Below are 144,179 nucleotides of genomic sequence, written 5' to 3' on the forward strand. Positions count from 1 at the left end.
TCCACTGGCACAGAAGTGGTAGGCCGGTGTGCACAACCCTTCAAACCCTTCCCTTTTTCTTTGTAGGGAACAAAGCTGGAAGAATTTTCCTTAAATATTAGCCTCCACCACACAACGAATGCCCCTGTCTCTAGTCTTGTGGCCCAAGTGAAGGCTCCACACCAGTTTGTGGCATTGATAGAGTCAGTAGGAAGAATGTCATGTTTTCTTAAATCTCATTGATTGGTGAAATGAAACAAAAGTCATTCCCTGGGGCCACTCCTCTGTCTAAAGATAAAATAACATTTCCAATTATAAATACTGTCCCATCTTCTAACCTGGTTGTTTAGAATTCCAGCTATCATAATTCCTTTTTAAGGATAGGCCTGAAGCAAAAATTAAGGAAACATTTATGTTGAGACTTTACCTTAAATGACCGAGTGTGTTAAGGGTCTTCTCAGGTTCTTCTTATGGATTTTTCACCTAAACGACATTTGCTTTATTGCTAATTCTATGATACCATCAGAAGACATTTTAAAAAATTATTTTGCCCTTAATTCTAGAACCAAAATGCCTCAACTAATCTTTCCCACATGGTTCCTGCCCCAGAATCACAGACGTATACAATATTAGAGCTAGATAATTTCATGCAGAAATTTAATAGGTCTACTTGTGAGGGGTGTACAAGTGAAGGAATCTGAGAGTAGAGGGACAGCACCATGTCAAGGCCAGAAGACAGTTCTACTGTACCTCTTCAGTCCCCACTTTGCCATTTGTTAGGACAGAAGCACCTCCATCTCCTCACACTCAGAACTCTTGTGGATGTATGTCAAAGTTGTTGCAACTTCTTCCCAACCTCCTGACTAATTTGAAACAATGAAATCTGGCCCATTCACTGTCAGTTATAGCTAGAGCCTTGTTCACTCGAGCACCCCAGGTGAAGCACTCCCCTTCACTGCATCCACAGAATCTCTAGTGTTTTGGGGCCACTGTGGATTGTTGACCTAACAGGCCTAACATAAAGCTAAGTAAGGTAGGGCAAGCACTTGATGAGGAATCGGGAGACCTACCTCTCTCCTAACCTGCTGAAAAGCACTCCCCCTTTCTGAACCTCTTGTTTCTCCATCTGGGAAAAGAGGAAGGTGATCTAGAACAGCAGTTCTCAACCTGGGGTCCAAGAACGTCCTGAAATTGTGTGCAAAGTTGTGGGAGGCAATGTATACAGTCTTATTGGGAGGGTGTATGGAGCTTTCATTAGATTCTCAAATGAGGCCTATTATGGGCTGAATTGTGTTGCCCCCAAATGCCTATCTTACAGCCCTAACCCTCAATGTGACTGAATTGGAGAAGGAGCCTTTAGAGAGGTAATTAGGGTTAATTGAGAGAGCTGGTAAAGAATCTGCCTGCAATGCAGGAGACACTGGTTTGATTCCTGGGTCAGGAAGTTCCCCTGGGTGAGGGATAGGTTACCCACTCTAGTATTCTTGGGCTTTCCTGGTGGCTAGACGGTAAATAAACTGCCTGCAAAATGGGACACCTGGGTTTGATCCCTGTGTTGGAAAGATCCCTTGGAGGAAGGCACTCCAGTATTACCTGGAGAATTCCCAACGACATGGGAGCCTGGTGGGCCACAGTTCATGGGGTCACCAAGAGTCGGACACGACTGAGAGACTAAGCACAGCACATAGAGAGATTATAAGAGTGGGGCCCTAATCCCATAGGATCTGATATCCTTATAAGAGGAGAAGATACCAGAGATGTCTCTCTCTCTTTCTGCATACACACACAGAAGAAACATCATGTGAGGAAACAGAAAGATGGTGGCCAACTGCAATACAAGAAGAGTTCCTTCACCAGGAATTGAACTTGCTGGCACCTTGATCTTGGACAAGTTATCACATTTGTGCCTCATATATGAAACAGGGATGAGATTAGTAGCTACCTTAGATGACTGTTGTCAGAATCAAATGACATACTGTATGTAGAGGGCTTGGCACACAGTAAAGTTTCAACAGATGTTGGTTGCTTTTGTGATAATAATATACATATCTATCAGGGGTTTTTTGCCCGTATAAACAGCACGGTTGTGAGCAAACTTCTTTACACGCAGAAAATATTTTTTCTTTTAAGTGATTTCCTCAGGTTCAATCCCCAAGGGTGGTGCAATGAGTCAATCCCTTATCATTTAGATGTTCTTATCTTGTTCTTATTGAAACATATCATTTACATTTATTTAGGTGTAAATCTCTTAGAAATACACAGAAAAGCAAAATAAATTTATAATATTTCCAGCAGTTCTTACTATTTAGTATAGAATTTTATTAGTCCTTTTCAACTCAGAATTATCAGTGTTGCTAGTTTTGCGCCACATGCAAGTCTTTGGTGGGACACCATTTATAAAGAGTGCTTCACTGTTTGGTCCAGGATTTCCTCCCAAAATTGAGACCCCTATCTGCACCCTGTCAATCGAGATGCTTTCTAAGCAGTTTTCATGTATGTAGAAGTAACGAAAACTACATCGTAAAACTGGCAGATCACCAACAGCTGGCACTGTCAAAAGTATGCTCATTTTAGAAACATGAAAATGTAAACAAAACCAAAAAAAAAAAGCCTGTCTTAGAATCAATGAAATATGCTTACTCACCACTACTATGAATCCCATCTTCTTCAGATAATTTTCTTAACCTACATTTCCCAACATCCCTTGCAAACCTGTGATTCGGTTTTCACCAGTAAGGTACTTCTGTGGAAGGCTTTGATTTGCAAGTGACATTAGGAAACTGCTGGGCAGAGGTCATGGTTTCCCTGGCATGGATAGAAACCATAGAGGCAGTGTTTCTGAGGTTAGTCAGACAAATTAAGCAAGTGTTTCTGAAAGCTTTGCCTAGAGCTTCTTCTATAGCTCTTCTAACAATTCTGCAAGGGATAAATTCCTTTCTATCCCAACTAGTTAGACTAGCCCCCATGAGATATTTTCTTCCTTCTTGCATGTTAACAAACTCTAATTTTGTTGGGGGCAGCAATACGTGCAAGCTACAAAGGTACATTTTCCTGTCTTCCTCAAAGAGGGATAAGCACATGACTAAATTCTGGCCAGTGAGACATAAGTAGAAGTCAGCACATAGAGCTTTGGGGAAAATTCCTCAGGAAGCAAGGTGACCTCAGCATGTCCCATGGCTGGGACTGTATGTATGTCATGTGTATGTCAGCTCCTTAAAGCTAGAGTAGTTTTTTTAATTACTCTTGTTAAGTGTAAGCAGAGGACACAGATTCATTTTCAAAAATAAAATCACACTCAGAAATGCATTTGAATTATAATAAGGAAACAAAAATAAGAGTTCCATATCTCCTATTGTATACTGATAACTCCCCCAGGGTGCAGAATCCTCTTTCAGATCTGTCATTTTACAGAGTCATTTTACCTGAGCCCCATTCAGCATGCATAAAGAATCACTAGGTTCAAATTGGCCAGATGCTTCTGCAGATAAGTTAGTGCAAGGAATAGCTGACAAGCCAGAACCAGAATCTATTGCTTTGGTTTTATTTCAGGTAAAATTGGTATTACATGACCAAATATTTGGATTTTATTTTGTATCTGCAAGGTCTCCCACTGAAGAATAATATCTATCTACTGGGAAGCTCGTACTCTTAATTCAACAAATGCTAGTTTTCTTCTTACCCAACATTCCTTTTCTTACCATCAGAAGTTGATTTTACTTTTCATGATGGTCTTATTTCTTAGTGTTTTAAATTGGAATGATCCTAGATCATGAAGCTTTAAATTATTATTATAAATCTCTTTACAGATTGAGTGCTCTTTGTTTAACATCTGTTTTGATGTACCACTGCCAACTCCACACTGGATATATCATTCTTTGACAGTATATTCTGCTGAAACTAGCAGTGAAATCAGAGTATCATCTTTCCTACCTAAAAGTACCTAAATGCTTAACAAATATATTTTATGGCAAAGAAACATGAGTGGGGAGCTGAATCAGTTGACCAATCTCCTTTTGTTCTTACCTTCACTTCTTCTCTGCTGCGTTGAAGACAGATGTGAAGGATGAAGTTCAGGCAGCCATTTTGTGAAGGCTAAATGATCATTCTCACATTGAGCAGAAGTACAAAAGGAGTCTGAATTTCTGAAAGCATCATGAAGTACTATTTCAGCCTTTGACTGCCCATCTTCAGATTTTTCCTTAAATAGAAAAAAATTTTTTTTACTTAATTTGTTTAAGCTACTGTTTTTGGAGTCCCTGTTACTGGAGCTAAATTCAGATTCTAATTTGGTACCTCAAAGTGCAAGCTGTAAGTTACAGAATCTAAAGTTTTAGAATTGGCTGAATACGAAAGGTTGGACTTAGAGCCATAATGGTAAAGCTATGGCAGGTTTAAAAGTTGTTGCTCTTAGGCATGTGGTGATGAAACATTTGGTCAAACAGTTGTATGTGGTACTTTAGAAAGTGGGTTCTGTACCAACCAAAACTGTATGTCAGGGCAATTAGGTTATTTTAAAATTTGTGTAAATTTGTCTATGCTTTTTAATCTTTCTACATAGGAAGTTTTATCACAAGAGAATACAAGGAAGAGAGGCAGAGACAGAGAGAGAGAGAGAGATGAAAGGAAGATACTCTCACCCACACGGCTGTCCACTCTTGCCCTTGCACAGCCATCTCAGATACTGGGCTCCACTTCCACAAAACTGGAAGACTTTCCCAGATAAGCTAAAGCTGATGGAGTTCTTCACCACTAGACCTGCTCCACGAGATTGGCTAAAGGAAGTCCTTCAAATTGAAACAAAAGGATGGTAAACAGCAATACGAAGCTGTGTCAAAACATAAGGTTCTCTGGTAAAGGCAAATACATGCACCAAACACTATGATAGTTTTGGTGAATAGAATTAAATAAGAAAAACATAAAAATAATTATAAACCTATATTAATGGGTATACAATAAAGAAAGATGTATGTTTTTAATACTGTAAAAAGGCAGTGATCTGGGAAAGAATTCAGTTTTTATATGTAACTGAAGATTTTTTAGCCATTTAAAAATAGTCTTATAATTTATTGAGAAGGAAATGGCAACCCACTCCAGTATTCTTGGCTGGAAAAGTCCATGGACAGAGGCGCCTGGCGGGCTGCAGTCCATGGGGTCACATGACTGAGCATGTGTGCACGAGGGTGGAGGGAGATGGGTTGGTAGCAATAAAGTGGTAGAACTAAAAAAAAAATAGAGTGTTATAATTTAAAGATGTTTTATATAACTGCAAAGGTAACCACATGGAAAATATCTGTAGAATATATACGAAAGGAAATGAGAAGGGAATTAAAACATATCACTACAAAAAGCAAAATCAATGAAACAGGAGGGCAAGCAATAAGAGATGAAAGGAGGGACAAAAAAGCTACAAGACATATAGAAAATAATTAACAAACTGGCAATAGCAAGTCCTTCCTATCAATAATTACTTTAAATATAAATGGATTAAACTTCCCAAGATACATAGATTTGCTGAATGGATTAGAAAAAAACAGGATCCATATTACACTGTCTACAAGAGATTTGCTTTAGGTCTAAGAAAACACACAGGCTGAAAATGAAAGAATGGAAACAGATTTTCCATGCAAAAAGAGAGTAGGAGTGACTATACAAATTCAGATAAAATGGATTATAAATCAAAAACAATAACAAGTGACCAAGCATTATATAATGCTAAAAGGGTCAATTCATCAACAAGATATAACAATTACACAAATTTAGGCACCAAACCTCAGAGCTCTTAAATATAGGAAACAAATTTTGACATAATTGAAGGGAGAAATACATTGCAGCACAATAATAGTAGGAAACTTCGATATCCCACTTTCAATAATGGATAAAACAACCAGAGAGTAGATCAACAAACAAATAGAAGACCTGACAATGCTATAGACCAACTGAACTTAAAAACATATGCAGAACACTCCACTCAACAACAGTGAGATACACATCCTCCTGTATAAATGGAACATTCTCCATTATAAACTACATGTTAAGCCACAAAACAAGCCTTAACAACTTCAAGAAAACTGAAATCACACACAGTATCTTTTCCAATCACAGTAAATGAAACCAGAAAACAGTAACACAAGGAAGGTGGGAAAATCCACAAACATATGAATATTTAACAACACACTCTTAAACAATCAGTGGGTCAGAAAAGGAGTCACAGGGGAAATTAAAAAATACCTTGAGACAGAAAAAATGAAAACACAACATGCCAAAAGTTATGGGGTACAGTGAAAGCAATGCTGGGAGTTTATAACTATAAATGCATACATTAAAAAATGAAGAAAGATCACAAATCAAAGACATAATTTTATACCTCAAGGAGCTAGAAAAAGAACAAACTAAACCCAAAGCTAGCAGAGGAAAGAAATAATAAAGATTAAAGGAAAGATAAAAGAAATAAAGAATAAGAAAGAGAACAGAAAAAATCGACAGAACTAAGATTTAGTTTTTTTAAAGATCAACAAAATTGACAAATGCTTAGCTAGATTAACTAAGAAAAATAGACTAAAATAACAAAAATCAGAAATAAAAGAGGGAATATTACAACCAATGCCACAGAAACAAACAGGATTGTATGAGAATATTATGAACAATTGTGTGGCAAGAAATTGAACAACCTAGACAATTGGACATTTCACTTCTAGAAATGAATAAATTCCTAGAAACACACAATCTACCAGAACTGAATCAAGGAGAAACAGAAAACCTGATAGACCAATAATGAAATTGAATCAGTAATCACAAACCTCCCCACAAAAAAAAAAAAAAAAATCTGGAAAAGATAGCTCCACTGGAGAACTCCACCAAACATTTAAAGAATTAGTAACAATCTTTCTCAAATGCTTCCAAAAAGGTTGAAGAAGAGAGAACACTTCCAAACTCATTTTATGAGGCCAGCATTATTGTGATATCATAGGCACCAAAAGAAAAGAATACTATAGGCCTGTTTCCCAGATGAATGCAGATGCAAAAATCCTCAACAAAATACTAGCAAAAAGAATTCAACAGTACATTAGAAGAACTATGTGCTGCAGTCAAATAGGATTTATCCCTTGGATGCAAGGATAGTTTAACATACAAAAATTAATCAATGTAATAAAACACATTAACATGAATGAAGGACAAAAATCACATGATCATCTCTATAGATCCATAAAATATTCAACCCTCTTTCATGATAAAAACATTCAAAGAACTAGTAGAAAGAAATTACCTCAACATGATAAAGGCCATATAAGAAAAGTCCACAATGAGCATCATATTCAGTGAAAAACTGAAAGCTCTTCTTCTAAGGTAAGGAACAAGACAAGGAAGCCCACTCTCACCATTACTATTCAACATACTGGAAGTCATAGCCAGAGCAGTTAGGAAAGCAAAAGAAATAAAAGGCATCCAAACCAGAAAGAAGTAAAATTATCTCTGTTTGCAGATAGCATGATTTTGTACATGGAAAACCCAAAAGATTACACACAAACACACTCACAAACACACACAACTGGTAGAACTAATAAACAAATTCAACAAAGTTGTAGGACAGAATATCAGCAAACAAAATTCAGTTGTATTTCCATATACCAACAAAGAACAATTTGAAAAGGAAATTAAGAAAACAATTCCATTGATGATAGCATCAAAAAAGAATAAAATACTGAGGAATAAACTCAAGTAAGGAGTCAAAAGACTTCCACACTGAAAACTACAAAACATTGCTGAAAGAAACTAAAAAAGACACAAATAAATGGAAAGGAATGGAATACTTAATATTGTTAAGAGGTCCATACTATCTGTGATGGTTAATTCTATGTGTCAGCTTGACTAGTCCACAGAGTGCCTAGATATTATTATCTGGGTATTTCAGTAGAGTGTTTTTCATGAGATTAATGTTTAAATCAGTCAACTGAGTAAAGCAGACTGCCCCCCAATCATGTGGGTGTGTTTTACCTAATCAGTTGATAGCCTGAATAAAACAAAATGGCAAACTTTCCTCATATAAGAGGATTCCTTCTGCATGAAAGCCTTTGGACTGGGTGACTGAGGATATCATGACACCATTAACAAAAATAGGGAATTCAGGAAAAGGAAGCAATTTGGGGGAGATGTTTTTTTTTTAAACACATTGAACTTGAGGTGTGTGGGGGATAGCAAAGTATAGATATTCTGTAGGCAACTGGAAACACAAGTATGGAACTCTAGAAGTTCCCTCCAGAGGGGTGGGAGCTGTAGGTATCAGTTGGGGAGTTTTCTGCTCAGAGATGGTGGTTGAAACCAAAGGTCAGTTATAGCCAACTGACCAAATCAAACCCACAACCATCTTTTGTACAGCTTGTAAACTAAAAACAATTTTTATATTTTAAATATTTATGTAAGTACCTACATGATGGCTTTGATTTTGCCTTTTGGCCCACAAAACTGAAAATATTTACTCTCTGACCTTTAAGAAAAAGTCTGCCAACGCCCGGTTGAAGTCATAAGAGTAAAGGTATTCACTGAGTGAGTCGTGTCTAGGGAGTGCTTCGTGGGTAATAAAGAGAATCGATAGAGGGAAAACCATAATAAAGCAGCAGTGAAGATCAACAAAGGAGAGTGCTTCAAAAAAAAGACAGCTAGGCCAGAGTGACAAGTGCTGTACAGAGAGTAACAACTTCCATTTGAGTTTGGCAGCTAGGAGACTGTTAGTGGTCGTCAGGTTGGTGACAAAATAAAGTGGCAGAAGCAGAGAACGAGTAAGTAGGTTATGATCAGGTGGGGAGCTCATGTAGACTATTTTCTGAAAACATTTGATGTTGGGAGCAACTGGGGTAGGGTGGTCTCTGGAGTGGAGGGCGAGAAGATGGTTTCAGAATGGAAGGGGTCTGAGTATATTATATGCTGGAAGAAATGTAGAAAGAACAAGTGCAGAGGTAAATGAATGATACAAAGGATCACTATTGGAGCAAGGTCTTGAGGAGACGATATGGGGTAGGAGCCAAGGTACCCGTCAGAGGAGACTGTTGGCATGAAAGGAGACAATTCTTCCCCAGCCATGGCAAAAGAAGATCAAGGAGAAGCAGACAGACTTTTCGATGATGAGTCCTCTACTCCCATAGCATGGGAGTAAAACACTCTCTCCTGCAAATTTGGACATTTGTAAACTAAAACAGTAAGCAGACAGTTATCCAGGCCCAGAGATCATCCAGAGAAAGGAGTGTGGAAGCACAAGGAGGTGGTGAAAGCATGGTGACATGACTAGACACAGGGTTCTGACTTGGCAGAGGGGTGGCTGAGACCAGACTAAGGTGGCCTGGGAGAATGAGGATGGCTTGAGGGGCCAGAAGCCAAGCTGAAGACAGACTGACTCTGGTAGAAGAAAGAGAACTGAAAGAAACAGAGGTTATACTCAGAAAAGTGGATTTCCAAGTTTAAAATCTTGAAAATGAAACTCTGGTTGAATGAAGAAGACATCCTAGGTGTGATTAAATGTGTGGGAGGCTGAATAAGAGTAGACTTGGAGATTACTGAAAATGAAAGGAACAAGTTACATGGTCTTATTTATTCCTTATCACATACTTAGGAAATAGAAGACGAAGAAACTGGGGCACTGAGAGGTTAAGTCGCCAGCCCCAATTCATGCAGCTAGGAAATGGCAGAGTTGAAATTGGAGTCTGGATCTGTAGCTCCAATATCCAGTTGACCATGTCATGGGAGAGATGTGATAATTTTCTATCACTGGAGATAGAATAAAAAAGATAGCATGAGGACTTCCCTGGTGGTCCATACTCCCAATGTAGGGGGCACAGGTTCAATCCCTGTTTGGAAACTAAGGTCTCACATGCCACAGGGTGCAGCCAAAAAAAAATTTTTTTTAAAGATAGCATGAAGAGAGGAGGACAATGTCCCACAGGTAAAGGCAGAATTAAGCATGTGCTTAGTTTGAACAGTGGGAATGGAATAAGGAGGGTTTCATCTGTATGAATCAGGTCCCTAAATTAGGGACTTAATTTTTTATATCTCCTTTTTCTGTGCCACTTTGAGCTAAAGTGGTCCTTTGGAAGTCATTAACCCATGACTTCATCCCTCAGTGCCTTCACAACAGTCTCTGGAGGTAGCCATTATTATTATGTCCATTTTATTGAGAAGAAACAGTCTGGAAAACTATGATTTGCCCATGATCACACAAAGTGACAGATATTGGGTTCTTTTGTTGAGCCATCTCAGTGAAAGTAGACTTTATTGCCCCCCACCGTCTCACTGGTATTGAGGAAATCTCTAGCTTCAGTACCTCTAGCCCTCCCTCCAGCCTGAGGTGACTGAGACCAAAGGGAGGTGACTTTGGAGAATGAGGAACTGCGCAAGTTTGAAACCATATCCTCAGAGAGAACTATTGAGAATCTTACTAAATGGCAGAAATATAGAGATAACAAGCATATCCTGTACATCCAAAGAACTCATCCATGAAGGAGAAAGAAATGTTTTTAAAATGACAATCCAAAGCGCTAATGTTATGTTCCATCCTGATGTACACAGTACTGTGGGAGCCCAAGGGAGAAACGCCTACTACTGCAGAAAGCATTCAAGACAAGCTTCTGAAAGGAAGAACTTCTCAATGGGTAAGGAGGCAACTGAGTTAGAGCAGAGCAGATAGGAACAGCATGCACAGAGGCACAAAGGGCCTGTTGATCGGTTTGGTGAGTGAACTTTGCAGCATGCTTGGGAAGTGGGGTCGTTGTTAAGGAGCCAGGTTAATGGGGCCTTGTGTGGCAAGCTTAGAGCATTGGCCTGTGTACAGAAAGTAGTGGAGAAGACCATCATGGAGTTTCAAAACAGGGAAGTATATGATTAGGTTTGTCTTCTGAGCAGCCTTTCCATAGAGAGGCAGAACTGGGCACTGGGAAATCAGATCAGTCTGTTACAGTGGGCCAGGTGAGAGATCCCAACTTGAGCCCCAGGAGGAAGGCTAGAGAAGAGGAAATCTATTTGAGAACATCCTCATACATAAATTTTTGAGCGCTTGTTCTGCTGGGGTTGTTGATTCAAAGAAGATGCATCTGTTTTCTGGATACTATCCAATTGTTCTCCAAAAAGGCTGGAAAATTTTATGTAGGTGATGTTCATTAAGGGTACCCCAACCATTTTCCATTCTCTCAGTCTTCCTATAATGCTATTTCATATAAAATGCTCCATAGATGAGATTGTATTTTCTGATTGTGGACAAAGAAAACTAAAACCTTCATTTTAAGCATGTGATTTCCCAAGCAATTGCGTGGCTCCCTTTTGCCTTCACTCCCACTTCAACCAAGCTCCTCAGCAGATTGAAAAGTGTGTTTCTTTCTTACAAGAAATAGTACTTCTCTTTATTGTTTTTCTAAATCAACTTAATTTCGATTCTTCACCCTATCTCAGTAGAGGGTTGGGAAATTCTACCTGAGTCATTCTTGCAGTTCCTGCCTCCCTGAGACCAAGACTAGATCTTGGAAATTTCCACAGTGCCAGACATCTGAGGGAGCCTCATCTGGTCATCAGTTATCCGTAGTATATAAGTTGCTACCAAGTCACTAATTGTTCTCATTGTCCCCTGCCCATTGCTGCTCTTGTAGAAAGCTGAGGAAATCTTCTAGACAGCTGGGAGCCCTGGTATTTCTGGATGAACTGGGTGAAGGGGGGAGCACTCCACTCTGGAGAATTACCAGCTCCTCAGAGCACTACTAGGAAGCAGGGTCTAGAGACCCACAGTTCTTTCTCTCCTCCCACTACCAGTCTATGTACCTCTCCTGAGACAGTAAAGTGCAGAGCTGACTTCATTTTGGTGGGTTGTGGGGAGAAAGAAGAAAATACAAGAGGGAAAAACACAGCCTTCAGCCTATGACACCTAAAAGGATGAACTAATTCACTGCTGAGTAGGTTTATTAAAACTGATCTAATAGCAGAGTAAAGCAATTTAGAGCTTATGATTTAAAAATAATTTGAAAATGGCAATGTCAGATCTAACTTTAAAACCCTTAAATGGGGCTATAGCCCCACATCATGTTTTCACGGGGCATCTCCCAGATGATGGTGACACTTTTGTTCCTAGGATGGAGACTCCTTTCTTTCTAGGCCTGTGGGGGGGTGCCAAATGATTCCCCTCCCCACCCCACCAAAGATGCTCACATCCTAATCCCAGAACTTGTGGATATGTTGTATTAATATTACACGTCAAAGGGTAATTAAGGATTACAGATGGAATTATGGTTGCTAATCAGCTGGCTTTGAGATGGCAAGATTCTCCTGTATTACCTGGGTGGGCCAATGTAATCACAAGGGTCCTTGTAAGTGGAAGAGGGAACCAGAGTGAAAGAACCAGAGAGATGGTAGCCTGAGGACTCAGCCTGACGTTGCCAGGTTTGAAGATGAGGAAAAGATTGTGAGCCAAGAAATGCAGCCAGTGTCTAGAAGCTGGCAAAGGCAAGGAAACCAATTCTTCCCTAGAGCTTCCAGAAGGAGTGCAATCCTGCCAATACCTTGATTTTAGTCCAGTGAGACCCATTTCAAACTTGTGACCTCCACAACTGTAAGAGAATAAATTTGTGTTATTTTAAGCCACTAAGTTAATAATAATTTGTTAGAGCAGCAATAGGGAATAAATACAGCCTGACAGAGGAAAACAACGCTTTTTTAATGTCCTGACATTGTTTCCAGTGTAACTGCTTCCATCCCGAGGGGCTCTAAGATAGCACTGGGCAAGACTGGTATCATGTTTGCTTCTATACTTGGATGTTAGAGGGTGGGTAGAACAGATGGCCCACCTCTGGCCCTGGCCACATGGACCCTGAGAAATCAATATCTTCCCCTTGCCCTCCAATCCGTCTGAAAACCAAGCCTTGACTAGAGACGAGTGCTAAAGGCAACTAGGTCTACAAATGGGTCCTCCTTCAGGCTCATGGCTGAACTGCACATCCTGTCCCCATTGAAGTTAGATGTGGCTGTGTGGCTTGCCTTGGCCAATGAATTTTTAAGAGACAGTTTGCAGTTCATCTCGTTCTCTTCCCATGACTGAGGTAACCATGAGAGCATGGGCTGAGATGGGACCACCATCAGCCTGGGTCCTTAAGTGGCTATGATGAGCCAAGCCCTGGTCAACATGTGTTGCACATCTAATGTGACTGGGAAATAAAGTTCTGTTTGGTTAACCCTCTGAGATTTGGATATTTTCGCTGTTATCACCGGATAGCCTAGTCTTGTCTGCGCTGACACACCTAGGTCCTATCAGTAGCTCTCTTTCCTAGGCTATCTCTTACTTAAGTGGCTACAAGAGGTGGAGCCTGAGCCTTCCTCACTTCAGGCACAAACTTGGGCAACATGGACTCTGGCCCCAGCCTCATGCCCTTTGCCTCACTTGATACAAACTGACCTCTGCTTTCCCGTGGCCTACTCTGAGGTACTGTGCAAGTGAGGAAGTTTTTGGCTGCAAGTAAAACAAAATAGGGACTTTTTCATCTCACTTCATAAACCCAGAGTAGTCTCGGGGATTATTCAGGAGCACAAAGACTTCATCAAGGACCCCAGACTGTTTCTATCCTTCCAATTTGTTAAGCATGTTGACATTTGTCCTCAGGTTTGTCATAACTGTAAAATGGCTGCTTCACACAGCCATATCAAAAGACAAGAAGCTACAGGAGGAACAGACCTCACCAATTTCTCTCTTTAAGACAGGGAGCCCTTTTACTGAAACCTTCTAGCTGACTTCCCCTTATGTACCACGGTTCAGAAATTAGTCATCATACATAACCATTCCTACCTGTAAAGGAGACTGGGAAACTGAGTACCTGGCATTTCCAACCTCTTTTGTGGGAGAAAGGCTCCCCTGTGGGAAAGAAGGGGAGGGACATGGCTGTCAAACAGAAACCGACAGAGTCTACCATAACCACTGTCTGCCCAGGCTATAGCCTGCTTCTCTCCCACACCAGCTGTGACACTTGGATTCCCTGGATTGTGCAGTTTGCTTCTTCTGTTCCTTCCCACGCTCCTGGTAAGATGACTGCCTGGGTTATGGCATAGCTGAAACACAAAACGGAGTGTGACTTGTGGCTGAATTACCACTTGAAGGTTTAATGCCAGTCCTTAGGAATTTTGATTCCTCTATCTTTTGTGCTTGTTGGAGGGGCTGGCTTTCCTTAGAAGCAGGCAAAAAAGACAGGGTTACCTTCAGGGATTTTCCCACATGCTTAGATGCAGAGGTGTTTTCACAAGTGTCATGCAAAGCTTTGATGAGGTATTTCCTTTCTAAATGTCGGAGAGCAGCTGGAGGATGAAAGAAGTGAAGGCCATACAGCTTGTAAGAGACTGGTTTCTCAGACCTAACAGAGACAGAAAACTCCAGGCAGGAACTTTCCAGTCTCTTCCTCCAGCTCTTCCTGGGGTCTTAGTGGTGATGTTTGTTCAAGAATAAATGTGCCCTATAGGAGACCAGGGTGTCAGGATGACCTGGAAGGCAGGACACAGACTAGGAAAGGAGAGACTTCAACATCTTCCTTTTGCTAGAAACAGGCACAAATGTCACCCAAGCAGAAAAGTCTAGCCACTTGGCCCCTGGGGTTTGTGAAAGATAAAGCCCCTCATTCTCCATGAGACTCTCATTCTTCATGAGAGTCTTTGCTATGTGGGCCTGTTCCAAGCTTCCAGGGAGTGTGAATTGCCAGCTTGCAGGGTACTAAGTGCTGTTGGAGGTGGAAGGGTGGAGAGGAAGAGCAGGACAACTGTTTCTTTGGAGGCTGTCTAGCCCAGACAAAAGCCACCAGGGCTTCCCTGATGGCTCAGCTAGTAAAGAATCTGCTTGCAATGTGGAAGACCTGGGATTGTTCCCTGGGTCGGGAAGATCCCCTGGAGAAGGAAACAGCTACCTACTCCAGTATTCTGGCCTAGAAAATTCCATGGACCATACAGACCATGGGGACACAAAGAGTCAGACACGACTGAGCAACTTTCACTTTCACTAGACAAGACAATGGGTATGGATTTGGGCCAAGTCAGCATTTGAATCTTGGTTCTATCACTTATTTGCTATATCATCATTTCTGAACCTCACTTTCTTTTCCTGCAAAATAATAATAATCCTTCTTCATAGCAATATTATTCACAATAGCCAAAAGATGGAAAAGACCAAAATATCCATTGATGGATGAATGGATAAATAAAATATGATATATCCATACAATGGAATATTATTCAGCCTTAAAAAGGAAGTCCTGCCACATGTTATAACATGAATGATCCTTGAAAATATTATGTTAAGTGGAATAAACGAGTCAAGAAAGGACAAATACTATATGGCTCCACTTACATGAGGAACATAGAGTAGTCAAATGCATAGAAACAGAAAGTAGAATGGTAGTTGCCAGGGGCTAGGGAGAGAGGGGAATGGGAGTTAGTGTTTCATGAGAACGATTTCAGTTGAGAAAGATGAAAAGAGCTCTGGAGATAGTAGTGATGGTTGTACAAAACTTCAAATATACTTAACGCCAGTGAACTGTACCCAGAAATAATTAAGAGAGTAAACTTTATGTGTATTTTGCCACAATTTTTAGAAATTGCATGCCAGCTGCCAAAGTAAAAGCACTTATGTTAAAATAATATGTCTAAATTAAATGACTCAAAACAAAGAGTCTGAATCCACGTTGACATATAGTTCTTACTCCATCCCATCACTGTGGGAGGAGAAGGCTGAGAGTCAGACATAAAATGCAGTAAATAGAGTATTCTTCCTGATGTTTATGTGCTGTGCCGTGCTTAGTCGCTCAGTCATGTCTGACTCTTTGCGACCCCATGGACTGTAGTCCTCCAAGCTCCTCTGTCCGTGGGGATTCTCCAGGCAAGAATACTGGAGTGGGTAGCCATTCCCTTCTCCAGGGGATCTTCCCAACCCAAGGATTGAATCTGGGTCTCCCACATTGCAGGCAGATTCTTTACTGTCTGAGCCACCAGGGAAGCCCCTTGTGATGTATATTTTACCACAATTTTTTAAACGAGGAAAAACTAGCAATAATGCCTGCCTGGCTTATTTCCTCAGAGAGCTACGGGATTAAGGAGATAGTGGACAGAAAAGCCCTGGATAAGACCCCATGGAGTGTTAATTCACTATATTCCAATATAAAAATTTTTTTAATGTTTTTAAAAAGACCCCCATGAAAGAAGGAAGTATTCCTTTATAGAAGCCCCAACAGCAAAAAGGTTTAATCCATCATTATAAAGCCTCATATCAGTTAGCTTAAACCTCAAAGTTACATTTAATACTTTGGTACCAAAAACACTTGGCCCATCCTAAAGGCCAACTTCTCATTCAGAGAGTCAGCAGGGTTGCTGAAGACCCCCCAGCCTCAGCCTCAGCAGTTGTGGCAGAGTTGCCTCCTCCAGCTGGGTCAGGAGGGAATAGAGGTTGCTGACCAGTGGACCCAGACCAAGGGCTTTCCCTTCTTTTATTAAATAAACACCACCTCCTCTTTCTTTCCCACAACCCTTGGCAGCTCTCTGCTGGGTCCCTATGTCCTGCCAGCCCTGGTCCTGTAGACTCTGGCTGGGGGCTGAGGTTCTCACACATTGGTGGCTCCAGAGACACTTTCTGCTTTGTCTCTGTCCCTCACACTTACTGAGCATCTCCCCCACCCTCCCCCTACAGAGGCAGCCAATGTTCCTGGCACTTCCCTTATTATCTCCCTGAGAAGGTCAAGAGGATTAATTATGGATGTCAACATTACGAACTTTGTTACTATTCTTATAGATAATATTCACTAACAGCTCTATTTTTACATTCTCATCATATGGACAATATTGTCCAAATGGTTTTCCACTCTTGCTACTCATTACAATTACCTGGAGAGCTCTTGAAAACCACCCATACCCAGATGCCCTCCCTGGCCTAATTAAATAAGTACAGCGTGGTCATCACTCTCTATCTGGAGTAATTACCTCTCCCTGTCTTTGTTCACAAGGGCCCTAGTCCTTGACACACAAAAAGAATCAGCAGGAGAGCTTGGTCAATATTCAGCCTCATTCTTCCACCCTGAGGAGAGCCTGACAATTATAGTATCCTTTTATGTTTTCAAGTTGTTTCTTCCTGTGCTCTACTCCCATATCCACTTCTATCCTTTCTAAAAACCCATTTTTCTCAGCTCACCATTTCTCAAAACAGTAGAGGAGTTGTGGGAAATAGGGGAGACAGTGACTGTTTGACTGATAATGGTTCCCAAAGATCTGTCCAGCCCTAGACCCCACCTGTTAAGTGTCATCTTGTTTGGAAACAAGGTCTTGACAGATATAATTAAGTTAAAGATCTTGAGATGAGGAATCAATCCTGAATTATCTGGGTGGGCCCTTAATGCCATCACAATTGTCCTTATAAGAGAGAGATAGAGGGAGATAAGACACATAGATGAGGGAGAGGCCATATAAAGATGGAGGCAGATATTGGAGTCATGGTTACAAGCCAAGGCATGTGGAAAAGTGAAAGAAATTGTTAGTTACTCACTCATGCCCAAGTCATTGTGATCCCATGGACTGTAGCCCTCCAGGTTCCTCTGTCCATGGAATTCTCCAGGCAAGAATACTGGAGTGGGTAGCCATTCCCTTCTCCAGATCCAATCCAGGTCTCTTGTATTGCAGGCGGATTCTTTACCCCTTGAGCCACCAAGGAAAGTGGGCTAACAGCTAAAAGAGCCAAGAACAGATTGTCCCCTAGAGCCTCTGAAGGGAGTGTGGCCTTGCCAGCACCATGATTTTGGATGACTAGCCCATAAATACTGTGAAGGAATAGAGATTTCTGGGGTTTTAAACTACCCAGTTTGTGGTAATTTGTTATGGCAGCCTTAGTAAACTAACATGACAACCAAATGAGTCTGGCTACTCTTGTCTTTACAGCAGAAGCTCCCCAAACCTCTATGCTAATATGCATTATTTCCCAAACACAGGCCCTAGAAAAGTACTCCCCAGAATACACCTTGTGCTAGGTCACATTCTTGACAGCAGCAATGCCCCAAACTCACAGCGTTGCAGGTCATATGCATGAGAGTTATAGCCATCTATATATAAATACATGTACTCACTCGATAAATATATATGAGCACTTACTATGAGTCAGAAACTATTGAAGGCCCTAGGAATATAGTAATTAAAATAATAAAATTGTATCTCTTGTGAAAATTATACTCTAATGGAGTGATCAATCAATCAATCAATAAGCAAATAAACAGCAGGTGGTAATGAATATCAAATAAGCTAAAGGGACAGACTGGTTCCAAATAGCAAAAGGAGTATGTCAAGGCTGTATATTGTCACCCTGCTTATTTAACTTTTATGCAGAGTACATCATGAGAAACACTGGGCTGGAAGAAGCACAAGCTGGAATCAAGATTGCTGGGAGAAATATCAATAACCTCAGATATGCAGATGACACCACCCTTATGGCAGAAAGTGAAGAGGAACTAAAGATCCTCTTGATGAAGGTGAAAGAGGAGAGTGAAAAAGTTGGCTTAAAGCTCAACATCCAGAAGACTAAGATCATGGCATCTGGTCCTGTCACTTCGTGGCAAATAGATTGGGAAACAGTGGCTGACTTTATTTTGGGAGGCTCCAAAATGGCTGCAGATGGTGACTGCAGCCATGAAATTAAAAGACGCTTACTCCTTGGAAGGAAAGTTATGACCGACCTAGACAGCATATTAAAAAGCAGAGACATTACTTTGTCAACAAAGGTCCATCTAGTCAAGGCCATGGTTTTTCCAGTAGTCTTGTACGGATGTGAGAGTTGGACTATAAAGAAAGCTGAGTGCCGAAGAATTGATGCTTTTGAACTGTGTTGTTGGAGAAGACTCTTGAGAGTCCCTTGGACTGCAAGGAGATCCAACCAGTCCATCCTAAAGGAGATCAGTCCTGAATGTTCATTGGAAGGACTGATGTTGAAGCTGAAACTCCAATACTTTGGCCACCTGATGCGAAGAGCTGACTCTTTTGAAAAGACCCTGATGCTGGGAAAGATTGAGGGCAGGAGGAGAAGGGGACGACAGAGGATGAGATGGTTGGATGGCATCACCAACTCAATGGACATGAGTTTGGGTAAACTCCGGGAGTTGGTGATGGACGGGGAGGCATGGCGTGCTGTGGTTCATGTGGTCGCAAAGAGTCGGACACGACTGAGCAACTGAACTGAACTGAAAGGGACAGAAAGGGAAGGGGTGGCCACTAAAATGGTTGTCAAAGAAGGCCAGGTGTTTCACCAGGTCATTTTCCTAAATTCGTTTCATGTAATCCTTTAAACAAACATTTCGTCCTTTTCATATGAGGTAGATATCATCTCCACTTTGCAGATGTGGAAACTGAGGTTAGGGAAGTGAAGTGATTTACCCAAATCATAAAGCTGTTGAGTGGCCAATACAAGATTGAAACCCAGGCCTGTCAGACACCAAACAAAGCCCATTTACTACCACCATGCTGCACAGTTCCTGTCCTCAGTAAGACTCCTGCTGAGGTCTTCCTGAGCCTGTCTTGGTCTTTCTATACTTGTTCAATGAATCCCAGTGAAGTGTGTGGTTCCCAGGGGAAGAGGCCTGGAGGAGAGAGATCAGATGGCCAAGGACACTTCTAGTCAGAGACTTGCCCCGCAGAACAATTTCAACCCATTTCTATCTTTGGAAGATAGGCAGAGGGTACTGAAACTTCCTACTTCTTGCCTTGGGTCTTCTCACCTCTCCTTTCGGTCAGCCTTATCACCTAGGGCCCTCAGGGCAGATCCATGGTGTCCAGATAAAGGGACTCTGTAATGCCTTCCTGTCTCTGAGCTGTAGCTCTGAGTCCTAGACAGTGGGCAGGACTCAGGTAGAGACCAATCAAGCATGAAAACTTGGGGTATGCTTGCAACAGTGTGGGGCTCAGTTTGATTACCGTATAGGCTGCACAAAGCAAGGAGGAGAATCAGGCTGCACAGGAGGCTGAGGCCAGATCACAGAAGGCTTTGAAAGCAGGCCAAGAGAACAGCCTCCATTCTCTGTACTGGTATTTGCCAAAGTGCATCCTACAGACAACTCACATTTGGGGATAACAATAGCAGGAACGGGAAGAGGTATTATGTGAGAAAGTGAAGTTTCCTTGTCACTAATTTGGAGTTCAAAGAAGCTAAACAGACCCCTTTCATGCCGAACTTCCCAGACCTGACATGAGGGTAGGGGACCAGCTCAGGAGCCACAGTGGATGCCATCCTCACAGCAAAGATGAATGGAAATCCAGGAGAGGCAGACTGGGCTAGGGGTGGCCAATCAGTGCTGTGGATTCCAGCTTTAAATCGCCTTCTCTCTCCCCTCCGTGCCACCCCTGCTACTCACACTTCAGTGAACACTATCCCTCCCTTTAACTTGTCTCCTTATACCTACCTGCCCCAAACGCATTCCTGCTCCTCACACACATTCTCCTCAACCATCTTATCCTATGCCTCTTCACATGCAAGCACTTCTCTAGCTATGCTACACTATACACCATTGTGCATGTGCGTGCATGCTCAGCTGTGTCTGACTCTTTGCGACCCTATGGACTTTAACCCACCAGGCTCCTCTGTCCATGGGATTCGCCAGGCAGAAATGCCGGAGTGGGTTGCCACTTCCTCCTCCAGGGGACCTTCTGGACCCAGGGATTGAACCTGCATCTCTTGTGTCTTCTGCATTGGTAGGCAGGTTCTTTACCAGCTGAGCCACTATAATAGTTTATAAGTCCTCTGGGTTGTTATGTGAAAGACTGCAGTCACTAGCAAATATACTTAAAATTCATCTGAATTTCACAGAGGGTTTGTCCTAAGCTCTTCTCAAAAAAGTCTAGAATTTAAAAAAATATCAATTGTTTTTTTTTAAGACCCAGACAGGCTCATCTGAGCTTGGAGCTTTACCACACTGTGTGTTTCCATGGTAACCACCTCGCGTTCCAGACTCCTGTCCTTCACTTCCCTTCTGGAACTGGCTGTGAAATATGCCTGAGGAGCCCCTGTTGTCGCAAGAGTGGCCCTGCCTTCATTTCTGCAGCAGCCCCCGCACTGGCCTCGCCACTCTGGAACCTTGGTTGAGGTTTAGGATTTGCGTATTGAGCTGCACATTCATCCTGGGCCCAGCTGCAGCTCAGCTTCAGGAGCCTCTGCTTCTCTTAAAATCATATAATAGCCTTTTCAAACTCAAGACAGTAGAGCAGGGTTGTTAAGAGTGTGGATTTTGAAGCCAGACTGCTGGGTTTGAAAGCCCGGCTCTGTCACTTACCAGCTGTTTCAACTCATGTGAGTTACTTCACCTATTTGAGTCTGTTTCCTCACCTTTAAAATAGGAATAAAAATAGAATCTCTCAAAGAGTTGTTAGGATATGTATGTGTAAAGGTGCTTCAAATGGCATGATAAGTGCTATATAAGCATTACTGATTAGTATTATTGCTGTTGTTGTCTGTCCCCTCAGCAACAGACATTTTGGCTGAGTCGGCAATTAAATGATATTCTGTGAGTGAGGAGCTTGTGGGTATCACAAGGGAAAGCATGTTTTCAATTTGGTATCTCCTCAAGCTCCTTTTAAGTCCCTAGCCCAGAGTAAGGCTCAGCTTTTACACCTAGTCCCCTCTGCATCTAGAAGGAAACTCTCATCCCATCACCCAGAAGACCTGGGCACTGGGATCAAACTGCCATTTGGGCCCACAGACAAAGACGTCAGCACTCTGACCAATTCAGCAACTCAGGACCAAGGCTTAGGCTTTCCAATTTGGGGTGTGCAGCACCTCAATGCAAATGAAGCTGCCCCCGGACATAGAAAACAAACTTACCATTACTGAAGTGGGAAATGAAGCGGGGGAGGGAGTTTGGTATTAGCAGATACAAACTCTATTTATAAAATAGATAAACAACAAGGTCCTACTGTATATCACAGGGAACTATATTCAATATCTTGCAATAAACCATAATGGGAAAGATTAAGAAAAAAGATAGATATACATGTCTAACTATTGCTGTACACTAGAAACTAACACAATGTAAAACAACTATACTTCAATTAAAAAAATTAAATAAATAAAATTTTTTTTAAAATGAAGCTACTCCCAGGGGTGTACCCAGTCCTGGGAGGACTTCAGCAGCCATAGTGAGGGGGGGTAGCACTGACCATGCAGCAGGCCTTGTCTGGAGCACCTCAACATATGCAGCATACTAACTCTGTTCATCTACAGAGGGAAACCAAAGCACAGACAGGTGAAGTAACCAGGGCAAAGTCACACAGCTAGTAAATAGCAGAGCCAGGAATACAATCCAGACAGCCTGGACAGCAGGCTGCTCCGGAGTCCATCTGCTTACCTGCTCTGCCACACTGCCTGGCATGGAGCCGGTTCATTTCTGGCCAGATGAGCCCGAATGCCTGTACCTGTGCAGATGACTTAGCTCCTGCATGCATGCTAAGTCGTTCAGTCATGTCTGACTCTTTTCAACCCCATGAACAGTAGCCCACCAGGCTCCTCTATCCATGGGATTTTCCAGGCAAGAGTACTGGAGTGGGTTGCCATGTACTCCTCCAGGAGAATCTTCCTGACCCAGGAATCAAACCCATGTCTCTTACACATTCTGCATTGGCTTATCACTAGCACCACCTGGGAATCTCCCTAGTTGGAGAAATATGGGACCAACACAAATGAGGGGAAAGGCCAGAACATGTGGCAGCCTTCTCGGGACATGTGGACAAAAAGTCCCCCAGGCCACCATCACATGGGATTTTTGGAAATTAGTTTGGCTAGCTGAGGAATTTTCTAGAAGACCAGAGTCCAGACAGATGGAGTTCAGACCAGAGTCAGGCCCATCAGCAAGGGGCTTTCCCAGGAGGCCAGCTTAATACACAACTGGGTTCCCTTCGAGATAAGGACCCAGGGAGAGACACTACCATTCAGCAGCTCCTCCTCAGTGGAGTTCCTTAGTGGCAGGCACCATAGTTCCCAGGGTGTGCCTTTTCCTCTTCATGGGAGCCCAATAGCAGCCAAACACCCCGCCCAGACCACTGGCTCCTCAGGAAGAGCAGCCTCCCAGGCAGGGTCCTCACCTAATGTGGCAGGACCACTTCTTTTGGGAACAAGAACTCCAGGCTCTCAGCTGGTGACACCCTCTGAAGGATACAAGCCCCAATCCCTTCTCTTCAACCAGTCTGAGCCAAGAGTGGGGTCACCCTGACAGCCTCAGGCACAGCCTATATTCTCTGAGAGGTCGTGAAGGGCTTGGAGGAGTACATGGGCTGCCAGTGTCTTCCACCTAGAGAGCCAGTGACACTTCCCTTCCTGGCTCAGAAGGCAGTTGGGAAATTTGGGGGGCACTCCAGGCCAAGAGGTTGGAGGCAGCCAGATGGTGGGAAAGGGGAAGGGAAGAAGCCAGATGCAAATGGAGGCTGGAGGAGAGGAGGGAAGGGGACTGAGCCACTGAAGGGAGTTCCCGGGGATGAGGCCAGAGGACCCAGCTGGAGAGTATTTGCTCCCAGGCCACTTCAGACCCACCTTCTTCTCACAAGGCCTCTAAACTTATCCTAGGAATAGCATCTGATACCAAACCCATCCTGCATGACAGAGATCCTTTCAGTAACTTTTATTTTGATATAGTTTCAAATGTACAGTAAAATTTCAAGAATAGTACAAAGACCTCCTTTATACCCTTTCCTGGTATCACCAATTATTAGCAAGCTGACCCATTGCCTTTATACTTTGTGCATTCTCTCTCACTCTGCATATCTGTTTTCCAAGTTATATGAAAGAAAGTTGCAGATGTGATAGCCTTTTGCCCCTAAATTCCTCAGTCATAATTTCTGCAAAGATATTTATTTGCATTATCAAACTTTGCAAAATGGCATGGGTATAAGGTTTTTATCTCATCTCCAGAACATGTTCAAATTTCACCAACTGTCCCAGGTTTTTAGCTTAATTTTATTTTCCTTTTGGATTTTTTTTAATCACGCAGCTAATAGTGAAACTGATCTCCTTGTAAAATGTTACAAAGAAGGCCAAAGTTGTCCTCTTTGAACATCACTCTCCATCCCAGTCCCTCTCACATTAAAAGGCATGATAGTGTAATGGGTGAGAGCAGGAGTTCTCTGCTGCTAGCTGGCTGTGTGGCTTTGAGCATGTTCCTTAAACTGTCTGTGTTTCTGCTGTCTGTAAAATGGGGATGATAATAGTAGTAATGTCATAGTTACTACATAGTCGTATTAAATGAGTTCATCCCAATAATGCTTTCAGAATAGTACCTGGTGCATAATTAAGTAATCAGTAGATGTCAGCTTGTCTTATTATCCCATTTGATCTCACTCCATTGGGTGACCCAAGGAAATTTAAGAAGCAAACACTGGGCCTGCCAATGACTTTGTTTCATGGGGTGGCACAGCCAAGCAGCGCAGGGGGATAGCCTCTACCTGCTCACTGTGGGAGTGATGGGGATTCAAGAATCCATCAAGGTGTGCATGGCCAAGCATATATCGTGGTAAATGTACCATCTGTTCTTACAAAGAATATTTTACAGTTTGAGGGGCATACTATTCTAAAAATTTAAGGTAAATCATAAATACTCTATGTCTTGACTAAAATTTTGTTTAGTTTTTCTATTAGTTGCTAAGAAAGAGTCTCTTTACTATCGTTACGGATTTGTCTGTTTCTTCTTTTAATTCTGTCAATTTTGGGCTCTGTCATTTTTAATTAACATTTTTAACCATAAACTTATATGTGCCTCAAAAAAAAAAAAAAAAAAACTTATATGTGCCTAATGACTCTATTTGAAAAATTGAGTCTTTTATCATTACAAAGTATCCCTTTTTATCTTCAGTGATATTCTTTACCTTATAGTTTATTTTCTCTGATACTATCAATAATATATGTACCATATATCTACTCTAGCCTATGTGTTTATTGTTTATATGGTCTTTCTTTTTTCTACCTATTTTTTTGTTATAGACAAAGACTGCTTTTTCTTTTTAAATCCATTGTGAATATCTCTGCCTTTTAATTGAAGTGCTTAATATATTAGCATTTAATATAATAATTAATACAATTGATTTAAGTCTGTCACTTTTCCTATTATCTGACTTTTGGCTATTGCTGTTCCTCTTTCCTCTTGTCTGATTTCTTTTGGATAAATTTTTAGAATTTAATTTTAATTTCTCTATTGACTTTTGGGATAAACCTCTTTGCATGGTTTTATGAATGATTATGTATTAAAGTATACATTCATAACTTTTTGCAATCTAGTTAATGTTGTGTCTATATAAAATGTAGAAATCTTGCAGATATATATTGATGCATCCACTTATCACATCCCTCACTTTATATTATATTAAGTGTATATTGTATCTAAATACATTGTAAACCTCACATAATAAAATTATAATTTTTTCTTTAAAAAAAAAAAAAAGAATCCATCAAGGTTAGATGCACTCCAATGTTCACAGCAGCACTGTTTCCAAAAGTCAAGATATGGAAGCAACCTAAATGTTCATTAACAGATGAATGGATAAAGGTGAGGTGTCTATATACAATGGAATGTTACTCAGTCATAAAAATGAATGAAATAATGCCATTGGCAGCAACATGGATGAACCTAGAGATTATCATACTAAGTGAAGTAAGTCAGACAAAGACAAATACCAGTTGATATCACTTATATGTGGAATCTAAATATGATGAACTTTTTATGAAACAGACTCATAGACACAGAAGCAAACTTAGGTTACCAAAGGGGAAATAGGGTGGAGGAAGTATCAGTTTAGGAATTTGGGATTAGCAGATACAAACTACTATAGATAAAATGATAAACAACAAGGTCCTATTGGTATGGCATAGAAACTATATTCAATATCTTGTAATAAACTATAATGGAAAAGAATATTTTAAAAAGAATATGTGTATATATATGTGGAAGAGGGCATGGCAACCCACTCCAGTATTCTTGCCTGGAGAATCCCATGGACAGAGGAGCCTAGTGGGCTATGGTTCATAGCATTGCAAAGAGTTGGATGTGACTGAAGTGATTTAGCATGCATGCATTCATATATATATCTGGATCACTTTGCTGTGCACCAGAAACTAACACATTATAAATCAACTATACTTCTATTTAAAAAAAGAATTCATCAAAGTCAGCCTTCCATGATAGAAATTTTGTGTGTTGCCAATGTTGCCACTTGCACCTCTGGAGAGTCTGGACAGGCCCCAGAGCAGAACTGGCATCCCAAGAACAAGGCAGGATGGGAACAGATGCACACTAACTACAGATGTGGGGAATTCTCCAAGTCAGGTCTTCAGGAACCTGCAGTAGAATGGAGACTTCCAGAAGCACCAGAGATCCTCCTGCAGGTGTCACAAAAGGGATCTGGCACTTGGAAGATTTTTGCTTGGTCCTCTGGGCTCCTCATCCTGGAGACTATGACATTTCTTCTCCCTAGTAAATGAGGAGGAGCAGGGCAGAATGGAGATTTGGTGAGGTCCACCAAAGCTCCCTCTAGGGCATGAGCCCCGACAGGTGAACACCTGCCCTTACACAAGATGCCTGGGTGAAGCCGCATGGTGAATAAGTTGTGGCTCCTGAAACATCCAATCCTTGGGCATGATTATGAGGATTGGGAGAGCACATTAGAAAGTAGCCTGGGTAGGAAATTGTTGTGATAAACCCTCCCGGCTGACTAGCTTGGGACAGGTTGCTTCACCTTTCTGAACCTTCACTCCATTCTACAAAATGAGTATAGCAAGCTCTGCCTCTCCAGGAGGCTGAAAGATTTAAAGGAGATCGTGTGTTACAAAGCCAAGAGTTTGCCAAGTAGAAGATACTTTTATTTATCAGTTCCCAGGCACTGCTGGGATGTGGACAGGATGACAGGAAGGTCACTGTGCTTGTTCCTGTGGCTTGGGTCCTGAACTATTCTCCAGGCCTCTCCCTACTCTCATACGTACCTTCTTTTCCAACCAGACTGCCTGCCCCTGGGCTGACAAGCTCTTCCTCACTCCCTGGCCTTCACATCTCCTTCTCCCATGGCCTGACATGACTTGTCTCCCTTTGCCACCTGACAAATGGCAGCAACATCCTTCTTCCTATAGCTTGGGGGCTTAGTCTCATGGGCCTGGACTGCTGAGGCTCCATCCCACGGCCCCAGCACTTAGGAAGGATTTGCCTCCATCAGGCTCAGAACTACAGGGAAAAGGGCAAAGGAGGGGGTGGTTCCCAATCCCTGGGTCTCCCTGTGACTTAAGCTCTCCTTCTCTGAAATCCAGAGCCAGCAGAAGGAAGCAGTCTCAGCACTGCCTGGGCCCCCTATACTCTTTCCCAGGGTTAGGACTCTTCTTTATTTCTTGTAAGAAAGGCTCTGCCCCAGCCTAGGCCACTGCCTGAACCCCATGGAAAGCTTGGGCCTCACTGAGTCTGCTCCCCTGAGTGCTGGGGACAGGCAGCCAAATCCAAAGGATTTTGGGAGCAGGTCTCCCAGGGGCACTCAGAGAAGCTGCGAGAGAGGCTGTGAAACAGCAGACACTGAGGGGGAGGAGGAGGAGGAAGTGGCCCCTTTCCCTGGCTGGCCTGACAGACAGCTGTGGAGGCCCTCCTTCCTGTGAGGGACCAGGCCCAGGGCTCAGATCTTTGAGCCTCCCAGCTCCCCAAACCACAGCCCAGAGGTGTGAAAGAAAGAAAAAAAAAACAGGGGGAGGGGTGGCAGAGAAGGGACAGGTGCACATTTCACACCTTGACCACAGGTGGGGCCCAAGGCAGCTTCACTCTGACTAACTTCCTTCTCAAGCTTCCCCCCTGGTGGCTCAGAGGGCCAGAAGCAGAAGGGCACAGCCACCAGAACTCAGGGTGCAGGCCCCTGGCTAGGTGGGTCTTCCCCAGGACTGGGTCTGCTTGGGACCTGGTCTGGGGGCTTCTTGGGACACAAGAGGGCCAAATTCGAGGGCCAGGTGAGGACTTGGCTTGGCACCATGACCCAGGCAACTTCTCAGGCATGTGAGCTGTGAGAGACAGCAGCAGCCCACTGGAGACCGGACCTTCTGTGGCCTTGGGAGGGGCTGATCTGGAAAGTTACTAGAAGGGGAGGAAACTGCTGCTCACTGGGTACTTTACTCTGTGCCACATGTATTGTTTACAGTTCACAGAACAGCCCTGACACATGTTTACTAGTTTTATCCCTACTTTCCAAATGAGGGAACCAAGGTAGAGAGGTAAAATAATTCGCCTAAGGTGACATAATGGCGTAGCCAGAGGATTAGACCAGGACTGGTCAAACCCTCCCAGCTAAGGCGAGGGGCAGCCTTTCAGAAGGATCCATCCTCCAACCATGTCCCTGCTGTGAAAGGGCTCCCAGCACTTCTGGGTTTGTGGCCAGTATCCCTCATACTCAACATTCTCAGCTCTGCTTTCTGTTAATGGCTGACCTGTGCAGTGGCCTCACAGCCTTGGTCATCTCAGATCATCTTGTAACAACTCTGCCAAGACCAGCTCAAAACTGTCATGTCATTGGTCCAAGGTCACACACCTTGAACAAGGCTGAGTCAGAGCTGGAGCCAAACAAATTCAGCATTTCTTCCATTCTTCCCACCTCATCACAGGCTTCTCAGGTGGTGGTAGTGGTAAAGAATCCACCTGCCAATGCAGAAGAAGCAGGTTCAATCCCTGGGTTGTGAAGATCCCCTGGGGAAGGGAATGGCTACCCACTCAAGTATTCTTGCCTATAGAATTCTATGGACAGAGGAGCCTGGTGGGCTGCAGTCCATGCAGTCACAAAAATGTCAGACACGACTGAGCAAATGAGCCCGCACACACATACTGCATCTTGGCCACACAGGGAGCAGCAGGAACAGCCCGCCCCATAGCCCAGGCTAGCCTCTCAGGATATAGCCCAACTCAGAAAAGAAAGCTCTCTGCCCCTTTCCAATGGTCTTATCTGAACTTCTCTTGTTTTTCCTTTCCAGTAACCCAGGAAGGTGGGGATAGTGGTCCCCATGCAGCAAATGAGGAGACTAGGACACAGGAAGGAGACCAGAGATCCATAGACTTTGAAATGTCACATGGACCTGTACCCTCCAACATGTGTCTGGAAGACCCACATCAAGTTGTCAACTTCTTCCAACACAAGGTATTTCTAAAACCGTTAACTATTGTCACCATCAATTCATAAAGAAAAGATTTTTCTAATACCAAAAAGCAGGTGAAGGGTATAAATGCAGAATACAAGAACTCCCTTTAAGTTGAACAGATAGAGCTCTTTGTTTTCCTCCTTTCTCTCATGCATAGAAGCCCAGGGAATGGAAATTCTTCAGGGGATAGCATCGCAAACCATGGTCCCAGCTCCCCTGCCCCCACCCGCAGGCCGTTACCTGCCAAGTCCTGTCTTTCCTAACTGCCAAGGCTTCTGGAATCCTCCCACGCTCCTCTATTTGTGTTGCTCCTGACCTCCTCCAAGCCTTTAGTTCCCTCTGGCCTGGATCCTGCAAGTGACAAGCTGCTTAGAGAGAGAATAGTCACATCTTCTGGCCACAGGAGGTGGGGAAGGGCCTTGCTGCCTCCCAAGTGTGCGTTTTGTCAGAAAGTTTCAGCTGAATTCCAGGTCTGAGCCTGGAGGCTCAGGTGACACATTCTGACTGAAAACTGGACCCCAAAGCCATGGTCTCTGTCTCAATTTCTCTCTTCTCCCTCTCTCTCTCTGCTTTGCATCTGTGAGGAGAAAGGGAAACTGCTTGGAAAGGCAAAGGGCCACATTTCCCGTCTGTTAATGAGATCAGGGAGGGGAGAAGAGGGCAGAGGGGGCACCAGGCTAGGTGGGGGAGGAACTTTTGCAGTGCGCAGCTATAAAGAGACTGGTTTGCTCTACAAACGCTTTTACAGCTTTTCCTTTAAAAAAGAGATTCCCATGGACTCTTCCCCAACTCTATTCCCCTTCTCCTGCCCCAAAAGCAACTGCTCTCATGGATTTGTGGTGTGTTCATTCCCTACTTTAACCTTCTAAAACAAACAGCTGTATCCAAAACAAGATGGTATTGTTTTGTGTGTGTGGTTTTTCAAATTTACATAAGTAGTATCAAATGATACACAGAATTCTATAACTTGCTTCTTCCACTGTTGGTCATTGGCTTTTCTAGATGCCTCCATGTTAAAATATCTAACTTTTAGTTCATTTGTTTTTATCTGCATGAATACATCGCTGTTTATCCATCAAAAAACAACTGAAGGCAGTGTGAGGCAGAGTAAAAGGAGAGTCAGACAACTGTGAGTTCAATCCTAGCACCTACCCTTACTTGCTGTGTGTGTCTGGCAAAGCCCTCTCCCCTTTCTGGGTTAGCCACGGGGATACTGCCTACACAAGGGGCTTGTGTGGCTGGAATGAGGCAGTGTCAGAGAAAGTGCCTGAAGCAACACCCAGCACATAGCCAGTTCATTACTAGCAGTTCCCGTTCCTTGCTCCTGTTGATTAGCGGGGAGGGGCAATGGTGAAGGACTAGAATTTGTGTGTTGGGACTGCTCTCAAATATTTTCAGTTTTTAAGAAGGTTAATCTCCTTTATACAGTTAATACATTTAGCAACCCAGTCTACAATCGTGTGAGATGAACTCCAGCCCAGGACTGATGAGCAGCGGATCTTATCCCTGGCAGCAGGGCTGCCCTGCCCCTGTCAGCTACCTGCTTCTCCCTCAGACCTCTCTCCTCAAAGCACCTGTCCATGCCCCGCTGCCCCAGCCTTTCTGGTCCCAGGCTTATGGCCAACTCCCAGAGCAGCTACCTTGGGCCAGGAGGATGGTGAGGTAGGGACCCCGTGGCCTCAGGTCTAAGGAGGTCTGGTGTAGATAACCCCATGGAAGAGGCTGCTGCTGAGAACCGCGTGAAACCCTCACTTCCTCTGTATAGTGCAGGTTCCTGACCACAAGCACCAAAGCAGAGGGGCAGGCAGCACGCGGCCCAGAAGCTAGCGTACCAGCCCAGCCATGGTCCCCGAGGTAAGTGCCGCTGCCCAACCAGGCCAGACCATAGCTATGAGTGGAGAGTCTAGGACATGAGGGGACCGTCAGGACTGGCCCAGAAGTCAGGGCCACCAGAGGGTTGGGTGAACAGGTACAGAATGCAGGGACTGTATAGAAGCAGCACAGGACGGGGTATTCGGAAACCACCTTGGCCACTGACTTGCGAATGACCACAGGCAGGTCCCTCCCCTTTCTGGCTTTGGTGCCTCATCTGCAAAATGCATGAGGTTGAGGCTCACCCCTCGCGGCCCCTAAGGCTCCCTTCAGCTCTGACTTGGAATTTTGATCTTCTGTGCTGGACTGAATTGGCACCTGGGAGACCCACAGCTCTGGGATGGTTTGCGGGGAGGTGGGGGAAGAGGAGAAGGAATATTTCTACTAGAGCTTGGTGGGGAGCCGCCCAACTTGGTGGGTGGCAAGCCTCGGTGTAGGGGAGGGGAAAGACAGGAGCAGAAACTTGTGTTGGGGGGCCGTAGTGATTTGTAGAGGGGCCCCATGGCGGGCAGGAAGTTGGGGTCCCCAGGCAAGGTCTGAGGAGGGAACAGGAGGGCCAGTGACTGGGAGAGGGGACTGTGGGGAGGTGCCTGGGGAGGAAGGTGTTGGAACTAGGCGTGGCCAGGAACTGAGGACCATAAGCCATGAAGAAAGAGTGAGGAGAAAAGGGGCAGGAAGGGCTTGGGACAGAAAGGAAACTCTCCCTCTGGTTCACAATCCCTGTGCCAAGGGGATGACCCAGAAGGGAGAGAGAGAAGCAGGCTTGAGAAGGGAAGTTATCAGCCCAGCACTCAGGCTGGGCAGATGGAGCTCAGAGGGTGTGGTTTGGAAGGAAACGCAGGACAGCTGCAGCCTGAAGCCCAGGCCTCTGGGCCTGCCTCATAGAGGAGCTGCTTTACGAAAGGTTCCTCAGACTAAATCTTCAAGGAGTGACTTTTGTTTAATTGAAGTATAGTTGATTTACAAGGTTTCAAGTGTACAGCAAAGTGATTCAGTTATGCAGACATATGTATGTATTCTTTTTCAGATTATTTTCCATTATAGATAAGCTACAAGCTACTTAGTTCCCTGTGCTGTACGGTAGGCCCTTGTTATTTATCTGTTTTACATACAGTAGCGTGTATCTGTTGATCCCAAATTCCTACTCAGAGAGTAACTTCCACGGCCTTCACACGCTCTGTGCCCTCCCTCCCTCCACAGATGAGTGAACGCCAAGAGTTCCAAGCCTCTGAGTTTGCCTACCTCCTGGAAAACTCTTCCTATGACTATGGAGAAAATGAGACCTACTTCTGCTGTACTTCCCCACCCTGCCCGCAGGACTTCAGCCTCAACTTCGACCGCACCTTCCTGCCCGTCCTCTACAGCCTCCTCTTTGTGCTGGGGCTTCTGGGTAACGGTGTTGTGGCAGCCGTGCTGCTGAGCCAGAGGGCGGCCCTGAGTAGCACCGACACCTTCCTGCTGCACTTGGCCGTGGCCGACGCACTGCTGGTGCTGACACTCCCTCTCTGGGCAGTGGATGCGGCCATCCAGTGGGTCTTTGGCTCTGGCCTCTGCAAAGTGGCAGGTGCACTCTTCAACATCAACTTCTACGCAGGGGCCCTCCTGCTGGCCTGCATCAGCTTCGATCGGTACCTGAGCATTGTGCACGCCACCCAGCTCTACCGCCGGGGCCCCCCGACTCGCGTGGCCCTCACCTGTGTGGCAGTCTGGGGGCTCTGTCTGCTCTTTGCGCTCCCAGACTTCATCTTCCTGTCCTCCCACCATGACAACCGCCTCAATGCCACCCACTGCCAGTACAACTTTCCGCAGGAGGGCCGCACGGCTCTGCGCGTCCTGCAGCTGGTCGCAGGTTTCCTGCTGCCCCTGCTGGTCATGGCCTATTGCTACGCCCGCATCCTGGCTGTGCTGCTGGTCTCCAGAGGCCAGCGGCGGCTCAGAGCCATGCGGCTGGTGGTGGTGGTGGTGGTGGCCTTTGCCCTCTGCTGGACCCCCTACCACCTGGTGGTTCTGGTGGACACCCTCATGGACCTGGGGGCCTTAGCCCGTAACTGCGGCCGAGAAAGCAGTGTGGATATAGCCAAGTCGGTCACGTCGGGCATGGGCTACATGCACTGCTGCCTCAACCCGCTACTCTACGCCTTTGTGGGCGTCAAGTTCCGAGAGCGGATGTGGGTGCTACTCACGCGTCTGGGCTGCCCTGACCAGAGGGGCCACCAGCGGCAGCTGTCAGCTTCCCGCCGGGATTCATCCTGGTCTGAGACCACAGAGGCCTCCTACTCAGGCCTGTGAGGCTGGGATGGGGATACCCCTCCACCTGCCACATTCCAGGCTGTTCCCTCACTCACTTCCCCAACACACACTCCTGGGAGTCCCCCGTGGCCCTAGTCTCCCAGGGAGCCACCCTCCTGGCTCTGAGGGTTCTGCCATCACTGCTCCTTAGTTGCCCAGCCCCATTGCACCACTTCAGAGATGGCCACCTTCAGGCCCTTCTTACCTTGGCTGTGCAGAACCCCACCCCGCTCCCAACTCTGTTAACTAGGCCTCAGCCTTCCCCATATGCAGGGGGCATGAGGCAAACAGTGTAACGCTCCGCAGTGACTGGCAGAGGTTTCAGAGACCTCTGTATTTGCTCACTTTGACTTTTACATGTAAAACTCTGCTTCAAACTTTTCAATAAACAAGCTAAACAGGACCATGGTGTGTTAGTGCATCATTATACCCAGCCCTGCCCAGCCTCTGGGGATGCTCTTCCTGCTTCTCCTTGTCTGGCCCTGGGTTTGTGCCAACCAGTGCTGCCTGTCTCCCCTCCTCTGACCTCCTGGGTACACCAATCACTCACAGGGTGAGTGGGTGCAGGGTAAGCAGTTAGTCGACCAGCTGGCTAGACAATGTCTAGGCATAATTTGGGGAAGGGGCTTTCAGATATAAGAGTCCCTGCACTCCAGAAGCTTAGACCGACAAGGAAGATGTGTAGGTGACTACCAAGCAGTCTATGCCATGAGGCAAATGTGTGGCACATGTTCAGAGTACTGCAGCAGGAGTCATTTGGGAAGACTTCTTGGAGACAGAAATGAGCAGAACTTAAAGGGCAAGTAGTATTTCCAGGGCAAAGAGAAGGAAAGATGGTATTTCCAGGCAGATGTGAGGGTAGTATACCAAAGGTGGGAAGGCTGAAAACAGTGCTGCTTATTGGAGGAATGGTAAGTGGTCTAAACTGGCTAGAATTAAGGGTTCAGATAGAGAAAGGATTGAAAAGACTGAAAGTTAGTTTGGGACCCAGGTAATGGCATCACAGGTTACAAGGCTGTAGTGGCTATTCATGTTAGAGATGACACAGGCTCTTACTAAGAAAAACAGCAGTGGGATTGGAAAAAAAGGATAGGGCAATGACTTGACAACACATGTGTGGGCTGCAGGGAGCACCGTCTTGTAGCTATAGCTGGGGTGGGAGTGGAGGAAACTATCAGGGCTCCCCAGGAAGGCAGATGACAGGGCTATTGAGTTAAGCAAAGGGTTGGAAACTTCTTTGGCAGGGGTAGAACCACTGCACTGTGAGTTCTCCCAGATGAAGTCACCAGTGTGCCATGATCCAGTTTCATAGGCCAGCTGGGCCTTTGCTGAGGCTGCAGATATAGCTGGGGGTGGGACTGGAGAAGGACCCAAGGATTTAGCTAGGGAAACTCGCACTACCCTGTGCATATACCCAATCCCATCTAGACTTGTGCTTAGACTTCAGTTTGTGGCCACTGAAAGAACACTCTCAGCATCTGCAAAACGAAGGAAAGATGGGAAGATGACAGAATAACACATCCTGCCTATAAAAAGTATCAGTGATGCTAGACTAGTAAAGATGTTTGGGGCAGGGCGAATAACAAGTTCCCAAATGTCCACACTCTAATCCCTAGAACTTGTGAATGTGTTACTATGTTACCTTATTTGGCAAAAGGAAATTGAGATTTTCCTGGATTTTCTGGGTGAGCCCAATATTATCACAAGGGTCCTTAAAAGGGAAAGAGGGGAAAAAAAAAGGGAAAGAGGGAGACAGGAGAGAGAGTCAGAGAAAGAGATGTTGCTGGCTTTCAAGAGAGAGGAAGAGGGCCACAAACCAAGGAATGCAAGTAGCCCCTGGACGCTGGGAAGACAAGGAAACTGATTCCCCCCAGGGCCTCCAGAGAGGAATGCAGCCCTGCCCAAGCCTTGAGGTCTGAGGTCTGCACCAGACTTCTGACGTCTTGAGATGGAAGATAATACATTTGTGTTAAGTCACTAACCTCCTGGTAATGTTTTGGCAGAAATAACAAACAAGTAAAACATTGATTCCAGTCTATATTCTAGACACCTCCCCAAAGTGGGGAGGTTGTTTAAGTGCTTAGGGGAAGTCACAAAAATCCAAGAGAAACCCCAAGTGGAGGCTGTTCTTCCAGACACATCCTCGAAAGCTTATGAAATCAGGGGTCTTGGACAAAAGACCCAAGGGTTTGGTCTGCTCTGGACATGGGTTGTCAATGAACAGACTCTGCCAACAAGTGAACTGCAGAAAACACTTTATTTTTATTCTATGAACAATCACATTGCTTATGTGGCTTCTTTTTTATTTTATAAACAAATACATTGGCTCAGATGACTTCATACAATATCAAAAGCAACTCAATTCGTGAAGCACATTTCTCTTATTTCTATGTAGGTGTAACAGGTTCCATCAGACATAAGCCTTGGTTTTGAAGTACTGCCTTTAAAACATGTTCTCTTTGCAGCATCTTTCTCCTTCTCTCAACCTGCCACTCTCAAAAACTCATTTCTCTTTTGCATTTTGTTCTACATGTTCACATTTTGTTCTCCATGTTTTGCATTTTGTTCTACATGTTTGCATTCCATTCTACATGTTTTGCATTTTGTTCTACAAGTTTGCATTTTGCTCTACATGTTAAGAATAGTACATAAGTAAGACCCAAGGTAGATCCAAAGGACTTTTGAGTATCAGCACAAAATGGTTAGCAACAGAACCCTTGGTGAAGGACAATCATCATTAACAACAGGAAGCTTTTTTCAAAGAATTTAAATTCTAATATTCATAGCTTCATAGCATCAAATATATCTTTCTAAAACTCCTTACTAACAGATGAAGCCAAAGATGACTCATCTCACACAGATACATTCTCAGATAACCTCAAAGACCCTGACTTTGTTTTTTGGCAATAAAATCCTTGCTGAGCTTTCTCATCACATCCCCATGACTTATCCCTTCTGTCTCCTTCTTGACTTTTCTGTAATTCTCCTGTACATATTTGGCAAATGGCCTCACATGGGGCTGAATGGGGGTTCCATCCTTCCGAGTTAGTGGCAACAAGACCAGAGAGCCTTTGCACTTGGCACAGATGAAGCGGGTGGTATCCAATGATCTGCTGTAGCGCCCGACCCTAAGGAGGAAAGAGACACCACACAGCAAAGGAATCAGTTATTGGACCTCCACATCTTCTCAGAGCTGCTGGCCTTGGGTCCAAAGCCAGACGTTTTCTGTGGAATCTCAGAAAGTGGGACACCAGGAAGGGGCTGTGGTCAGGCCAGCTCAAAGCAGAAGCGAATGGAGAAAGAAGACACAGAAAGGTGTAGAGAAGTTTTACTCCTCAAGTCAGATAGCCATGTACTTCCTGAAGAGCCATGTGGAGGCCAGAGTAAAAACATAATTGGAAAAAAGTCTAAGGAGAAGGGTCTTACCTGGATTTGCACTGAGTACACTCGTAATAAATCTTGTAGTTAATCTTGTAGTTATGGCAACGGGTGACCTTGGGCAACTCCGGGTGCACCATATTCGATTTTCGGGCATAATACCTCCACATGTCACCATGAGAATCACGGATGCCATCGAGCAGCCAGGAGGCTGCATGGCATACCTCATGGATCAAAGTGTCTCGGAGTCGGTCTTAGAAAAGGAATGGAAAGAAATCCTGAGCCTTAAACCAATTACCCCTGGTCTGTTACCCAACCACCCCTAGACTCTCCACCCGGCCAGACCCATAAGCATATGTGGGCAGGAAGAAGCGTTATCTCCCCAGGATTCTGAAAGTAAAATTTCAACCTACTTCAACCCAATTTTGTTAATGGCAGAAAGCCTCAGGTGAACAAGTGCTTTCAGAAAAGCTCCAGTGTGCTCTTTTTGTGGGACACTGCTACAAATATATCTAGCTGAGACCCAGTCGCCACCCTCCAAGAACATCAATGGGGTTTGGTCAGGAGAAGCTCCATGGAAAAGCCAGGCAATTAACAATTGGCTGGATTGGCAAAATTATCAAGGCCTTTCTAGATGTGGTGGGAAAAGTGAGCCAAGGTTGGGATGAGGAAAGTGTGCAGTCTATTATCAAAGCCAGCGTGAAGAAAGGCTGGCTAAAGCACAGGTGGAGTAGTGAGACAACATTGGCCAATGGATGGGGGCAAAGTACAATGGCCTCGTAAGCCATACTCCAGGCACTGGCAAGCCTGAGGTTTCCTATCAGGAAATCACACAGAGCAGGGAGAAAAATGAGGTGATAAGGATCCACAGCTGGGCAAAGGCAAAGACACAGAAGGAATGACAATAGGAGAGTCATTATGAACATCCAGTGATAGGCTAGATATAGGGACCCTTGAACTTGTTACTGAGAGAATGGAGATAGTGCCACCTGCAACGGGGAGCCGCAGAAAGTAAGTTAGGCCCGGCAGAAATATGGACAAACTAGACTCTCAGTTTGGTGAGACATCCAATAATAATGTCCTCTAAGCAACACACAGTAGACCTGTCCACACAGGAGTGATAGGGAACACTGTGATACAGGTGGCCAGAGAACACCATCACCCAAGAGTAACCCTTCAGGTGTGGGAAGGAAGCACGGCAGAGGAGCTACCCTACTCCCACCATCACCTGCAGAGTCGCAGACTTTCAGAGAAATCTGAATCTTAGCATAACGCTGTCTCTTAGGGTATCGAAGCTTGCCAGTGGTGCATAAGCCAGCACTTCTCAGCATCTTTTTACTCCAGCCAATCTCAATTTTCTCCGGCATCTGAGAACAAAAAGCAAACAAGAACAAATCAAAAAGCAGTTCTAAGCAGACCAGAAAATATCAACTCAAGAGCTTTGCAAATCTAACATTCTGGGGAGAATAAAATGTAAAGTGAAGCCCAGGTAAAGACAAGATTGTTGCAAGAATATGAATGCAGAATCTCTGCTCCCTTGCATGGAGACAAAAAGTCAGAGGCAGCCAAGGAAAGAAGAACACTTCTGCTGGGCTAGCAGACAGAGACCATGCATGAGAGCTATGAGGCAGGACTAAAAATGCAACTCAGAATACTTAAGGTTCCACTCAACAGAGTCATCTGATGTAACACCATTGTCATCAGGAAGGGCTCCAAAGGTTGGGGAACCTTTAGAAAGAACTAAGAACTTTCCATACAGAAAGTTTTGTCACCAGAGAAATAAAGTCTGAAAAACCTAATGACCACAGGTCTCTCTGCCTCCAGATTCTCTCTGATCCAGTCCACACCCCCATGCTACTGACAAAACCATTTCTTTCAGCAGCCACTCCATGTTATATCATATTCCTGGGCAGTGTTGCCTACTGATTTCAATTTAAGTTCCCCCAACCTGATTCCCAAGACCCTCTATTAACCAGGCCTACAGCAGCTAACATGTATTGCTCACCATATCATATGCCCTGTTCTAGGTACTTCAGGGGGATTCACTTACCAGGCCTAAACAGTAATTCTGTGTAGTAGGCAGGAGGTACACTACTACTGCCCCCACTTTACAGATGAGCAAACAGAGGTTCAGTAATTTGCCCAAGGTCCCATAGCTCTTTCCTAGTATCCTTAACACAGACCCTCTCTTCCAGATAGTCAAGCCTCAACACTTGTCATCTCCCCAACCACTGCTGTTCTCTCCCCTTACCATCCTTCAAGACCCAAAACAAGTCTCAATCCCTCCAGGCAATCCTACTTCCCATCTGCTCAGGCTCTCAGTGATTTCTCCCTCTGCTGATCGCCTGTGGTAGTAACAGTCTGGATCATATACAATAACCCACAAAACATTCTGTTTCTTTCACATATGCATGTCTCGTCTCCCCTCCCCATCTAAACTCACACTTCTCAAGGGCAGGAAATATACAGTTAGTACATCTGCACACCTCCCAGCACCCAAGAGAGCTGGGCATACAGCAAGTGTTCAATAGGTGCTTATTCATTGACTCTACCTTTTGATCAAAGACAGAGCTGTTAAGCAGACTGTAGATTTTCTGAATCAGTTCATCCTTATTTTGTTTGTAGTTCTTTCCAGAATACTGCTTTAAGTTTTCAAGGCCATGAAAGAAACATCCAGGTATTTTGCACTGAGAATTCCTATAAAAGTAAATTCAGCCGAGTTTTATAGAGCAAAAGAAATCAATAGAAGAAATGCATATATACAGGTCACGTCAAGAGACTTAGAAGACTCACTGGTCTCTCTTCCTTCCAGCTCCTGCTACGAGGGCATCTCCATAAGGTTCCATTTATAGCCTTTTCCTCTTCACTCCCCGCACAGTGTCTGAGATGTGAAGCCCATGGTTCCAACCCCAACAGGAGCGATCCCATACCTGGATCTGCTGTCTCCACCTCTCTCCTAAGATCTAGTTCTGAGTTTACAACTGCCCAGTGCAAATTTCCAACCAACTAACCTGAGTATGTCTCCAGCTTCATGTGTTTAATTGTCCAACTTCTGTTACAACAGGCTGAAAACCTGAGACATTTTAAAATCCATTTTCTCCTTCACCCCATATTCAACTAGGCACAAAGACAGATCACTATCTGCTTCACATCATCTCTTCCAGCCAGCCTCTCCTTTCCACCCTGTTGTCATCACCCTAGGTCAAGTTCCTGTCCTCTTCTCTATGCCTTGCTACTACAACATCCCACTGTGTTCCTTACCTACAGGCTCTTTTTCTTCTAATCCAACCACATACATACACCTTCAGACTAATTTTCCCAGGCCATGTTCCAGTGATGTCCCTCTCTGTGTGGCCTAACATTTAAGGCCCAGGTCAACCTGGTTCCAACCTCTATCTCTAGCTACCATTTCCACTCTGGCCAAAGTGAGCAACTTAAATGTTCCCAGGACATGGACTGACATTTCGCATAGTTCATTCATACCTTGGCAAAACCTATTTGTCCACGGCTTAGAATGGTCACACCTCCACTTCTCTGGAGACCCACCCTCTGTGGAGCACTTCATCATTTGCCAAGAATTTCTTTTTTACATCATAATATTTAATCCTCACACCATCCTCCAAAGAAGCTACTACTATTCTTACCATTTCCACTTGGCACATGACAAAACAAAAGTTCAGAAGTTAAATGACTTACCCAAAGTTCAGAGACACTGAATATACTGACCCAAATCTCATGGTCTTTCCATTAGACCACTATTGCTGTCTCATCTTTCAAGGCATAATTCAAATGCACAAAGAATAGTGCAAAAAAAAGAATAGTGCAGAGCCCATAAAAAAACACACTTGTAATAACTATTTATTTAAACTGAAGCATTTTAATCTTGGCTTGGACAATCCACAAATCCAAAGAGATCAGCCCACAGAGCTGAAAAGATAAACCACTAGCAAACATAGTGAAGTGTTTCTGACTTAATAGAACTCCTGAAACGGAGATTTTGCCAAGACACTTGTTACCCCTTAAGTCACAAAATAAAACCCTATGAGAGGTGCCCGGGTTGCAGGTGGGGGAAAAGTACCAGACAAGACAAAGGCAGCTAAAGTAGGGATCTTTCACCCCAAAACCTGATATGGGTGGCTAACATTTTTGCCTCCAACTATTTAGCTCTGAAAGCTAATTTGCATCAGAAAAGGTGGCAGATAAAAACCTAAACCCTCTACAGACCTCAGCAGAGAGCATGACCCTTGCATGTGTCTGTGCTCATGTCAAGCAGCTTGTGACTTAGCAAGCCTTCACTTCAGTGGTGATGCCGCTCTACTGCAGGCTGAGCATCTCCACATCAGAGGAACCAACAAGACCCCGGACGAGTACATCAGACACCAAGACCAGCCAGCAGCCTCCACAGGAACAATGCTGAGAACAGGAAGCCTACAGACTGAAACAGGAAGCAGCAAGGCAACAGTGAAAAGTCTAAACAGGCCAGCCTTCTTTGGATGAGGCAAAGGACAACGACACAAAGGAGTAGCTTCTTCCTTCATTCGTCACATTCTGTAGCAAAGCAACCTGGGACCTACCCAAGACACATGTCCCTAGAAGCAAATCAGCTTAAATATGGATCTAAGAATCCAGAGAAGAAGCTTTGCTAAAAGGGGGCCCATCTAAGAAAGGGCAGGCCAAACTGAAGAGAAATGCAGAAACAGACGGCCTCTCTACTCAAATCCAGTTTCTCTGTTGCCCTCACGCCTGACATATCATTTTTCTTCTCCCCTTAAGATGCATTTATTGCCCTAAAATACAGGTAAAAAAAGAAACATACAGTCCTTCAAATATACTCCTTCTTTTGTAACACAATTCAGATGGAAGTATACATTATTCCTGAAGGCAAATTAAAAAAAAAAAGTATGTTCACTCTATCACATTTTTAAGAGAAAAAGTGAAGTTCCTGGAATCTAAGTGAGGAAATGCATTAATTTTTTTTGCTTCCTTCGAGCATTAACATGTCTTTGGTCTAAATGACCTGCTGTTTTCACTACCAATATAATATATAACAATATAATACCAGTATCAATATATATGTAATATATAGCTTAATAAATATAAATGGACTACAAGCAATCCCTTTCACCCTAACATTTAAGATATAAAAACTAGCAAGAATATATAGGTAGTAAGAATAAGGGTTCATATAAAATAGATAATCAACAAGGATCTACTATACAACTCAGGGAACTATACTCAATATTATGTAATAACATCTAAGGGGAAAGAATCTGAAAATACACACACACACACACACACACACACACACTGAATTGCTATGCTGTATACCTGAAACTGAGATGATATTGTAAATCAACTACACTTCAATTTAAAAAAAATTTTTTAAAGAGTAAGGGTTCATCTGAAACCCTGGAAGATAATCTTGACTGCCTCCCCCCAATTCCAATGGATGGGAACACATTCATTCTGCTTTCTCACCATTCCTATTGCCTTTGCTTTTAGTTCTGTGAAAACTGATGGCCATAGGGCTATATCTAGCCTGAAAAAAAGGATCTTGTTTGGCTATACATCATTTAAACAACCTGAATTTAAAGACAAAGGAAATCTCAGAGGCCAGAGCTGCTGTGGGGGCAAAAGCTCCAGTCTGCCCAGAACTGGTAGGTTCTATGTGGAGCGCCCACACCAGCTCTGCTAGGGAGAGAGAAGAAGGGGGCACAGAGGTTCCTCCTCTCCCCACCTTCCTCCTGCTGCTGAGTCTATCCTCCCAATTCAGGGATATAAAACTTGTCCCATGCTGCCCACCAGACCTCTTCACCCCCTCAAAGGCCCTCCCACGTGACCAGTGAATGGCTTCACATGTGACAACTGTGCAGTCAATTCCTGAGCCACTGACCATGAGCAGTACATACCCACGCTTGGATTTTTCAAATTTCACTGTCTTGGATTTCTTCTTTGAAGGCTTACGCTTCTTTCGTTCTTTAACAGCTGAAAAGATAAATAGTTCATCCATACCCTGAAAATTGGTACCAACTGGCAACTAACAGGAAGATAAACCCAGGAGAGAGGCCCCCACAGACAAGCCCAGAGTAACATTTTAGTGTTGATAAAAACTAAAAAGGATAAACCAAAAGCTTCTCTCTGAAGCATGCATCCTGCTCTATTAGTTGGCATGAAAGGTTTTACCTACATGAGTCACAGAGCTGCAGGAAGAGTAAGTGGGGCAGGATTCTATCCTAGGCACTGAGGACTATTATGAAGCTACATGAATATACCATAAAAGGTTAGATTGTGGGGGCAACGGAGGCACAAGCAGTATAAGAAATGGTGTAGCATAGCTCACACACTTGCTTTGAGAAGGGTGGTTCCCATCCTAGGCAGCACCTTTATCCAGTATGCCAAGTCAAATTTTCTCTCCTTTGTCTAGTACCCACACTGCTAGTTGCTCTAACTAGAAATTCATATATCAGTGGAAAATTCTTAAAGAGATGGGAATACCAGACCACTTGAACTGCCTTCTGAGAAATCTTCATGCAGGTCAAGAAGCAACAGTTAGAACTGGACATGGAACAACAAACTGGTTCCAAATCAGGCAAGGAGTACGTGAAGGCTGTATATTGTCACCCTGCTTATTTAACTTATATGCAGAGTACATCATGAGAAATGCCAGGCTGGATGAAGCACAAGCTGGAATCAAGACTGCCAGGAGAAATATCAATAACCTCAGATATGCTGATGACACCACCCTTATGGCACAAAGTGAAGAAGAACTAAAGAGCCACTTGATGAAGGTGAAAGAGGAGAGTGAAAAAGTTGGCTTAAAACTCAACATTCAGAAAACTAAGATCATGGCATCCAGTCCCATCACTTCATGGCAAATAGATGGGGAAACAATGGAAACAGTGACAGACTATTTTTTTAGGCTCCAAAATCACTGCAGATGGTGACTGTAGCCATGAAATTAAGATGCCTGCTCCTTGGAGGAAAAGCTATGACCAACCTAGACAACATACTAAAAAGCGAGACATTACTTTGCCAACAAAGGTCTGTCTAGTCAAAGCTATGGTTTTTCCAGTAGCCATGTATGGATGTGAGAGTTGGACTATAAACAAAGCTGAGGACCAAAGAATTGGTGCTTTTGAACTGTGGTGTTGGAGAAGACTCTTGAAAGTCCCTTGGACTGCAAGGAGATACAACCAGTCAATCCTAAAGGAAATCAGTCCTGAATATTCATTGGAAGGACTGATGCTGAAGCTCCACTACTTTGGCCACCTGACGTGAGGAAGTGACTCATTGGCAAAGACCCTGATGCTGGGAAAGACTGAAGGCAGGAGAAGGGGACGACAGAGGATGAGATGGTTGGATGGCATCACCGACGTGATGGACATGAGTTTGAGTAGGCTCCGGGAGTTGGTGACGGACAGGGAAGCCTGGCAAGCTGCAGTCCACAGGGTCACAAAGAGTCGGACACGACTGAGCGACTAAACTGAACTAGCTAGAAATTCATGTATTTAGGAGGTAGTGCCCTTCGTTCATTTATCTAAAAAAGTTATTAAACATCTATTACATGTCAACTACCAGGCTAGACTTTGGGACAGACTAAAAGATGAGTGAGAACCCTCTCACCAAGAGGCTCACTATCGGGACGTCTCTGGTGGTCCAGTGGTTAAGACTCTGTGCTTCCACTGCAGAGGGCATGGGTTTGATCCCTGGTCAGAGAACCAAGACCCCAGATGCTGCATGGTGCAGCTAAGAAAAAAGAAAAGAAGGCTCACCATCGACTAGGGGGACAGATTCAGAAAGATACTTAACACACTTATGTAAGTTCTCTTACTACTGATGAAGTCTGGGAACTTTGGGAACCTGGGAGGGAGCAGCACCTCAGACTTATAGCTTCCTACAGCAAAGTAGCAATTAGGCCGGGGAGCATGAGGACAACAAGGCCATCCGTCCCCCTCCTCAGAAAGAGCCTTTTCACTGTGATGGCTGCCACCCTTGGCCACTAGAGAGCTGCTGAAACACGGCAGAGGGTTAGTAAGCAAGACAGACTCTAGAAGACAGACATATCTGGGGGAAAGAGCACAGCGAACCTGGCTGGCACACTTGTTGCACTAGGCTTAGTCAGTGGGACAGACATACTTGGTTTGATTGGCTTACCAGGTGGCACAGTTATGTTTTTGGTTTTATATTTCCTTTTCCTTGGTTGTTCCACCACAGGTATAGGCTTTCCATTAGTTGACAACTTTGTATCTAAAATCTCTGGTTTAGCTTTACGATCATCAGTTGGCAGCTGGCGGCGATTCTTCAGAAGATTCTGCTTACCAGCTACAGAAGATAACTTGTGCTGGGTAACAGTAAACTCATCATCTTTTTCCTCTTTTTTGACAATTTTGTCCTGATCACACGAATCATCTTTCATCACAGGGTTCTCCAAATCATCATCATCATCATCATCAGTGATAAGTATTGGAGACTCATTGGTCAGCTGCTTATTAGTGTCAGACAGTTTCTTACTCTCATCTGAAATTCAAAACACAATAATGTATAAACATACCCCCCCACCCTCACATCCCCCCTCAACTTCAGATTATTGAGCACAAATTAAACAAGCCAGGAACTGTGGTATAATGAATCACAGTTAAGAATCAGTTATTTTATTAGACTGTTTTCCCTCTGCTACTTTATTTTACTGAGAACAGTGACAGTTAAAATGGCAATTCAAACCCAGTCAATTTTCAAATCACATTCTCTGAGTAGCACCACGGAGGTGCTCAGGGGTTCCCACAGGTCTGAAACTTGTTATGTTTTCACTGGGCCAAAGCAAAACAAAAAAAGAAATGAGAATAATAAAGTGGGTTCTCCCTGCGAATCAAGCCTGGTTTCTATAACTTAAAGGAGTGTACTTTGAGATTATGTCGTCATTAAACTTTTGGTGCTCTTTATTTTATGAAATTATGATGACAGATGATAGTTGGAGTTTATTTCCATCATTAGACAAACTAAAAATTTGCATTCCTTTGTTATCCCCCCAAATTTCTTTCTTAAACTAGTCCAATAAGTCCAAAGCTCTCAGAACCACTGATGTGAAAATGAGGAGATAAGTTCTGATGCCAGCGCCAAGAGGCCCTGGGAACACTGGGATTGTCCCCAGCCTCATGGAGGACCCATCCCTTCATCTGGAAACAAGGGGCAGCATGCCTAAAACACAAGCTGTCTGCGTTCTGCTCAGAGTTCAGCATCTAGATTTCTATGATTCTGGATGTAAAAAATATAAATCACAGCACAAACAAGTTATAAAAATGTATTTATGGTGCAAAAACTCTTTATCCTAAAATTCCATATTTGGGATAATATATTTTGAGTTTCATCTATGATTTAAATTAATTATCAAAGAACTTGAAAAAAAACTGCAGATATGCAGTAAGGAAAGAAAAAGCAGTGGGTGTTCCTATGGGAAAAAAGTCATCCTTCCTAGAAGATTTAAAGATTTCCCACATACAACTTCAATTCTAACAAGTAGGGACAAAAATGAACAAATTTATAAAACAAAAACACTCACAGACCTAGAAAACAAACTTCTGGTTACAAAAGTGGAAAGAGGTGGGCAAGGGAGGAAAGCTAAATTAGGAGTTTGGGATTAATGTATACACACTACAATGTGTAAAATGGATAACCATCAAAGACCTACTGTATAGCACAGGGAACTATATTCAATGTCTTGTAATAAACTAAAATGGAAAATAATAGAAAAAAGGAATATATGTGTGTGTGTGCAACCTAAACACTTTGCTATGAAACTAACACACCTGAAACTGACACAATATTGTAAATCAACCAGATTTATGGATCTTCTGATTAAAGGAGTCAGCAACTGACTTTGGCTTTGTCATTCAGGCCCCTACTCTAAAGCTACTTCCCCTGGGGCTCTGTGTACATTGCAGAAGCTTGTCATGTTACACCCGCTACTCTGCACCTGGACCTCTGCCCTGCTCAGGCAATCCACCCAGAACTAGAGAGAAGGGGAAAAAAGAAATCAGATGGGACAGGTGATGAAACAGTAGGAGATGAGGGTTCCAAGCCACCTATCACTTCCCTGCTCTGATATCCCAGGTTAACTAGCAGAATCTGGCCAATGCTATCTTGGGGGGTAGTTACCAAAGTAGCAGCCAGTATTTTTAAGGGTGTCAGTACTTTAAGCAGGTGCCTGTGTCTCTTGCCCTATGTCAGGTCCTAAGCAAACGGAGATCAGTAAAATACTATCCCAAAGGTTTAAGAAGCTCCTAGTCTTCCTATGTCTCAAACCCACTGAACAGGTTCTGAATTGCAAGTAAAACTCCACACCTCCTGAAAGGTGATGAGGGCCTCTGCATTCAAAGAGGCAAGGATCGGTTATGCCAAATACACACTAAGAAAAACAGGACTCTAGAAAATATAAAGAAGGTAGGCAAAGACAAACAGCTAGACAGAGAAAAACAAGCGTACCCCTGAGAAGTCACTGCCAGCTAGCCTGTAAGCCTCACATGTCCTAATCTCCACCAGGCTGGAAAGAATGAGTCCCTTCCTCCTCCCTGTCATCCACACACAGAGAGGGATGAAAAGTAGAAGGCAGAAGAGCAGGGCAACCTTCATGCTGCTCAAGGTGAGTTCCTAACTTCCTCTGCTCCTGCAACATAATGGGTAAGAACTCTACAGAGGGTGATGTCTGGGTTCTATGGCAGCAGGAACAGCTGCTGCTCTGTTAGGAAATTAACCAGGGAGTGCAGGGGACCCAGCCATATCCACATCCCGCACATACGAAGGAAAAACAGTGGCACTCACTACGAAATGATTCAAAACAGAATGTTTGCCGACTCTCATCCTGAGATGACTGTGCGTGGTGAGGCTGCACCACACAGCTCTTTCTCTAAGTTCGTAGTATACTTGCCTTTGCTACTTTTGTCATGTATCTTAGGTCTCTTTTTCTCGGGGAGGCAGTCATCATCAGAGCCTGAGTCAATCACCACGTAGCTGAGTGACCAGACAGAGAAAAACAAAAGCATGAAAGCAACATTCTTCTTTTCATGACATTTTCTATTATACTTTTCTCCAGCGAGCAAAATCACTTTGAAATGATTTTGTTGGTTTCCCAAAGTAACTGTTCCCCTCCTCTGGACTACTCAATCATTGTTCTTGATTTTCCATCTTTCCTACCTTCCTACCAAACCTTTCCATCAGTCTGAATCCTTTCAAAGGGAGGAATCTGTCTAGTATTGAGAGTTGAAGTGAGCTGTCAGAGGGTATGTGTTAAAATGGTTTTGGTGTAAGGGGAAAATGATTAAGGAAAAGTCTAGTTAATTGCCATTTCTCTTTATCCACGTTGAGATCCCCCTACCACAGATGCAGAGAGGCAGCCTTGGCGGGGAGGTTTCTTCCGGGTGCTTCTCTTTGCAGCCCAAAGCCAGCACCACTTAAGTGAGCAATATCCCTGTGACACCCAGGATGCGGGTGTTGTCGGTACACCTCTGGGACTGTCATTCTCAGCTGTCCCAGGTATTTGGGTCAGATGTTCCAGAAGGCTGAAATGCACCACCTTTATTTCCTACACAGTGTGTAAGTGTGATATACCTTTATGATGAGAGAGAAAACTACTTAAAACGCAGCTAGAAAACTTGTCTGCCCCTGTTACAGACACAAATCTATTCATCCATTTCCTTCATATTCACCACTTTTAATCTGCCAAGTTTACAGAACTTTGCTCTCTTGTTGACCATTCATTCCATCCTTAAAATTCTTTTCTTGATTCCTGGGACACTATTTGATTTTGGTTCTCTTCTCACCTGTTTGCCCACTCCTTCTCACTCATTTCCCTTCCTTGTTCGTCCCCAGGTTTTTATCCACATCCCTTTCATGCCAAGCCAATCAATTCCTAAGGATTGGGTAAATATTATCTATCCACCAGCCCAACTTTGCTTCTGACTTCTGGCTCCATAGTGCCAATCTCCTACCTGGATGTCCTATGCATAGGGTTAATTTTTAGTCAGTCTACACAAGTACAGCCTCACCAACTGTTTACTGGTGGTGTCTGTTTGAACCAGTCAGGCAGCCATCCTGACTAATCCCTGTCTGTATCTCTTGGTTGTTAAATGTTTTTAATATCAGCCCTGCCTGTAGGCCCCTCAATCTCAGCATACCCAAAACTGAACACATCACCTTCTTCCCCAAATCCACCCTTCCGACAGTATCCCACAGAGAGAAGGCCCCGGAACTGGACCAAGATCTGTGGGCACTCCAGGAAGACACCTCGAAATGGATTTTCTTTACATATTTGTTCAACATCTATCTGGTGGAGACAGGAAGAAACCAACTGAATATTCTTAAATTTATTTTCAATCAAGGGCTCTATAGCATATAATATTGAAAATCAGAATATTTCTAAGGATTTATGACATACCATTTAAAATGTAAATGGCAATGATGGAAATTCTGCATCTTTGTGGTGATGGTTACAGTACCTAGTCCATATACATACCATATACGTTTGTCAAAACTCATCAAACTGTATACCTAAAAAGGGTGAGTTTTTCTGTATGTAAACCATACCTCAATAGACCTAACTTCAAAAATATAAATAACAAAACCGATCATTTCCAATAGATAGCTTTATACAATGCATTATTCAGTTCTAGAATTTCAGCTGATTGCAACTGCTGACTTCACACATTGGTGTCAGGCTTGGTGGCTTGCATGCTGCAAAAATAATCAACAGAGATAAATCAGAACTAGCCAGAAAAACATTTTCCCACTTGACAGCATTATTTCGTCTTAGTGTGGGAAACAGAAATGACCAATTCACATTCCTACAGGATTCAAGGAGCTGATATGGAAACCAGTTATTTCAGATTCATTCCAGTAAATTTAGCACCTCCTACAGTTTGGCACCTGGGCAACACCCCTTAAGTGTAGCAGAGGACTCCTAAATAGGAAAAGTAGTAGATAATGCTGACAGATTATGGCCAATTCACATAGGACTTTAACTCCTAGGCTTACCTATTTGATTTCCCTTAGATAGACAATTTGAATAGAAAATTAATATGATCAAAGCAGTGTCTCAGGAGATTAATCTGGAAGTGGAATACAGACTGGATCAGAGGAGGAATAAATCAGGGTAAGGAGCCCACTTAAGAAGCTCTTGCATGAATACAAGGGTAAAAACTGATTAAAGGCCTTAGTCTTTAGTAGTGGAGACTAGAAGTTAAGGGATGGTTCAAAGAGACATTATAAAGAAAGAAAATGACCAATTAGTGATAAGGAGTCTAGTATTTTGAACCCAGTTGTGAGGGTTCCAACACCCATTATAACCCTGAACATAGGATTCAGAGAGAAAATGTGATGTTTATTCTGAAATCATCTTACCCAAACATTATTCCTTTAAACAAGTCAACTTTCACCAATTCTCCTACCCACCTGATGTTCTCCTTCTTCACTTTCACTCCAGTTATAACTGAATCAGAGAAAGAAAGAGGGCATTAGAAAGCATGTGAAGCATCGTCAAATCTGATTACCTATGTCTTCAACTCCCTAAAACCAAAGTCCATAAATTAGACTTGGTTAAAATTTATGGTGGACTCTTAAGTCATCTCCCATGAGAGACAGAGAGGAGATAAAAGTAAGGAGATCTATAATGAAAAAAAGGACAGGAAGCAAATTAGAAAAGAAGCACAGAGGACATCCTCTGCTCCTCACAGTAGGGAAATAAACTTAGTTTCACCAATCTAGACAGCCCTAGAGGAAACAAAGCTAGAACAATGTCCAAAATCACATTTCAGTCATCTCTACGAAGACATGGCTAAATTACTTTAGATTTAAATTACAGCTTTAGATTGTAAATTACTGCTTTGAGGAGACTCTACTTACAGCAGTCAAGATCTTCATCACTGCCTGAGTCCACAGTAATAACGGAACTGCAAAATAAAATACGTTCTGTTTTAAAGGAAAGCTACTAACAATATTAGCAACCAAATGTCAAAAATCTCATATGAAAAGAACCATCAATCTGAGTTTCTGAAACGTCAAAAGGCTTTAAGAGCTTATGAAATGAAGATCACAATAGTGGAGGAGAAGAAAAATTAGAAGCCACAAGTCGCTCAAAGCTGCTGTGTGCTCTACTGCACAAAGTCAGGGGAAAAATGTTAGTTGAGTATCATTAGCTATCAGTGAGAAGCCTGTTTTCTGTCCAGTGGTATATTTCTATTTAAAGATACGAGGACTTCCCTGGTGGTCCAGTGGTTAAGACTACACATTCCAATGCACAGGGAGCAAGTTCAAATCCTGGTTGGGGAACTAAGCCCACATGCTATGAGGTATGGCCAAAAAGTAAAAAATAAAGTTAAAAATAAAAATAAAGATATGAAAGTAAATTCCAAGAAAGGGACCACAGGGAAAAGGATTTGAGGATACAGAGATTACAGTTAAAAATCAAAAGGGCAAAAGAACAAGGGGGACACTTTTGGGGCTTTGCTGCTTGAAGAGGATCTACTGATCGGGATTGCTATCTGAGTAAATGCACAAATGCTGAAGTGCATTTCTTGGGGGAGAAAACAGAGGGTGATTTCAAACCTGCAACTGCTCCCTGTGGTGAACCACGGCATTGGGTCCGTTGCTTCCCTGCCTCACAATTTGCCAGAGGCCCTAGCACTCGTTCTACCCCAGCTAGCAGCAGGCTGCTTGGCTGGTTGTTCAAGCTTCACATTACAGTCAGCCCTCTGTATTGAAGGGTTCCACATCTGCTGATTCAATCAACCTCAGACAGAAAACACTCAGAAAAAAATACGCCAGCAAGTTCCAAAAAGCAAAACTTGAATATGCTACGTGATGGCAATTATTTACGTAGCATTTACATCACAGTAGGTATTATAAGTTATCTAGAGATGATTTAAAGTGTATGGGAGGATGTGCATACATCATATACTTAAGCATCCAAGCATTTTGGTATCCAAGAGGAATCCTGGAAGCAATCCCCACCCCACCCCAGATACTGAGGGACAACTGGACTATCTGAGGTGACACCAAAGCACATTCCAGCTGGGGGTCCTTTAGCTCACCAGATAGCAAGTGACTGAACATCCCCTAAATTAGCCACTCATGATGATTCAGAGAGTCTCAAAATCCAGCTCAGAAAAGCCATACTGGAGCCAGGTTCCAATTCTAGGACCTACTCATGGGTAATCTTATCATGAACTATTGTGACATACAGCTAACAGAGGAAAGTAAAGTGCTGAAGAAATTGGGCATCATAGCTCTAAGGGTTAACATATATTTATATTGCTTTACATATTTATTAGGTTTTACAAAATATTTATAAGGTTTTACATATAAAAATCAGCCTTAACCACTTCTTGTAGACTTTTATTTTGGCCTTGAGATTGATTACTGGACTGATTATATACCTTTTAAACACACATGTTGGCTCACTCCCTTGATTAAGTTTTTTATTCATTTATTGGTCATTGTACACTAGACTTATTCAATAGTAGGCTTCAAGTCATTTTTGTTCAATCAAGAATGAAATCTCTTGGTTTCCTAGGTATGGGTCAAAACATGACTTTGGTTATATGAAATCTATTATCAATATATATCACTACATATAAACTAAAATGTGATTCATACGTCATCTATCTTTTCACACACTGCTGTGTTACACACACACACACACACACGCATTTTCTTTAGAGGTCAAACAAAAGGAATCGGGGATCAGAAACAGGACACAAAAAGTTATACAACAGAGTTCCACTCTAATCCCCAAAGAGAAAACATCGAATTCTGGGTTGGCAGGTAACCAACAGGAAAAGTAAAAAGGTTTAAGGACAGCACTAAGGAAGAAATATGTGGTCAAAAAAGTAGAATGTAGTACCCTTTTCAAGTAAAATTTATGACCAGGCGTACAAGTCCCTAGAAAGCGTTTCAAGACTCATGTCACTATATTAGAAAATATATGCACCTAAGAAAAGCCATCTGGCTTACCCAGAACTCTACCATGGAAGGACTAAGAAATCATATTAGAAGGCTTTGAAGATATATCAAATAAAAGCCCTTGAAAACTTTTAAGTACCCAGAGAAGGTCTTCCCTTTAAAACTGAAGCCATAAACCATATAGATTATGCTTTCCTATAACTACAGAAAAAGATATAAAAGAATCAAGTTATTAATAATTATTACTTCAAAAGAATGGGAGGGTGTGTACACGTGAGATGGACTTTCACTTTTTACTTTAGATGTTTCTGTATTGTTCATTTTTAACATGGGCCTGTATTCTACTGGTAATTTCTGAAACAATAAATATGGAATAATTAAATAGGATGGGTACATCTATGGTTCATTCATTCATTGATTCAGCCATTTATTTAGCATCTATAATAGCCAGCCCACTAGGTGACCCATTCGCTTTTCTGATCCAATTATTTTAAAATGAGTCTAACAGGGCGATTTTTACAATATGGGATTTCTGCATGCTTATTGTGTGGTAGTCATAACAAAACAAGGAATCTTGCGCTTAAAAAAAAAAAAAAAAAAACTACTCAGTGAGCACCAGAGAGTATGAATTAGGCTTTGATTGCTCAGTGAAAACCAGTACCCCACTCCTTGTATTATGTATCTCAGTAGCATTGCTGCCGTCAGACTGCCAAAACCTCCTCAACGACCTTGTCCCATAAATCACTGGGAAAATAAGAGGCAATCATGCAGGAACACCCTCATCCTCCCACCAACAAATCTACTGACCTGTCTGTAACTATAACCAACTCTGCCTTAACAAGGAATGCAATGTCCCCTCCACTATCTAAGGCCATACCCTCCCTTATTCCTTGGATCTCTCCCCTGCAGCCTTCTCAAGGAATTGCTTCCTGCCATCTTCCATGCTGTGCTGCAGGACTGACTCCTCTCTCCTGGGTCATTCATCCTACTATCCCTAGACCCCATGTCCTCCAATCTTGTATTTCTAGCCTTGAACTCTCCACTGAACTCTACCTATGTGACATCTTGGATATTTACTAAGTATTTAAAGTGTGACATAGCCAACACAGATTTTTTATTTTTTCTTTTCATTCTGTTCCTTTACAGTCTTACTCATCTCAGTCAATGGCACTACCATCCAACCAGTAACGCAACCAAAAAATTTAGGAGTCATCCTTGATTTTGCTCTCTCTTACCTCTCATGTCCAATCCATCAGCAAGACCTGTTGGCTCTACTTCTAGAGTGTATTTCATCTAATCTAATACATTATTATATGTACCTCTAAGAAAGGAAAAAACACTACCAAATGATGACATGCTATCAAATGTATGAAGCATCCCAGCCTCAGAAATGTTAAGATGTGGGGAAAGTCTCTGAACTGAGCAATAATATATTCTATACTTATCCAAATCTCTCCAACTTCACTATAACCACCCTACTCTAAACCATCATTACCGCTCACCTAGATTTCTGTAAATCAAACCTGGGCCTCAGTTGTAAAAGAACCATTTATCTCAGAGGGCTACTATGAAAATTAAACAAGATCCTATAGGGTCATGTACTTCACGGCATTTATCACACTATACTGTTTGTTGCCTATTTATATGCATCTATCTCCCATTTCAGACAGTAACCTGTACACAGATCTCGAAGTGTGTCTGTTTCATACTGTTAAGTACAATGTCAGTACTCAATAAATATTTGCTGAATAAATGAATGAATCTCAAAAAGTGGTTCCAAGGATCCCTTTCATTATTTTCCTCCCTCCCACCCACATCCCCATTGAATCTGATTTTTAAAGGATTTTTTGTCTATTAGATCTCATTAAGTAATATTTTTTCCACTTAAAAATTTAATTATATACATGAAAACTCAACCCTTAGAATAGAAGAAAATAATAGCAAATGAAATAACAAAGGATTAATTTCCAAAATATACAAGAAGCTTATGCAACTCAATAACAAAAACAAACAATCCAATCAAAAAGTGGGGGGAAAAAGTGGGGAAAAGACCTAAACTGACATTTCTCCAAAGAAGACATACAGATGGCTAGTAAACACACAAAAAGATGCTCAACATCATGAGAAATACAAATTAAAACTACAATGAGATATCACCTCACACAGGTCAGAATGGCCATCATCAAAAAATCTACAAACAATAAATGCTGGAGAGGGCATGGAGAAAAGGGAATCCTCTTGCACTGTTGGTGGGAATGTAAATTGATACAGCCACTATGGAAAACAGTATGGAGATTCCATAAAAAAACTAGGAATAAAATCACCATATGACCCAGCAATCCCACTACTAGGCATATACCCTGAGGAAACCAAAATTGAAAAAGACACATGTACTTCAGTGTTCATTGTAGCACTATTTACAATAGCTAGGACATGGAAGCAACCTAGATGTCCATTGACGGATGAATGGATTAAGAAGCTGTGATAAGGGCTCCCTTCAGCAGCACATATACTAAAATTGGAATGATACAGAGAAGATTAGCATGGCCCCTGCGGAAGGATGACATGCAAATTCGTGAAGCGTTCCATATTTTTGGCTGACTCTTGTCAATGTATGACAAAAACCACTACAATATTGTAATTAGCCTCCAACTAATAAAAATAAATGGAAAAAAAAAGAAGCTGTGATAAGTATATACAATGGAATATTACTCAGCCATAAAATAGATCACATTTCAGTCAGTGCTAATGAGGTGGATGAACCTATAGCCGATTATATAGAGTGAAGTAAGTCAGAAAGAGAAAAATTATCATATATTAACACATATATATGGAATCAAGAAAAACAGTATTGATGAACCTATGTGCAGGGCAGCAATGGAGACGCAGACATAGAGAACAGACTCATGGACACGGGAGAGGGGTAGGAAGGAGAGGGTGGGACATATACACTAACAAATATAAAATAGATAGCCAGTGGGAATTTGCTGTGTGACTCAGGGTACTCAAACTGAGGCTCTGTGACAACCTAGAAGGGTGGGAGGCTCAAGAGGGAGGGGACATATGTATACCTATGGCTGATTCATGCTGATGTATTGCAAAAACCAACACAATATTGTAACTATTCTTCAATTAAAAATAAATAAATTTTTAAAGGGGGGGCCTTTTAAAATATCTATGCAATACTGTTTCAATGATTTATCAATAAAAAAAATTTTCCCAAATAAAAAAAATTACACATATATGCCCATCTATGAGACAGCCCAAAGTACAGTCAGCCTAAAGCAAAAATAAACAAACAACTAACAATATCACCTGCATTAATGAAAATACAGTCCCCAGATACTGAGACATAATGGTCCTAACTTGCAGCGAGGGCAGGTGGAGAGCCTGGCAGGGTGCTGTCCAGCCAACCAAGTGCCCTGGGAATTCCCTATTTGGGGCATGTGACTGAGGGTCATGGAGAGAGCTGGGACTTTACCTTGTGCATTTTTGATCACACACACACACACACACACACATTACTTTGATTCTTTAGTTGAATGCCACAACTAGCATCTTTGTGCATTTAATTACTTTCATAAATTGGATTTTTCTAGGATTGAGTTCCAGAAGTCAAATTACTCGGTCTAAAGTAGGACCAATTTTATAGCTCTAGGTATATTTCCTTATTTGTTTCCAAAGGGTCGTACTAGTTTACAGTGTCAGGAATATTACTATAATAAGATTAAATATTTAAAATTTGCTAATTTAAGCAGTAAGTAATTTTAAATTAGCATTTCTATTACTTCTTAAGATATGTTTCCAAATGTTTGTTTGCTGCATTCTTTTATTAATCCTCCCCATTTTAATGGCTATCAAGAAAAAATGTTTACCAGACAGTTTTGTGACTGATAAAATACACTGAAAAGAGGAGTAGAGGAACACTTTGTCCCTGTTCTTCCAAGAGTCCTACTTCCCAGAGATAAATGTTTCTCATTCTTTTAGAGAATTCTCAAGCATAAGCACATACCCCTACAAGTCAAGTGCACAAAACTTTTTTTCTTATAAATATTATGCTTTATGAATTATTCTGCAGCTTAGTTTTTGACTTTATAGATCTTAGTACTTCTACTATCAGCATATAAAGCTCTTATCATTTTTTTTGCATGATCCATAATTTATTTCAAGTACACCCTTAAGATATATAAACTCAAAAAAACAGAAGGATATATAAACTCCTTCCAAATTTGTGTTATTACAAACAATGCTGCAGTAAACATCCTTGTATGTATTTCTCAATGCACTAGCAATTAATCATACATCCTTCATCCACAGAACTGAACAAAGACCAAAACAATCTATGTATGTTTGTATGTGATCCAATGAGCAGGAGTTACAAGGAGAAGGGACATGGGAGAAGTAGGGGGAAGGAGTCAAGAGAAAGTTAAGAGTGAACTACAAAAAGATACAATGACTTGTTTTTAAAAAGAAAGAAAAAGTCCTTGTAGTCGAATTACTGGCTCAAAAGACATGGACATTTAAAATTTTCATATTGCCAGACTGCACTCCAAAAAGGTTGTACCAATTTACAGTCCCACCATGACTGCATGAAATTTCCCTACGGATTTGCCAACACTGGGTATTATCAAAATTTTTTAAATCTTTGCTAATCTGATACATGAAAAATGGTAACTTGTTTAAAATTCTTCCTTTAAATAATAAAATTAAAATTTGAATAAATTTTAATGTCTATAGGCCATTTGTATTTTTTCCTCCTAGAACTACCTTCTAAAACTTTTGCCCATTTTCTCTTCATTCACCTTTTAATTGTTGCTTTTATTCATTTATTTTTTGGCCAGGCTACGTGGCTTGTGAGATTTCAGTTCCCCAGTCAGGGAATGAACCAAGGCCACCAGAGTGAAAGCCTAGAATCCTAACCACTAGGCCACCAGAGAACTCCCTAATTGTTACTTTTTTCTTTTTAGACTAAGGAAGATGGTCTTTTATTATAAGTAATACAAATATTTTTTCAGTTTCTTGTTCATTTTTATGTTTTTGTTAAGATATTAAATTTAGAAAGACATTCCTCACTTCAAAATTACTATAAAATCCAGCTGTATTTTCTAGCATTTTTAATGATTTCACTTCTAATTTTAAAGTATTTTATCCATGTGTATAATTTATTTTGCTATAAGGAGTGATGAGGTAAGAATCCAATTCTTGCTGTTTTCCAAATGGTCAACCAATTAACTTCAAATTATTTGTCAGTGTATCTATCTTTTCCCCACTGATTTGAAATGTCTTTTTTTTCTATCATGAACTAAATTTTCATATGCATTTGGGTCAATTTCTAGACTCTCTATTCTATGGTTTCTACTTTCTTCCACACCATACACTTATCTGTATGCTTATCTTACCTGGAAAGGAGAAAAAGAGAGCAGCCTTTCAGGAGAATGAAGACTTAAGAGATGAGACAACTATTTTAAAACACCTATCATGGAGAAGAAAAATACTTCATCTATACACCTACAGAGGGGAGTACTGAGAACAATGGAGTGCGAATAACAAAAGGACAGACTTGATGGTCATCAGAATGACGAGCTTTCTAGAAATTATGTTCAACAATGCATTAAGTTGTTTCATGGAGTTGTATACTCCTGGCCACTAAAAGAGCTGTTATATAGAGGTTTCATGCATTGGATAGGAGGCTGGACGCCCATGATTCTAAGATCTCTTTTCACAATTCTCATTTTATGACAATTATACATTCTGTAGACTCTAAAAGACATAAAGGTATATTTTTTTTTAAGGATTTATGCCATAAGTTTATTTACAAACATATCTAGGATGCTGAGTTCAAGGGTTTGATCCTTTTAAGAGACTGCACCTCTTAATATGTTCCTCTTCCTATCTGTCTCATGGGTTACTTTTTAAGCAGTTGGTGTCTCACTATAAAGAAAGGTGCAGCAAATCCAGACCCAAAGAACAAAGTCATCATAGCTAGTAACCTCCACTTGTTTTCCACTGAAAATGGTATATTCTTCCCTGGACCCTCCTCGTAGTGGCTCCGACGAACCACAAAGGTTGTGAACCTCCGGATGCTCTGTCCCAGCATAGCGCTGTTGGAAGCTCTACAAAAGATCAAGACTGAAGGCGGAAGAAATGGTGGCCGCAAAACGCGCGCTGCTTCCTCACGACCTTGTTCCCCCAACTGTAAAGGTATATTTTTTGAGAAAATCGGTTTGACAACAGAGTAGGACTAAACTAAGAGAAAACAATTTTTTCAAATCTCACCATTTATCATCCTTGGTCTTCAAACTGCCAGCCCCTTCTTTGGGCTTGTCCATGTCTGTTAAGAAACCAAAACCAATTAGATGTTTCTACACTCTGCATTTACCTTTGAGAAAACCAAAACTTCACTCCATGAAATGAGAAGTATTTAAATTTGTTTATTGTCGACTTTTCTCCCACCTTGCCCCACCAAGATTCTTTGTAGGTCAGTCAGAACGTCCAAAGCACATGGGGGCTCCTGATGTTGTCACCTCAACTGCCACCTATTACAGAAATAGGCGAGGGCAATCATTCATCAGCCTCCAGATCAATTTTCTCCCCGTTATATGGCTTTAGCATGCACTACTTGGTCCCTGGCCCAATGCTCTTTCATCCTTAAATGTATTCCTAACCCACACACACATCACCACCCTCTCTTCCCTCTCCCCACATCTTCGTTTCACCTACTTCCACCTCACACCCCAAGAAAGTCTTCCCTCAGGCTTTCACACCCCGCCCCACCCACCCTTCACCACCTCCCTACTTCTGCTCAGAGCTAGTCTTACACAGACCAGGCCACACATCCCCACACACCTCAATCCAACTCACAAACTCCCCAACCCCCTCCTCCCACAAGGGATCAGGTCACCCTCCCCCTACACCTCCATCTTCCTACTCTCACCTTCTCCCTCATCAGGCACTCATCAGGCCTTGAACCCTATGTTCAAACATCACACTCCGCATAGAGCCTCCTCTCCCCCTCCCTCTCCTGCCACCTTTGCACCAATCAAGCCTAGACGACTCTTCCTCCCTCCAGTCTTTAACCAATAAGTCCTCAACACCTCCACTTCATCTCACGCACACTTCCCCCTCCACTTGTTTCTACCTCTCCTCCCCAGGAGGTCTTTACACAAACAGTCCTAGACCCTTCTCCAGCTGCTGCCTGGAGCCAGCCTTGCACCAATCAGGCCTCAACTTCCACCTCCTCTCACCCACGGGCCTAGATCCCTCCCCCCATCTCACCTCCCAGCGTCCGCAGTGAGTCTTGCACCAGTCGGGACTCGACTCCTCCATCCCCCCCTCCCGCACCTGCCTCTCACCCCTAGCTGATCAGGTATGGCACCCCTGCCTCCCTCCCCAACCTTACCCCACCCCTCCCCCACCCTACCCCCAGGCACGCACATGCACCCCTACCCAGCCGCCACCTGCCCCTACCTCCATACTCCAACCTTCAGCCAGCCAGCCTTCCACCCCGCTACAGCTGCATGCCACCTCCCAGGCCTCTATTTCCTTATGCCCCAAACTGGTATATCTGCTTGCCCATCCCCCATCTTTAGCGGAGTTAATATCACTAAAACATGCACAAAAATTCCTTCTTCCAAAAGTATTAGGTGCAAACAGGCAAAATATTTTGCCAAAATCTCGGTCTCAAGATTCACGGACAATCAGTGTCCAGGGCTTATGGTGGTCCTCACTTTAATTTAGTCTGCTCAACCGCAACAAGTTTCAGCATTTGCTCTCGCTTCAGTACCCTCCGTTCATCTACCTGCTTCTGCAGCCTCTGGCCTGGTCAATCGTTGCTCTCCTCAGACAAGTGGATGGTGCGCAAGGTCCCGAGCAACTGTAACGGACGCCAAGCGCAAGCCCTTTTATAGAGCCCGGGCTCAGCGGCGGTAGGAACTGACGTATTCCCGCCCTCCCTGTACCCACCTATCAGTGTGTTCACCAGGCAGATTCAAACTTCGTGGCTATGAAACTTGGCGCCTTCGAACAGTGCTTCCGGAATCATGTCTATCACTTCCACAGTGCATGCGCCATGTCACACAGAGCACGTAGTTTAGCGATCCTTCGTTTTGGGGGGCGACAGCGAAAAACCGAGCCAAATCCTCCGAAACAAAGTTTCATCATTTGCGGGGACTTGGATAAGCGAGCTCCTCCCCTGTTCCTTGCTTGAATTGCCCAAGCCTCTAGGTTCCTTTGCCTCCCCCGATCACGCAGGAAGTTGAGGGATGGGGGCGTGGGGGCGTGGGGACGGGCGCGGGGGCCAAACCTAGATAAGAGTGAAGCAGCAACCCGAAAGTGTCTGGCAACACTGAACTGTGATGCCCGCTTCCAGAACCCCCCGAATTCTGCAGATAAAGAGGAGTTAATTTGAAGCTTTTTGGCACCCACTCCTGACACCAAGAAAAACAAACAGGGGTAGATTTAAAAAAAAAAAAAAAACACAGAGGTAGGCAAATGCCTTCTATATTGTGCCCAATTCTCTGGCAAAACCCCATACATCTCATAATTAAGCATTTGGCCCACAGAATACAAATAAAACATCCTTGCATTTAAAAATATTAATAAAAAAATAAAAAATAAAAAAAATAAATAAAAATATTAATAACAATGAGTTTATCTCATGCTAGACACTGTTCCAGATGTTTTATTTGGATTTAATCCTTACAGACACTTTAAAAAAGCAATGTTAGTACTCATTTTATAGCAATCAGTGGCTAAAAAGTGGCAGGGAGCTAGAATTCAAATTCCAGTAGCACTAATTTAGTCTTAAGCACCAAACTACCTATCTACATATATAAAGGTACTTTGAGTTGATAAAAAATTGGGTTAAAAAAGGTTTATCATTATAACCTTATCTCTTACAAACTTTCAATTTACCTCTATAAGCTGCTTCCATAAAATGAGGCTTACATAACTGTGTGCCTCAGAGGTTTGGGGAAAGAATCTGAACATTAGCTGCAGTTAATATTAAAAGGCATGTGCTTCAGGGAATTCTACTTAATGCACTGTGGTGACCTAAATGGAGAGGAAATCCAAAAAAGGGGATAACATGCATCTGGATGGTTGATTCACTTTGCTGCTTGGCAGAAATTAATTACACAACATTAATAACACAACATTGTAAAGCAACTATACTACAATAAAAATTAACTTTAAAAAAAGGGCATGTGCTTCAAGTAAAGAGTGGATTTAGGACTGGAATCAAACGGTAAGTTACACAAGTTTATTGAAGGTACACAAGAAACTCCTTTAGACTGGAGGCAGAAGGAGCTGAAGCAGACTGAAAATAACTGATGCAGATTCTGATAAATAGTCAAGAGGGTGGTGGTAAGTATTTATGATCAAGTTACTGGACACCTTTCTTGTTCCATCTTCCAAGAAACAAGCACCAACCTACATTAGGGCTTTGAAGGTTACAGTCCACAGAACTTAGGAGGTGAAGCACCAGATATTTTATTGGAAACAAATTCTTGTTTATATCTCTGTGAAAACAGGCACCTGAACAGCCTGTTCTGGTCCCTGGTACATGGATATCCTCCTCCCTCATACCTGCGGTTGAGTTCAATCACCATACAAAGTGGGAAGGAACAGTCCACATAAAGAATGAGACTACAGGGGTAGATGAAGAACCCAGAATGGTTATAAGCTAAAGAGGAACAAGCACAAGTGAATGTGCTGGGAGTCTCAGGCTTTCTCAAGTCTTAACAGATTATACACCAACCTGACCCATGCTCCACCACACATGGCTGAGAAAACGAAATAACTCTTACTATCATGGGTGCACTATAAGGAAATTTGGTCCTGTTGTTGTTTGGAACTGTTGAAATATAGATTTCATCACTGGAGGAACCTATTATTCCATCCAACGCTCAACTTAACAGAACACAAAATACATCAGCCATATTAAGGGCAAATCATTCATTTATTGTTTAAAGATCGCAAGACAACATCTGAATTTCTGTAGCACAATTTAAATGTTTTACTTCTTTGATAAAGCAGAGTATAATAGAAAAAAAACAATTAGTTTCCAGTAATATCTATATCTCTATTCAGAAATAAGTCCTCCACAGACATGTTACCTGGAAACAAAAGCCTGTTACAATAAGCAAAGCTTCAACCAGAGCGGCTACTTTTCGTGCCAGGAAAAGGTTCATCCCCATAGGAGGAATGATGTGCTATGTAAAATGGCTGTAAGGTCACAGCCTTGAGGGCACTGGAAGTATATTATCCTATTCCACATTAAGTAGTTTGGTGAATTTCAAACATCGATTTATCTGCAACCAAGCTGGCAACCTTTAACTGGTATCTTAATTAGATAAAAAATAAATTAAGAAATCCCTAAACTGATGTTCCTTGATTTACATTGTTAAAAGGTACACAAGTTCATTAACATGTAATTCTGGTTAGAATTACACTTGAGACTCTTTGCTCAGATTTTGGTTAATAGTATAAATCTTTCAGAAATTCAAGTTCTTATTAATCAATAATTTGTCAGCTAGGATACATTCAGGCATCAGCTGCAACTACAAAATAGGTGCACTGCCTCAGCACTTTGGAAAGACATTATAATCTAGAACACTACTAGCAGACAAAATATTACCTGTTACTGGATAGCATATGTGCAGTACAGCAAGACAAAAACATATTCATATGTTGGCTTATTTAAGCCTCAAGCTCTCGATCCTTTGTTGAAATTCAATAATTTTATTCCTATGGTTTTTTAATACCAAAAAATTCAAGCTCCAGGAGGGCTAAAGTCTAATTTGTACTCCAAACCAAGTAGCAGTGCAGTTTGCTACTACTGAGGCTGAGTCCGAAAAGACTTCAGGATCAAGTCCAGAAGACAGTTATTATACATGATACCCTAGAAGGTCTGAAAAATAATTACTCATATACATTATCTGGTCCTTTAGAGCTTTTTTCCTATAACATGTTTTTTGATGAAAGTGATTTAATGTATCAGAGATAACTGACTTACTGATCAAATATTTGAATACTTACCTGGGATTTCATTTCTGCTGAAAGAAATAGGAAGAACAGGACTCACTTTAAAAAAACAAACTTCAGAAATGAAGGTAAAAATATTATCACACATTATCACTTTTGGAAGCAGCATAGAGGGACAGTCAAAGGTAAAACACTGGTGAAATAGGTCAAGACTCTAGGCCAAAAAAACCTATATTATTATCATCAATGACAGTACCACAACTGTGCCCTTCATAATTAATAATCACTCCTAAGAATTTTCATTTGGCACCAGATGATATGTTTAAGAGAAACACTCTGGGAGGTTCTGAATCAGACTTGGTTTTGTTAGCCAAGTTACAGGAGAAATTTTAAAGTGGGGGGAGGGGAAGAAGGAAATAGGAAACAGACCAGGAAAAATATTAAGTCATCATCATCATCGTCATCGTCATCATCTAAACCAACAAAGCACTGATAGCTCCAGACATTATGTCAGACACTAAAATGACTGATATAGGCTCAAGTGGTTTATAAAACCTATAAAAAGACTACACCAGCAAAGTTCCCATTAATCCGTAGAGTTCAGAAACTAAAACAAGGAAAATTTTAGCTTAAAACCTTATCTCAAGAGAATAATATACACTTCACATGAATAAAAATACCTGAAACCAAACATTTTTAAAAGCTCCAATACCCAAAATATAAAGAAAAAAATTAATTCAGAAGACTCATCAATCCATGGAATCACAAAACGGCTGGACAATCTCTCTCTCCCCTCCACACTATCCATCCCATGGAAGACCAAGGGAGATCAGACCTTCCAGACCTATGCACCACCTGGTTGCTGCAAAATCCTATGGAGACTCCTTGTAGAATAGCAGTTTTCCATCTCCAGTGTCTCTCCCTATCATGCAGGAAGCAAGTCTGGCTGTGCTATTGTATTATCATTATTTGTCACCCATCTGCAACATGATACCATACAGATAAGTAAAAAGTACATATCTAGTTCCCTTTCACCAGAAGGTTGAGGCTCAGGTATGGGGTAATTCTCTTGTGTACACGGTGTCTTTATTTAGGCAGACTCAGTGACTTCAACAGGCTTAATCATGTGATCAGGTTTGTTGCCAGCTGCATAATGCTCCCACATCTGTAGATACAGCCTCTCTAGTTCCATTGTGTATTGTTTGGTGTTGAACAGAGGGCTAGATATTCTCTGCTTCCAGACTTTGCCACGAATTTTCTTCAGGCTGGATAATAAAAAGGAGCCAAGTTTATAAATCACAACAGAAACTCAGAACTAGCTCGCATAAATACCTAAACACCTCTGTGGTAAATTACATGGCCAAACTTTTTTATAAGATTTTCTCTTCTGACTGGCCCCCCATTACCTCAATGCTAAAAAGTGAAAGGTCACGACTAACAAAATATTAAACACCTATAATGGAGTTCACCCCCACATTCTGTGAAAAAATTTAATTCTTTCCTAAACAAGTATATCCAAGAGATACCACGCTTTCCCCATTCATCTTATTTCTACCTTTAAAATAAAAACAATGACACATACCTATTCCTATGTACTACTGGTTAGAATATAAACTGCTTTACTCTTTCAATAAGCAATTTAGCAATGTGTCTGTTAGAACCATAAATGTTCATAACTGTATGATCAATAACCTTTTAAATCTATTCAAAAGAAATAATCAGAGATGCAGACACATCTGGCCATGCAAAGATGCTCACCGAAGCACCATTCACAATAGCTAAGGCACAAACAGATGGAAGTATTCGTTTTATGAATATTTTAATGAAATAGGAAAACACTCCAGGGGAACAATGCAATGTCTACTGCTATAATTTTCCCCTTGTACATGAACTGAGTTGTTTATTTAGATAAAAAAAAAAAGTGTTCCCAATAATAGTGGGGAATTTAATACCCCACTCACTCCTATGGATAGATCAACCAAACAGAAAATTAGCAAGGAAACACAAGCTTTAAACTATACAATGGACCAGTTAGACCTAATCGCTATTTACAGGGTATTTCAACCCAAAATAGTAGATTTCACCTTTTTCTCAAGTGCACATAGAACATTCTCCAAGATAGATCACATCCTGGGCCAAAAATCTAGCCTTGGCAAATTTTAAAAAATTGAAATAATTTCTCAAGCTTTTTTTTTCTGATCACAATGTACATACCAACTACAGAGGGGGAAAAAACTATAAAAAACAAACATATGGAGACTAAACAACATGCTTCTGAATAATCAACAGATCATGGAAAAAATCAAAAAGGTAATCAAAATATGCATAGAAACAAATGAAAATGAAAACATGACAACAAAAAACCTATGGGATTCAGTTAAATCCATAAGAGGGAGGTTCATAGCAATACAAGTCTACCTCAAGAAAGAAGAAAAACATCAAATAAACAACCTAACTTTACACCTAAAGCAACTAGAAAAAGAAAAGAACCCCAAAGTTAGCATAAAGAAAGAAATCATAAAAATGAGAGAAGAAATAAGTGAAAAATTAATGAAGGAGACTATAGCAAACATCAACAAAACTAAAAGCTGGTTCTTTGAGAAGATAAATAAAATAGACAAACCATTAGCCAGACTCATCAAGGAAAAAAGGGAGAAGAATCAAATCAACAAAATCAGAAATGAAAATGGAGAAATCACAACAGACAACACAGAAATACAAAGGATCATAAGCTACTATGATCATATGATCATACTATGATCATAAGCTACATATGACTACTATCAGCAACTATATGCCAATAAAATGGACAACTTGGAAGAAATGGACAAATTCTTAGAAAAGTACAACTTTCCAAAACTGAACCAGGAAGAAATAGAAAATCTTAAGAGACCCATCACAAGCACAGAAATTGAAACTGTAATCAGAAATATTCCAGCCATCAAAAGACCAGGACCAGACGGCTTCACAGCTAAATTCTACCAAAAATTTAGAGAAGAGCTAACACCTATCCTACTCAAACTCTTCCAGAAAATTGCAGAGGAAGGTAAACCCCCAAACTCATTCTATGAGGCTACCATCACCTTAATCTAACAAAACCAGACAAAGATGCCACAAAAAAGAAAACTACAGGCCAATATCACTGATGAACATAAATGCAAAAATACTCAACAAAATTCTACCAAACAGAATCCAACAACATATTAAAAAGATCACACATCATGACCAAGTCAGCTTTATTCCAGGGATGCAAGGATTCTTCAGTATTTGCAAATCAATCAATGTGATATACCATATTAACAAATTGAAAGATAAATACCATATGATTATCTCAACAGATGCAGAGAAAGCCTTTGACAAAATTCAACACCCATTTATGATAAAAACTCTTCAGAAAGCAGGTATAGAAGGAACATACCTCAACATAATAAAAGCCATATACAACAAACCCACAGCAAACATTATTCTCAACAGCAAAAAAATGAAAAGCATTTCCTCTAAAATTAGGAACAAGACAAGGGTGCCCATTCTCACCACTACTATTCAACCTAGTTTTGGAAGTCCTAGCCACAGCAACCAAAGAAAAGAAATAAAAGGAATCCAGATTGGAAAAGAAGTAAAATTCTGTTTGCAGATGACATGATCCTCTACATAGAAAATCCTCAAGATACCACCAGAAAACTACTAGAGTTAATCAATGAAGTAAAGTTGCAGGATATAAAATTAATACAAAGAAATCCCTTGCATTCCCATACACTGCGATGTATATGAAAAAAGAGACAGAAATTAAGGAAACAATCCCATTCTCCATTACAAGGAAAAGAGTAAAATACTTAGGAATAAATTTTCCTAAACAAAAGACCTATATACAGAAAACTATAAAACACTGATGAAAGAAATCAAAGATGACACAAATAGATGGAGAAATATACCACATCCATGGATTGGAATAATCCATATAGTGAAAATTATTATACTACTCAAAGCATGAAAATTATTATACTACTCAAAGCACTCTAAAGATTCAATGCAATCCCTATCTAGCAACCAATGGTATTTTTCACAAAACTAGAACAAATAATTTAATTTTGTATGGAAACACAAAAAGCCTCGAATAGCCAAAGCAATCTTGGGAAAGAAGAATGGAACCGGAGGAATCAACCTTCCTGACTTCAGACTATACTACAAAACTACAGTCATCAGGACAGTATGGTACTGGCATAAAGATAGAAATCTAGATCAATGGAACAAAACAGAAAGCCCAGAGAGAAAACCATGTACCTATGGACACCTTACCTTTGGCAAAGGAGGCAAAAATATACAGTGGAGAAAAGACGATCTCTTTTATCAAGTGGTGCTGGGAAAACTGGTCAACCATGTGTAAAAGAATGAAATTAGAACACTTTCTAACACCATATGCAAAAATAAGCTCAAAATGGATTAAAGGTCTAAATTTAAGACCAGAAACTACAATTCTTAGAGAAAAACATAGGCAGAACACTCTGACATAAGTCACAGCAAGAACCTCTATGACCCACTTCCCAGAGTAATGGAAATAAAAACAAAAACAAACAGTATGGGACCTAATTAAACTGAAAAGCTTTTGCACAACAATGGAAACCGTAAGCAAGGTGAAAAGGCATCTTCAGAATGAGAGAAAATAATAGCAAATGAAACAACTGCCAAAGAATTAATTGCCAAAATACACAAGTAGCTCATGAAGCTCAATACCAGAAAAATGAACAACCCAATCAAAAAGTGGGCCAAAGAACTAAACAGACATTTCTCCAATGAAGACATACAGATGGCTAATAATACACGAAAAGGTGCTCAACACCACTCATTATTAGAGAAATGCAAATCAAAACCACAATGAGGTATCACTTCATGTGGGTCAGAATGGCTGCCATCAAAAAGTCTACAAACAATAAATGCTGGAGAGCGTGGTGGAGAAAAGGGAACCCTCTTACACTGTTGGTGGGAAGGCAAACTAGTACAGCCACTATGGAGAACAGTGTGGAGATACCTTAAAAAACAGCAATTAGAACTGCCATATGACCCAGAAATCCTACTGCTGGGCATACACACCAAGAAAACCACAATTGAAAAAGACACATGTACCCCAATGTTCATTGCATCACTGTTTACAATAGCTAGCACATGGAAACAACCTAGATGTCCATCAGCAGGTGAACAGATTAGGAAGTTGTGGTACATATACACAATGGAATATTACTCGGGTATGAAAAAGAATGTATTTGAGTCAGTTCTAATGAGGTGGATGAAACTGGAGCCTATTATACAGAGTGAAGTAAGTCAGAAAGAGAAACTCCAATACAGTGTATTAATACATATATATGGAATTCAGAAAGATGGTAATGACAATCCTATATTCAAGGCAGCAGAAGAGACAAAGATGTAAAGAAGAGACTTTTGCACTATGTGGGAGAAGGTGAGTGTCAGATGATTTGAGAGAATGGAATTGAAATATGTATATTACCATACGTAAAATAGATGACCAGTGCAAGTTTGATGCATGAAGCAGGGCACTCAAAGCCGGTGCTCTGGGACAACCCAGAGGGATGGGGTGGTAAGGGAGATGGGAGGGGGGTTCAGGATGGGAGGACACATGTGCACCCATGGCTGATTCATGTCACTGTATGGCAGAAATCACAATAGTGTAAAGTAATTATCCTCCAACTAAATCAATTTTTTTAAGTGTTCCTAATATCACCTGTTCAGAAACAGAAAAAAAAAAAAAAACAATTCTTCTGGTAACAGAGGAAAGAATTCTCTCTTGACTCTTGTTCTAAATATATCATTTGTCATGAAACCATTCTTATACAGAGACAATTATTACTTTAAAACCAGAAGCTGGAATACTCCTGAAGTTTTTTAATTAATTAAAATGTTATTTATTGTTTGCCATGCCAGAACTAGTAAAATGCTATGCATATCCGTTGGCCTCCAACCAACCATAACCATATTAATGTTATCTTCCAAATAAAATTCTGAATGTCAGCAGAATGGTTAAACTGTGCTGCATCCATATACTGAAATATTACTTAGCAATAAAAGGGAATGAGTTACTGATATCAGCCAACAACATGGATGAATCTCAAAACGTTATCCTGAATGAAAGAAGCCTTCAGAGTACATAATGTATGATTCCATTTCTATGAGGTTCTAGTAAGACTAAGTAAATTATGTGCACGCATGTGTGCGTGCTAAGTTGCTTCAGTCGTGTCCGACTCTGCGACCCCATGGACTGTAGGCTCCTCTGTCCATAGAATTCTCCAGGCAAGGATACTGGAATGAGTTGTCATGCCCTCCTCCTCCAGGGAATCTTCCCAAGCCAGGGATCAGACCTGCATCTCTTACATCTCCTGCATTTCAGGCAGGTTCTTTACCACTAGTGCCACCTAGTAAGCCCCAAATAAACTATGGTGGAAAAAAATTCAAAACAGTGGTTATCTCAGGGCTGGTGAGGTGGACCAACTGAAAAGGGGTGTGAAGCAACCTTCTGGAGTGATGGTAATATGCTGTATCTTGTTGGAGGTTTGGCTTATAAACGTATTTCTCAAAACTCACTTCAGATTTGTGTATTCCAGTTTGGGATTAGCAGATACTATACATAGCATATACATACACACACATGTATATAGTATATATAAAATAAACGAGGCCCTACTTTATAGCACAAGGAACTATATTCAATATCCCATAATAAACCATAATGGAAAAGAAAATGAAAAATGTGTGTGTGTGTGTATAACTGAACCAATTCTGCTATACACCAGAAACACAATGTTGTAAATCAACTACACTTCAATTAACAAAATTAATTTAAAAAAAGATTTATGCATTCCACTGTATTTAAATTTTACCTCAAAAGAAAAGAGAAACAAATATTAAAATCTTAATGATGTCCATTCTGAAGTAAAAACACTGATGTCTGTAATTTACTTCAAATAAGATGGATTACTAAATGGGTATAGAAATAAACAGATGGTAAAGTAATTAGCCTCCAACTAATAAAATAAAAAAAACAACAAAAAAAGAAAAAACAGATGAAATAAATGTGGTAAAAGTATAGAGGAATATTAGTGGTGGAAGCTAGGTGATAAGTATGTGTTTATTATAAAACTGAAATTTTTCACAACAAAATCTTGGGGAAAAGCATTATTTATATGAAATCAGCTAAGTTCCAAAAACATAAAAAAAAAAAATACACTAAATTATTTACTGTAGTTATCTCTGGGATGATGGACATGAAGCTTCATATTTAATGCCCAGTCTCAAATTTTTCACTTATTTTTCTTAGCTGTATATGATGTTCAATGGAGAAAATTTTGAAAATAAATAAATGCTTAACATACATCTGTTGAATGCTTACTATGTACCAAGAACTGTTGTAAGCGCTTCACATGGAACACCTTTTTAAAATCCTCACATCTCTGCAAGGTAGGTACTATCATTCATCCCCATTTTGCAGATGGAAAAACTGAGGCACATAAAGACTAACTTGTCCAAAGTCACAAAAATTATGAGAGCCTGGATTCAAACCCAGGAAATCTAACTCAAAGAGGGTGCTTTTTTAAGCTTCTACATAATATGCCACTTCTCAGGAACAAAAAATCACCCGTAATACCCAAAGAAAAATCTCATTTAAGTAATACACTGTTTTATTGTATGGCTAAAGCATCATTTATCTAAGCATTTAAGTTGTACCCAAATATCATTATAAGGATATTATTAGGGTCAAAGATTCAGCTTTTTTTAAAGCTTTAAAAAGATTGCACAAATTTATCTACCAATGTATGAAAAGGCCAGGACCTCAATGCTCCCTCATCATTGGTATCATATTAAAAGTCTTTCACTTTATAGCCAAATAATGGGTATACCTCAATGTTATTTTATTTCTGCTAGGGAATTCCCTCGTAGTTCAGTGGTTAGGCCTTTGCACTTTCCCTGCCCAAGGGCATGGGTTCAGTTCCTGGCCAGGGAACTAAGATCCCACAAGCAGCATGGCACAGCCAAAAAATAAATAAATACATAAATATTTATTTCTACGACAGAGGCTGAAACTTTTTCTACTTTGGTCAGTTGTCATTTCCTTGTTTACTTTCCTATTAAGGGATTTAAAATGTAAATATTCTTCAGTCTTTATATATTGGCAATCCAGTGGTTAAGACTCCACACTTCCACTGGAGGGGGCAAGGTTTGATCCCTGGTTGGAGAACTAAGATCCCTCACTCCTCGCAGCACAGCCAAAATGAATAAATTAAATAAAAAATAAAAAGTTCTTATCTCATCCAGAGAGCATACAACTAATTCACTTAATTTATATTACCCTTATTTTATGATTTCACTTTATAACACCTACATTCTCTCTAAATTTTCCTTATTTCCTTCACTGTACCAAATAATTTTTCATGGAAAAGTTTACTTACTATTCTAGATCAGTCCCCAGCTTCACAGCTATGTCTTCATATTCTTGTCTATTTTTAGCAATAAGCTCAAGACAACCTAAACAAGTGAGCTGGGAAGCCGCAACTCGAGAAGCAAGAGTCTCTCCTGCAGTAAAAAAGATAATAATTGCACATCTGAGAATGCAAACAGCACACAGTTATTAATGTTATTTATGCTTAAATATCCATACAATGCAGATGAGGCATGTTCAGACTTGAACAAGTCTCATTTTCTATTATTTTGCCCTAAATATTGCTTCTAGTACATATGATTTCACCTGGAAGTGTTTATTCCAAGGAGATTTTAAAAAGAATAAGGAAGCAACTCACCTGGCATAGTCACCATGGGTGTCCCTGCCCAGAGAACATCCATCCCTGTGGTGTGCCCGTTACAAAGGGGAGTGTCTAGACAGACATCAGCCAGCTGGCCTCTCCGGACATGTTCCTCTTTAGGAGCAACAGGTGAAAAAATGATACGGTTCTGAGGAAGTCCCATATTCTGTGCATATTGTTGAATATTAGGTTCTCCTACTGCTGGAAAACGTAACAGCCACAGTACACTATTGGGAACACGCTTCAGAATCTAAAATAGGGAAAACAAGAACAAGTATTAATAGCTCTGCCCTTCTCAAGAAAGGCTCCCATAAATTTCTAGTAATTCTACCATATACTATATTCTATGCTTTTCACCCAGGAAGCAGCCTACTGTGAACTTAAGTTCTTCTTTCACATAGATGAATTAGATCAACTGGGTTACAGTGCTTTGCTTAGCTGTCCCCAAACACAGTTCAAAGAAACAGGAGACTGATGCCAGAAGCACAAAACAAGTAACTAATTGGAATAATCTGAGGCAGCCATGCCCTGTGGGAACTGATACTAGGAGTGGTTTTTGTCCACAAGATAGGAATTTTCCATTTCAAGTTTCAAATTCCCCAGCATGGTACAACAAACAAAGTTAGCTCACACTTGCCAAACTTTATTTGCCCAATCTAGATCAGGGGTCGGCAGATTTTTTTTCTGTAAAGGACCAGAGAGCAAATATTTTTGCTTTTGATGCCAGCATGGACTCTGTCATAACTATTCAATTCTGCCCTCATCACTGGAAAGCAGCCACAGACAATATGTAAATTAGCAGTCATAGCTTTATGTCAATAAAATTTTATTTATAAAAACAAGCAGTTGGAAAAAAAAAAAAAAAAACCAAGCAGTTAGGACTTCCCTGGCAGTCCAGCGGTTAAGACTGTGCTTACACCACAGGGGGTGTGGGTTTGATCCCTGATTGGGGAACTAAGATCTGGCATGTCTCACATTGTGACCAAAAACAAACCAAAAAACCAAACAAACAAAACAAGAACAAGCAGCAGACTGGATTTGGCCCACAGGCCACAGTTTGTCAACCTGATTTAGATCTACATCTATTTAATTAAGTTAACCATCCCTTCACTGAAAGTCATGAAAACAGATTTCAGAATTTAGGGTATTTCAGATTTTTTAAAAGTAGTACAGTAAGTATAAATTGCATAATGTGCTCAGCAGCAACTTCCTATAAACAAACATTAATATCTTTCCATCAAGATGTAGGAATATTCATACTAAATGGAATAAAATAAAGAATCATAAATAGCTTAACATCATTTCAGGCAGTTTTGCTACCAAATAAATTTACTGCAAACTTATGAACATGTTTTTGGTTTTCAGGTTTTTTGAAATGGGGAAGTGAAGACTAAGGGATAGTAAACCTGAACTCATCTGCTTCCTCTTCTCCCCCACTCTCTCTCTTCCTTTAAAAAAAGAAAACAGACCAAAAAATCCAGATATTGATCAGAAAAAAAGTCAACCAAGAATTATCTCCATTTTAGCTCTATGGAATAAAAACCAGATGTGGATATAAGTTTAGAACCTTCAGAGGTCCTGCTTACGTGAAGTGGTACGATAAAATGACTGATAGATAATGGCTTAAACCAATTCCTTCCTAGTTTTAACTCCATGATACTGCAAGAATGACACTAAACACAGATGAATATACATTAACAGCTTTACTATCAGCTTAGACCATGAGTTGGCAAATATAGCCTATAAGCCAAATCTGACATATCTCACGTATTGCCCACTTTTGTAAATAAAAATTTACTGGAACATACCTACACTCATTCATTTACATAAGTATGGTGTTTTCCTGTTACAATGGCAGAACTGAGTAGATACGACAGACAGTATGGACTGAGAAACCAAAAATATTTACCATTTGACCTGAAGAAGTTTGCTTTTAAACACATAAATTTTCAAAGTTCATAATGTGATATTTAGACACATGAAAGAAAATAAAAAACTGCTGAAATCTACAGCTTTTTTGAAAATTAGACATGAGCACAATAGTTCCTGAATGGGGGTGGGAGAGGGGCAGGCAGCCTCAGCAAGACGGCCTATATACAGAATCTTTTCTAGAATCTCTAGACATTAATAATGAATCTACACATACTCACATTTGCCCACATCTGCAAAGTGGAAGGGTCAATTTTATATAACTGATTAAAGTTACAGTACACAATGGCATCTTCCGGTAACCCATACTGAGAACGTGTGGTTACAATAATGGTACGAGGAACCTCTTCTCCAGTGGCAGCCTTATTGTTGATCTACAACAAGAAAAAGAATATGATGATTATACTTAAAGTCAACATACTCCAATATTTTTCAATCAATAAAGAATCCTTATGATGCAAAGTGGTATAACCATTAAAAGTCATATAACTAAACTACAATGAGAAAATATTTGTGACGCATTATGTTAAAGGAAAAAAGTTAGGGCACTATCTTAATTTGGGGTGGACTGCACAATGAAACATCTCACTCTAGCCAAAAGTTCTCTTCAAAATCCTATACATCCAACAGCAAGCTTCTTCTCACTCTTTTTCTTCATGAATGAAATGTCCTTTTCTAAATCACATCCACCTTTCAGGACTAAACTTCAATTACCAAACAATCTCTATAGGAGCGCCTCGCCTCACCACTATTTCTGAGCATCTATATACATAATTATACTCTTATCTTGCAATTCCCACACATCTGGGGACTACCTTACATTGTTATGTAACTATTCCAGGTGTGATGGACGTCTCATACAAATGGGCATTGTGTTCTACATTCAAAATTCTTTGTCCTTGTACACTTCAAGAATTACACTTTTTTTCCCCTTAAGTCAAGCATGTCTGCCCTATTGTTTCAAAGGACAGTTAACCAGAAGGGGGGGGAGTGACACACCACTGTCTTTTCAGCCCAATACACATTATGGGTGATTAATTCCCTTACCTGAACTCACTACAAGCACCCTTTGTGTAAATTGCTATACCACTAAAACTTTTAACTCCTAAGAGGTCAAAGATCCTTGCCTTATGATCTCTTGACAGAGCTACACATTCACTTATTCAAGTACACAAGCAATATACATTTACTTAGCACATACTACATTACGGAGGCTAAGACACAGGCTCTAAAGTAATTCAATTCAGTGGCAAATACATTCAAACCCAGGACTTAGAATGTGTTGTGCTGGATGTAAAGATATATCCCAAATATTACAGAAGCAGAGAATACAGGTACCAATGGAGCAGGGGAGGAGAGGTTACAGATATGGACAGAAACAGATTGTCGGAGGAGCTGTCTGAACTGAAAGTCTTAAAGATGAGTGAGATTTAATTGAGGAAAGGATGAGTTACAGAAGCAAGAAACTGTATGATGTCTACAGATATTTCACCATTGATAAGAGTAAAGCCACAGAGGCAGGGAATAACAAGGTATTAACACAGAAGACTCTCATTAAGTAATCTGCTGGCTGAACGCAAGCGACTTTTAAAATCAAACAAACCTATATAAGATGCCAGTTTCCCCCAAATTCATTTCCTCATCTATAAAACAGGAGTAACGATGCTTACCTCCTAGAGTTATGAGATTTGAAAAAGATAAATGTATACTTGGTGGTACATAGTACATTCTATTATTCTCTTCTTACCTGGGTAGTCGCCAGTCCATTGCTAATACTGAATCCATTAATTGTTATCTGAATTTGTCCTCTGTTAATCATTTCAATAACTGCTTCTGCAATAGTATTCATAGGAATGACAGGCATATTAAGAGCTGTATTACTGCTGTCCGCATTGTCTCCTCCATCTGGACATTTCATCTTGAAATAATTACACACAAAATACATCATTAGGGAAAAGATCCCAAATGCAGATAACTTTATTTCAATTACAATATTGACCAGGTTCTGACCTTGACAATTTTCACATCTGGTAGACTATCAAGAAATGCTTTGAGGTCGATGCCATTCAGCACAATCCGATTGTCATAAATGTGCCCATTGGACTTAAAATCGATAACTGCTTTTTTCTAATAAAAAAAAAGTTTCAGACATATCTGTTAGGATGCATAGGAACAGTAGTAAGAAATAAATGACTACAGTTCTTTGCAATTCCCCTACAGCACTGTTTTTCTACCTACCTTCAGGTGAGGGAACATATTAGCATGATCACCAATAAAGAAAGTATGAGGCATATAAGCCAGCTTCTCAGAATATTGCTCAGCAACTTCAGCAGGCGAAGTTTCCTGATCAGTGATGATATAATCCATGAAAAGTGCGCCACTAGTCCCAGGATACCCCAGCCACATTGCCTAGAAGAAAAAAAAAATCAGATGAAAAACTAAGAACCTTCATCAAAAGGGTCTAAAATTAAATAAGTAAACAAACGAGGGTGGACTTCTTTAGCCAAGAGCAATCAAGTAATATTTTAGACTAAACTTCCAAGTGTTAAACTGTTTTTCCAATTTATAACACAGAACAACTGTTTACATCAACTACAAACTGCATGTCTCCATAAACATGTACCTGTGGGCATTGTGTCCTTACCTGTAATTCTTTGTCCCTATGCATTTTCAAGAACTACACTTTTTTCATAAGTTAGGCACGTCTATCCTATTGTGTCAAAGGACAGTTAACCAGAGGGGGAAAACATATCACTGTCTTCTTAGCCCAATAAACACAGTGAATGTTGTTATTATTTCCTTTACCTGAATAGGAGCTGGCCTGAGAGCAAAGAGTTCATTTCGAGCACCCTTGGTATAACCATTCATATTTACAAGGATGTGTATACCATCTTGATGGATGCGATCAGCTGCTTTTCCATTGCATGGAATCTACAGAATAAAAAAATAAAAATTTATTATGTACGATCTCAGACTGATTCAATTAGCCTTAATGGTATTAAACATTATTCAAATTCCCAGATGCAAAAACACAAGAACACAAATTAAGAATGTATTAATGCAGAGTAAAAATATGGTTAAGTGCCATTAAAATGGGCCCACAGTATCACAGAAACAGGATACAAAGGAGGAAGAGTTTAATTCTACATTGAATGTATGAACTAGGCTTCATAGCAGAGATGGTATTTGTAATGGGTGTCCAAAGATGAACAGGAGTTTGAGGGAGTTGGAAGAATTACAATCTCACAGAGAACTGTATGAATAAGGAACCAGAGTAAAGTGCACTGTAGGTTTAAAAAAGTGGGTAGATCACTTCTGTTTGCTATAGGGTATAACTGAAGGCCTGAAATTAAAAGACGCTTGCTCCTTGGAAGGAAAATTATGACCAACCTAGACAGCATATTAAAAAGCAGAGACATTACTTTGCCAACAAAGGTCCGTCTAGTCAAGGCTATGGTTTTTCCAGTGGTCATGTATGGATGTGAGAATTGGACTATAAAGAAAGCTGAGCACAGAAGAATTGATGCTTTTGAACTGTGGTGTTGGAGAAGACTCTTGAGAGTCCCTTGGACTGCAAGGAGATCCAACCAGTCCATCCTAAAGGAGACCAGTCCTGGGTGTTCATTGGAGGGACTGATGTTGAAGCTGAAACTCCAATACTTTGGCCACCTGATGCGGAGAGCTAACTCATTTGAAAAGACCCTGATGGTGGGAAAGATTGAGGGCAGGAGGAGAAGGGGACGACAGAGGATGAAATGGTTGGATGGCATCACCGACACAATGGACATGGGTTTGGGTGGACTCCGGGAGTTGGTGATGGACATGGAGGCCTGGCGTACTGCGGTTGATGGGGTTGCAAAGAGTTGGACACAACTGAGCAACTGAACTGAACTGAATGGTGGGTGAAAAGTACTGGCAAACAAGGTTGCAGTCAAACTCAGAAAGGTTGTGAAGGCCATTCTGAAGAGTCTGGACTTCATACATGCACACCAATGTTCACTGCAGCATTACTTATGCATTATTTACAACTGTCAAGACATGGAAGTAACCTAAGTGTCCGTCAAGGGATGAATGGATAGAGAAGATATGGTATACATACACAATGGAATAGTCCTCAGCCATTTAAAAAAAAAAGAAATCTTGCCATTTGCAACAACATGAATGATGGACCTGGAGGGTATTATGTTAAGTGAAATAAATCAGACAAAGGGAAATACCATATGATCTCACTTTTATGTGGAATCGAAAACAGACTAGATACAGACAACAAACGGGTGGCTGCCACAGGAAAAGGAGGGAGGGGGGCATAATAGGTGAAAAAAATAGGTTTAAAAAAATGGGTAGATCACTTCTGTTTGCTATAGGGTATAACTGAAGGCTAATGGTGGGTGAAAAGCACTGGCAAACAAGGTTGCAGTTAAACTCAGAAAGGTTGTGAAGGCCATTCTGAAGAGTCTGGACTTCATATATGAAGTTTTACATATATGAAGATTGCTAAAAAGAAAACCCCTCCAGGTATAAAACAAGCCACAGGGATATAACATATGACATGAGGAATATGGTCATAATACTGTAGTATTATGTATGGAGACAGACAGTTACCAGACTTTTCATGGTGATTTCATAATATGTGCAAATGTCAATTAACTCTGTAGTACACCTGAAATTTTCCCAGGTGGCGCTAGTGGTCAAGAACCCGCCTGCCAATGCAGGAGATGCAAAGTTTGATCCCTGGGTTGCAAAGATACCCTGGAAAAGGGAATGACAACCCACTCCAGTATTCTTGCCTGGAGAATCCCATGGACAGAGGAGCCTGGTGGGCTACAGTCCATAGGGTTCAAAGAGTCGGACACAACTAAAGCGACTTAGTGTGTGCACACACACCTGAAACTAATATTGTATGTCAACTATGCTTCAATTAATATATATATATAAAAGATAAATATATATTTTTAGAGTTTAGACTTCAGTCAATAAGCAGTGAATCCTGAAAGGTCTCAAGAGATGGAGGGTGGTATGCTGCTTAGTCACAGAAGAGTCCAACCCTACACCAAAAATGGTAAGGTATACGTCCAAAGCAATAGTTATAATGCAAAAGATGTTGGGTACAAATTATTCATGAAATGACAAGAGTCTTGCAGTTCTCCTACTAGGACTTCAATGATTCATCTATATGAATTACTAGATATACCATACATACCTCTGTTAGTCACCAAAGTGGCCAAAAAAGCCTGTAAGAAAAAACTCTAGTCCATATCTTCAGCAACATTCCCCCACAGGTTTCAGTCTTAATTTATCATAAAACTTTAGCTCCTAGAGAAAACAGCAACGGAGCCAAGTATAGAAAATAAAGATTTAAAGGCAAAGGCCCTTTAAATGACCTGTTTGTTGTTCTTCCAAGCCACCATTTTGTTCAACTTATTCAGGTAATATTAAATATCTACTGTCACAAGTGCTAGCTCAATCCCCAGAGGAGTTCTATGTCCAAGCATAGATATATCATATTTCTATTTAATTTGCAACCTCAGCAAAATCCATGCTGATTATAAATGTAATGTAATAAATGTAAGTAATCAAGGAAATAAGATCAAAGCAACTGCCCACAGGCATGTAGTATGCATGTGCGCGTGTGCGTGTGTGTTAGTCGCTCAGTCGTTTCCAACTCTTTGCGACCCCATGGGCAAACCCACCAGGCTCCTCTGTCCATGGTATTCTCCAGGCAAGAATACTAGAGTGGGTTGCTATTCCCTTCTCCAGGAAAGGCATGAAACAGCTGATGTTAAATATTTGTCAGGAAAAATACAAGCTAGACGTCAACAGTTTTATTCACTATTTGCTCAAATTAAAAAGCTGAAGTATAAGAGTTACACCTACCTGAGAAAGATCAATGAAATGATTGGCTTCTGCCATCACCTTCACTCTGAAGTTTGTGCCATCATCTGGGCTCAAGGCATAACAGAATACCTGAAAGGTAGCACATAGTATATATTTAATAACCTTGGCTCAGATCTTTCCTAAAAAGACACTGGGCTTAACACGTAATGGTGACAATAGCGGCTCTAGGGAAACACTAGTCTTACCTCAAATTTATCAGGATTGTGCATGCCTGGAATAGACTGCATAAGATGAGAAGTAGGATGATTCCCAAAGTCAGAACTCACGTATCCTACACGCAGTCGACCATCACTGAGCTTCAAGTCTTTTGGATGCTCATATGGTGGTTTATGAAGGACATTAATCTAAGAATGGAATTCAAGGCTTGTTAGTAAAGTTGAGTCTATATGTAAACTTTCACCTAGGAAAACTGACTAAAAACACAACGCACACCTATTGGGAGTGGTTTTGTGCCCAGAATACTTCTTTAATTCATATAGCCAGTTCAATGCAACCTTAGCAACTTATATAATATGGTTCATACTGTGACCTGTTTCTGAGGCCAATGAAATAGCCCAAGCAAGTCTAAAAGTTATAGGAAGGAAGCAAAGTGGACAGAGTATGACAAACCCTACATTTTAGAAGAAAATTCTGTAGGGAAATATTTTCAAAAAACAGAATTAGACCTAGCACTCCACTCTATTCTGCTAAGTAAATTCCCACCTTTTATCAGGTAGTGCTCTAATTCTCAAAAGTGAGTATAAAATACAACATTATTAAAAACTATGATTTTAAAATTAAAGGAAAACACCATCAGCCTACCGCTAGTATTTCAGTTAAGGATTCTGCCTTATAGAATGGAAGGGATTATGATCAAGATAGGACAGGGACTTCCTTGGTGGTCCACTGCCTAAGACTCCACGCTCTCAATGCAAGGGCCTGAGTTTGATCCTTGGTCAGGAAACTACATCCTGCATACCGCAACTAAAGACTGCATATGCCACAATGAAGACTGAAGATCCTGCATGCCACAACTAAGACCTGGTGCAGCTAAATATGACAGGACACAATGGAAGGAGCTTCTGGGCTCACTCACGAAGCTTCATTTCTCAACTTGGGTGATGTTCACCTTATGATAACTCACTAAGCCATCAATCTGATTCACACAGTTTTTTGTATCCATGTCTTACTTTACAACAAAAAGATTAAAACAAAAGACTTGCACCTTATCCAAGCAGAGGTTCCCATGCCTCTCAGCAATAGCTTTCCTGAAGCCATGAGAAAGAGGATATAGCATACTATGATGAGGATGCACAGAAGGCAACCTATTCTTCTCTAACTGGTCAGCCACAATGCTAACCAACTTCTTCATTCGCTCATCATAGTCTGTCCAGTCACAGACAATCTAGAGAAGGCAAAAAGAAGATATTATCCAGAAAATCGTATTCCAAGACTTAACATTTTTTTCTGTCTTTGGCCTAAAGTAATGTCAGATAACCCATTAGAGAACACTGTCTCCAACCAAGCTTGGATTAATATGGCACATAACAAAAAGAGATTACCACCCTGAAAACCAGTTACTGGCCCGTTATTCTTTACCTGCAGGCAATGAGCCAAATTACAGTAAGCATCAGGAAAATCAGGTTTAAGCTTCAGAGCAGTGCGATAAGAAGCAATTGCTTCTGGAATATTCCCTGAATCCTGGAAGTAAATAAAGTGGGATGGTTAAAATGTTCCCTAAAATTAAAAACAATACATAATTTAAGATGCACATTTTATAATAAAATACATATAAAAAATAGTACCTTGTGAATGGAAGCCAGATTACTGTGGGCATCTGCAAATGCAGGGTTAATCTGAATGGCACGAGTATAACACTGCAAGGCTCCCTGAACATCTTGCATCTCCTTTAGAGTGTTTCCCATATTAGAGTAAGCATCAGCAAAGGTAGGACTGATTCTAAAGGACAGGACAAAGATTTTACTTCGCTAGTACCAAAACCTTTAACCCCTGTAGTATTAATTTAGTCTGCTGTTACTAAAAGTGCCATATATCAAATGTGCCAAACACCAAGCATTTAAAACCTTTAAAGAAAAAATAAGGCTGGGAGTCTCTTACCGAATCGCCTCCTTATAATGCATCAGAGCTTCCTGCAGTTTTCCCTGCTGCTGTAATACACTTGCTAAATTTGAATGGGCAGCAGCAAACTCTGGGAAGACCTATGAATATTAAAAATGGTAACTGAGGTTTAAAAAAATAGCTAAAACAGCAATAATAACTTACAAGAACTTGGCTTAAGCACCTTTATATCCCTATACTTCTCTCTACCTTCTCCAAGTCTATGCATTCTTCAAAGCCAAACAGCTCAAATTCTACCTCTTCATTTTATACCTCTCCATGTTTCAAAACATAATGAGGTAGACCTCTCCTCAATTTATGCTGGTAACGCTAGTATCTCTCTCTTTGAAATTGCTACCACATCTAACCAACCAACATTATAGCCATCAGGCACTGAAATTATATACTTACTGGTAACTCCTCTTGAACTGTCGCTTACTGTTTAAATTTTTATGCAGATCTTATCTACACATAAAATAACAAACTCAATGTTAAGGACTTTCTTGAATGTTACACAGGACCTCACTCATACCTTAGGTACTCAATTAATTGGTTCAATGAATGATTCAACCACTATTTATTTTTACAAAAGAGGTAGATGACATGGCAGATTTAATTGCCTTCCCTCTACTGTCACACAAAATACCCAATCACACCACCCTCAACATACTTCTAATGCTTTACGATACAAGCGAACTGCCTCTTCAATGTTTCCCTGTTCCCGTTTGATATTGGCTAGGTTGTTCAGAGAGTCTGCATGGGTGGGACACAGTCGGAGAGCTGTATTATAACAATCTTCTGCTTCAGCAACCTAAAAAACAAAACAAACTATTCAAACCCTATACAGAGGAATTAAAGAACCACCAGTGATATTATTCTAACAATTGCTTAGTTAAGCCTAGTGGCTGATAGTATTCCAGAAACAGGTATTTTTTGCTATTCTTCCTCTCAACCAAAACTCCAAAGTAAAACAATTTACTGCTTCAATATTTAATGACAATAAATACAGGACAATACATAAAAAATGACTTTTTAAAAAATCATACCAGGTAACACAGAAAAAGTGAGTAAAAATCCTTACACTGCCCTTCTCTTTGAGAGCATTGGCTAAGTTGCAGTAAGCATCAGGGAAATGCGGCTGCAGTTCAATAGCTCGCCTGTAGGTGTCTATTGCTAGATCTATCAGGCCTTGCTCATAGTATACACAAGCCAGGTTGCCGTGTACCACCGCATGATTTGGACTCAAGCTTAGAGCACGAAGGTAAGCTGCCACAGCTCTGTAAATAAAAAAACACACACACAATATAACTAACCTTTAGTGGATGCTTTGTTACAATTAATTCATGCCACACTATACTTAATCTCAAAAATCAATATTGCACCTTTATAAAATGTATTTTTACACTGAAAACTTTTCTTACCCACGTAAGAAACAGGCTTTCCTTTGAAAACAACACAAAGTTAAAATTCAGGATTTATTTTACTTTTTGAACCATGCAGAAGGAATAATTTTTTCTAAAAGATAACCATTTCAATAGTTTTACAATAAAGGAAATTTCAACTAAACTCCTAGTGAGACAGATAGTGACTTCGTGAAAAGCCAACAATGCAAAGTCAGGCAATAATAAAAGGCAACACAGCAGACCTGATCAGGGAAAGCAACACTATAGAAAAGGAGTGTATTTCAATGAACCATTGTAATAATTTCAGTCCAAACTCTGAAGTGGTGATACAACAGACTCCAAAAGGAACATTCTCTCACCTGTCAAAAATCCGTGCCTCTTTCAAGACATTTCCTAAATTGATATAAGCATCCAGAAAATTGGGGTCAAGGGTGACAGCCTAAAAATTGCAAGATAGTTACTTAGAGCAAGTTAGAATTTCAGACTCACTTCCCAATTACAATTCTTAATTCTGACATAATTTTAGATCTCCCATTATATTTTCTAGTATAATTAAATATTATTTCTTTCATTTTTAAAACCCACTTATTTCAGTACATTCATTATTCACAAACCTCAATATTATCAAAATAACTTCCCATGTAATATGAGTAAAATGTGTCCTGAAGGAAAAAATTTTAAACTGAGTCTGCTCCAATTTTATTGAGCTGAATACTTCTAATAGCTGGCCCTATTTTTTTCTCAACTAATGAAGCCTAGCTTTTCTAAAAAATAATGGCAGGAAGCAGCAGCAAACTCTGAGAAAGGAAATACATACTTCAATAACTACTACTGTATACTCAGACATTAGTAACATATGTAATTAGAGCCATATACTCAGTAAGATACATTACTACAATGGGATGCTAACCATTAAATGGCCTCATCCAAATAGTTCTGAAGCTATCTTAACATATGAGCAGATATATCCACAGAAGTAATTCTCAACCCTGGCAGTGTATCAGAATTCACCTTCTAAATGGTAGGACTTCCCCGGTGGCTCGGTTGGTAAAAAGTCTCCCTGCAATGTGGGAGACCAAGGTTTAATCCCTGGGGCGGGAAGATCCCCTGGAGAAGGAAATGGCAACCCACTCCAGTATTCTGGCCTGGAGAATTCCATGGACAGAGGAGCCTGGTGGGGCTACAGCCCATGGGGTCACAAAGAGTCGGACACGACTGGAGTGCCTAACACTTCCTAAATGGTGCCTGAGTTCTATCACAGGGCAATTAAATCAGATTCTCTGAAAATGGGGCTGGGGGACTTCTCACAGAGGTCTAGCGGTTAAGACTCTGCCTTCCAATGCAGGGAGACAGTTCAATCCCTGATCAGGGAACCAAGATCCCACATGTCTTAGGGTGCAGCCAAAAAGTAAAATGAAATAAAAATTTAAAAAACGAAAATGGGGCCAGGACATCCATATCTTTTACAAGCTCCTCATGTGCAACCAAAGAGAACCACTGAGCAAGAGTAGGTACTCTTTCTTTTTAACTTATCTGGCTGCACCAGGTCTTAGTTGCAGCACTCAGGATCTTTGATCTTCTGCAGCATGCAGGATATTTAGTTGAGCCACATGGAATCTAGTTCCCTGACCAGGAATCAAACCTAGGTCCCTTGTACTGGGACCACAAAGTCTTACCCACTGGACCACCAGGGAAGACCCAGTAGGTACTCTTATAGTGTAAAAAGTGGAAACCTGAACTGAAACACTGAAAAGGTAAAGGTAATAAGTAACTGTGAATATATTTAAGATTCATTAAGAATACTTCCTCTTCATAGATGGCAACTTTGCTGCACTTAAGTTAGATTATCTATAGTGATAGATGTCCACCCACTAACTTTTTATTATGGAAAATTTCAAATATATACAAAAGCAGAGGACTATAACAAACCCCCAAGTCTCCGTTACCCAGATTCAACAATTAAAAAATCATGTTCACTCATATTTAATCTATATTCCAGCCTAACTTGCCCTCTTCCCAGATTGTTTTGAAGCTAATTTTCAGTGTTCTCAAAAATATTTCAAAATATATTTCAGGGACAATACAGGAATATTTTTTCCTAGCATAACCACAATACCAATATCATACCTAAAAAATGACAGCAATTCCTTAATATCAAGTATCCATTCAGTGGTCGAATTTCTGATTAACTTTGATTCAGGATCCAAATAAGACCCATACAATTAACATGTGAGTTTAATCTTTTAAGTTAAAAGTTTAAATCTCCATTTTTATTCCTGCAATTTGTTGAAGAGATCAGATCATTGTTCTATATAGCTTCCCACAGTTTGAATTTGCTGACTGCACTCCCATGGCGTCTTTAACATGCTTATGCTTCCATCTCATGTTATTTCCTATAAATTGGTGGAACTACAAGCTTAATCAGATTTGGGTTCTCTTCTCTTTTTGCAAGGCTACTTTGCTGGTGGCATATCAATACTTACTCCTATCACAAGGTACAAAATGTCTGGTTGGGTCTCTTTTTTGCCACTGATAAATGCCTAAATTTATTACTGGTGACACTCAGATTCTATCAATTACCTACTTCATTTATTAACTGGAACACTTGTATAAAGAGACACTTTCTCCTATCAACTCTTGGGTTACCCTGATGTCCAGTTCACACAGGAGAGGACAATTTTTTAACCAGTTTTCATAATGAGTTGGTCCTTATTTTCTCAAGATGACCCATGAATTTCTTCTTAGAATAATTATGAACCCATGAATTTGAAGTATTTGATAAGTTTCAATAATATTTCAGTTATTATTCCCACTGATGCTCAACGCCCATTTTTAGAGAGTGGAAGTCTCTTCCAGTTTCCTCCTGAGTACTTTTGACAAAAATATATCAAAATTTCCTTGCTTTCTGCTATGACAGACTCTGGCACTCCAGATTAATTTTGTACATTTCCTGCCCCAGATCTGCAATCAGTCTTTTCACCAAGAAACCCTGCTTTTTTACAACCCTGCTTCTTTTCAAGTTGCCAGTTTAAAAAACCAATTTTTAACTACTAAAGTACATTTTCAATGCAAAACTGGAAACTGCCATATACCATCCAGCAAATGCTACAATACTGTCAGAGAAAGAAAGATACTACATGGCTACTTAAGTAAAGGACTATTATTCAGTTCTAGTAGAAACACCCTGCATACATAAGTATTTCATAAATACCAATTATTAATTTAACGACTAACCTTTTCAAAGTGATGAATTGCAAGCCAAATCTCCCCTTGTGCATTAAAAACACAGCCAAGATTACTCCAAGCTACTGCAAAGTTCGGTTGCGTCTCAATTGCTTTCAAATAACATGCCTTAGGAGGGGTTAATGAAAGAAGATGGGAGGGGAAGGAGGTAAAGGGAAAGGGGAAAATTTGTAAAGGGAAAAAAAAAAAGATTGGGGGAGGGGGAAGAAGGTGATATCATTATTCCTTCTCTGACCAGCCAAAAGTGACCCTGCAGCATAGGCTCGCTTGCGCCAAAACTAATGCGCTGCCACAGCTGGCTGCTCCTGCGCTTGCGCCACCAGAACCCAGGTGCAAACCACCATGTTCAGTTCTGCCAACCAATATCCAACCCTTACACTGGGACTTAACCAGGAAGTCAGTTGCCTTAAGACTCTATGCCAGACTTCTCTTATCTCAACACCTAAGGGCTCCTGCTACTGTTTTCAAATGGTATCGAGAAGGTACAACTTAAGGCTAAATTCTCCCCACCTATGCTCCCTACCCAAGTTTCCCAAAGTGTGTTCTACAAGGTGTTAATAGTCATTACCAGGAAAAAGAGATTTCATGATCAAATAAATTAAGAAAACAGAAAATAGGTTTCTTGACTATAGGACTTCCCTAAGCCTTTAACAGTATACAGCGGGTTCCCTAAACTTAGTTGATCATGGAATTCCTCTTTTATTGGACATTTCATGATAATACTTATAAAACACATTTTGGGAAATGCTGCTCTAAATAAACAATATTGTTCCTCACTAACATCAAACTATGTTGAGGAGGAAAACATTTTTCTGCCAAGGCAGATATAAGGCCAAGCTGTCAGTCACATCCTTGCAATGCCCTTGTCTCCAAGGGGGACTGAAGCTGAAACCTCATATGACAGGATTGCACCTAGGTTGAGGTCCCTGTAATGCGAGCGCAAACATCGCTTGCGCAACCTAACAGCATCGCACTGCGCAATCGCTGCGAACTGCTGCGCTACATAGAACACCCCTAGACGCAGCAAACGGCCAACCAGATCCATTAATCTACTAGACAGGCCCATAGAGAATATTTTCTTAATGAGATTAGTTGGACTCGAGGTATGTTAAAACCCAATTTTATCCAAAAAGGCTACAGAATAGGACTGAGGGAGCCAGTCAATCAGATTACTCATCTAGTCAACCGTTCACAGGGGCTCATTTGCACGCATTGCGCATTAACGCTGCGCAGCCTTTGCGCTACTGCAGGGTCACAGCGCATCATCAGAAGAGCAGAATGCTGCAATCCAAACAAAGAAGAAAAAAGGAAAAAATGAACAACAAGAAGAGTTAGAAGCTTTTACTAGTAAATTATCTCTAATAATTTTTAATATCAATTAACTTTTACTTATCTTTGACAGAATTGTGGCTACAGTATAAAACATTTTCTTACATAACTTGCTTGTATTAAAATTATTTTAAGCTGTTTCTGAAGCCACAAGACAGAAGATTCAGGCATGGAGGCAAATTGTTTTGCTGTGGCAGTTACAAACCCGTTACCATATTTCTCATCATGTGACTTTTCGGTGCGTTCCTTGCTGGAAGAGGAGGAGGTGTGTGTCTGCCCTAGATCCAGGCCTCGAGCTCCCTTCAGCGAGGCACCTTACGCATGGAATAGGAGGTTTCACCCACCTGAAACCTTCTAAATACAATATCAATGGTGAAAAACCAAAAACAAGAGAGAAAATAAAAACAAGATCATTAGTAAAAGTTCAACAAAGCAATTGAAATTCTTTGGATGTCTATTACATATGGGAATGAGGACAGTCTCAAGTCTGTAATATGGGAAACATGCAGAAGGGAGAGGGTTAATCAGGGCTATTGCATACAGCAGGGATTTTGCTGGAAGAAAGGCTCTTTATTTTCTACAAAGGCACTGAATTTTGCTTCCATCTACTAGGAATATGCTGGCTTGAATTTTCAAATGCACTGATTACAAAAGAAATACATTGCATTTCACTCAAGAGTATTTTCTTGTTCACTAAGTTCTCACAAAAAAACAGAGTAACATTTTTCAAACTAGGTGTCTCCAGAGCTCTGAAATAAAGAAGTCAGCAACCTAAGGCAGGCGCAATGTCTCAGCCTAAACCGATCTCTAAAGCTGCAGTGAAGTGCAATTCATGTTAGCTGTCCGCTTGGTGGGGTGACAATTAATAGAAGCTTATCAAATATTTGTTCTATAAATTACCAATTAGATTTATCAACTAAGACTGGAATCAATTACAATTCATTAGCTGGAAACCTACATAAGGTTAATCCAAAGTGTCAGCAGAATTTATGAGCTATGCACTTAAAACTAGTGCCTTTTAACATTAGATAGTGCTGAAAAGCCTTGTCCCTCCCTGGATGAAGCAAACAGACAGCTACGCTGCGCATACACTCCACGTATTAGCATGCGCGTGGGGCTCAGAGCAACAGGTGGGAGTTTCAGAAGCATTCTGGTTTCTCCCCACTCCTCACCCCTGCAGCGCGGTTGCGTAAGGTGGCTTGTAACAAGACAATTTCATTTACAAATTTAATTTAAAATTATACCAAAAGCTTTAATAACCCAACCTGGTGTTCAAATTCATTATTTGGAAACACAATGCTAAAAGCCACCTTTCCACTTTGGCAAGTTTTCTTTCGATCAGTCCATTTCTCAAACAAACCAGCTTTGTCCTTCTGACTTTTTTTTAAGGAGGTGGGGTGGGAAGAATAAAAGAAGGAAGTAAGGAAGAAAAGAAGGTAAACAACTAGGATTGGAAAAGAGGAAAAAGGAACTTGGGGGAGGGAGTGGGACAAGAAGGGGGAGGATGTTCCAATTATTAACTTGCAATCATTTAACAGCCTTTCTTCCACTGTAAAAAGGGTGAGGAAGATGAAGGGAGGAAGGTTAAATAAGAACTTTAAATGCCAGTATTATAGGGTAACATTTGGATGAAATTCTTCTCCACTTACAAGCCACAAAGGACTTAGAAGAGCAGCATTTTCAATGGCACCTGCATCATATAGGAGTCTTGAGCCAAATCACAGGCGCTCTGCTTGTCACCAGCAGGCAAGCCTCAGATTTGATGGAATGTTATTTATTCCCACACAAGATCATGACGGAGCCCATTGTTATAAAGATGATCTAGTCAGCAGAAAGGCTCCAAAATGTTCAGGTTCTTGCTTTACCCCCAGATTTAGAACAGAAATGCCAAAGCCTGGCCCTGCTCTAGTCTGAGGCGATTCATGCCGTCAGTTTTCCTCAGTTTCATAGGACTGTTTTGTGAAGATAGCTCAATGAAGAGTTGAAGACTTGGCAAAAAGTACAAGTTTCCATAACACTGATGTTTAAATGTGTTCTATCAAACACCTACCTTGGCTTCTTCCAAGCGACCCAGGGCTTTGAGCAGGTTCCCCAGGTCACTGCGAACACAGTACAAATCCTAGAAACCCAGAAATATTCTGGCATTAATTACACTCTGCTTCGTCAACCAAAGATATCTTGAAATTATTTTTATTCATCTAGCTCCATTTTTTTCTGTCAACTAGAGATACTGCTTGACCAATTTCAGTACAGAACCACAATCCCTCATCCTCAATTCCAAATTCCAAAAATTTAAAAAACTCACTTGATGATTAAATCTGACTTGAACTGGCATGAAATTATTTAGAGTTTACGGGTCCCACTCAGTATGAATACTCATACCTTTTGCTGCAGAAATATGTGTTGTGCTAGAAGGTGCTGCTCCAGACTCTCCTGGGGGTTATATACGGTATTATCATCTTTCTAAAGTCCTAAAAATTCTGAATTGTAATACACATTTGATTCCAGCAGTTTCAGATAAGACTATGGGCCTTGCTATAGTTCTCCTCTCCCCAAATGGTAGTCATGTTTAAAAAAAGCATTAACTGTTTGTTCAACTATTTTGTTCAAGGTTATTATGAACCACTACTGTATCAAGGGTCAAAAATTTTCCATAGTGGAAAAAAATATTTAGCTGTGATTAGTTATCAGCAAACCTACCCTAAGGCTGTCAGACACATTTAGAAATGTGACTTCATTTCACTATTATAGACAAAAGGATTACCATCCAACCAAAGCTTTAATCCTGGCACCTGGCACTAGATTACTCATTAGTATTAAGTGCCATCAGAGTTGAGTGGGCGAATAATGAAAAGCAGTTGACTCCACTTTTTATTAGCAGCACAATTGTGTTACTAGTCATCTGACTCACCAGTCTGTTCATCAGTATGAAAGACACGTCAGGACAGTGAGCTTAAATTTTTATTTGTCCTTGTTTGCCTTGTCAGTCAACAAGCAAAGACAGTGGCAATAGGGAGTAGGCTTATCATACTAAATTGTTTCATGGGTCGAAGAGCCTTACACTAAGGCCTAGAAAGTGAAATTCAGTCAACTGTGCCAAAGTATCATCATATATATTATTCTATATGCAACGATACCATGGTTTCCAGAATCAGGTGATTAGTTTAACTGATAAACAGCTTTTGTGACTGTATATTATCCATCAGGTGAACCAAAAGTCAGCTAGCAAAGAATAGGCTGCCACAGAAAACCCTTATGGTTGGCCATACTGGGTCACTTCCATGAGTTACGTGATATGTCTGTCCATTGAACAATGACTGGTGTTTGGGGGGAGAAAGGTTGTTTCCTGTGACCTCAAGCACAAAAGGCTAACACTAATCCTCATAGGTATCATTAATCTTATTACAGACTTCTCCTCTTCTAATGAGTCTAACTACTTTTTAACCCTGTTTACACTCTGAGAAGTAATGAATTATATAACCTTGCTATCTTCTTTGTATGATTTTTTCCCCTAAACTTTAAGGGTTACCCTTCTGTTTTGGCAGACCATGACTGAACAATCCAATCTATTCCTACAAACTCCTTCTACTACATCTGATTACTGTGGTTATACATCTTTGGACTTTTACCAATTCCTATGCCTTTTCTGAGCCATAGTAATCAGAAGTCTTGCAATACTTCTCCAACAATGACCCTAGTGGGCTATACATCTCGGTCAACTGTTGCATAATTTTACCCTCCAGTTTCTATGAACTCTTGGATGGATGCCATCCAAGTACTGACAGTGTATGTCATATTTAATTACATGCCAGTATATGTAAATATTTAGTTACATCATTTAGGTCCATTACAACATGCTAAATCAAGTTAACACAGTGCCCATAGTTTAAAATAGATTATCTTCAAGATCACTATAAAATAATAAAGCAACTTTAGAAGGTAAAACATATATTAAATATCATAGTGAAATCCAATTCTCCCATTGGAAATTCAAACATTCATGCATGAATAACTAATTTCTATAAAACTCAAAATTTTTAAAAAAATTCAAAATTCAAGGATACCACTGTTCTCCCCCAAAGCTCAAAAGAAGCTAAGACATCAATTCTGCTCCATTCGTCATGTCAAAAAAATATCTACTAGAAGAATCACACCTTCCAAACCTGGCCTACACTGTATCCATTCCTAGGTTAATATTAGGTTGGTACAAAAGTAACTGCAGTTTCAGACTATGAATTTTTAAACCATAACTTGGCTCAAAAGCATCTTTATTAATAGGAATCATTACAATCAACACACTTTTGCCAATGAGAAATAAGTTTATTTATTCCTGTAGCATAAAAATCTGTGCTTCAGAATTTGATGAACTCTTGGAAAGCATATTCTGCATCCTGCTGGTGTGGAAGCATTTTCCCTGCAAAAGTTATTGAGGTGCTTGAAGAAGTGGTAGGTGGTTGGCGAGAAGTCAGGTGAGGCAAAAGTTCATAGCCCAGTTCGCTCAACTTTTGAAGCATTGGTTGTGTGATGTGTGGTCAGGTGTCGTGGCCTGGAAGAATTGGGCCCTTTCGGTTCACCAATGCTGGCTGCAGGCACTGCAGTCTTCGGTGCATCGCATCGATCTGCTGAGCATACTTCTCAGATGTAATGGTTTTGCCAGGATTCAGAAAGCTATAGTGGCTCAGATGGGCAGCAGACCACCAAACAGTGACCATGACCTTTTGTGGTACAAGTTTCGCTTTGGGAAGTGCTTTGGAGCTTCTTCTCGGTCCAGCCACTGACCTGGTTGTTGCCGGTTGTCGTATAAATTCCACTTTTCAGCACATGTTGCAATCTGATTGAAAAATGGTCTGTTGTTGTTGCATAGAATAAGAGAAGACAGCACTAAAAAATGACGATTTTCTTGATTTTCGGTCATCTCATGAGGGACTCACTTAACTGAGCTTTTTCACCTTTCCAATTTGCTTCAAATGCCAAATGACCATAGAATGATTGACGTTGGGTTCTTCAGCAACTTCTTGTGTAGTTTTAAGAGGATCAGCTTTGATAATGGTTCTTAATTGGTCATTGTCACCTTCCGATTGCTGACCACTGTGCTCCTTCTCTTCAAGGCTCTTGTCCCCTTTGCAAAACTCCTTGAACCACCACTGCACTGGTATTTCTGGGCAAATGTGTTGTTGTTTTGAGTCATCTCCACTGCTTTACAAGCCATTTTGAACTCAAATAAGAAAATCATTCTAATTTGCTTTCTAACATCATTGCCATAATTATAAGCATATAATAAATACAAATATTAAATAAACAGCAAGTATTAGGTTGGTGCAAAAGTAATTGCAGCTTTGCATTGTTGAACTTTGCTATTCAATATTGGAATACATTCTTAAATAAATTTGGTTATGTTATACATCATTTTAATGTGTTTCCCGATTTGCTTTTTGCTAATAACTTATTACTTGCTGTGTATTTTTTTTTCAGTGGGTTTTGTCATACTTGCTGTGTATTTTATATTTATTTTAGACTAAGGAAATGATGTTAGACAAAAAGCAAATTCAAGCAATTTTCTTACTCAACTATAAAATGGGTCATAAAGAAGACACAACTCACTACATCAACAATGCACTTGACCCAGGATCACCTAACGAAATGTACAGAGCAGTAGTGGTTCAAGAAGTTTTGCAAAGGAGACAAGAGCCTTGAAGAGGAGCAGCACAGTGGTCGACAACTAGAAGGTGACAATGACCAATTGAGAACCACGATCAAAGCTGATCCTCTTACAACTACACAAGAAGTTGCTGAAGAACTCAACGTCGACCATTCTACGGTCGTTTGGCATTTGAAGCAAATTGGAAAGGTAAAAAAGCTCAGTTAAGTGAATCCCTCATGAGTTGACTGAAAATGAAAAAAAAATCGTCATTTTTTAGTGCTGTCTTCTCTTATTCTATGCAACAACAACAGACCATTTCTCAATCAGATTGCAACATGTGCTGAAAAGTGGAATTTATACGACAACTGGCAACAACCAGCTCAGTGGTTGGACTGAGAAGAAGCTCCAAAGCACTTCCCAAAGTGAAACTTGCACCAGAAAAGGTCATGGTCACTGTTTGGTGGTCTGCTGCCCATCTGAGCCACTATAGCTTTCTGAATCCTGGCAAAACCATTACATCTGAGAAGTATGCTCAGCAAATCGATGTGATGTACCAAAAACTCCAATGCCTGCAGCCAGCACTGGTAAACAAAAAGGGTCCAATTTTTCTCCACAACCTTGTCCAACCACACATCACACAACCAATGCTTCAAAAGTTGAATGAACTGGGCTATGAACTTTTGCCTCACCTGCTATATTCACCTGACCTCTCACCAACTGACTACCACTTCAAGCATCTTGACAACTTTTTGCAGGGAAAAATGCTTCCATGACCAGCAAAATGCAGAAAATGCTTTCCAAGAGTTCACTGAAGCCCAAAGCACAGATTTTTATGCTACAGGAATAAACATATTTCTTGTTAGCAAAAATGTGTTGATTATAATTGTTCTTATTTTGATTAATAAAAATGTGTTTGAGCCTAGTTACAATGATTTAAAAGCCATGGTCTGAAACCACAATTACTTTTTCACCAACCTAACAAGTCATTAGCAAAAAAAAAAAAATTAATGCAAGAAATGCACATTAAAATGATGTATATAACATAACCACATTTATTTAGAATGTATTCCAATATCAAACAACAAATTTCAACAATGGACCACAATTTTGCACCAACTTACTATCTTTTATGCAAACCTTTATTCAACAATATGCCTGCAACTGTGGGGAAATAAATTAATAGAATCCTTATCTTCAAAGAGCCTACAATCTATGTGGAAAGACACATACATATTTTTTCCCATGTAAAACATTGCTTTTTTAAAATTTTATTTATTTTTGGCGGTGCTGGGTCTTCATTGCAGCATGGGTTTTTCTCTAGTTGTGAAGAACAGGCTACTCTCTAGTTGCAGTGCATGGGCTTCTCATTGCAGTGACTTCTCTTGTGCAGCACAGGCTCTAAGGTGCACGGGCTTCAGTAGTTGCCTCACGTGGGCTCAGTAGTTGCAGCTGCCAGGCTCTAGAGCACAGGCTCAATAGGTGTGGTGCACGCACTTTAGTTGCTCCTCAGCATGTGGGATCTTCCCAAATCAGGGATTGAACCAGTGTCTCCTGCATTGGCAGGCAGATTCTTTACCACTGAGCCACCAGGGAAGCCCTTGCTTTGAGTTTTACTTTTATTTCCCCAAGACAGCTTAGCCTTCACTTTACTTGGATAAATTTTACAAGCTACTTTTCTGCTGCTTCTAGTTTTAAACTTCAACAGTATTTCTGATTACAGGGAATGCTGCAAAAATAGCCTAGTTCACAAAGAGTTATGATCACAAAATAATTTTTATCCATTCTACAGTGTTTCAGAATTACCAACTGATTTTTAAACACAAAGTAGATATAGATGCTAATGATGGTTAATCTGGTATGTTTCTTATAGCAAACTTTTGTTCATGCAACACTAAACCCATACATATTAACCAGCCACATAACTGTAAAGAATTTTAGAGAAGTAAATGAACTCAAAGGAGAAATTAAAAGCTGGGCCTTAAGGATGAGTAGGGTTTTAACAGACAAAAGAGGAGGGCATTGTAGACAAGGGAAAATAGCATGAATAAAGGTAAGATGGAAATGAGTAAGAATTTCCTGTACAACCACCCTTCCTAAGATAGCATCTATTTCCCACCTCTCCTCCTAGAGCCTCCCACCGCCAACACCCAACATCTATATAGATGGGAAATAAAATCGGGTTGATAAAAGCCTACAGTAGTTCTCAATTGCCTCTCAAATTAAATTCAAACTCCTCAGCCTCTCTATTCTTTCTAAATCTTCCAATTGACTCGCCTCTACTACACTTACTTGTCACTACTTGACTCACCACTTCAGATAAGGAAGTCTACTTGCTATTTACCTTCCTACAGAATGCTTAGGTTATAAGCATCTACTCGAGAAAACCTCATGATTAATACTCTAAGAATAATCATCTGAGGAGCTTACAACTTTTTTCCTTTATGGGTCAGGTCCTGCTCATGTTATAATCCACAACCCCCCCTCCAACACATCTCCCCAATTCCTAACAAAGTATTGTACATACACTTAGTACTCAAATAAACGTCACATATGCACAGCAAACAACAAAAAAAAAAAGCAGAGAGGGATAGAAATACAATCAACCCTCCGAATCTTCAGGTGAGGAAGCCGTGGACATGAAGAGTCAACTAACTATACTACACTACTTTATATAGTGGTAAGGTATATATAAAGGGCTTGAGCACCCACAGATTCTGGAACCAATCCCCCATGGATACCAAGGGATGACTGTTTAAGTTCTTCTACAGTTTAGCTATATGAGGGAGGCTTGCAACAGTAACAACTAACAAAAGACAGTAACACTTGATGGTCAGGATGCCAGCAGATCTCAGGGCTATGCATTCACAATCAAAACAGAAGTACAATCTATAGAATCAGAAACAGGGCTCCTTACAGCAACTCAGCGTTACAGCCATTTTACAAAGAACATTTTTTACATAATTCATAAAAGGGATTGTCAAGTATGGGCAACTCTAGTGAGTCATCATGTGGAGATTACTAGCTGCAATAGCATATTCAAATACAATGGACTAAAATTTTAGTGAAATTATTAAATCACCCAACATTATGGAAGCCAATTCAGAATGTAAAAATATCAACAGCTCTACTTCTTAAAAGTAATTTCTATAACCAAGTCAGAGAATAACTTCCAAATTGACATACCATTAACCTAAAGAGACAAACGAAAAAGAGAAAACATGTTGCCAAGACTACCACCTTAACATTTTACTTTTTCACTACTGCAAAACCAAAATAACCTGACTTTATTTCTCATAGAATGCCAACTACAACTCTGATTCAGGCCAGCAATGCACTGCCACAGAAGCACAATTTAGGAACAGACTCAAGTTTCTCTGTCAGTCCTGAATTGACAAAGACATCTGACAGTAAGCTTTAATCTAGATAGGAGCTTCCCAGGTGGCACAGTGGTAAAGAATCTGCCTGCCAATGCAGGAGACACAGGAGATGCGGGGTCGATCCCTAGGTTAGGAAGATCCCCTCGAGGAGGAAATGGTAACCCACTCCAGTATTCTTGCCTGGAAAATTCCATGGGCAGAGGAGCCTGACTGGCCTGCAGGCTGTTCACAGTACCACAGAGTCGGACACAACTGAGCACGCAGAGTGCATTGGGAAGCTCTTAAATCTAGTTAAGACAAGATACACTGAAATGAATTAAAGCACGATCACTACGATATACTTAGGTGAAATCAAGGCGGTAGGCACAATCTCTTTCTCATTCTTACTGGTAAAGAGAGAGAAATAAAGCAGCACCTTTCACTAGTAGAAACAAAACCAAGGAATGCACAGCTGTTCAATACCTTTAAGGGTAGTCCCATGACTTATTTTCATATTATCTTACTTCTTTGGTAGGGCACAATGATAAGTTTTCTGTTAACAGGTTAGATACTGAAACGCATGGTTCCATCTCCCACTTTAGTTTTCCTTTCTCATCATACTCCTGCAGTTTGGTATACTGTCAGCACCAATGACTGCTCTGCCACACATGTAGAAACCTGAGCAAAGGGGATCAGAGTTCAAGACCTTTGGGCCCACGGCCCAAATGTCATTTGTAAGAGGACACAAATGAATGTATATGCAATCAACAAGTGAAGGATGGGACCAACCTAATTAATAAAGGGAAAGAACTTACTATCACAATTAGATGCACAAGTGAACCCTGAACCTTGGCAAGAACAAGGTCCAAGCCCCAGCAGTAGCACATACAGGGGTACCTAAAACTTTCTGTAACTAGCTAGATAGTACTGCAATAAAAATTACAAGAGGTCCTCTAAATTTACATATATATCCATTGAGTACCTCCGAAAGGATATCTAAGAAATTAGTATCGGCTACCTCCAAGAAGGATACATTGTATCCATGCAAAAAACAATAAATGAAATTTAAAATTTTACACTCAAAATTACCTCAAAAAAAACAACTGTTAATAGATGTCCTGATAAATAGTGTCCGGATAAAATTTCAGATCTTTGCATAAACTACTAAATTAAGCTTCAGTCTCCTACCTGTAAAATAAGGATTAAGGGATAGCAGAATGGTTTTCACACTGTGCTCAAGGGCTATCTTAAGGAATGAATGCCCTCTGAGCACTTCTTCCCCTTTTTATCTTGTATTTCTTCTCTCTTCAGTGTTTGCTTTCAAGATACTCACTCAGGTTTCAATATCCACTTCTTCATTCTGTTTGCTCCCAAGTTACATAACCCCTCCATTACTTTTAAGTGATAAAACTGGAATACCATCTACTTTGAAAGATCATTGTGAGCATTTAAGAAAGACCAATGTCTGACTGGCACAGTGTCTGAGCACATAGTAGACTTTAAATAAATGGTAGCCATAATAGTTAACTATTAACCACTTCCTGGGTTGCTGCAAAGCTAAAAGTAGCTTAGAAACATATTCTTAATTTTTTTCTGGATTCCTATAATCTATCACTTTCCTCTTAAATTTATGTCTATCTGATTTCCCTAACTACATCAAAAGTTCTAAGGGCAAGTCTTACTTTTTCTGTGTACCTTTCAGAGACCCTAACACACTGAACGTGTCTGCCAACTGGGCCTCACTTGCTTCCCAGAAAACATCTGCAACTTAGATAAAAAAAATTTTAAGGACTAATCAAAAGCCTTGTGTGCATACTATTGCCTCTATTTTACCACTTCTAATTATGTTGAAAGAAGAGAGAATAGGATATTGAGGGAAAAAATTTGCAGCCTAGTTTTCATGTTATGGATCCATATACTGACATCTCATTTTAACTATTCTACATTACAGATTAAGGCCCTGCTACCACTATTCCTTGAAAATCAATTACCTGTTGTGAATACATTATAGCAGAAATTATCCAAATTTAATCAAAAGAGCCCAAAGAAACAATATCATGTGTTCTGTACTTTTACAGGCATTCTAAAAATAGATGTAAGACTCTCGTGCAATAAGGTAATTTTTATGCTAATAGCTTGCTAAATAAAATGAATTTTTTAAAGACGACAACGCAGGTCTGGGTCAAAGCAATTTCATCATTTTAAGTAAACTAAACATTTCCAAACTCTTGACTTTATTCCACGCAAAAAAACCTATTTTAGTGTCTAAAGTATCAAACTATGTTTCTTTCTAGGCTTTTGCGAAAGAAAAATAATAACCATTAAAATTATACTCACAGGATTGTACTGAAGAGCAGAGACGTAAGCTTGTACTGCCCCTTCCATGTCGCCTGCTGCTACCAAAGCAGCTGCCAGGTTAATATAACCATCGATGAAATCTGGTTTGAGACGCAATGCATGCCGGTAATGCTCAATTGCTTCCTGCAACTGCCCTCTTTCCTTGTACACATTCCCCAAATTTGAATAGGCTTCTGCCAGAAGGGGGTTCTGTTTAATTGCCAGAGTACTAAAGTGGGCAGATCTGGAAAAGGGGAAAAGTGTTGATGCATGGGTATGCATGTTACAGAAAGAAGGTATGGCCCTTACGCAACAGTTTTTGAAGATCCTGTGTACTGCTCATTACATAATAAAATATTATCTTTTAACTAGCTCAAAGAAGGAAAAATTGTGGAAATCAAAGCTTTTCAGACGTGGAGGCATTCGGAGTTCAAATCGGAACACTTTTTTCTTAAGAGATAAAATTCTTAACTAGTCTCATTACCAAACTGCCTCACTGTAAACAATGATCAATAAGATCAAGAATGAAAATGCTATGTGCGTGAGTCTCATTTTCCATTTGCTGGTAAGATTCAATGATTCACATCTTTAAATGTCTAAATAAGCCAAAGTGACAATTTATTAAAAGACCAAGAACACAGATTCTTCCCTTTTGATTAATTCAACTGATTAGCTAAAAGTAGTACAGCATAATGATTTAATGATGGCATTTGCAACTTGAACTACATATGCACCTCCTACCACAACATATCACTATTATCTCTGACCACTTCGGTCCCTCAAGGTGACACATCTTACAAAGGTGAGACTGGATGCTCAGATGTAGACCAAGAATAATTTATTACCTGAAAAAGAGTTCTAAAAAAGCCGCCGACGTAGGTGGAAAAATCTAGAAAAGGTCCCTAGTTATACCAATAATATAACCACCACCACAAAAGAAGGGAGGAAAACTGGCAGCTGGGCCTATCACAAGTGGGCAAGAGAGCAGATGTGCGTTGGTGGCTTCAGGTGAAACCCAGAACTGGAAAAATTTCAAGTTCAGATATTTAAGGCACATTTTTCAAGCTCAGCACTCAGAGGCAGCAATCACCAGCATCACCCCCACATCTCCTACCTGTCCAGCCTTCGACACTGGAAGTGTATAGATGAAAGTAATAAAAGCACACCAGTATTGTCTGGCTCTTGTCTCCAGAGCTGCATGCAGTGTCTCTCAGCTGCCTCAAAATCTCCTGCCTGATATTCGCGATGTGCCAACTCAGCTAACCCTTGGAAGGAAAGCATACGTTTCGTTGGTTCTGGAGAATCATCAAAACATTTGAGGGAAGGAGGGGGGAAAACAAAAAGTTAGAAATGCAAACAAAAAAATGTAAAAATATGGTATATTAAACTTAAAGATGAAAACGCTTGAAACTATGTAAAGCACTAGAATGTTCTGCACGTTCTCGATACCCCCAAGTTAACATTAGGTGCAGAATTGGCATTTTTAGAATTCCCCGCCTAGACAGAAATATTTACTTGCAAATGCAATATTTACTTGCAAATAAAAAAAAAATTTTATGACCAAAAATACTTGGTATTTTAAATTACAAATCAGATGTAGCATCTAAAGATTCACTAAACATTATTCCTTATACTTCAGTTAACATAGAGAAATGAAATATAAAACATGTGATTTGCGAGGTCACATAGATGTAATAATGTCAGAATAACCTACTGGGAAACTTAATACTTTGTCCCATGTTTTAGGTTGGATTTGGGGGGGGGGGTACTGGTAACAATCTACCTCTTAACCTGGGTGGGGACACCAGATGTGTGGTTAACTCTTCAAATTATATTCATGCTTTTGTATTATTTCACAACTTAATTTTTAAATATCTTAAGGGTGACACTAGAAACAGGCATAAGGGGAAAAAACTAAAAGTCAAGGTGCTATTTTTAAAACAGCTGATAAACAAACAAGATGAATTCATCTGTCAAGAGCCAAAATATTTAAAGGGGTCAAACATTTTAAATCAAGACCCAAGATAATATTGTATTGCTCCTGTACCATTCCAAACTCACACTGAGACCAAATTAGCTAAATCCCACCCACATTGGTTTAACACTAGCATTTTCCAAAGAGCTCTGATACAGACTAAAAGGACTAAAACACTGCAAACAACCCTGTATAATCTAAGCAGTTACCTAAACTGCAATGATTTTTTAAAAGAATGGGAAAATGCTAAAATATAAAACCATTTGATAAAGTGCAACAGAATTAATAATAAATGAAAGCACTTTGCTGTGTGTGACTTTGTTCAGATACAAAAAGATAAAGGATATACAGCTAAAGCCCAGAGACGGGAAAACAATGACAAGCTGCCTAAGTCTCAAGTGTAAATACTTGAACAATAATACATTACTTGGGAATTTGACCACAGTACTTTCACGAGACAGAGTAAGAAACTTTCTACAAATTAAATACTTAAATTCTACCAAGGTCCAAGTGGGAAGTTCATATCGAGCCTAGACCCTCAATCATTAGACCTGGTAAATCAACTGTATACTCGGGAAAGTAAAGTAAATTTCCTAACAAGGCACAGCTAGCTGACAACTAACGTTAAGAACAGAGAGAACCGCATCCACGTTTGTGGACGGTTATACCTTTTACAGAAACTAGAAAATCACATTTTAAGCAAGTCTCTAGAACTCCCTTGCTCTTTATTTTTAACCCATACTTTATCAACTTTTCAAAAGCCGCCTATCTGCTATTTTAACACTAGAAATGACAACTTTCTCAAATAAAATAACAGGTAGAAAAGGGCAAGCAGGGACTTCATTGGTAGTCCAGCGGTTAAGACTCTGCGCTCCCAATTCAGGGGGCACAGGTTCCATGCCTGGCCCGGGGAACTAAGATCCCGCAAGCCGCATGGTGTGGCCAAAAAAATAAAGAAAAGGGCAAGCTAGAACAAGAAAATCTAGGACAGACTCTTCAATCTTTAAAAAAATCCCTGAGCGGGAGGGGAACACTACCAATCCCACTACCTACAGTCAAATATAAGATACAATTGAAGAGTCATCTCTTAGTGCACAATGTCCCAAGAACAATAAAACCCTTGACATATCTCAACTGAGAAACCAACAAAAAAATAACCTCGTGGGAAACCTTAGAACCGCAGCCCAATCCCCCCCTCCCTCCCGCCCCAAATAGCCTCAATACGGAAAGGCAGCTGAAGGACACTCCTATAATTTGGAGTTTTCTTATTTTTAGTACTAAATGCTCTCAGACTAATTGTCTAAAAGGGCAACCGCCTTGCACTTGTGCAGCTACACTCCAGTTGCTTTACAAACTCTTCAAGCAGGGATGAAAACTCAAAAAAATATACCCCCTATGAATAAAGAAATACCGGGCTAAAGAATGGGGATGGAAGACCCAGAGACAGCGGCGGAGGAATACAAGGAGAAAGTAACACAAAGCGAGAATCGGGCGGGCAGGGTGGTCAACGCCAAAGCCCCAGCACTAGAGTGGTTTCTCCCCGAGGGTAGGAAGCGGACCGCAGGGCTGGCAACCTCGCGAAGCAAAGGGTGTGGCTCCCCGCGGGAGCGGAGGGAGGAGGACAGGGTGGGAAATCCAGGCTGGGGGCAGCGAGTGGAATTGGGCGATGGCAAAAGGAACCCCTGGAAATTTCCAATCGAAACCGGGGCCGCTCAACCCAAGGCACAGCAGACAGGCGCTGCCAGGCGCGGTGCTGCTCAAAATCCCCTGTTGTAGAGGTTACTCGGAGCGCACCCAGGAGCTTGCGCTCGTCCTTGGGGTGATGCAAAGTGAGGATACGATTACATTGGAACGGCACCTCCGCCCTCGATTGACAGAGGACCACCAAATCGGGCTAAGGGGAGCGGGGTGGAGGGGGACGAGAAGGGGGCGGTGAGCTGAGCTGAATTTAGGAAAAAACGACTGCGAAGGAGAATGAAAGGCAGCTTGGGATTCCAATGCAGTCCATTCTGAGACAGTCTAAGCGCGCAGGTGTAGAAGGGTCCCGAGAGAGCAGAAGGCTAGAAAATGTATAGGATTACAAAGCAAGAAAGGAAGCAAAAAGCAAGCAAGCGAAAGAAAATGTTTTAGGACCAGACGACAGCAGAAAACCCAGATCAGATGCCGCTAGACGCCGAAAAGCTTAGCGATGCCGCTGATGCAATGGGGATGGCCAGAGGGGAGGGAGTGATGAGAGGCAGAAGACGGCGCGAGACCCCAAGGGGGCGTCTGCCAAGGTGGAACAGACACCGGTACCTGTGCTGTCGGCCACGTTGCCCACGGAAGACGCCATCTGGAGCTTCTAAAGCGAGTGTGAGAAGGTGGTAATTGAATCCTGCAGCCGCCACTACTGGCAAGAATGTTTCTAGAGGTAGTAGCACGAGGGCAGCAGCCGTACCAGTGCTTTGGCAGGCTTAAGCAGCAGCAACAGTTACAGCTTTCGAACCCTAGAACTCTGGTTGGCCATCTACCTCTCACGATCTTGAAATGGCGGCGACGGCTCCTCGGCCGAAACAACACGGGCCGGAACTACTTTCTGTTACAATCAAGTACCAGCGCGGAAGTAGCGCGGTAACCAGTGCTACCAACAAAATGACTATAATCAAAGTCAATCGCTCGTATGTAACCTTCCGCGCAGGGCCCATTGCGACAAACACGATTATGTCGAGAGCGCATGCGAGCAGCCCTGTCAACCCCACTGGCTGTTAGGGCACTGTCTGGGACAGGAGCCACGAAGTTTTTTTACTAGCGAAGCGGATGGTTTAAAAGAAACTATACACTTAAGTGGTACATTTTGGCCAGTGGTATAGTCTATTACCTAGCAAAGAGCATAGATTTTAATAGGAATGCCAAAGGCATATGCAAAAGTTTCATCAACTTCATTCGTATAGTTGCAAGGATGATGAATCAATTCTGAGCAAGTAAATTTAAATGGTTATATTTCAAAGGCTAGAATTCAAAACAGCGGAGAGTTCCAATTTGAACACGTCTTAGTTCTGATTCCAGCCATTGGTTTAAGCGCTTTGATGAAAAGGATTGAGTTTCTCAGGGCCAAGCATCTCAGATTTTGGCCATGTAGCCCGAAAGTTCCAAATCCTCTTGGTGTTCACGATAATTTTGCCCACAGTATTACGGCAAATGCTTCACAACTCAGGGACATGCTGACAATTTGCACTCCAAAGGCAGCAGCCAATAAAAATGTTAAAGATTCATATTCTTCAAAATCCATGACCCTTCCGAGTTGACTTCATTTCCACCATGTTGCTTTGCAAATTGTTACAATCGGTGCTACCATTTAACTCAAGGCAGCTCAACAATGATAAATGGATTCATTTGCCATCTACCTAAACCACACGTCTAAATAAAGACTAAACTGCTCCGCTTCCTTGAACAAATCAGTTCTTTATGATCCTCCGGCAGTTTCAAGTCCACTGTTCAGACGTTTTGTCACATTGGTATTAATTTATATTGCATCTCTTGTTCCAGAAAGGATTAAAGTAGCTTGCCACATTAGCAAGAAATTACAAACCAGTGGAGGCAAGAAGCTGGGTCTCTCAAAGGCTTTTTTTTTCCCCAAAGGCTTTTTATTTCCCCAAAAATAGTCCTTGATCTAAGAAAACAAGTCTGTGAGTTTATTCAAAATGTTTCTACTACCTAGGCATCTGACCACACTTATTTTTTTTTTTTTTTTTTTGACCACACTTATTTTTTAAAAAAAACTTAAGTCCTCAAATTTTGCTTTAATTTCTTTGAGACAGTTCACATACTGTTAATTATGTATATGAGTGCAGAAGAAATTTGTAATATTGATAGTTTCTTCTATTACATCCATAATTAAAAGTCAGGTGCAGTGAAAAAGAAAAAGTTCACTACACAAACTCTCCAGGAAATTGGGCACCAGCTTCTTCTCTTAATTTGATTTAACTGGTAAAACCTTCCCCCACCTCCACTCCCCCCCCCCAGTGCCCCACCCCTCACTACAAGAGTTTGATCTGTGGTGAATAAAATCAGCTTTTCAACTTTTATAACAGACTTCTCAAATTCCACTGGCAGATGTTTAGGCCTTCCTGATTAGAGGGTGCTTAGCTAATTAAGTAAAATTCTTCTTCAATGCCAGGTTATGTTGCCAGCTGGGCCAGCTATTTGGCCCATCCATACTTGTGTCTAAGTTTCCTTCTCCTGAGAGAGGAGTCAAGGGATGCTGCTGGGGAAAGCTGGGTAGTGGAAAGCTGTGAATCAATAAGGAAACACCCCCCCTCCCCCGTTGGAATCTCAAGAACCCCTTCCAGGTGCTTTCCAGGAGTAGCACCTGGAGGGTTTAGTTTGAAGGACTTATCAGATAAAACCATCTTCTTTGGCCAATCAAGTAACATTTACTAGAGTCTGTGCAAGGCACTGTGGGGGATGCAAAAATCAACAAGAGAAGATCTTTGCCCTCAAGGAAATTGAAGCCCAGTTAGACACAGAAAGCCACTAGAGCATAAAAAAGAATAGTATTATTAAGGTGATAAAATACATCATGTCTGTAAATATCTGAGGAGGGAACAATCACTTCAGACTGGAGAAAGGTGACCAAGAAGGCCTGACCTAGGCGTTGAAGGGGGTGATTTTGTGTGTTCTTTCACACCGATTTCTGTTTACTTTTTTTGTTTTGTTTTATTTTTTCCCTTTTATGGGTAGCAATTCAAAATTCAGAATCATCTAAAACAAACCAGATGCCTCTTCCACCGCAATCCCAAACTTTGCCACCCTAATAACACCGCTAATAGTGCATTAGTTTTCTGTTACTGTCTCGCAAATTACCACCAACTTAGCGGCTTGAAACAAATACATATTTCGCAGCAGTTGCGCCAGCGCTTGGTGAGGGAGCCTGAGACACGCTCTGGCCGCCGCCGCCGCCGCCGCCGCCGCCGCCACCACCGCGCTGTTGCCGCTGGAAAAATGGCTCCAAATGGTTCAATGAAGCTGGAAGAATACACAGATGTAGCACCACAGGCTCATCAGATGTTTGCGGATAATGTTCCAGAGAGAGATCGACTTCCACCCCCCAGATTAGCTAACCAGTCATAACGAAGAAAATTTGTTTTAAAACCTTTTGGAAATCGTTGAACCTGAATAAAAGGATGAAGCTGATTTCATGGTAGCACAGCAACCATCACTAGCCAGTAAGTTTGGGAAACATGATTCCTTATTTGGTAGCTGCTATGGTCAAGACATGGCCAGCTGGGATATCAACAGGGAAGATGAAAAAGGTAGAACAAAATAGATCAAAGAGTGAAAGCCTAATGGGTACCTTAAAAAGGCGGCTTTCTGCAGAACAAAAGCAGAGAGGCAAGAGGATCACACCCTCTGGGAGCTCCTCTCCTCAGCACCAGTAGTTTTGAAAGATGTGACTTCTGGAAGATCAATAAGGTCCACTTCCCTTGGCAGTCATCACTATAGTCCTACCCCTTAGCCTCTTGACCATGAAACTCTGAGGAGGCTTGTATCAAAATGGAGGAAATAAGATTCAAAGCCTTGGTTCATTCTTCCAATCCAGATCCAACACAGAATGATGTCTGAAAATATTTTCAGTCTTCAGACTGAAACTGTGTGCTGAGAACAAAATAATTGAAGAGTTCAGAATCTCAGAATGGAGATTTGCATCTTTCCTCAATGAACACGAACCTGTAGTTATTGGACTTATGCCTCAAGGCTGTGCTTGGGACTTCCCTCCTGGTACAGGGGCTAGGAATTTGCCTGCCAGTGCAGGGGACACAGGATTGATCCCTGGTCTGGGAAGATTTCACATGCCTCCAAGCAACTGAGCGGATGCACCTAGAGTCCTGTGAACCCGGGGCACCACAATGGAGGGTAGTCCCTGAAGGAAAGTTACACCGCTCAAAATCCCCTCCTGGTCCTCCCCACCATTCTATGCAAAGCAAAGAACTCTGTCAACGAAGAAACAAATGGACATTAAGGTTGATTACACCCAGCTCCCAGCCTGTCCCAGCCTCTGGCGGATCTCCAAATTCCTTGTCCCAGCCGTTTCTGAGAGAACTAATCTGAACAACCTTGGAGAAGAACAGGCCCCCTTAAGACAGTAGATTTCCACATATATGCCTATATATACTTAACTCTTTTCTTGGGTTAGTGCAGCAGCTCACTAATCTGACTACTGCCCCTTCTCGCCTCATTAAAGGTGATCTGTTCCTGTAAAGTGCCGGTCTTGTTCTTTTTCTGAACCTTGCCTTCTCTGACTCCCTTACCCTACAGTCCCTACTTACCACAACTAGAGAAAGCCCTCTCAGCAGCAACGAAAACCCAGCACAACCAAAAATAAATAAACAAATTAAAAAAAAAAAAAAAAGACTGCATTTGATATTCTGTGCCTAGAAATGAGGTAATGTATGCTTTGGAAGGATAGCCTAGCTATTGTCTGGATAGTTCGCCCATGTCCAGGAGGTATTTCTTGACATTTTGAATTTGTAAAGGCACTTTCTCATCTTGTTAATATGCTAAACTACAGGGCACTCCCAACTACTTACAAACCCAACTCTTCGTTCTGTGTCCTTAGGCAAGTTATTTAACTTCTCTGCATCGTAATCTCCAAAACATGGAAAGGTTGTTATGAGGACTAAGTGGAATAACTTTGTTGTTTAGTCGCTCAGCTGGGTCTGACTGTTTTTGACCCCATGGACTGGCAGGCTCTTCAGTCCTTGGGATTTCCCAGGCAAGAATACTGGAGTGGGTTGCTATGTCCTCCTCCAGGGGATCTTCCCAACCTGGGGATCAAACCCAGGTCTCCCACTTTGCAGGCAGATTCTTTACTGAGTCACTAGGGAAGCCACATACATAGATAGAAAACCCGCAGAGTGGGGCAAGGAGTGAGAACTATTCTTTCTCCTCCTGCCTTCTCAAAGTGTCACTCAGTTGTGTCTGACTCTGCGACGCCGTTTCTGCAGTTCCTTCTCAATCCAGAGAGAACTCTCTCCCAAAATGAAAATCTGGAAGACGAGGACCTAGTCGTTGCCCCAGAGAACTTTGTGGATCCGTCTGTGTACAGCTTTGTTCATTGACACCACAGGTGTCATGTTGCAAAGCCCAAGAGTGAGTCATGATGATGTCCCTCCACACTCACCATAACAGAATAATCAAATCCAAATGAACATCAGTGGACTTACCAGCACAGATGTCCATGTGTCTGAAAGTATGTGTGCTATCATATGAATTTTGATCCTGACTCTGCTCCCGTGGTTGCAAGAGTTATGACTCAATGGAAAGTAGCGGTCTTATGGTTGTGACAAGCTTTACAGAGGAGTTGAAAAAACTTGCGAAATAAGGATAGTGCTGGGGACCAATCACATGCTGGGAGAAGGAAGGAAATCTAGCAAAAATGCCAGATGGTTCTTTTCTTGCTCCAGCTAGTTCTGATGACCGTTATCTTTTAAGCTCCAGCTTTCACCCCCATAGTAAAACACTTTACACTAGAATTGAGCGCTCAAATGTTAGGTTTTGCTTTTTATGAACAACCAGATGTGGATGGACAATTTGCTGATCTAATTAAACATTCAGCCAGGCACTGGGAAAATAGAGCTTTTTGTTATTCAAGGTCTCGGTTACCTGGATATGCAGTTTACCCTATCAGACTGACCAATCAAGTATCACAATTCCAGAAGGTGCATTCTTTGCCATACCTGTGCTGTTTTGTTATATGTCAGCATATCACAATAGATTTATTTAAAAAGCTGCTTTTGCCAAACAAAGTGAAGAATTATTGAAAGATTAGGAGAACCCTCCATCTTGCACTTTGGGTTCCAGAAATGAGACTGGACTATAGTTTATAAACTTACATAACTATCAAATCTTTTGCTGCCATAACTGTTCAAGATTAAGGTGAAAAGAATAGCCAATTTGTTTAGGGGTGAGGAAGTATTGCCAACATGCCTTGAGTTTATTTTTGGTTCTTGAAAAAGAACCAAAAGGCTTGAGAAGTGTGAGTTGTCTTCTATCATATGCAAAATAATGACAATGTAAATTATCAGATTCTTCTTAATCTATGCCCCCCAAGTCCTTTGCTGCTATCCATTGTGATTTTTATGCATTGAGAACACATTTCACCTGTATGCAACCCGAAGTTAAGCTGAAAGAAATTTTTAGAATAAAAATTGTGGTCTATTTAAATGGCCTGTTTTCAAAAGATAGTGTTGAAGAAACATACACATGTGATAAAATGCACAATTTACACATACACTAAAAAAGATCTGTAATCTTATACTGTAGGAAGATTTAGAATTATGAATTGACATAGATTGGGTAATAAAATGAAGATCTGCAGTTTATCTTTTACGGACGATTTTTTTCTAAATTGTTTTTAAGGTTGTGCTAAATTTTTGGTTGTGAAAAGTTCAGTTTTTCTGTTGCCTTCATTTTCATCTAGGATTTGTATATTTTATAAAAATGGCCTTGCATTTAAAAATCTTGAAGAAATGTAGCCTGCTAATTTAGAAATTGTTGCTTTTCCTGTCTTTATAAACACTGATACAAATTGACATAACATATAAAGACCTATGGAACTAAAACTATTATTAAATAAATATTACATGAATTTAGATTCCTATGGTAGCAATTTTTTACATCTGTACTTTCCTCTGGTGAATGCTTTATCTCAGTTTCTTCAGTTTAGTCAACATTTTCTTCGTAGTACTTGATTGTACCACTAATTTGCATAAATGGATTGGCAGATTCTCTTGCAATATTAAAGTTCATATTAGGTTTGGAATTGACTTAGATAAAAAGAAAACATTGTTTTGCAGTTGGATTTATAGTTCTCCTTAATGTAGTCACTTGTAAAATGTGCTAGATTTGACCTCTGCCCCCACCAAAGACTCTAGTGGAAAAAAGTGTGGAAATTGTGAAGCATTGTGTAAGAAAAATATTAAACCATATCATATATATGGAAGTCTTATTGCCTATCATATGTACTGCCATTTTTGAAAGTTTTTACTTGTTTATTTTAAATTTAGCCAAGTCTTGAGTAATTTGGAATCTTAAACATTTTACCTCTGATTCAGTAGTCATGGGGGTGATTATCCCTAATATTTTTTTATTTTGAAATGCAGTGTTTATTCATTGCACAATGCTGTAACATAGTGTTTTGATATTGCCCTGTCTAGAAAATGCTTCCATCTGCACAAGAAAAATGTTTCTAAGATGACACATGTAATTCAAGATGTTTCTTCCTTTGTCACTAAGTTTAAAGGGTAAAAGGGTAAAAGTCTTAAGTCAAATTTATTTGCTTTGTCATTCAAACATATCTGTATCCCTACTTTTTTCTCTATTTGTTCTTTAAGGTCAGAATTGAAATATTACCAAGAAAAGGCACAAAGCCATAATATCATGGCACTATTTCTTTTGACTTGAGAGGAAAATACTGAGTTTTGGCAGATGCTGATTATACCTTGTTGTGGAAACTCCTCTCTCATTTTCTGATGTTTTCACCTAATAAGAAGATGGAGACTATTATAATAATACCATTTGTGTTCACTATAAGCTATTCATATTAAGAATTATTACACAGTTGTAAGCTTGTTATCAAATTAATGTAATATATTTAAATCATTCTTTTGCAAAGTTATTTATTTTTAAACAATTTAAAATGTATCTAGAAGTCTAAAAAACCTATTAGAACTCTAATGATATCATAGGAAAGAAAGTCAATATGCAGGAAAATTATATATATAATTTTCCAGTTATTCAACAATATAATTTATCATAATATTAAAAATTATGACATACTTAAGTCTAAGTTTAACAAAATATGTAGAAAACCTGAACACTGAATATTATAAGACATTGCTAAGAAAAATTAAAGGCCTAAATAAAAGGAGATATATATATATGTTTATGGACTTGTGGACCCAACAGTGTTAACATATGAATCTCCATATTGATCTATAGATTCAGTGCATTCCATATTATAATCCTCAAATCCATTTTGCCCTATAGAAATTGACAAGCTGATTTAAAAATGTGTAAATGAAAAGGACCTTCAACAAAGCAATTTGAGATGAGCAGCAATTTGGTACTAGAAGAACAAGAGACACATGGTACCATGGCATTGGGGAGTTTTCAGAAATACAAGTAAATTTATATATTTTGCTGATTTTGAACAAAGCAACTCAATGGAGAAAGGCAATCTCTTCAAGAAATGGCCCTAGAATAAATGAATATTCCTTATTTTAACAGATAAATTGATTGCATACACTGTGATAATTATTGCATAAGTGGTAGGGTTAAAGAAGTGAACTATCAAATTCTGGCTTTTAATCCTGGTTTCCTGTAGGCATTATTTTTCTAATTAATTTTGTTATTTTAAAATTAATGTTCCAATTACAGTTCTTTCTTCATAGCAAAAGTTCTGATACATAGGTATCTTTTTATTATTCTTTCCTGAATAGGCTACAATTTCAAAATTTATTGTATATTGTATTTATTGTATTGTATTACAATACTATTTATTGTATTGTAATACAATGAATACAATTTCAAATTTATACATACATACATGTGATCCCTTCCCAAATGGAGATGTTAAAAATATCCCTATTCAGATCACTAGTTACAAAACAGGAACTGTATGATAGAAAACTCCAGCAGTGATTACCTCTACCACTTCCAATTAGTATTACTAATTACTATCAGTAGTTTAGCAATTAGTATTACTAATTATGGAAAACTCTGATATTAGGTGTTTGCAAATATATGCAGTATTACCTTGGAAGTGTTCTTCAGAATCCAGTGAAATCTTTTTAACTTACAATATAGAAAAAACCTGGAGTTGAGGAACAAGTTAAATGACAGTGTGAGGAAGCAAATATAGAAAGTGAGGCATTTGGTAAACAACTTCCTTCAAGAAAAAGGTGGGGTTTAAGTGCAAAAGATTAATATTCAGGGGCAAAGTCTACAGCTTCCTCTTACATGCACAAATAACTACATACAATTAGAAAAGGAGATAGAAATAAAATAAAATGTTACCAACGATGTCAGCAATTTCACTATTCCTTCTACTTTTCTCTATGTTGAAATTTTCATTTTAAAAAAGTTGCAAAAGAAATTTCCAAGTGGACAGTTTAGTTTTCCTTTGTACTATTAATTTCCATCATATCCTAAGTTTTGAACAAAGAATGCAGACCATAAGCTATTCTCAACAACTTTACACACATTAAAAGGCTGGGTGTCTCTCATGAATTGTTTGATTCAACTTAAGAGGTGAGTTCTAAATTAATGTCGTCTCATGTTTCTTTCTTTCTACAAAGTATTATCCAGGAAGATTTACCTAACATTCTGAAATGGATGCATGGAGGGACAGGCATTTCTAAATTAATTACACCTGTAGGGTTTTACTCTCAAAATTTCACTACCAGTTAAAAACTACAATAATAATAAAACTAATAAATATTGAAAATATGTTTTTACAAGTATGTAAATTCTATTATCATCACCATCTTAAAACAATGCCTTGAGATGAAAAATATGGTGCCTGGTATCAAATAGGTTGTTAGATGTAGAATGACAATGATGAGAGTTAATATGTGTGACATGGCTAAAGGCTTTCTATTATGTATCATATTCAGTTCAGTTCAGTTCAGTCACTCAGTTGTGTCCAACTCTTTGTGACCCCAAGGACTGCAGCATGCCAGGCTTCTCTGTCCATCACCAGCTCCCCGAGATTACTCAAATTCATGTCCATAGAGTCAGTGATGCCATCCAACCATCTCATCCTCTGTTGTCCTCTTCTGCCTTCAATCTTTCCCAGCATCAGGGTCTTTTCCAGTGAGTCAGCTCTTTGCATCAGGTGGCTAAAGTATTGGAGTTTCGGCTCCAGCACCAGTCCTTCCAATGAATATTCAGGACTGATTTCCTTTAGGATGGACTAGTTGGATCTCCTTGCAGTCCAAGGGACTCTCAAGAGTCTTCTCCAACTGGTTTTTAAAAATTAGGGTGAATTATCTGATGTTCCAAATGATTTAAAAGCAACTGGAAGGCTTTTTAATTCACTTATTCAATCATATTAGAACATGTCATAAATGCTGTCAATATTAGGAGCATTAATAATGTTTCCCACTTTCTCTGAATTGGCCACCAGTATGATGATGATATTCTGATAATCTAAACACAGGAATGACAAGTGAAGGCTTTCTTATGTTTTCTGAATTATATATCATGAATTCTCTAATAAAAGATAAGAATATTTTCTAAAAAAAAAAAAAAATGTATCTAGAATGAGTTAAAAATCTTGTGCATCTGTATTAGATGGCACGTGTTGTCAGAGAGCCAGTGTATATTAATAATAACTGTTGGAATGACTTTTCCATGTTTCTAGAAGCATTTACATGTGCTTTGTGTGAAACCATGGTGCACAGAAGTCTTTGGACTTCCCTGAAACCCATTTTTATTTTACTTTACTATTTTTTTATTGAGGTATAGTTGACGTACAATATTATATAGGGTTTTAGGTGTACAATATAGTGACAATTTTTAAAGGTTTATATTCCATTTATAGTTATTATAAAATATTGACTGTATTCCCTGTGCTGTACAATATATCCTTGTAGCTTATTTATCTTATGCATAGTAGTTTGTACCTTTTAATCCCCTACCTCTTGCCTCTCCCCTCCTCTCTCCCCATTAGTAACCACTAATTTGTTCTCCGTATCTGTGAGTCTGTTTGTTTCATTATATTCATTTATTTATTTTTAAGATCCCACATGTAAGTGATATCATGCAGTATTTGTCTTTATATCTCTGACTTATTTCACTAAGCATAATAGCCTCCAGGTCCATCCATGTGGTAACAAATGGCAAAATTTTGTTCTTTTTTATGGCTGAGTAGTATTCCATTTTGTATTCATATACCATATCTTCTTTATCCATTCATCTGTTCATGGACACTTAGGTTGCTTCCATACCTTGGCTATTATAAATAGTGCTTCTATGAACATTGGGATGCATGTCCCTTTTCAAATAGTGTTTTTTTTTTTTTAATTTTTTTATTAGTTGGAGGCTAATTACTTCACAGCATTTCAGTGGGTTTTGTCATACATTGATATGAATCAGCCATAGATTTACACTTATTCCCCATCCCGATCCCCCCTCCCATCTCCCTCTCCACCCGATTCCTCTGGGTCTTCCCAGTGCACCAGGCCGGAGCACTTGTCTCATGCATCCCACCTGGGCTGGTGATCTGTTTCACCATAGATAGTATACATGCTGTTCTTTTGAAACATCCCACCCTCACCTTCTCCCACAGAGTTCAAAAGTCTGTTCTGTATTTCTGTGTCTCTTTTTCTGTTTTGCATATAGGGTTATCGTTACCATCTTTCTAAATTCCATATATATGTGTTAGTATGCTGTAATGTTCTTTATCTTTCTGGCTTACTTCACTCTGTATAAGGGGCTCCAGTTTCATCCATCTCATTAGGACTGGTTCAAATGAATTCTTTTTGACAGCAATACCACTTCTGGGCATACACACTGAGGAAACCAGATCTGAAAGAGACACATGCACCCCAATGTTCATCGCAGCACTGTTTATAATAGCCAGGACATGGAAGCAACCTAGATGCCCATCAGCAGATGAATGGATAAGGAAGCTGTGGTACATATTCAAATAGTGTTTTCATTGTCCTCAGATATGTACCCAGGATTGGAATTGCTGGATCATATAGCAGTTCTATTTTTAGTTTTTTGAGAACCCTCCATATTGTTTTCCACAATGGCTTCATCAATTTACATTCCCACCAACAGTGTATGAGGGTTTCCTTTTCTCCACATCCTTGCCAACATTTATTTGTGTTCTTTCTGATGACAGCCCCTATGACAGGTGTGAGGTGATATCTCATTGTCGTTTTAATTTGCATTTCCCTGATGATTAACAATGTTGAGCATCTTTTCATGTGCCTGTCCATATGTCTTCTTTCGAAAAATGTCTGTCCAGGACTTCTGCCCATTTTTTAAATGGATTATTTGTTTAAATGTTTAAATTATTTTTTATTTTGTGTTGTTTTAGAGGGAAAATGTCAATACTGTTCTGTTCAGAAAGAATTTTTAATGTGTCTTTGTGAAGCTGTATTATAAAATACTTCAAAGAAATATGCCCTGTTATAATGCAATCTGAAATTATTAGGTTCTAACAGTATATAAAATAAAAGTCTTTGCCAAAAAATAAATGTATAAAAAGTTTATTGCAGTATTTTATACTTTTGTATTAATATATAGAGAGCCATTAGACATAGGTAGTACAACAGAATGTAAAAGGTTAATTTTACATGATACTCAAAGAGTCTAGTTAAAAATGGAAGGGAAGGAATTTCATGGTGGTCCAATTTTAGTATATGTGCTGCTGAAGTGAGCACTCCCTAGTGGTCCAGTGGTCTGCACTCTCACTGCTGAAGGCCTAGATTCAATCCCTGGTGAGGGAACTAAGATCCTGCAAGCTACATGACTAAAACAAGTAAAAAAAATATATATATATATATATATGTGTGTGTGTGTGTGTGTGTGTGTATAATTTCTGGGCCAGTATTATTGAAACTGGATAAAAAGATAAAAGTTACTAAAATCTTAAATAGATTATGTACAATGTCTCTGCTAGAGGTAAGTTTAAACATTTTGTTTAAAATGCCTTCAGAGGACTTCCCTGGGAATGCACCTGCCAATGCAGGGGACAAGGGTTCAATCCCTGGTCCAGGAAGATTCCACATGCAGTGGGGTAACTAAGCCCATGCACCACAATTGCTGAGCCCTCACTCTAGAGCACGCATGGGGCAACTGCTGAAGCCTGCAGATGCTGGAGCCTGTGCTCTGCAACAAGAGAAGCCACCACAATGAGAAGTCTGTGCACTGCAACTAGAGAAATTCAGCACAAAAGCAACGAAGAGCTAAGGCAGCCAAAAATAATAAATTAATTAATTAAAACAATAATTTCCTCTATAAAACACCTTCAGTGGGACTTCCCTGGTGGTCTAATAGTTAAGAATCTGCCTTGCAATGCAAGGGACACAGGTTTGATTACTGGTTGGGGAAGTAAGATCCCCTAAACCACAGAGCAACTGAGTCCGGGTACTCCGGGGCCTGAGCGTTGCCACGACTAGAGAATTAGGGTTCCATTCCACGTGAGGCTGCAAAGATCCTGTGTGCTGCAACTAAGATCCAATGCAGCTAAATAAATAAATATAAAATATATATAAGTAAATGCCTTCAGAAATTGTAGTTTTAATTATTGTACATTTCATGTTGTTAGAGATATTGCTTTATGAATGATTCAATAATAGGTATTTATATGTATATACATTATAATGGCTTTTCATCAAAATTTTTTTTTCTTTTTTGGTTGCACTGCTCCACTTGTGGGATCTCAGTCCCTGACCACGGATTGAACCCAGGCTATGGCAGTGAAAGCTCAGACTCCTAACCACTAGGCCACCAGGGGACTCTGTGAATTCTTTTTTTTTTAATTGAAGGGTAGTTCATTTACAGTGTTGTGTTAGTTTCAGGTGTACAGCAAAGTGATTCAGTTATACATACATATATAGATTCTTTTTCAGGTTTTTTTCCATTATAAATTATTACAAGATATTGAATATAGTTTGCTGTGCTATACAGTAGGTCCTTGGTTTTCAAATGTGAAATCTTACTTTGAAAAATGAAATCATACTATCAGCAATAGACAGTTCTGTTGAATACTCCAATAAAGAACAATTGCTAGTTCCATAAATAACTTTGCATTTCTAAAATAAAGTGTTGATATGCTAGTAATCACAAATTTCGTTACTTTTAGTCATTTTTTAATCTGGTAAAGAAAGGTTTTTTTTAATAATCACCCTTTATTAATCAATTATGACATGACAAAATGTTTAGTTGCTGTTTCTGAAAAGTGTTACAAACTCTACATCTAGAGATGATGAAAAATCCTTATGGAATTTGTGATAAGTACACATGTTGGGTTAGAAATTTTATAATCATGTTGGAGTGTCATGAGATTAATACTTGCAAACCAGACTGTGGTAGTTTATACTTTTTCTCTGTTTCAGATCAGGTGTGTAAAACCATTTGTATTTAGAACCTCACTTATCATCCCAAGTCCACTGACTGCAATATGTGGTTTGGTTTGTAAACAAATAGTAGCAATTTCTTGCACACTTTTGGAAATAAATTGTACAAGAATTTATGTATCTACTTCTATATACAGTGTATAAATAAAATTTTCATTTAAAAACATATACCAAAAAAAAAAAAAAAACATATACCAAACACACACACAACACGCATATTTATTTTCTCACAGTTTTCATGGATCAGAAATCCAGGCACAGGGACTTACCTGGTGATCCAGTGGCTAAGACTCCATGCTCCCAATGCAGGAGGCCTGAGTTTGATTCCTGGTCAGGGAAATAGATCCCACATGCCACAACTAAGACCTGGTGCAGCCAAATAAATAAATATTTTTTTTTAAGAAGAGAGAAAGAAAGAAATCCAGGCACAGGTTAACTGGGTCCTCTGCTTAGGGTCTCAACAGCTGAAATGAAGATGTCAGGCTGCAGGCTCATCTGAGCCTTCAGATATTCTTCCAAACTCATGTGGTTGTGGCAGAATTTTAGTTCCTCGTGGTCATAGGACCATAGTTCCCACATCTTTGATGGTAGTCATCTTGGAAGATACTCTCAGCTGGTAGAAGCAACCCAGATTCCTTGCCACGTGGCCCCCTCCATCTTCAAAGTCAGCAATGGAGAATCTCCCTCGGGTCAAATTCCTCTTGCACTTTGAATCTCACTAGAAAGAGCCCCATCTCTCCCACTTTTTAAAAATTGTGATTAAAAAATAACTTAAAATGTAGCATCTTAACCATTTTAAGTGCACAGTTCCGTAGTGCTAGCTAAGTATATTCACCCTGTTGTGCAATAGATCTCTATAACTTTTTAATCATGCAAAACTGAAACTCTAGATTCATTAAACAACTCCCCATTTCCCCCTCCCCCAGCCCCTGGAAACTACCATTTTACTTTCTGTTTCTATGAATTTGACTACATTAGATGTGAGTGAAATCAAACAGTATTTGTCCTCTGTGACTAAAAAGAGACCAGCTGGTTAGGTCAGCTCACTTAGGATAATCTCGATTTTTTTTTTTTAAGTTAGATGATTCGGGTTCTGAATTACATCTGCACAATCTCTTCACAGCAGCACCTAGATTAGTTTTTGAGCAAAGATCTGGGAGAAGGTATGTATTCACCAGGAGGGCAGGAATCCTGGGGACCACATTAGAATCCTACCTGCCACAAATGGCAGAGTAACCCTGGAAAAGGAGGCAAAGTGCTAACTAGAGGCTGTCAGTTTCACATACTAAGTTCAACTCTCATACACCATACTTGCCCTTCGAATTTGCCACTTGTGAGCTCCAGGCAATAGAGCACTGAAAAAGAGGGAAACAGCCCAATTCCATAATGTTCAAGATATCAAATTCTAGCCTCAGATTAACTGAAGGATTTGGTAGTGGGCGGGGAAAGCAAAGACAAGTAAATTCATTGAGACCAAAATCCTTTGATAAGTGCATACCCTGTCCTATCCAGTGGACAAAGTGGAGATATTACTGATAATATCAAAGCTTCTATGATGAAGAGCTAGACCATAAAATACAGAAACTGAAAGGACAAACCTAGCAGGCTTCATACTGCATATGCCGAAAATAGGTGAAAGGGTGTAGAGCTGCAAAAACACAAGTGTGATATCGAAATAGCTCTGAAATTCATCTTCCACCTCCTCTGTCAGTGCCATTTCCTTGGTACTGGCCCAGGCAATTGCCAGAGCCCTCTATCTGGTTTCTTTCTTTCTTTCATATTTTTATTCAAATATAGTTGATTTACAATACTGTGTTTTTCTACTGTACAGCAAAGTGAAACAGTTATATGTATACATACATCCCTTCTTTTTCAGATTCTCTTCCCATATAGAAGTGACATGGCACATGGGCCTTCCCTGATGGCTTAGATGGTTAAGAATCTGCCTGCAATGTAGGAGACATGGGTTTGATCCCTGGGTCAGAAAAATTCCCTGGAGAAGGAAATGGGAACCCACTCCAGTATCCTTGCCTAGGAAATCAGCAAAGTGAAACAGCTACATGTATACATATATCCCTTCTTTTTAAGATCCTTTTCCCATATAGGCAATTATGAGTAGAGTTCCCTGTGCTATACAGTAAGTCTTTATTAGTCATCTATTTTATAAATAGCACACTACTATATCTAATTGGTTTCTAAGCCTACCTGACTCTAGTTTTCCACACTTCACCTTAGAAAATCTAAAACACAAATCAGAATGATATCAATGCTCTGCTTAAGACCTCTCGGTGGCTGTGCCTCCGATGTCAGCTCCACTTGCTAATCCAGCCTCATCTGCTGCCACATCTCTGTGCTCACACTCATACTGGTTTTCAGTTCCCTGAAAAGATCAGGCTGTTTCGCACTTCCAACCATGCCTTTTCTTAATCTGTTCTATCTAGACTGGTCATCCTCTCCATCTCAGTCTGCTGAGAAAATTCTTAGGTATCCTCCACTCCTCCTTCCTTAAATAAGGAGACTGGTGCCTTGCCCATGACCTCCCACTCCACCCTAATTCCTGGTACTCATACTAGGAAATCTCATCGTCCATGGAGATGACACAACCAGCAACCTCTGGGTCCCTTGGCCTTCTCAATTACCTTCCCCAGCCCACTTCAGCCACCTGCACCCAAAGCACCACATCTTGAACTTTACTGTGGCCCAGAATTGCTCACCTCTAACACTGAACCCTTCACTTTTCCATTTTGAGACAATCTCCTCTCCACCTGATCCCTCAGGAGTAAGGGTCTCCCAGGACACTTGTTCTTTTACCTCATAAACCTCTTTTACCCTTCCTTTGCACCCTCCATTTTTTCTCCCAATCTCCCAGCCCCTCCTGGCCCCATTGCCTTCTCTTCCCAACCTTTCTTAATGTCATGCTTGATCACCTGAACTCCTCTCTCACCAGCAGCCTCAGTTCCCTTTTCCTGTCTGCCAAACCAGCCCCACAAACTTCTCACTCTGTGTCAGTTCTACCAACCACCCTTCTCTCCTCCACCTAGTTATTTCCACCCTGCTAGACAAAATTCACAAAACCATGCAAATTCATTGTCTAATCTCTTCTACAGACAAACCTACATTCACAACCATCCTTGTCTCCATCCCACCTTCCTGTTCAAGATCCATTCATCCACTTGGGCCCTCTGTGCCATCTTTTTCAACCTCCTTTAGCAATTTGCCCCATCAATTATCCCTTCTGTCTCTGATTTCAATCTGTAGGACCCTTTCTTATCCTTAAACCTGCTTGGGTCTCTCCTGTTAAAAAACAAAACTGTTTCCTGACCTGAAATCTTCATGAGGTGCCAATTACTCTCCTTACCTTCTCAGGTTAAGCCTCTCCAAATAGTAGTAGCCTATGTTTGCTGCCTCTACTTCCTCAAATTCATTCATGCCTCAAACTACTGAAAAATGTTTCTATTGAATTTTCTTTTGGCAAAAGTCACCAGTGACTTCCAAACTGCCAAAGATTTTCAGTCTTGATGTTATCGGACCTCTCTATGCATTTGACACTGCAGATAATTGCCTCCCCCTCAAAACATTCTTGTTCTTAGGTTTCCATCACATGGAATTCATTCAGTTGCCTGATTATTGTGTACTTCTCTGGGCATTCCTTTTTTTTTTTTTTTGCCACACTGTGCATAGCATATGGGATCTTAGTTCCCCAACCGGGGATCAAACCCTTGCCTGCTGCAATGGAAGCATGAAGTCTTAACCACTGGACTGCCAGGGAAGTGCCTTTCTGAGCATTCTTGTTCTTTTTATTTTATGTTTTTGTAGGCAATTTTATTTTTTGTGGCACATGGGATCCTCAGTCTTCATTGGGGCATCCAGAATCTTTAGTTGCAGCATGTGGGATCTACTTCCCTGACCAGGAATCAAGCCCAGGCCCCCTGCATGGGGAGCATGAAGTCTTTGCCACTGGACCACCAGGGAAGTCCCTCTTTCTTTTTTAAAATTTATTTTTATTTATTAATTGAAGTATAGTCAATTTACCATATCATGTTAGTTTCAAGTATACAGCACAGTGATTCAGTTATAAATATATGTGTGTGTGTGTGTGTGTGTGTGTGTGTATATATTCCTTTTCAGATTCTTTTCCTGTCTAGATTATCACAAAATACTGAGTATCATTCCCTGTGCTATATTTTTTTCAGGCATTTTCTTTTATTTACTTTTTATTGAAGTATAGTTGATTTACAATGTTGTGACAGTTCCAAGTGTCATCTTTTTGCCTTTTCATACTGTTCATGGGGTTCTTGAGGCAAGAATACTGAAGTGGTTTGCCATTCCCTTCTCCAGTGGATCACGTTTTGTCAGAACTGTCCACCATGACCTGTCCATCTTGGGTGGCTCTACATGACATGGCTCATAGTCTCATTGAGGATAACGAGGTTGTTATCCTGCCAACAAAGGTTCACATAGTCAAAGCTATGGTTTTTCCAGTTGTCATGTATGGATGTGAGAATTGGACCATAAAGAAATCTGAAAAGTGAAAGTGAAGCTCAGTTGTGTCCGACTCTTTGTGACCCCATAGACTATACAGTCCATGGAATTCTCCAGGCCAGAATACTGGAGTGGGTAGTCTTTCCCTTCTCCAGGGGCTCTTCCAAACCCAGGGATTGAACCCAGGTCTCCTGCATTGCAGGCAGATTCTTTACCAGCTGAACCACCAGGGAAGCCCAAGAATACTTGAGTGGGTAGCCTATCCCTTCTCCAGGCGGATCTTCCTGACCCAGGAATCAAACCAGAGTCTCCTGAATTGCAGGCAGATTCTTTACCAACTGAGCTATGAGGGAAGAAAGCTGAGCACTGAAGAATTGATGGTTTTGAACTGTGGTGTTGGAGAAGACTCTTGAGAGTCCCTTGGACTGCAAGGAGATCAAACCAGTCAGTCCTAAAGGAAATCAGTCCTGAATATTCATTGGAAGGACTGATGCTGAAGCTGAAACTCCAATACTTTGGCCACCTGATGCGAAGAACTGACTCATTGGAAAACCCTGATGCTGAGGAAGATTGAAGGCGAGAGGAGAAGGGGACGACAGAGCATGATATGGTTAGATGGCCTCACCAATTCGATGGACAGGAGTTTGAGCAAGCTCCGGGAGCTGGTGATGGACAGCGAAGCCTGGCATGGTGCAGTCCATGGGGTCGCAAAGTCGGACGTGACTGAGCAGCTAAACTGAACTGAACTGATAGTTTCAGGTATATATCAAAGTGATTCACACACACACATATATGTTCTTTTGCAGTTTCTTTTCCATTGTAGGTTATTATAAGATATTGAATGTAGTTCCCTGTGCTACACAGTAGATCCTTGTTGTTTATTTTATATATAGTAGTGTGTATCTGTTCATTTCAAACTCCTAATTTATCCCACCTCCTTTCCCCTTTGGTGATCATAAACTTTTTTTTTTCTTTTTTTGTCTGTACAGCATCTGAGATCTTAGTTCCCCAACCAGGAATTGAACCCATGGCCCCTGAATTGGAAGCATGGAGTCTTAACCACTGGACTGATTGGGAAGTCCCCAATAAATTTGTTGTCTATATCTGTGAGTCCATTTCTGTTTTGTAAATAAGCATCTGTATCATTTTTAAGGCCTTAAATATAAGTAATATCATATGATATTTGTCTTTCTCTAAGTTCACTTAGTATAATTAGGCCCATCCATTTCGCTGCAAATGGCATTATTTCATTTGTACTCTCTTTTTAAAATTTCTTCCTCCTTCCACCATTTAAATGCTTATGTTTCCCAATGTTTTGCCAAGAACTTTTGTCAAGGGGTCTGAGGTGTTACCTGACTTGCTCAGTTATGTACATTATATATATGTATGGATACTAAAGAAGCAGGATACATCTGGATCAGGGATAAGTTTGTTTTTTAAACACTCACAACCAGATCAACAGCCAGAGTAATATTTCCATGTCAGTCCACCACACCTGGACCCATAGGCGACAGAGTGAGAACTGATGGAAACTTCCTATGTGAATGGTGGATTCACCCCCAAGATAAGGGATAGAGAACAGTGGATTTTCTCCATTTATATATGGGAGAGAGACAGCCATCCTGTTCCCCTCCAAAAGGAAAGAGAAAACCCTTTGTTCCTCAGAGAGGGGCTGGTAAGAGTCCTGGTTCTTACACCAATCTTTTGTAAGGTTAGCATATCCTTCCAAAAGCCAGAGAAGTCCTGTGTCTCCAGCTTTTACAGCCTAGAGACATCTCCAAAGTCTGGGCTTTTCCCTTTTTGAAGTGTTAATGCTTAGGGAAACAGTTCTCAGTCTTCCTGGAATCTCGGGCACTTCACCTGGGGACCTGGTCCAGGCTGTCACTGCTTGGAGCTCTTGGAGAGATAAGAGAAGTTTTATCATCCCTTTGGATCACAGCAGTGAGCTAGACAAATGACTAGAAATATCCTCAAGGTATGTAAAAAGTGAAATGCAGGGGAAGTGAAAGCAAACATTGTCCATCTTTACATTGTCTACATTCCTGTGTCATAGGCTTTTTACAGGGGCACTGAGAAATCCTGGGAAGTTTTCTTTCCCACTCTAGGATTCTGTCTTCTGTCTTATCTCACTCTACATGCTCTCCCTGGACCATCCCACCTCCTCTTGTTATTTTAACTGCTACCTCTATGCTGGGACCTTCAAATACCCCAACCATCTTCTAGACATCTATAGCTGAGTGTTCTAACTACACAAGTTTGAGATGGAACTTGTCCCCAAAAACTCCTTAAAAAAAGTTTTGGCTGCACCCCACAGCATGTGGGACCTTAGTTCCCCAACAGGGACTGAACCCATGCCCCCTGCATTGGAAGGCAGAGTCTTAACCACTGGACCGTAGGGGAAACAAACTCTTGCATCCTCTACATCAGTGGACAGCAGCACCACGTGTGTTATACTTGTGGCTGTCCTCATTATTGGAACACCTTTTTACATATAGAAGTATTTCCACGTTATGAACTCTGCCTCCCTTGTGTAAGAGTCAGGACTACCTGCTGCCCCCCCCCCTCACTTCTCCACTCAGAAACATCTGCATGAGACTGATTCAGAACTGAGCACCATGGGGAAACCAGTTCTACGCAGAGCCTCCAGTTTTGCTATCAGAGAATTCCCAGCATTTTCAAGATTGACTTCTTGCAGCAGCATCAGTAGCAGTTTCCTTTTGGGCTCTACCTGTATCATCTGTATCATCTGACTGCTTCTGCAATGGTTTGGGGCATTGTTCCTGGAAGCTTAGCCTTCAAGCTCCAGCCCTCCCAACACTTGTGGGAGCACCTCAATACCCTTTCGTTTAAAAACAGGCTTTTCTCTTTAGTCAACTGGAGTCAGCCTCTATTGCTATCAACTGATACCTCTGACAAATATCATACCATCACACAAAACAGAAGCCTTGAGTTGTTCTTGATCCACTCAATCCTCAAGCCTTGTTCATTTTATCTCCTACACATTTCTTGGTTCTGATCTTTCCTCTTTATCCCAATTACCACTTCCCTGGTTCAGGCCCAGATAATTTCTCAACCAGACTTATGGCAACAGCCTCCTACTAGTCTGCCTGCCTCTAGTCTCATGCCCTTCCAATCCCAGTCTCCACCGTTAATAGAGGGATTTATCTAAAATATAAGCCCTATTGTCATCCTCTTGCTTTCAACCTCATTTGCCACTTCCTGTTTTGAAAATTTTTGCTATTACAACATGGAACCACTTGTAATTACTCCCCATACACACACACATGTGCGCGTGCACACACACACACACCCTTTCTATCTTGGTTCCATGCCTTTGCTTGTTATGTTCCCTCTACTAAAATTACTTTCCTTCTCCCTCTTCACTCACACTACCTACCTATCCTTTCAAACACTCCAAGGGTGTGTTTCAACAATACCTTGTGCACACATCTATCACTGCATTTACTACAAGGCCCTGCAATTGCCTATTTACGTGTCTGTCTCTCCCAACCAGATTATGAGATCCCTGAGGGGGCAAATGAGATCTGAATTCATATTCATTTATATATATATATATATGTATATACACACACACACATATATTTATTTATTTATTTATATTTATCCTTAACGCCTTAGTGCTTGGCATTTGCATGCACACAGTAAATGCTTGATAGTTGATTCATACATTGATTGACTCAATTCAATTCAAATGATACTTTCTTGAAAACTGCTTTAAACCTTCCCATCTTCTGACCTCTCCTAAAGCAGTTAGTGGTTTCCTTCTCTATGTACTTTGTACATTCCTTGGTTTTTAAATTGAGGTGAAATTCACATAACATTAAATTAACCAGTTTAAAGTGTGCTATTCAGTGGCATACACTACATTCAAAATGTTGTGTAACCATCACTTCTATCTAGTTCCAAAACATTTCCATCATCCCAGTGGGAAACCCCATACCCATTAAGCAGTCACTTCCCATTCCTCCAGTGCCCCCCAGCCTCTGGCAATCACTAATCTTCATTCTGTCTCTATGGATTTATCTATTCTGGATATTTGATAAAAACAGAATCATACAATACATGACCTTTTATGTCTGTTTTTTCTCATATAGCATAATGTTTTCGAGCTTCATCTATCTACCATACATCAGTAATTCATTCCTTTTTATGATTAAGTAAAATTTAATTGTATGGCTATATCACACTTTATTTATTCATTCATCCATTGATGGACAGTTCAGTTGTTTCCACTCTTTGGCTATTGTGAATACTGAGATAGGTACAAGTTTTGTGAATACTGAGATTGTGTACAAGTTTTGGTAAGTTACGGTTTAAATACCTGTTTTCAATTATTTTGAGTATATACCTAGGAGTGGAATTGCTGGATCATACAGTAATTCTATCTTTGAAAAAGATGTTTGTGGAACTGTCAAACTGTTTTCCACAGTGGTTGTGCAATTTTACATTCCACCAGCAATGCACGAGGGTTTCAATTTTACCACATTCTTACCAACACTTGTTATTTTACCTTTAAAAAATTATAGTCATCCTAGTGGGTGCAAAGTGGTATCTCACTGCAGGTTTGAGCTGCATTTCCCTAATGACTAGTGATGTTGAACACCTTTTCATGTGTTTGTTAGTCATTTGTATATCTTCTTTGGAGAAATGCGTAGTCAAGTCCTTTCTTTGTTTATTTTAGTAGACAGTGTTTTAGTACAGTTTTAGGTTTACAGAATAATTAGGCAGATATTACATAGAGTTCTGTATACTCACCCCACCCACCTCTCCCTCTCCAACTACTCCAACTCTGGCATGCACAATTTTCCCAATTATGAACATTTTGCAACAGTGTAGTACATTTGTGAGTTAAGGAACTAATGTTGATACATTGTTATAAAGTCTAATAGTTAATAGTTCACAGTAGGGTTCACTCTTTTGTTGCACATTCTGTGGACATTGACAAATGTGTATGACACTTATCCCCCATTACAGTATCATGCAATTCTGTTTCACTGCCCTACACTCCCTGCACTCTGCCTATTCAACCCTCTCTTCCTTCTTTCCCAGAACCTCTGGCAATCACTATTTTTATTGTCTCTAGAGATAAATTTTATTTTTTAGAGCAGTTTTAAATTTGTAGCAAAACTGAGAAGATAATACAGAGACCTCTCATATGCCCAACATCCATCCATCCCTATTATTAACATCCTACATTAGTATGACACATATTACAATTGATGGACCAATATTGACACATCATCATTAATAAAAGTCCACACTTTGTTCAGTCTTACTTAGTTTTTACCTAATGTCCTCCTTCTATTCCAAAATCCCATCCGTGACCCTATATCACATTTAGTCATCATGTCTTACCTTAGGCTCTTCCTTGGTCATGTCAGTTTCTCAGACTTCTCTTGTTTTTGACGACCTTGACAGTTCTGAGAAGTGCTGGTCAACTACTTTGCAAAATGTCTCTCAATTTGGATTTTTCTGACGTTTTTCTCATGAGTAGACTAGGATTATGGGTTTGAGGTAGAAGACCACAGAGGTAAAGTGCCTTTTCATTGCATCATAGCAGTGATACGTAGTATCAACATGACTTTGCACGACTGATGTTGAACTTGATAGCCTGACTGAGGTAGCATTTGTCAGATTTCTACACTATAGAGTTAGTCCTCCCTCCCTCTTTCTACAGTGTACTTTTTGAAAGAAAGTCACTATGCCCACCCAATCTTAGGAAATAGAGAGTAATGATCCACCTCCTTGAGGGCAGAGTACCTATGTAAATTATTTGAAATTCTTCTGCCTGGGAGATTTGCCTCTTTTCTTCCATTTATTTATCTGTTTATTCAGTCAATTACTTATTTATATCAGTATGGACACAGAGATATTTATTTCATACTTTGCCCATTCTCACTTTTTTGTTCAATAATTTTTACTTTCTTCTTAATGCAATTAACAGTGATCTGACATCAACCAATCAACCAATAAGACAACCCAAGCACATTGTTCCTGATGCTGGGGAACCTTTCCTGGGACCTGAAGAATGGTTTCCTTCCAATCAGAGGCAATGATGGCCCTTGGTAAGTACTTACTGAAGTTCATCTTCCACCTTAAGGAACAGATAAAAGAGTTTGGGGAGTACCTTCTTACCTTGTCAATGAAATGAGGACTTCCCAGACTGGATGGAGAAAATACTTTGAAGGATGTATCAGTCAGAGTTCAACCAGAGAAACTGAACCAGTGGAAGATATATATTAAGAGATTTATTGCAAGAAACAAGCTTACATAGTTATAGGGGCTGGTTAGGCAAGTCCAAAACCTGTAGGGCAGTCGGTCAAGAAAGGCAGGCTGGAACCGCTGTTCACAGGAAGAATTTCTTCATCAGGGAAGCCTCAGCTTAAGGCCTTTGAACTGATTAAATCAGGCCCACCCAGATTATCTAGGATAATCTCCTTTACTTAAAGCCAACTACTTATGGACTTCACATCTGCAAACAGCAAGATTATTTTGATTCAATAACTGGGGACTGTAGCCTAGCAACTTGACCCATCAAAAACCATTACAAAGGAGAAGGAGGAAGAGGGGAGAAGTGGAAGAGAAAAAGAAGAAGGAAAAGGAGAACAAAGAGGAGGGAGAGAAAGGGGGAGGGGAGAAAGAGGTGTAGGAAAAAGAGGAAACGGAGAAGGAAGACACCAGGAGGTCAGCAGAGGGTTTCATAACCAAGGTTATGATGATAAGTAGAAAAATGTGAAAAGAAAAACAAGTTGAACCAGCCACATTACAGCACAGAAACAGAGCATTCTCTGTGAAGGCTTTGCACAGACTCACTAGACGAGATGTTTTATCACGTTCTCCACAGAAGAGGGAGGATTCTGTAAGTGGAAACAAAAAGAAGTGGAAACAGTTGCCCTTGGCAGCAGTAAGGGAGACTGTGGAAGTGGATGGCTTGCTGCCATCATGTTGAAGAGATCACTGGATAAAGCTTCCTCAGGGGCCAATCAAAAGCAATAGTGCCATAGTCTGATCTAGAAATTCCACTTCAAGGGATGTATTCTATATATAACCTTATAATCTGTATATACTCTATAAATGTATGTTTGAAATGACACATGTACAAAAATATTCACTGAAACACTGTTTGCAAGAGCAAAAAACTGGAAGTAGCCTAAAAGACTGCCAGTGGGAAATTGGTTACATGAACTATGGTATAACTATCAGTGTAATACTACACAGTCACACAATGAGCAGCTCTATAGGGACTGACCTAGAAAGATCTTCAGGATATAGTTTTAAGTGAAAAAAAGCAAAACTGTGGGTATATGATGCTAGAATTTGTGGCTTTTAAAGAGAAAATAAGTTGATAAATGTATAGAATATTTCTGGAAGCATATTCAAGAAACTGATAACTGTAGTTATCTCCAGGGAGGGGATGTGAAATTGGGGATCCAGAAAGAAGTCAAACTTACTCTTTACCAAATACATTTTTGGAGATTTTAATTTTTGTACTATCATTAGGTATACAAAAACTAAATATTGTATGTCAAGTAATGTTGAAAGCAGTGCCATCTTCCCACTATGAATATGGAGTATGTCATAGCATCCACCTAACTTTCTGACTTCTATCTGCTCCTGACCTCCAACAGGGCTGAAAGGCACATCTACAAATAACCCGCAAAGCAGTTCTGTGGAAGGATGCTTGGGCAAAAGCTGAAGATCTTGGGAGTGAAAGGGGGCACTGCCACTTCTTCATCCACTAAAAGAAGGGCTCTGGGAAGAGCGGGGAGGATATCAAATTCTCAGGGTCAGAGAAAGCAATTTGGCCTTTTGAACCAAGACTTAAGATATTAGAATGACAAGGTTTTTGCTACAGAGAGAGCACATTTCATGAGGGCTAGAGAAAGTATTTCCTTGGAAATATGCCAATCTGATCATATGAATTTTAAACAGAAAGCAAAGTAAGAGTTAGAAATATGTTCAAGTGAAACTAAAATCAGTTATAATGGAGCACATTAAGAAGGACATTAAAAACGAATGACAGTAGAGGAGGTGTTGCCACCTTTGCAAGATTGGAAAAGAGGAGAAGACTGATATTAGAGCCCCAGATGCTCTATTTCCTCCACATATACCCACAACCTGTTTTTGCCACTATTTGATTTCTGAGAGCCCTTTCCACTGTGCCCTCTGGAGCTCCTATTCCACTAGAAACTAACTGCCTTACACATTGGCTTTCTCTGCTGAGCTTTTCCTTCCAGTCCTTGTCTTAACTGATCTGGGGTTGTCTCCTGAGGCTCCTGCTTTCCTGCTCCTCTCCAGAAGGAGGCTGCCGCTTCTCTCACACTTTGATTACCACAAAGGTGAGGAGTAAGGCGAATGAGGGAAGCTTTCTCCTTGCTCTCTGTTGTCAAGTCCACCACTCATGGGTGAACCATTTCTGTTCCTTTGAGGCTGTATCTGGATTTATAACTGTCTGTGTGCATACATGCTAAGTCGCTTCAGTCGTGCCTGACTCTGTGCAACTCTATGGACTGTAGCCCACCAGGCTCCTCTGTCCATGGGATTTTGAATGCAAGAATTCTGGAGTGGGTTGCCATGCCCTCCTCTAGGGGATCTTCCTGACTCAGGGATCCAGACTGCGCCTCTTCCAACTCCTGCATTGCATGTGGATTCTTTACCACTGAGCCACCGTGGAAGCCTATGATCCCACCCTCGTTTATTCAATAACAATGTTTGAATCCAGCTTTCAGTTTTCCTCTCTACCCCATGTCCTGTCATCAGCTAGATGACTCCAGAATTAATCTGGATGATCATCTGACTCCCTGGCTTCCCAATTTCCTGACTTTCTCAATTGTCTTAAAAAAATATCCAAATTCCTTAGTATAATAGACAGCATCCTTCAAATATAGTCACCAGTCTACTTTATTTCCTGGCATGGCTTCTTGGGTACTTTATATTCTAGCTATAAGAAATATTTTACAGTTCTCTGAAGCTACTGCTAATTTATTCCTCCAGGCCCTTTGCCATCTTCCTCCTTCTGTCTATAATGCCAGTCCCACCCCCACTTAGTTTGCCAGTTGAGCATCCATATGAATGACTCATTTAACAATCCAACCTTCCAGTTCCTATTCTGCCTTTACTCCAGGAACTTTGATCTCCATCCCCTTTCAGCCTCCACTCTCAGAGCCACATCCTGAGCCTCTTCATTGCTCAGAAAAATAAGACTTCTGAAATCTCATGCCACAGTCTCACAAAAAGCCAGAAGGGATTTTGACTTGTGGCCAAGATAGAATAATTTACCCTCTTGCCGCAAAGACCAATGAACAGACTATTAAACAAGTTTTCGGGTATCGGACCTCAGGCAGCACATGATAATGATCACAGAAAGAGGAGAAACAAACAAGCTGAGTCTTATGACTGTTCTAGCATACTGTTGGGAGAGAGTTTCTAGGCTACTGTGCAGGGAGGTGGAATCTAAGCAGAGCCTAGCAGCTTCTGTGAGCTGAGAAGAGAGAGCTGGGAGTTCAGGGAGGACAAGACAGCTAAAATTCACAGGACAAAGTACTAGAGAGAAGAGGGCTACATATAGAGAAAGCTCTGGAGATCTGCAGAGGATCCTCCTTGAGTCTTCCAGCTGAGGACTGGTTAGTGAATACATGTAAAGAAACTACCTAAAGCTGGAGAAAGAACCACCTGAAAGGATTAGAGGGGAAAATAATCAAAGCTCACAAAAGGACCAGATCGTTTGTATTCTCACATCCTGAGTGGGAAAACTTCACAAGACACAGGATAAAAATATTGATGAGGGTTTTACCTCAGTAGTAGAGCAAAATTAGCCAAAGACTAGAAGGCTGCTTTGATTCTGGATTTAGGCGGGGGGGGGGGGGGGGGGGGGGGGGGGGGGGGGGGGACTGAAAAACAAGTCTCAAAAAGATCAAATTGTTGCCAAGTAACTTAACTTCCCAGAACAAGGCTTTAAGCACATCTATAGTAACACAATAATATCCAGCACCCAACAAGGTAAATTTCACAACATCTGGCATCCAGCTTGGTTAGGACAACAATACTCCCCAGTGCAATCTACAGGTCAACTTAATCTCTATCAAAATGCCAGTGGAAGTACTTTCCTGGTGGTCCAGTGGCTGAGACTCCCAGTTTCCACTACAGGGGGTGTGGGTTTGATCCCTGGTCAGAGAACTAAGATCTTGCATGCCACACATTCAAAAAACAAACAAACAACAAAAGAAAATACCAGTGGAGATTTTGCAGAAATAGAAAAACTCACCCTGAAATTCATATTGAAGAGAATAGAAAAAGTCACCCTGAAATTCATATTGAATCTCAGTAGAGTTCAGTCACTTAGTCATGTCTGACTCTTTGTAACCCCATGGACTGTAGCACACCAGGCTTCCCTGTCCATCACCAACTCCCAGAGCTTACTCAAACTCATCCTATTGTGTCAGTGATGCCATCCAACCATCTCATCCTCTGTCGTCCCCTTCTCCTCTACCTTCAATCTTTCCCAGCAACAGGGTCTTTTCCAATGAGTCAGTTCTTCACATCAGGTGGTTAAAGTATTGGAGCTTCAGCTTCAGCATCAGTCCTTCCAATGAATATTCAGGACTGATTTCCTTTAGGATTGACTAGTTTGATCTCCTTGCAGTCCAAGGGACTCTCAAGAGTCTTCTCCAACACCATAGTTCAAAAGCATCAATTCTTTAGTGCTCAGCTTTCTTTATAATCCAACTCTCACATCAGTAAATGACTACTGGAAAAACCATAGCTTTGACTAGACAGACCTTTGTTGGCAAAGTAATGTCTCTGCTTTTTAATATGCTGTCTAGGTTGGTCATAGTTTTTCTTCCAAGGAGCAAGCGTCTTTTAATTTCATGGCTGCAGTTATCATCTGCAGTGATTTTGGAGCCCCCCAAAATAAAGTCTCTCACTGAATCTCAAGGAACTCCCAAAGAGTGAAAATAATCTTGAAAAATAACAAACCTGCCCAGGCTGGATGCATGAGACAAGTGCTCGGGCCTGGTGCACTAGGAAGACCCAGAGGAATCGGGTGGAGAGGGAGGTGGGAGAGGGGATCGGGATGGGGAATACATGTAAATCCATGGATGATTCATGTCAATGTATGACAAAAACCACTACAATACTGTAAAGTAATTAGCCTCCAACTAATAAAAATAAATGGAAAAAAAGAAATAAAAATGTAATCAGCTTTAAAAAAAAAGAAAAGAAAAATAACAAACCTGGAGGTCTCACACTTCCTGGTTTCAAAATTCACTACAAAGCTATACAGCAATCAAAACATTGTGGCACTGTGTAAGGATAGACATAGACCAATGGAACAGAGTAGAGAGCCCCCCCCAAAACCCCTCAAATATATGATCAGTGTATTTTTGACAAGGATGCCAAGACCATTTATTGGGAAAGGCAGTCTAATTAAGAAATAGTGTTGGTTTTCTCCCAGAGCTGATTCTTCCCTGGAAAGATGACTTCAGGGGTGGCCACTCCCCTGTTCCCCATCCTCAGATGAAGTTTGATGGAACTGGTTATTCACATACAAAAGAATGATGTTAGACCCTTACCTTACACCATATACAAAAAGTAACTCAAAATGGATCAAATACCTAAACTATAAAACCCTTAGAAGCCAACGACAACAACAGCAAATTCAAAAATTGGTAAAGGCTCAAACAGGCATTTCTCTAAAGAAGATATATAAATGGCCAACAAGCACATGAGATTTTGCTCAACAGCACTACCCACGAGAGAAACGAAAATCCAAATAACAATGAGATACTACTTCACATCCATTAGGAAGGCTATATATAAATTTATATATATATACATATGGCATGGCTTTATATATATATACATATGAAACTAACAAGCATGGTTGAAAATGCGGAGAAATTAGAACCCTCATGCATTGCTGGTGGGAATGCAAAATTGTGCAGCTGCTATGGAAAACAGTTTGGCAGTTCCTCGAAAAGTTAAACATAGAATTACCATATGATCCAGAAATTCTATACCTAGGTATACACTCAAATGAATTGGAAACAGGGACTCGAATAGATACTTGTACACAAGTATTATTCACAGCGTTATTCACAATAGCCAAAAGGTAGAAACAAACCAACTGTCCATCAATAGAAGAATGGTTAGCAAGTAATATGTGATATATACATACAATGGAATATTTTTCAACCACAAAAAAAGAATGAAGTTCTGATACATGCTACAACATGGATGATTCTTGAGGACATTATGCCAAGTGAGAGAAGCCAGTCAAAACTGGAAAAATACTGTATGATTCCATTCATATGAAACACTTAGAGTAGTTAAATTCATAGAGACAAAAAGTAGAATAGAGGTAACTAGGGGCTAGGGGCAAGAGGGAATAGGGCGTTATTGCTGAATGGGTACAAAGTTTCTTTTTGGGTGATAAAGGGTATCAGAAATAGTAGTGATGGAAGCACTACATTGTGAATGTAGTTAATGCCAGTCAACTATCCACTTAAAATGGTTAAAACAGCAAATTTTATGTATATTTACCACGATTTAAAATACATACACACACACACACCACTGCACATCATAATCACATTGTTTACAACTGGTGATAAAGAAAAAATCTTAAAAGCAGCCAGAGAAAAAAGATATGTACAGATAAATAAAGATAAAAATGACAACAGGTTTCTCGTGAGAAATATAAACTAGATGTAAACCAGAATTCAGTGGAGCAACATCTTTAAAGTACTGAAAGAAAAAAAACATGTTGCTAACTTAAAATTCTATGCTCAGGGGCTATAAAGGGGTAGCATGAAGGCTTCCCTGGTGGCTCAGTGGTAAAGAATCTGCCTGCCAATGCAGGAGACACGGGTTTAATCCCTGATCTAGGAAGATTCCCACATGCAGCGGAGCAACTTAAGTCTGAGTGCCACAACCACTAAGCCTGTGCTCTAGAGCCCGGGAGCGGCAACCACTGAAGCCCAAGCACCCTAGAGTTCTTGCTCTGCAACAAGAGAAGCCACAGCAATGAGAAGCCAACTCACTACAACAACAGAGTAGCCCCTGATTACCACAACGAAAGAAAAGCCCGCGGAGCAATGAAGACCCAGCACAGCCAAAAAAAAAAAAAAAAGAGGGGGAGGGTAGCATGAGCCGTCCTGAGCTGGAACTGCTCTATATTTTGACAGTGGTAGTAGTGGCACAAAACTACATGCGTGAGTGGGGAAAGGAGAGGGTGGGACGAACTGAGAACAGCACTGACATATACACGACCACGTGTAAAACAGCTAGTGGGAAATTGCTGTATAACACAGGGATCTCAGCCCCGCGCTCTGCAAGGACATCGAGGGGTTGGATGGGGGAGTGGGGAGGAAGGCTCAGAAGGGAGGGGATATATGTATACTTATGGGGGATTCACACTGTTGTACAGCAGAAACTAACACAACACTGTTAAGCAATTATACTCCAATTCAAAGAGAAATTTAAAAAAAGAAAGCATTGGTTTGCATTTGCTAATCCCCAACTAGCAGAGGCAAACTAGTTTATACAGGATGGATAAACAGCAAGTCCTACTGTATTGCACAGGGAACTATATTCAGTACCCTGCAATAAACCATAATGGAAAAGAATATAAAAAAGAACATATATGTGTATATCTGAATCACTTTGCTGTATAGCAGACGTGAACACAACATTGTAAATCAAGTATACTTCAATAAAATAAAAACAGTATTGGCAACTGTAAAACACGTGTGATAAAACTGCATAGAACTAAACATACATACAAACACACACCCAGATGAGCATACAGAAAGCTGGTGCACTATGATAAGGTTTATGGATCTATGTCAGTTTCCTGGTTGTGCAGTACACCATAGTTATGCAAGATGTTACCACTGGGAGAAATTGCGTGAAGGGTATTGGGATCTCTGTATTACTTTTTTTTTTTAACAACTGTCTGTGAATCTATACTTACCTCAAATTAAGAAGTTAAAACAAAACCATATATTTATTTGAAAACAAAGAAGGAAAAAAATTAAGTAAAAAAAAAAAGAAAACATCCCTAAACTGTACATTTATCCTTTCACCGTCTCTTACGGGTCAGGAAACTGGGCACAGCTTACCTAAGTTCTACAGCTCAGGGTCTCTCACAAGGCTTTGGTCAAAGTGTCAGCCAGGGCTGTCTTCATCTCAAGATCTACTTTCACATTCACTCTGTGGTTGTTAGCAGGATTCAGTTCCTTGTGGGCTGTTGGACTGAGGGTCTCAGTTACTTGCCATCTTGGCCTCTCTGCGGGGAAGCTCACAACATGGCAGCTGGTTTCCTCAAAGCAAGCAAGCAAGACAGTGCCGGCAAGATGCAAGTCATGCCTTCTGTGTTTTAGTCCTGGAAGCAACATCCCATCACCTGTGTTCTGTTTGTTAAGTCACAAGGTCCAGGCCACACTCAAGAGGAGGGGATTATACAAAGGCATGAATACCAGGAGGAGAGAGTCACTGGAAACCATCAATGCTCCACAGTAGCCAAAGAAAATAATTTGAAGGATGAATAACAAGGTATTTGACCCCCCCCCCCAGATATAATTAAGTGCACAGTAATTAAAAGCTTTATGGTGGTCTAGAAATAAACAAAAAGATTAAACAGAATGGAATAGAGTCCAGGAGACTCAAGCAAAAAATTGGGAAGTTAAATGTCTATCAATAGGTTGTTAAAAACTAATGAGGAAAACTGGAGAAATCTGAAAAAGATTAGTGGGTTGTATTACTGTTACATACTGGTTGTGATATCATACTATAGTTTGGCAAGGTGTACAAGAGATCACTGTTATTTTTTACATTTACCTCAATGAAAATTTCAATTAAAAAAGAACGGCTGTGTGGCACAGCCAAAAAAAAAAAAGAATGAGGTGTGTGTATGTGTGTGGAGAGAGAGAGAGTGAGATACATTCACACTATATTAAGTGTAAAAAGAAAGTATACCTCTCAGACTTGCCAGTGGTTAGGAATCCACCCGCCACTGCAGGGGACATAGGTTTGATCCCTGGTCTGGGAAGATCCACATGCCAGGGGACAACTAAGCCTGGGCACCACAACTACTGAAACACGGGCTCTAGCCACAAGAGAAGTCAACGCAATGAGAAGCCTGCACACCACAACTAGATAGTAGCCCCTGCTTGCTGCCCATGAATAGCAACAAAGACTCAGAGAAGCCAAAAATAAATGTATTTTTTAAAAAGTATACCTCTCATCTAACACACACACACACATGCACACACACAAGAATTCTAGATCCTCACATTCCCCTTGAGATACTATCTCCTTTCTCTGCTCCCCTTAATAGCAAAACTCAAGTATCTATTACTCACTGTTGCCACTTCTCACCATCCATTCTCTCTTAAGCCAACTTTAACTAGGCTTTTGCTACCACCACTGCACAGAAACGGTTCTTGTCAATAATAGAGTTACCTTCATTTATTCAGATCCATTTTGCCTCAGTTCTCAGACACCATCTTACTGGACCTCTGAGCAGCATTTTATATAGTTGATCATGACTTCCTTTTTTTCTAACTGAAGTATAGTTGATTTATAGTGTTGTGTTAGTTTCTGCTATACAGCAACATGTATATATACATATATATATATATACACATACTCTTTTTCTTATTCTTTCCCATTATGGCTTATGATAAGATACTGACTATAGTTTACTGTGCTATACAGTAGGTCTTTGTTGTTTATCTATTTTATATATTATAGTCTGTATCTGTTAATCTCAAACTTCTAATTTATCCCTCCCCCTCTTTCCCTTTTGGTAACTATAAATCTGCTTTCTCTGTCTGTGAGTCTATTTCTGTTTTGTGAGTAAGTTTGCTTGCATCATTTTTTTTAGATTCCACATGTAAGTGATATCATATGATATTCATTTTTCTCTGTCTGACCTGCATTATGTATTATGATAATCTCTAGATGACTTCCTTTTTAAAATTCTTTTCACTTGGCTTCTAGAAATTGTACTCCCACCTCCTAGTTTTCTTTTTACTTCACAGTCTGTTCCTTCTTGACTTCCTTTAATGAGTCCTCTGCATCTTCCTGGACTCTCTATTGTCAGAGGACCTCAAGATTCAGTCCTTTAACCACATCTCTTCTTTGCATTCAATTCTCAGGCATCATTCTCTCCTAACCCTATGGCTTTAAATACCATCTACATAGTGATGATTCTCAGATGCATATCTCTAGCCCCAACCACTCCCCTCAACCCCAGACTCACAGAGCCAATTTCTTATTCATCATCTCCACTTGGGTGTCTAAATGGCATCTCACTGGGGAGGGAGGCTCAAGAGGGGTGGGATTATATATATATATGTGTGTGCGTGTGTGTGTGTGTGTGTGTGTGTGTGTATAATTATGACTAAAGCGCATTGCTGTATGGCGGAAAGCAACACAACACTGTAAAGCAATTATCCCCTAATGAAAAAAGAAATAAACACAGAAGTTAGATTAAACAATTAATGGCATCTCAACCTAATATGTCAAAGTTGTGTCTGACTCTTTGTGACCCCATGGATTGGGGCCCGCCAGGCTCCTCTGTCCATGGGATTTTCCAGGCAAGAATACTGGAATGGGTAGCCATTCCCTTCTCCAGGGGATCTTCCCGACCCAGGGATCAAACCCAGGTCTCCCTCATTGCAGGCAGACTCTTTACCATCTGAGCCACTAGAGAAGACTAATATGTCAAAAATGGAACTCTATTTTCCCTTCCAAACCTTCTTTTACCTCAGTGTTCTCCATTTCACTAAACAGGATCTCCAGCCTTCCAGTCTCTTAGGCCCGGGAGTCACTCCTGACTTCTTTCTTTCATACCTCACATCCAATCCATCAGCAAATCCTGTTGGTTCTACCTTCAGAACACATCCCCACTCTAATCCTTTCTCACCATCTCCATTACTACCAACCTCATCCAAGCTACCATCATCTCTTGCCTGGATTACTACAACTGCCTACTAACTAGTCTCCCTGCTTCTGCCATTGTCCCCTAATATTTACCACAAAGTTTAAAGTGAAAGTTGCTCAGTCGGGTTCGACTCTTTGCGACCCCACGGACTATACAGTCCATGGAATTCTCTAGGCCAGAATACTGAGTGGGTAGCCTTTCCATTCTCCAGGAATCCAGGATTCCTTCCCAATCCAGGAATTGAACTGGGGTCTCCTGCATTGCAGGCAGATTCACCAACTGAGCTATCAGGGAAGCCCAAAGCCTGAGAGATCCCTTAAAAAAAAAATCATGTCACTCCATGCCTAAAACCTTCTAACAGCTTCCCATTGCACATGAACTTACATAATCTGGCACCTGGAAACCTCTCTGACTTCATCCCCTTCCTCTCTCTCCCCATGTTTACACTATAGCAGACATGATGGCCTCCTTGCTGTTCCTTTAACACACCAAGCACCTCAACTATCTCAGTGTCCTTGTACTTGCTGTTCTCTCTGCCTGGGATGATCTTCCCCCAGATATCCACATGATTTATCTTTTCAGTTCATTAAGTTCTCTGCTCAAATATCACCCTCTCAGAAAGGCCTTCCCTGAACACTCTGTCTAAAATAGCAACTCACTCCCCTCCACACACACTCTCTCTCTATACCCTTACCTAACTTCAGTTTTTTCATAGTACTTATCACCACTCTCCATATACAGTCATCCCTTGGTATCCTGGGGGAGGGGACTGATTCCAGGACACCCTCCCCAACACCAAAATCCCCGGATGCTCGAGTCCTTTAATTGCATATAACCTATGCACATCCCTCCATATATATTTTTTTCCATTTATTTTTATTAGTTGGAGGCTAATTACTTTACAGTATTGTAGTGGTTTTTGTCATACATTGACATGAATCAGCCATGGATTTACATGTATTCCCCATCCCGATCCCCCCTCCCACGTCCCTCCCCACCCCATTCCTCTGGGTCTTCCCAGTGCACCAGCCCCAAGCACGTGTCTCATGCATACAACCTGGGCTGGTGATCTGTTTCACCCTTGATAATATACGTTTCGATGCTGTTCTCTCGAAACATCCCACCCTCGCCTTCTCCCACAGAGTCCAAAAGTCTGTTCTGTACATCTGTGTCTCTTTTTCTGTTTTGCATATAGGGTTATCGTTACCATCTTTTAAAATTCCATATATATGCGTTAGTATACTGTATTGGTCTTTATCTTTCTGGCTTACTTCACTCTGTATAATGGGCTCCAGTTTCATCCACCTCATTAGAACTGATTCAAATGAATTCTTTTTAATGGCTGAGTAATATTCCATAGTGTATATGTACCACAGCTTCCTTATCCATTTGTCTACTGATGGGCATCTAGGTTGCTTCCATGTCCTGGCTATTATAAACAGTGCTGCGATGAACATTGGGGTACACGTGTCTCTTTCAGATCTGGTTTCCTTGGTGTGTATGCCCAGGAGTGGGATTGCTGGGTCATATGGCAGTTCTATTTCCAGTTTTTTAAGGAATCTCCACTGTTCTCCATAGTGGCTGTGCTAGTTTGCATTCCCACCAACAGTGTAAGAGGGTTCCCTTTTCTCCCATCCCTCCATACATTTTAAGTCATCTCTAGATGATTTATAATACCGTGTGTATGCTCAGTCACTTTGGTCATGTCCAACTCTTTGCAACCCTTATGGACTGTAGCCTGCCAGGTTCCTCCATCCATGGGATTCTCCAGGCAAGAATACTGGAGTGGGTTGCCATTTCCTCCTCCAGGGGATCTTCCCAACCCAGGAATCAAGCCCGCCTCTCCTTTGGCTCCTGTATTGCAGGCAGATTCTTTACTTGCTGAGCCACCTGGGAAGCCCATTTGTAATACCTGGTACAATGTAATGCTATGTAAATAGTTGCCAGCATGTACCAAGTTCAAGAATTGCTTTTGGAAACTCTAAAAATTTCCCTTCAAATATTTTCAAGCCATGGTTGGTTAAATCCGTGGATTTAACATCTGCAGATGTGGAGGGCCAATAGTATTTTTTATTTATTGTCTCTCTCCCCTCAGGAAAAAAGGGATTTTATTTTGTTCCATGCTATATTCCCAGCACTGAGATCACAGTCTGGCACAGAGTATTCACTCAACAAATATTTGTTGAATGAATAAATGAATTAATGATTTCTAGCTCTTAGAATAGGAAGTAACTACATAATTGAATAAATGTATCTCTATAACACAGGGCCCAGCCTAGTACCCTATACCTAGATGGTATCAACAAACTTTTGTTGAATAAATGAAAAAAGCCTATAAACATGCTATCTTACAAGTATTTTAAAAAATCTGATGATGATCTCATTTCTCCCTCTATTACTATTATTCTCCTTCCCTTCACAGCCTTCCAATTATCATTTCTTGCCTAAAACTTTTTAAAAATAGGTATTTTTATTTATTTGGCTGTGCCAGATTTCAGTTGCAGCACATGAGATCTTCAATCTTTATTTCAGCATGTGGGATCTTTTTTTTCTTTTTTTTTAGTAGCAGCATGTGGGATCTAGTTCCCTGATCAGGGATGGAAACCCAGCCTCCTACATTGGGAGTACAGACTCTTAGCCACTGGACTACCAGGGAAGTCCCAGCTTAAAATTTTTTTGAAACATATCATAAATACAAAACAATATATATTCATATGATTTAATTATTTAAATCATATATATGAAGAATAATAAAATCATATATGTATGTGATTTAAAGAATAATAAAATGAATACCCATGTAACCCACCAATCAGCATGAGAAACAGAACATTGCCAGAGATTTTGAAACCCTCTGTATGCCCTTCTGCATTGCATTCTTCTCCTTCCCCGCAAGACAGAACTGCCCTGCAGGAATTTTGTTTTCCTTGATTGCTTTCTCACTTGTGGCTTTGAGTTTTACATACATGGAATCATTCTGTATGAATTTTTTTGAACCTAACTTTTCTGCAGGCTGTGTTTGTGGGATTTATCCATGTTGATATCGTAGCTGTAGTAGGTATTCATTTTCACCAATGTGTAGTTTTCCATTTTATGATTATACTGCAATTTATGAAGCCAAATGTCCTGCTGAGGGACATTTGAACTGTTTCCAGCTTTTTGCTATTAAGATCACTGCTACCATGAACACTCTTGAACTCTTGTACATTCTTTCTGGAACTTTGATGCAAGAATTTTTCTAGTGCTCATAGCTAGGAGTAGAATTGCTGAGTCAGAGAGCATGATCATTTTCAGATTTACTAAACGTCAAAATATATCCAAAGTGATTGTACTAATTTACCCTTCTGCTAGCAGGATTTCCGTTGCACAACCTCTTTGACTATGGTGATATTATCAGACTTTTTTAATATTTGTCAGTCTGATGGGTATAAAATGAATCTCTTTGTGGTTAAATTTTGCATTTCCCTGATTACTGATGAAGTAGTTCATCTTTTCATTGTTTCTCATTCCTTATTTTTCTGTGAAATGCTTTTTCATGTCTTTTGGTCAGTTTTCTATTGTGTGGCTTGTGTTTTTCTTATTGATATATGGTAATTAAATACACATTTCATACATCCTATATATATATACATTTTACATATTTTGTATATATATACATTGTATATACAATGTATATATATATATATATTCAGGATAGTTATCCTTGAAGTTATCAATGAAGTTTGAACACTCTGTCACACCATACACAAAAATAAACTCAAAATGGCTTAGAAATTTAAATATAAGACATGACACAGACTTCCCTGGTGGTCTAGTGGTTAAGACTCTGCCTTCCAAAGCAGGGGGCATGAGTTTGATCCCTGGTTGAAGAACTAAGATCCCACATGCTGTGGGGTGCAGCCAAAAAAAAAAATACATGACACCATAAAACTCCTAGAAGAGACCATAGACAAAATATTCTCTGACATAAATCATACCAATGTTTTCTTACATCAGTCTCCCAAGACAATAGAAATAAAAGCTAAAATACACAAACCTAATCAAACTTAAAAGCTTTTGCAGAGCAAAGGAAACCGTCTACATAAAAAGATAATCCATGGAATGGGAGAAAATATTCTGCAAATGATGCAACCAACAAGGGCTTAATTTTCAAAATATACAAACAGCTCATACAGCTCAATAACAACAACAAAATTTCAATCCAAAAATGGGCAGAAGACCTAAATTGACATTTCTTAAAAGATGACATTTCTCCAACAGGCATGTGAAAAGATGTTCAACATCACTAGTTATTAAGAAGTGCAAATCAAAACTACCTTGAGGTATCACCTCACACCTGTCAGAGTGGCCATCATCAAAAAGTCTACAAATAAAATTCTGGAGAGGGTGTGGAAAAAAGGAACCCTCTTACAATGTTGATGGGAATGTAAATTGGTGCAGTCACTATGGAAAACAATATGGAGGTTCCTTAAAAAACGAAAAATAGAGTTACCATATGATCCAGCAATCATACTCATGGGCAAATATCTGGAGAAAACTCTAATTTGGAAAGACACCTGCATCCCAATGTTCAGAGCAGCAGTATTTACAATAGCCAAGACATGGAAGCAATCTAGATTTCCACCAACAGATAAATGAATAAAGATGCAACATATATATATGTGTGTGTGTGTGTATACACATATACACACCCAATGGAATATTACTCAGTGATTAAAAAAGAATGAAAAGAAAAAAAAAAGAATGAAATGAAATAATGCCATTCATAGCAATGTGGATGGGCCTAGAGATTATTATACTTTATGTACTAAGTCAGACAAATATCATATGATACCACATATATGTGGAATTGAAAAAAAAATGTTTCAAATGAACTTATTTACAAACCAGAAACAGATTCACAGACATATGGTTACCAAAGGGGAAAAGGGGGAGGGACAAGCTAAGAGTTTGGGATTAACAGATACAAACTACTATATATAAAATAGATA

General features: G+C 40.4%; 4 protein-coding genes, 1 non-coding gene and 1 pseudogene across 14 annotated transcripts; 3 read left to right on the forward strand and 3 right to left on the reverse strand.

The window, feature by feature from the left end:
• The first annotated feature begins 29,080 nt into the window (after nt 1–29,080).
• Nucleotides 29,081–33,686, forward strand: CXCR3 (C-X-C motif chemokine receptor 3). 4 transcript variants are annotated; one of them, XM_043897821.1, is made up of 3 exons: nt 29,081–29,121; nt 30,888–30,976; nt 32,195–33,686. In XM_043897821.1, exons 2-3 carry the CDS (start codon nt 30,965–30,967, stop codon nt 33,281–33,283), a joined length of 1,101 nt encoding a protein of 366 aa, XP_043753756.1. In that variant the 5' UTR covers nt 29,081–29,121; nt 30,888–30,964; the 3' UTR covers nt 33,284–33,686. The 4 variants fall into 4 exon arrangements, with proteins under 4 accessions (XP_043753756.1, XP_043753757.1, XP_043753759.1 ...); XM_043897822.1 differs by lacking the exon at nt 29,081–29,121 and adding an exon at nt 30,143–30,251; XM_043897824.1 differs by lacking the exons at nt 29,081–29,121; nt 30,888–30,976 and adding an exon at nt 31,329–31,408.
• Nucleotides 33,687–35,521: 1,835 nt separating this feature from the next.
• On the reverse strand, nt 35,522–62,402 carry GCNA (germ cell nuclear acidic peptidase). 6 transcript variants are annotated; one of them, XM_043897816.1, is made up of 13 exons: nt 60,572–62,402; nt 60,408–60,482; nt 59,063–59,145; nt 58,886–58,940; nt 50,552–50,598; nt 50,051–50,138; nt 47,583–47,665; nt 44,816–45,178; nt 42,571–42,646; nt 39,214–39,358; nt 37,890–38,028; nt 36,710–36,914; nt 35,522–36,411 (listed from the first exon to the last, which is right to left on the reverse strand). In XM_043897816.1, exons 4-13 carry the CDS (start codon nt 58,936–58,938, stop codon nt 36,162–36,164), a joined length of 1,449 nt encoding a protein of 482 aa, XP_043753751.1. In that variant the 5' UTR covers nt 58,939–58,940; nt 59,063–59,145; nt 60,408–60,482; nt 60,572–62,402; the 3' UTR covers nt 35,522–36,161. The 6 variants fall into 6 exon arrangements, with proteins under 6 accessions (XP_043753751.1, XP_043753754.1, XP_043753749.1 ...); XM_043897819.1 differs by lacking the exon at nt 59,063–59,145 and having other exon boundaries at nt 50,102–50,138; XM_043897814.1 differs by lacking the exon at nt 59,063–59,145.
• LOC122690999 lies at nt 55,098–55,204 on the forward strand. The gene has a single exon (XR_006340249.1). It is a non-coding gene; the product is annotated as a U6 spliceosomal RNA (small nuclear RNA).
• LOC122690838 (cytochrome c oxidase subunit 7C, mitochondrial-like) lies at nt 58,390–58,792 on the reverse strand. Its single transcript, XM_043897825.1, has one exon. The coding sequence runs from the start codon at nt 58,704–58,706 to the stop codon at nt 58,515–58,517; it is 192 nt and encodes a 63-aa protein (XP_043753760.1). The 5' UTR covers nt 58,707–58,792; the 3' UTR covers nt 58,390–58,514.
• Nucleotides 62,403–62,548: 146 nt separating the features above from the next.
• On the reverse strand, nt 62,549–104,163 carry OGT (O-linked N-acetylglucosamine (GlcNAc) transferase). 2 transcript variants are annotated; one of them, XM_043897813.1, is made up of 22 exons: nt 103,897–104,163; nt 100,741–100,891; nt 99,627–99,870; nt 90,343–90,411; nt 86,955–87,071; nt 84,080–84,159; nt 83,399–83,594; nt 82,988–83,128; nt 82,318–82,418; nt 82,005–82,158; nt 81,799–81,900; nt 81,425–81,604; nt 80,406–80,564; nt 80,200–80,289; nt 77,131–77,256; nt 76,564–76,734; nt 76,336–76,452; nt 76,073–76,243; nt 74,547–74,699; nt 72,394–72,646; nt 72,046–72,169; nt 62,549–64,857 (listed from the first exon to the last, which is right to left on the reverse strand). In XM_043897813.1, the coding sequence occupies exons 1-22, from the start codon at nt 103,931–103,933 to the stop codon at nt 64,683–64,685; spliced, it is 3,111 nt and encodes a 1,036-aa protein (XP_043753748.1). In that variant the 5' UTR covers nt 103,934–104,163; the 3' UTR covers nt 62,549–64,682. The 2 variants fall into 2 exon arrangements, with proteins under 2 accessions (XP_043753748.1, XP_043753747.1); XM_043897812.1 differs by having other exon boundaries at nt 100,741–100,921.
• On the forward strand, nt 104,128–109,400 carry LOC122690449 (annotated as a pseudogene).
• The last annotated feature ends 34,779 nt before the right edge of the window (nt 109,401–144,179 follow it).

The sequence above is a fragment of the Cervus elaphus genome, chromosome X (assembly GCF_910594005.1).
Source record: "Cervus elaphus chromosome X, mCerEla1.1, whole genome shotgun sequence".
Taxonomy (NCBI): domain Eukaryota; kingdom Metazoa; phylum Chordata; class Mammalia; order Artiodactyla; family Cervidae; genus Cervus; species Cervus elaphus.

Bases quoted from the DNA above. Each gene is read 5' to 3' on its own strand.
- LOC122690838 (XM_043897825.1), bottom strand. From the start codon at position 58,706: ATGCTGGGACAGAGCATCCGGAGGTTCACAACCTTTGTGGTTCGTCGG.
- GCNA (XM_043897817.1), bottom strand. From the start codon at position 58,938: ATGGACAAGCCCAAAGAAGGGGCTGGCAGTTTGAAGACCAAGGATGAT. The intron at 50,599-58,885 runs GTGAGATTTGAA...TTTATTTTGCAG, and splicing joins AAGACCAAGGATGATAAATG to TTCCGTTATTACTGTGGACT. The intron at 47,666-50,050 runs GTAAGATGATTT...CTGGTCACTCAG, and splicing joins TTTAAAGGAATAATGTTTGG to CTACGTGGTGATTGACTCAG.
- OGT (XM_043897812.1), bottom strand. From the start codon at position 103,933: ATGGCGTCTTCCGTGGGCAACGTGGCCGACAGCACAG. The intron at 82,159-82,317 runs GTAAGAGACTCC...CCTGTCCTTTAG, and splicing joins CATTATAAGGAGGCGATTCG to AATCAGTCCTACCTTTGCTG. The intron at 80,290-80,405 runs GTAAGACTAGTG...GCTACCTTTCAG, and splicing joins ACAATCCTGATAAATTTGAG to GTATTCTGTTATGCCTTGAG.